The sequence below is a fragment of the Gymnoscopelus braueri genome (genome assembly GCF_963280865.1).
Source record: "Gymnoscopelus braueri genome assembly, chromosome: 13".
In the NCBI taxonomy this organism is placed as follows: domain Eukaryota; kingdom Metazoa; phylum Chordata; class Actinopteri; order Myctophiformes; family Myctophidae; genus Gymnoscopelus; species Gymnoscopelus braueri.
In genome coordinates, this window is record NC_137615.1 from 19,793,752 (window position 1) to 19,929,807 (window position 136,056).

The 136,056-nt window shown below is 40.1% G+C and overlaps 6 protein-coding genes across 9 annotated transcripts; 5 read left to right on the plus strand and 1 right to left on the minus strand.

Moving 5' to 3' along the window:
• Positions 1-12,219: 12,219 nt before the first annotated feature.
• On the plus strand, positions 12,220-27,145 carry LOC308099154 (uncharacterized protein). Its single transcript, XM_080447776.1, has 29 exons — positions 12,220-12,291; positions 12,403-12,521; positions 12,613-12,768; positions 13,659-13,867; positions 14,086-14,171; positions 14,460-14,587; positions 15,306-15,431; positions 15,713-15,903; positions 16,018-16,106; positions 16,299-16,429; positions 16,556-16,680; positions 16,899-17,016; positions 17,721-17,939; positions 18,077-18,247; positions 18,358-18,516; positions 18,641-18,690; positions 18,825-18,957; positions 19,361-19,443; positions 19,551-19,680; positions 20,325-20,515; positions 21,051-21,141; positions 21,772-21,898; positions 21,998-22,191; positions 22,600-22,755; positions 23,030-23,166; positions 23,619-23,770; positions 24,006-24,100; positions 25,095-25,335; positions 26,304-27,145. Exons 1-29 carry the CDS (start codon positions 12,240-12,242, stop codon positions 26,378-26,380), a joined length of 3,936 nt encoding a protein of 1,311 aa, XP_080303902.1. The 5' UTR covers positions 12,220-12,239; the 3' UTR covers positions 26,381-27,145.
• A 2,815-nt stretch (positions 27,146-29,960) lies between these two features.
• On the plus strand, positions 29,961-31,511 carry rmi2 (RecQ mediated genome instability 2). The gene is made up of 2 exons (XM_080447112.1): positions 29,961-30,277; positions 30,955-31,511. The coding sequence occupies exons 1-2, from the start codon at positions 29,986-29,988 to the stop codon at positions 31,104-31,106; spliced, it is 444 nt and encodes a 147-aa protein (XP_080303238.1). The 5' UTR covers positions 29,961-29,985; the 3' UTR covers positions 31,107-31,511.
• Positions 31,512-32,295: 784 nt separating this feature from the next.
• Positions 32,296-55,613, minus strand: zc3h7a (zinc finger CCCH-type containing 7A). 2 transcript variants are annotated; one of them, XM_080447962.1, is made up of 23 exons: positions 55,451-55,613; positions 53,531-53,634; positions 52,025-52,064; positions 51,253-51,456; positions 50,647-50,805; positions 45,993-46,073; positions 45,444-45,531; positions 45,012-45,361; positions 44,622-44,871; positions 44,362-44,393; positions 44,119-44,263; positions 43,870-44,028; positions 43,590-43,667; positions 41,763-41,968; positions 41,194-41,294; positions 40,880-41,061; positions 40,712-40,785; positions 39,599-39,717; positions 37,165-37,270; positions 36,933-37,041; positions 36,030-36,163; positions 33,130-33,293; positions 32,296-33,033 (listed from the first exon to the last, which is right to left on the minus strand). In XM_080447962.1, the coding sequence occupies exons 2-23, from the start codon at positions 53,596-53,598 to the stop codon at positions 32,844-32,846; spliced, it is 3,039 nt and encodes a 1,012-aa protein (XP_080304088.1). In that variant the 5' UTR covers positions 53,599-53,634; positions 55,451-55,613; the 3' UTR covers positions 32,296-32,843. The 2 variants fall into 2 exon arrangements, with proteins under 2 accessions (XP_080304088.1, XP_080304089.1); XM_080447963.1 differs by lacking the exon at positions 43,590-43,667.
• A 5,759-nt stretch (positions 55,614-61,372) lies between these two features.
• pla2g10 (phospholipase A2 group X) lies at positions 61,373-64,250 on the plus strand. Its single transcript, XM_080446733.1, has 4 exons — positions 61,373-61,508; positions 62,244-62,412; positions 63,198-63,304; positions 63,965-64,250. Exons 1-4 carry the CDS (start codon positions 61,472-61,474, stop codon positions 64,111-64,113), a joined length of 462 nt encoding a protein of 153 aa, XP_080302859.1. The 5' UTR covers positions 61,373-61,471; the 3' UTR covers positions 64,114-64,250.
• Positions 64,251-71,546: 7,296 nt separating this feature from the next.
• Positions 71,547-72,566, plus strand: LOC308099449 (kelch domain-containing protein 3-like; the record flags this gene model as incomplete). The annotated part of the gene is made up of 2 exons (XM_080448192.1): positions 71,547-71,565; positions 71,773-72,566. 2 exons carry the CDS (start codon positions 71,547-71,549, stop codon positions 72,564-72,566), a joined length of 813 nt encoding a protein of 270 aa, XP_080304318.1.
• A 19,195-nt stretch (positions 72,567-91,761) lies between these two features.
• Positions 91,762-123,700, plus strand: axin1 (axin 1). Of its 3 annotated transcripts, none has more exons than XM_080447742.1 (11): positions 91,762-91,902; positions 94,817-95,791; positions 108,299-108,439; positions 109,306-109,405; positions 110,933-111,070; positions 113,277-113,833; positions 114,293-114,457; positions 114,566-114,808; positions 115,354-115,461; positions 118,156-118,305; positions 118,839-123,700. In XM_080447742.1, exons 2-11 carry the CDS (start codon positions 94,896-94,898, stop codon positions 118,963-118,965), a joined length of 2,625 nt encoding a protein of 874 aa, XP_080303868.1. In that variant the 5' UTR covers positions 91,762-91,902; positions 94,817-94,895; the 3' UTR covers positions 118,966-123,700. The 3 variants fall into 3 exon arrangements, with proteins under 3 accessions (XP_080303868.1, XP_080303869.1, XP_080303870.1); XM_080447743.1 differs by having other exon boundaries at positions 114,296-114,457; XM_080447744.1 differs by lacking the exon at positions 115,354-115,461.
• Positions 123,701-136,056: the final 12,356 nt, after the last annotated feature.

A 136,056-nucleotide genomic window follows, 5' to 3' on the forward strand; every position in this document is an offset into this window, starting at 1 on the left:
TGCAAACTGTCTGACAACATGAGCTACACCAAAGAAATGTGGAAACTGTTCTTCACCAAATTCTCTGCAAATCTTGGAGATGCTCTTCAAATGCTTTCAAACACGGTAAAGACAATGCCCCCCCCCCCCCCTCCCCATCCTGACAAGCACACGCACACCCGTGCTCGTGTGCACGCAAACACGTTTGTGTGTGTATATGCTTACGCTTAATGTATGCAAGCTGCATGTATGTAGGATATATATTAGCCAGACAACAGTTATGTAGGTTCATATACTAAACACCTAAAACAATAATAGGTCAATGCATTTGAACATTGTTTCTGTCCACAGACTTTCCTGCCCAACGGTCCATCCATACCTCTTGTGCTTGATGTACTCAGGGAGGTCACTGTCGATCAGTTTACTCCACAAGAGCTGAAAGATACGCACTTTATACGGAAGTGGTTTCAAAACAATCTTAAGCCTTTCCTCCCCCATGCATCTGGAGAGTTTCTGTCTTGTCTCAGCACCAAAGACTTTAGCTGTGAAACCTACCAGATTCTGTGAGTGTAATTACATTGGGTGCTTAGCGCTTTTTCCATCCATATGCTTACTATGTGTGTACTTTGTATCTCATATTCATACCTGTTTACCTTTGCAGAGTGGCTGCTCTGGGTCATCAACCAGCTCTCGACAGGCAAAAGCTACAGATGATCTACTCAAACTTCCTTGCAGCCTATTTGAGTCGAAATGACACAGAAGGTGCTTGTCCTTTTTGTTCTAAAATAGATAAACTAAACAAATTGCACATTCCATAGCTGACAGAAATGATCATGACAAGTAAAATGAACTATTTGCAAAGTCTTCAAATGCGTTCATTGTTTATTTCAGTTCCCGGTTGTGTCGACAATTCAATCAGCATCACCTCCTGGCTACAATTGGTCTTTGGGCCTTTTATCTCCTTTGTACCCCTCACTGATGTCATGCAACTCCAGACAAATGTCTCAGTGGTAGGTACCACTTCAAGACCACTGATTTTACTGTGTTATGAAATAGACGTACTACTGCGGAAGTAAACTGGCTTGTGTATTCTAAAATATAGGTAGTGTAAATGCTACAGTTTTTGTTTGCTACTACTGTATTTGTTTTCACGTTGATTACAATGATGCTGTACTTCCAAAAATAAGGAGTAAAACTACTGTGTGTGCATTGTCTATTCTCAACATAGGTGGAAGTTCTGCCAGCTTTCTCTCCACAGCAGATAGGAGAAGTGGTACTGAAGCCTAACACTGCAAATACAGTTTACATCATCAACATTGTCTTTAATCACCTGGGCAATGGCACCAGATTCAAAGACTTCCTCGTTTACCTGGAAACAAATGCCGGAGGGGTAAATATCCAAATGTTTTAGCGTAATATAGGCGTTTTGCAAGATTGTCTTCAAATACAGTAACTGTATCCTGTTTTTCTCATTTGCATTTTCAGGCAAACCTTAGTTGCGAGTCATACAGTACCATGTAAGTGAAGTTGTGTTGTAACTCATTCTTTATCGTTTAATTGAGTTGTTGCTTGTGCTTGATATCTTGTGTTCATGTCTTCCTCACTCATGGCTTCCCCTCTCCTTTGCCATCAGCTTCCAAAGGTTAGACATGGTCATTTCTTCAGCCCAACCTCAACTGGCTGCATTCATTATGGCCATCAAGGACCAACTGATGAGCATTCTCCCTAAAGGTGAGTTACAGTACAGGGATTTAAGTATTATCTAATATCTCAATGAATGCAAGCAAGCATTGTGCTACATGTTTTGACATCTATGTGCTTAAGTTTGTGTTGACGCTTTCTGTTCAGGTTGCCATGATGGGATTCAGCCACAAATTGGGGTAATAAAGGTGAGCGAATACTTATATTTGTCCTTGTGTCATTTGAAGAGTTTAGTCAATGGAGACTCTGTGCTAATGATATTCGTTTTTGTCTTTCTCCCAGTGCAAAGTGACCTCAGCCAACGGTGAGTACAGCTTAATGTTTACTAGCAACCTTTTCTCTCTTTGCTTCTCATTGGAGACAATTCTGAAATTAATCAAACTCACTCTCTTACAGAAAGCCAAATGTGCAGTGGTGTCAATAGGTGAGTGTCCCCTGATTTCCTCCACGATATGACATGTACATGCTTACTCATCCATGTAGATGCATCGTTTCTAAGTTGATAGCATTTCAACTCTTCAGTAGAAGAGAGATATGAGAAAGAGAGGACTATACGATAGCTGTCAAGAATCAGACTCAAACTCACAACACTGTGAATACGATATAAACCTTTGGAGCCCAATAGACTCGTTCTTTAATCTCTCAAGAACAGATTCAGAGCTGCGCTACTAGTGAAAAACGCTGGGGGCGCTGTTTTTCCTTTTTATTTGACGATGGGTTCCCAGATTGCTCATTCTTAAATACTTTGCCTCTATTTCACAGCACTGCCTTGGAAAGCTACTTGGGCGGAAATATGACCGATTCCATCTGCAATTTCAGCATTCAACACTATGCATGCCTGCCTCAGGTACAGTAGCTCTTACACTCTCACAGTAAAGATGTTTTTGTGTTTTGCTGCTTAACAAGTTGTCTGGTAAGATGCCGGATTAGTGGTTTTATTAAATTCCTGATCTCAAAACCATCTTACAGTGTAGAACATCAAAATGCCAACGTCTTCACTTGCAAGTTAAAACAAACAAAAAGACAAAAACACAATCATGCCGACACATTATTGCATGTTGCACTGTGGGATGGGCCAAGCTGACTGAATAGCGTTAAAAGGCTGCACTGTTTGTAACAGACATAATTCATCTAAAGCTGTTTGATTTCATGATTTTTTCTGTTATTTCAGCAATTCAAGCTCAGTCCAGAGCAGCTATCAATGCTCATAGAGTGCAAACTGTCTGACAACATGAGCTACACCAAAGAAATGTGGAAACTGTTCTTCACCAAATTCTCTGCAAATCTTGGAGATGCTCTTCAAATGCTTTCAAACACGGTAAAGACAATGCCCCCCCCCCTCCCCATCCTGACAAGCACACGCACACCCGTGCTCGTGTGCACGCAAACACGTTTGTGTGTGTATATGCTTACGCTTAATGTATGCAAGCTGCATGTATGTAGGATATATATTAGCCAGACAACAGTTATGTAGGTTCATATACTAAACACCTAAAACAATAATAGGTCAATGCATTTGAACATTGTTTCTGTCCACAGACTTTCCTGCCCAACGGTCCATCCATACCTCTTGTGCTTGATGTACTCAGGGAGGTCACTGTCGATCAGTTTACTCCACAAGAGCTGAAAGATACGCACTTTATACGGAAGTGGTTTCAAAACAATCTTAAGCCTTTCCTCCCCCATGCATCTGGAGAGTTTCTGTCTTGTCTCAGCACCAAAGACTTTAGCTGTGAAACCTACCAGATTCTGTGAGTGTAATTACATTGGGTGCTTAGCGCTTTTTCCATCCATATGCTTACTATGTGTGTACTTTGTATCTCATATTCATACCTGTTTACCTTTGCAGAGTGGCTGCTCTGGGTCATCAACCAGCTCTCGACAGGCAAAAGCTACAGATGATCTACTCAAACTTCCTTGCAGCCTATTTGAGTCGAAATGACACAGAAGGTGCTTGTCCTTTTTGTTCTAAAATAGATAAACTAAACAAATTGCACATTCCATAGCTGACAGAAATGATCATGACAAGTAAAATGAACTATTTGCAAAGTCTTCAAATGCGTTCATTGTTTATTTCAGTTCCCGGTTGTGTCGACAATTCAATCAGCATCACCTCCTGGCTACAATTGGTCTTTGGGCCTTTTATCTCCTTTGTACCCCTCACTGATGTCATGCAACTCCAGACAAATGTCTCAGTGGTAGGTACCACTTCAAGACCACTGATTTTACTGTGTTATGAAATAGACGTACTACTGCGGAAGTAAACTGGCTTGTGTATTCTAAAATATAGGTAGTGTAAATGCTACAGTTTTTGTTTGCTACTACTGTATTTGTTTTCACGTTGATTACAATGATGCTGTACTTCCAAAAATAAGGAGTAACACTACTGTGTGTGCATTGTCTATTCTCAACATAGGTGGAAGTTCTGCCAGCTTTCTCTCCACAGCAGATAGGAGAAGTGGTACTGAAGCCTAACACTGCAAATACAGTTTACATCATCAACATTGTCTTTAATCACCTGGGCAATGGCACCAGATTCAAAGACTTCCTCGTTTACCTGGAAACAAATGCCGGAGGGGTAAATATCCAAATGTTTTAGCGTAATATAGGCGTTTTGCAAGATTGTCTTCAAATACAGTAACTGTATCCTGTTTTTCTCATTTGCATTTTCAGGCAAACCTTAGTTGCGAGTCATACAGTACCATGTAAGTGAAGTTGTGTTGTAACTCATTCTTTATCGTTTAATTGAGTTGTTGCTTGTGCTTGATATCTTGTGTTCATTGTCTTCCTCACCCATGGCTTCCCCTCTCCTTTGCCATCAGCTTCCAAAGGTTAGACATGGTCATTTCTTCAGCCCAACCTCAACTGGCTGCATTCATTATGGCCATCAAGGACCAACTGATGAGCATTCTCCCTAAAGGTGAGTTACAGTACAGGGATTTAAGTATTATCTAATATCTCAATGAATGCAAGCAAGCATTGTGCTACATGTTTTGACATCTATGTGCTTAAGTTTGTGTTGACGCTTTCTGTTCAGGTTGCCATGATGGGATTCAGCCACAAATTGGGGTAATAAAGGTGAGCGAATACTTATATTTGTCCTTGTGTCATTTGAAGAGTTTAGTCAATGGAGACTCTGTGCTAATGATATTCGTTTTTGTCTTTCTCCCAGTGCAAAGTGACCTCAGCCAACGGTGAGTACAGCTTAATGTTTACTAGCAACCTTTTCTCTCTTTGCTTCTCATTGGAGACAATTCTGAAATTAATCAAACTCACTCTCTTACAGAAAGCCAAATGTGCAGTGGTGTCAATAGGTGAGTGTCCCCTGATTTCCTCCACAATATGACATGTACATGCTTACTCATCCATGTAGATGCATCGTTTCTAAGTTGATAGCATTTCAACTCTTCAGTAGAAGAGAGATATGAGAAAGAGAGGACTATACGATAGCTGTCAAGAATCAGACTCAAACTCACAACACTGTGAATACGATATAAACCTTTGGAGCCCAATAGACTCGTTCTTTAATCTCTCAAGAACAGATTCAGAGCTGCGCTACTAGTGAAAAACGCTGGGGGCGCTGTTTTTCCTTTTTATTTGACGATGGGTTCCCAGATTGCTCATTCTTAAATACTTTGCCCCTATTTCACAGCACTGCCTTGGAAAGCTACTTGGGCGGAAATATGACCGATTCCATCTGCAATTTCAGCATTCAACACTATGCATGCCTGCCTCAGGTACAGTAGCTCTTACACTCTCACAGTAAAGATGTTTTTGTGTTTTGCTGCTTAACAAGTTGTCTGGTAAGATGCCGGATTAGTGGTTTTATTAAATTCCTGACCTCAAAACCATCTTACAGTGTAGAACATCAAAATGCCAACGTCTTCTCTTGCAAGTTAAAACAAACAAAAAGACAAAAACACAATCATGCCGACACATTATTGCATGTTGCACTGTGGGATGGGCCAAGCTGACTGAATAGCGTTAAAAGGCTGCACTGTTTGTAACAGACATAATTCATCTAAAGCTGTTTGATTTCATGATTTTTTCTGTTATTTCAGCAATTCAAGCTCAGTCCAGAGCAGCTATCAATGCTCATAGAGTGCAAACTGTCTGACAACATGAGCTACACCAAAGAAATGTGGAAACTGTTCTTCACCAAATTCTCTGCAAATCTTGGAGATGCTCTTCAAATGCTTTCAAACACGGTAAAGACAATGCCCCCCCCCCCCCCTCCCCATCCTGACAAGCACACGCACACCCGTGCTCGTGTGCACGCAAACACGTTTGTGTGTGTATATGCTTACGCTTAATGTATGCAAGCTGCATGTATGTAGGATATATATTAGCCAGACAACAGTTATGTAGGTTCATATACTAAACACCTAAAACAATAATAGGTCAATGCATTTGAACATTGTTTCTGTCCACAGACTTTCCTGCCCAACGGTCCATCCATACCTCTTGTGCTTGATGTACTCAGGGAGGTCACTGTCGATCAGTTTACTCCACAAGAGCTGAAAGATACGCACTTTATACGGAAGTGGTTTCAAAACAATCTTAAGCCTTTCCTCCCCCATGCATCTGGAGAGTTTCTGTCTTGTCTCAGCACCAAAGACTTTAGCTGTGAAACCTACCAGATTCTGTGAGTGTAATTACATTGGGTGCTTAGCGCTTTTTCCATCCATATGCTTACTATGTGTGTACTTTGTATCTCATATTCATACCTGTTTACCTTTGCAGAGTGGCTGCTCTGGGTCATCAACCAGCTCTCGACAGGCAAAAGCTACAGATGATCTACTCAAACTTCCTTGCAGCCTATTTGAGTCGAAATGACACAGAAGGTGCTTGTCCTTTTTGTTCTAAAATAGATAAACTAAACAAATTGCACATTCCATAGCTGACAGAAATGATCATGACAAGTAAAATGAACTATTTGCAAAGTCTTCAAATGCGTTCATTGTTTATTTCAGTTCCCGGTTGTGTCGACAATTCAATCAGCATCACCTCCTGGCTACAATTGGTCTTTGGGCCTTTTATCTCCTTTGTACCCCTCACTGATGTCATGCAACTCCAGACAAATGTCTCAGTGGTAGGTACCACTTCAAGACCACTGATTTTACTGTGTTATGAAATAGACGTACTACTGCGGAAGTAAACTGGCTTGTGTATTCTAAAATATAGGTAGTGTAAATGCTACAGTTTTTGTTTGCTACTACTGTATTTGTTTTCACGTTGATTACAATGATGCTGTACTTCCAAAAATAAGGAGTAAAACTACTGTGTGTGCATTGTCTATTCTCAACATAGGTGGAAGTTCTGCCAGCTTTCTCTCCACAGCAGATAGGAGAAGTGGTACTGAAGCCTAACACTGCAAATACAGTTTACATCATCAACATTGTCTTTAATCACCTGGGCAATGGCACCAGATTCAAAGACTTCCTCGTTTACCTGGAAACAAATGCCGGAGGGGTAAATATCCAAATGTTTTAGCGTAATATAGGCGTTTTGCAAGATTGTCTTCAAATACAGTAACTGTATCCTGTTTTTCTCATTTGCATTTTCAGGCAAACCTTAGTTGCGAGTCATACAGTACCATGTAAGTGAAGTTGTGTTGTAACTCATTCTTTATCGTTTAATTGAGTTGTTGCTTGTGCTTGATATCTTGTGTTCATGTCTTCCTCACTCATGGCTTCCCCTCTCCTTTGCCATCAGCTTCCAAAGGTTAGACATGGTCATTTCTTCAGCCCAACCTCAACTGGCTGCATTCATTATGGCCATCAAGGACCAACTGATGAGCATTCTCCCTAAAGGTGAGTTACAGTACAGGGATTTAAGTATTATCTAATATCTCAATGAATGCAAGCAAGCATTGTGCTACATGTTTTGACATCTATGTGCTTAAGTTTGTGTTGACGCTTTCTGTTCAGGTTGCCATGATGGGATTCAGCCACAAATTGGGGTAATAAAGGTGAGCGAATACTTATATTTGTCCTTGTGTCATTTGAAGAGTTTAGTCAATGGAGACTCTGTGCTAATGATATTCGTTTTTGTCTTTCTCCCAGTGCAAAGTGACCTCAGCCAACGGTGAGTACAGCTTAATGTTTACTAGCAACCTTTTCTCTCTTTGCTTCTCATTGGAGACAATTCTGAAATTAATCAAACTCACTCTCTTACAGAAAGCCAAATGTGCAGTGGTGTCAATAGGTGAGTGTCCCCTGATTTCCTCCACGATATGACATGTACATGCTTACTCATCCATGTAGATGCATCGTTTCTAAGTTGATAGCATTTCAACTCTTCAGTAGAAGAGAGATATGAGAAAGAGAGGACTATACGATAGCTGTCAAGAATCAGACTCAAACTCACAACACTGTGAATACGATATAAACCTTTGGAGCCCAATAGACTCGTTCTTTAATCTCTCAAGAACAGATTCAGAGCTGCGCTACTAGTGAAAAACGCTGGGGGCGCTGTTTTTCCTTTTTATTTGACGATGGGTTCCCAGATTGCTCATTCTTAAATACTTTGCCTCTATTTCACAGCACTGCCTTGGAAAGCTACTTGGGCGGAAATATGACCGATTCCATCTGCAATTTCAGCATTCAACACTATGCATGCCTGCCTCAGGTACAGTAGCTCTTACACTCTCACAGTAAAGATGTTTTTGTGTTTTGCTGCTTAACAAGTTGTCTGGTAAGATGCCGGATTAGTGGTTTTATTAAATTCCTGATCTCAAAACCATCTTACAGTGTAGAACATCAAAATGCCAACGTCTTCACTTGCAAGTTAAAACAAACAAAAAGACAAAAACACAATCATGCCGACACATTATTGCATGTTGCACTGTGGGATGGGCCAAGCTGACTGAATAGCGTTAAAAGGCTGCACTGTTTGTAACAGACATAATTCATCTAAAGCTGTTTGATTTCATGATTTTTTCTGTTATTTCAGCAATTCAAGCTCAGTCCAGAGCAGCTATCAATGCTCATAGAGTGCAAACTGTCTGACAACATGAGCTACACCAAAGAAATGTGGAAACTGTTCTTCACCAAATTCTCTGCAAATCTTGGAGATGCTCTTCAAATGCTTTCAAACACGGTAAAGACAATGCCCCCCCCCCTCCCCATCCTGACAAGCACACGCACACCCGTGCTCGTGTGCACGCAAACACGTTTGTGTGTGTATATGCTTACGCTTAATGTATGCAAGCTGCATGTATGTAGGATATATATTAGCCAGACAACAGTTATGTAGGTTCATATACTAAACACCTAAAACAATAATAGGTCAATGCATTTGAACATTGTTTCTGTCCACAGACTTTCCTGCCCAACGGTCCATCCATACCTCTTGTGCTTGATGTACTCAGGGAGGTCACTGTCGATCAGTTTACTCCACAAGAGCTGAAAGATACGCACTTTATACGGAAGTGGTTTCAAAACAATCTTAAGCCTTTCCTCCCCCATGCATCTGGAGAGTTTCTGTCTTGTCTCAGCACCAAAGACTTTAGCTGTGAAACCTACCAGATTCTGTGAGTGTAATTACATTGGGTGCTTAGCGCTTTTTCCATCCATATGCTTACTATGTGTGTACTTTGTATCTCATATTCATACCTGTTTACCTTTGCAGAGTGGCTGCTCTGGGTCATCAACCAGCTCTCGACAGGCAAAAGCTACAGATGATCTACTCAAACTTCCTTGCAGCCTATTTGAGTCGAAATGACACAGAAGGTGCTTGTCCTTTTTGTTCTAAAATAGATAAACTAAACAAATTGCACATTCCATAGCTGACAGAAATGATCATGACAAGTAAAATGAATTATTTGCAAAGTCTTCAAATGCGTTCATTGTTTATTTCAGTTCCCGGTTGTGTCGACAATTCAATCAGCATCACCTCCTGGCTACAATTGGTCTTTGGGCCTTTTATCTCCTTTGTACCCCTCACTGATGTCATGCAACTCCAGACAAATGTCTCAGTGGTAGGTACCACTTCAAGACCACTGATTTTACTGTGTTATGAAATAGACGTACTACTGCGGAAGTAAACTGGCTTGTGTATTCTAAAATATAGGTAGTGTAAATGCTACAGTTTTTGTTTGCTACTACTGTATTTGTTTTCACGTTGATTACAATGATGCTGTACTTCCAAAAATAAGGAGTAACACTACTGTGTGTGCATTGTCTATTCTCAACATAGGTGGAAGTTCTGCCAGCTTTCTCTCCACAGCAGATAGGAGAGGTGGTACTGAAGCCTAACACTGCAAATACAGTTTACATCATCAACATTGTCTTTAATCACCTGGGCAATGGCACCAGATTCAAAGACTTCCTCGTTTACCTGGAAACAAATGCCGGAGGGGTAAATATCCAAATGTTTTAGCGTAATATAGGCGTTTTGCAAGATTGTCTTCAAATACAGTAACTGTATCCTGTTTTTCTCATTTGCATTTTCAGGCAAACCTTAGTTGCGAGTCATACAGTACCATGTAAGTGAAGTTGTGTTGTAACTCATTCTTTATCGTTTAATTGAGTTGTTGCTTGTGCTTGATATCTTGTGTTCATGTCTTCCTCACTCATGGCTTCCCCTCTCCTTTGCCATCAGCTTCCAAAGGTTAGACATGGTCATTTCTTCAGCCCAACCTCAACTGGCTGCATTCATTATGGCCATCAAGGACCAACTGATGAGCATTCTCCCTAAAGGTGAGTTACAGTACAGGGATTTAAGTATTATCTAATATCTCAATGAATGCAAGCAAGCATTGTGCTACATGTTTTGACATCTATGTGCTTAAGTTTGTGTTGACGCTTTCTGTTCAGGTTGCCATGGGATTCAGCCACAGATTGGGGTAATAAAGGTGAGCGAATACTTATATTTGTCCTTGTGTCATTTGAAGAGTTTAGTCAATGGAGACTCTGTGCTAATGATATTCGTTTTTGTCTTTCTCCCAGTGCAAAGTGACCTCAGCCAACGGTGAGTACAGCTTAATGTTTACTAGCAACCTTTTCTCTCTTTGCTTCTCATTGGAGACAATTCTGAAATTAATCAAACTCACTCTCTTACAGAAAGCCAAATGTGCAGTGGTGTCAATAGGTGAGTGTCCCCTGATTTCCTCCACGATATGACATGTACATGCTTACTCATCCATGTAGATGCATCGTTTCTAAGTTGATAGCATTTCAACTCTTCAGTAGAAGAGAGATATGAGAAAGAGAGGACTATACGATAGCTGTCAAGAATCAGACTCAAACTCACAACACTGTGAATACGATATAAACCTTTGGAGCCCAATAGACTCATTCTTTAATCTCTCAAGAACAGATTCAGAGCTGCGCTACTAGTGAAAAACGCTGGGGGCGCTGTTTTTCCTTTTTATTTGACGATGGGTTCCCAGATTGCTCATTCTTAAATACTTTGCCTCTATTTCACAGCACTGCCTTGGAAAGCTACTTGGGCGGAAATATGACCGATTCCATCTGCAATTTCAGCATTCAACACTATGCATGCCTGCCTCAGGTACAGTAGCTCTTACACTCTCACAGTAAAGATGTTTTTGTGTTTTGTTGCTTAACAAGTTGTCTGGTAAGATGCCGGATTAGTGGTTTTATTAAATTCCTGATCTCAAAACCATCTTACAGTGTAGAACATCAAAATGTCAACGTCTTCTCTTGCAAGTTAAAACAAACAAAAAGACAAAAACACAATCATGCCGACACATTATTGCATGTTGCACTGTGGGATGGGCCAAGCTGACTGAATAGCGTTAAAAGGCTGCACTGTTTGTAACAGACATAATTCATCTAAAGCTGTTTGATTTCATGATTTTTTTCTGTTATTTCAGCAATTCAAGCTCAGTCCAGAGCAGCTATCAATGCTCATAGAGTGCAAACTGTCTGACAACATAAGCTACACCAAAGAAATGTGGAAACTGTTCTTCACCAAATTCTCTGCAAATCTTGGAGATGCTCTTCAAATGCTTTCAAACACGGTAAAGACAATGCCCCCCATCCTGACAAGCACACGCACACCCGTGCTCGTGTGCACGCAAACACGTTTGTGTGTGTATATGCTTACGCTTAATGTATGCAAGCTGCATGTATGTAGGATATATATTAGCCAGACAACAGTTATGTAGGTTCATATACTAAACACCTAAAACAATAATAGGTCAATGCATTTGAACATTGTTTCTGTCCACAGACTTTCCTGCCCAAAGGTCCATCCATACCTCTTGTGCTTGATGTACTCAGGGAGGTCACTATCGATCAGTTTACTCCACAAGAGCTGAAAGATACGCACTTTATACGGAAGTGGTTTCAAAACAATCTTAAGCCTTTCCTCCCCCATGCATCTGGAGAGTTTCTGTCTTGTCTCAGCACCAAAGACTTTAGCTGTGAAACCTACCAGATTCTGTGAGTGTAATTACATTGGGTGCTTAGCGCTTTTTCCATCCATATGCTTACTATGTGTGTACTTTGTATCTCGTATTCATACCTGTTTACCTTTGCAGAGTGGCTGCTCTGGGTCATCAACCAGCTCTCGACAGGCAAAAGCTACAGATGATCTACTCAAACTTCCTTGCAGCCTATTTGAGTCGAAATGACACAGAAGGTGCTTGTCCTTTTTGTTCTAAAATAGATAAACTAAACAAATTGCACATTCCATAGCCAACAGAAATAATCATCACATGTAGACTTCAAATGCGTTCATTGTTTATTTCAGTTCCCGGTTGTATCAACAATTCAATCAGCATCACCTCCTGGCTACAATTGGTCTTTGGCCCTTTTATCCACTTTGTACCCCTTCCTGATATCATGCAACTCCAGACAAATATCTCAGTGGTAAGTACCACTTCAAGTCCACTGAATTTACTGTGTTATGAAATAGACGTACTACTGCGGGAGTAAACTGTTTTTTTTCCTGAAAATATAGATGGATACCTTAACCCTGCTTGGTCCAGAACAGTTGGCTCAAGTTGCTACCATTCCTGGGCAGCTGAAGGATACTGGAGACGTCAATGCTATTCTCAATCATGTGCCAACCAGAGATCTTGCATCGTTCTTTGACGTGTTCTCTCCTGTAGTAGAGGTATTGTCACTTCAAACTGGCCCTCGTGATTAACTTAACTGTAACTGTATATTACAACATAATTGCTGATAGTTGTGGGAATAAAAATTGTATGACTAAATAGAATTAACCACAGGAATGCTAGTATTCTGGGCACTTAGTAATTGACAAACATTTGGTGAAAAGAGGAGAACATGAAAACAGATGAGCTTGTAGAACGCCTATTTCCAGTGAAGAGTGAAGGTGTAGAGGGAAAACGTATAGACCCCTAGGAGAGATTTAGGTATTTAAATTGTTAAATAACATTGTGAATTCAATGAAATTACTGTAAATTCATCTGCATTTACCATGTAAATATATCTGCAGTCAGCAAGTGATGACTTGTAAGAATTAACCAGCTAGTAGAAAATGAACAAGATTGCCATTTGCTGTCTTATGTGTGGTTCAAATGTCAACATGTTTAGGGTTTTACACACTGGCACATAAACCCCTATGTGCAAATGTGTACCCTGATGTCATCTAGTCTGGGTCTACTGGTTGTTCCTAAATCTACTGTAAGTTGGTGACCAAAGGAGACCGGGCCTTTGCCATCAAGGCCCCCAGACTCTGGAATGGCCTACCAGAGGACCTCATGTTAACTAGCTAACTAACCAGTTTAAAATCACTTTTAAAAACCTATTTCCACAAGAAGGCCTTTTACTTCCATTAAGACAGCAAGCACTTTCTCAATGTATGTCATTGTTATTGTGTCATTGCCTTGTTGCTCTGTTTCTGACATTATGCATTGCATTATTGTCTTGCTTAACCATTGCCTTTAACTGTAAAAGCACTTTGTAACACTGTTAAGAAAAGTGCTATACAAATAAAGTTTAATATTATATTATTGTAACACTGTCAATTGATGCTTGCAGAGAGTCCCTCTACCAGCAGGTGTATATTCAGCTCTGCTGCAGCAGATCTTTACACGAGCCAACCTATCGGATCTATCGATCAGCGACACTGAGGTGATGGTTTGGTTGGAGAAGAGACTCAGGCCATTGTTTCTGAACCTGACAGTGGAACATGTGACACCACTATTCAACATAGTTAGATATAGGTCCTGCAACACCAGCCAACAAGTGTAAGTTTGTTTTAATAGTTTTAACCAGACACTGTCTTCATGTGATGCCACATGCCATTTTTTTGTTGATAGACTACATATGTCATCAATAAAGTTTTATCTTATCTTTTAAAGTCCCACCCGTCGATACCATCACCATGTTTTCACATTGAATAATTGTGGGTGAAGTTGTTTTGATTGACTACCAAGGTCTTTTCTATGTTTGTGTTTTTCCTTAGGGTGGCGCTACTGAGTGGAATCCGGCCAACCCTTTCCAGCAGCACACAGACTGAAATCCAGCAACAAATCCTGAAGTCTCTCACAGGTGCATTTTATGAAATTGAAAAGCTTCACTAATAAGAGCATATAGATGCTAATATTTTAATAACACACTTATGTTTCTGTGGTGCTAGACCTGTGGTGTGGTAACTTCGTTTGCTTGATGCACTGTCACATTCCAGTTAAACAACTGAATGTCAGAATAATTTTTATTGTCTCACACCTGTGAGGAATTAGCCTACAGTACAGTAGTCTGCACATTACACTGACAATGTCAGTTTAGCAGTTCATTACAAAGTTTATAACACTGTATGTGTTTCTTTTACCCCCACAGGATCAACTCCATTGCGTTGCTATACAAGCAACAGCTTCATATTGTTCCTAAAGTCATCTTTCTACGACTTTCCATTGCCACATTTGACCAACATGCTAGCTCTGATTCCACCAGGTCGACAGCAAGAGGTAAAGGTTTGCTTTGATATGTAAACGTTACATGTTTTGAATGCACTCCTGTATACTGTACACAGTAAAGTCCTCAGTGTCCATCTATCCATTTGTACCTCACAATGTACAAATGTAACCAAATAGACCCTTATGGGTCCAGAATTAAATTGACCCTGTGTAGCACTCAGTGTGTGGATAAAGTACTCAAATGTTTTACTTAAGTAAAAGTATCAATACTGCAATGTAGAAGTACTCTGTTACAAGTAAAAGTCTGGAATAAAACATTTTACTTGAGTAAAAGTACAAAAGTATTGGTATCAAAATGTACTTAAAGTACCAAAAGTAAAAGTACTAAAATGTTTGAAAATAGCAGATCTACAAGCTCACAACACGTCGCGATGCGACGTGTTGTGAGCTTGTGGATCGGCTATTTTCAAATAGCCTAGGTATAAGATAGGGCTAAAGTGATTAATGTATGTTTTATAATGTAATAATTTACATCTGCAAAGTAACTAGTAACTAAAGTTTTCAAATACTTGTAGTGGAGTAAAAGTACATTATTTGCCTCTGAGATGTAGTGGAGTAGAAGTAAAGGTATAGACAATTGGAAATACTCCAGTAAAGTAAAAGTACCTCAAAATTCTACAGTGCAGTACTTGAGTAAATGTACTGTGTTACTTTAACACCACTGTGTAGCACTGCACTGGTTTAATCTGCACCATGTCGTTTGTCACAGCTGATCAGCACCATCCAGCCCTCCGAGCTGGGATCCTACCTCAGACAACCAGACACAGTGGACAGTGGGACAGAGCTCTGCAAGCTCTTCCGTAACTTCAACCAGATTCTCGCCTTCCTGGAAAGAGTAAAGGGCTCATTTATACTTTGTTGTTTTACAAACCTTTATTTTCAACTGAAAACCGATCTTTTTTCCCGACTACACCAAACAAATCTCTTCTCCGGAAAAAAAGGCAATCTACAAGTTCACAGCGCAATGCGTTGTGAGCTTGTAAATCGGCTATTTTCGGGCAAATGTCGCCCCAGAATAGGGATTGCTGCTTTAAGGACATTGTCAATGGCTGTCTTCAACCATCAGCTCCCCGAATGTACTCTGAGTATTCTAACCGTGTTATATGACTCCTGCAGGAGGAGCTTCCTAATGATGCAAGGAGCCTTGTTCTGCCCTGCATTTGGCCACTTGCTTTGAGCACAAGTAGCGAAGCTGAAGTTGACCGCTGGTTTGATAAAAGCTTGACAAACTACCTGCAATTCCTCAACATGGATCTCCTCAACTCTTCTGATACGCTCGGTGCCTCCTGCTTTGCATTTAAAAAACTGTAAGCTTTCATTTATGCTGTTTAAATAGAATCAACAATCTGTGGGAAATAGCAGCTTTATTATATTGTATGTAGAGCCTGGTTCAAAGAATGACAAGTGATTTCATTCCACAGTGTCCCCATTCTGGGAAGGAATAACACCAACAGTTCCTTTACACAAGATGATGCATACAACACTATAAAGACCTACCTGCATACAAACGGTACATATTCCTTTTAGTTATTTATCAAAGCTGTGACTAAAATGAAATAGCTATTGAGAGACATACATAGGGTAAAATCCAGAAGTGTTAATTGAACTCAGAGTTTAATTAAGACTGCAGATGTTGCTGTGTAGTTACCTATTTGACAGATTCATATCTTATATTTCTTTCTTTTTTATCTTGAACTTCTAGGTTCATCAACAAAATGCTTCAATGTAACTGATCCTAAGCTGAACTCCACTGACTGGTTTGTACGCTACATTGGCACCTTCATATCCTTTGTGACGGTGGATGACCTTGAATCATTTGCTCCAGAGTCTGTGGTATGTTATTGTACACATATACAGTAATATAGCCGTAACCATAATTTGAGACATAGGAATCCTTTTGTTAGTACATTTTATATGTCATATCAGTGTAAATTTACAAAGTATGCCATTTTGTTGCAGCTACAAGGGTTTGCTGTGAACCCTGCAAACATTGAGCTGTTTACGTCGAATGCCGTTCCTCAGACTGTGACAGACCGCTACACAGAACTTATCTATTTGGAGAATCCTAATTTCAACCCACTTCAGTGAGTTCTGATTAAAACCCATCATTGCACCATACACAGTACAAGCAACAGTGAGGTCCATTTGGGTAACTCACTGAACTCAGTGTTAAATTATTACTGTGAGACTTTTATTGTATAAAATACTAATTATACAAATAGCTAATATAGTCAGTCATGTTATTGACTTATCTTGATGTATTTTCCTTATATATATTTTGGGTTTGATCTTCTATTCATAGGCTTCCATCCACATTCCAATGTGTTGTTCCAGCCTCAGTCTACACTGCTCTGAGTGAGGCTCAGAGTGTCTCTATTCTGGGAATCCTAAGCAAGTCATGCACAGATTTAGACCCTGCGGTGAGTAGCCTATATTTATTAGACAACAGATCATTGATAATTGGGCCGTCGGGGTGGCTCACCTGTTAACAGCACATACCTACTATTAGACTATTCCCTCAGCTATTCCCAAATATCTGATTTTTCATTAAACTGGATATTAGCCTACTTCTCAGGGAGGAAAAAAAATACATTAACAATCAACTAGAATTGTATATGGAAGTAAGGCCCTGTCACATCATGCGCCTCTCACAGCACTGAATGACAGGGCTGTCACAGCCCTGTCACAGGGATGTCAGTGTCAGTAACATGGTCAGTATCGTGGTCAGCATCATGTCAGTATCATGGTCAGCATCATGGTCAGTATCATGGTCAGTATCATGTCAGTATCTACCTGTACAAACCCCATTCAAAGACTTGCAAATCTAGCCAATCTTCCATCATCACCCCAATAAAAAAACGTGCAACTACACACCATTCAGAAACCACACCTCATTTGACTGCAGCGTTAATGAAGATATGTCTAGGATGAAATGAACAAAATGTGTACTTGAATATACATATTAAACTGCCATCCCCCTAAGAGCACCTCAGCGCCCCCCCTTTAAAAAATATTGCTTCCAGCACCTCCTGAACTTCTCTGTATGCCCCCTGGGGGGCTGTACCGCTCCGTTGAGAAACACTAAGTTATGATCATTGTATTACTGAAGTACTCTACTTTACAGGTATCATCTGCACTCACATCAAATCTTCAACATCAAACGGTCAATGCGGCTACGATCAGTACTTTGGGTCAGGCCTGTATAGGATTTTCTCCAGCCCAGATCACTGCATTCTCTCCATCTGTGATCGTGCAGTCTCTATCAACACTTGAGAGTGTATCAGGATGGAGCTTCAGCCAAGCTTTTACTATCATACAAGTCCTGATCACTGGAAACTACCAGGTAGCCACTGTTCAGCCTCATTTTGCTTAATTGTATTGTGAAGATACTACCACCAGTCATCTCTGGTTTGAATGTCTATGATTCAATTTGCATTCAATTTGAATTAAAACAATTAATAATGCAAAATGTTCTCTCAGATCAACACAGCTAGCAATTTGCTAAACCTTGGCTCTTTGGTCAGTGGGCTATCTACACAAATGGTATCTTCCATCCCAGGGGTAGAGGTGCTTACAACTGCTACCAGTGCAACATTCGTCACTAACATGCTGAGTGCATCACAGATTGTGCAACAGACTTATGTTAATCAGGTACAGCTAAATAGCTCATTGTTTTTTTGTTAATTGCGTAGAGCTTTTCTTTTACCTTTTCTAATAGTGACGGAAAACCAATCTCATTGACCTTTTTCTTTGGAATTTAGATTGTTCAAGTCAACTCTGCACCACTACAGTTGTTAGACACGGTTCCAGATGACATGGCCTTCCATATTCCCCGACACCATTTTTCCTCTTTCACATCAAGTTCAGTGACCCAACTAATTCTTCGAAAGTTTAACAAGAAAAAATGGAAACGTCAACAGGTAAAGCCGATTTTAAAACCAGTAACTGATGCCCAAAATTCAGTTTTGATCTTTTAAGATTATCTACTCAGATTTCATTGTTCTGACTTCTAATACTGGTTCTTATTTTGTGCATTTGTTACAGGCAGTGTTGTTCTTTGGCATAGTTGCAAATGGATTTGATGAGCCTGATGAGTAAGTGTAACATCAGGAGGTTGATGGTCACTCATGAATTATATTAAAAAATATATATACATGGTCATGCTGATCATTTGACTTTTAATCTCAGTGACCGCAATAACATTAGACGATCATGTATTTTATTGCAGCCTTTCTACTGAAGTGCTGCAAGGATTCACCTGTAGCCGAATTCGGACTTTCTCCAAAAGAAAGATAAGGCGTCTGATAAAGGCTTGCAGGAGGAGGTCTGGACGTCGGAGGGTAATTCTCAAGGAAACACAGGTAAATGTTTATGTTAACCACATGAAATCTAACGTTCCTATTCTTGGACGCTAAATGTTAACCCATTAAGACCAGAGGCCGATTCTACAAATGCCTTCCAAATCAGTAGTTCTCACACTTTTTCGTGCCATGGACCCCCAAAATGATATGTACTGTATTTGGCTGCCGATGCCCCATCTGAAAATGTTTTGTGCCAGGGAACCTCAGAAGAGAAGATTTGATTAATTCTAAATTATAAAAAAGTATTCACCATAGGGTGTAAGTGGTTAAAATGTTAATATCCGACTTGTTTCATTTGACCATGCCTAGCACATAACATTTTGCCATTTTAGGACATGGGTTTTCTTATCAAATCAATGGTGTTACAACAATAAACCATAAGGAACAATCATTTGTCTTGCAGCTGACTTGCATGAATAACAACATCAAGCAAGAAAAGCCTCAGGACTTTTCCAACTACCCCCCAGATATGTTGTTGTACCACAAGTGAGTAGGCCTGTGTCACTACTGTTTTGTTATGGACATTCATTTCAAGACATGTCAATCGGAAAAATATGTATTGACTATGCATGTGTGTGTCTGCACCCACACAGCTATGACAATGTCGAAAATGCCAACTGCAAGTCCTACTTTAGAGCAGCAGGACATGCAAACTTTGATGTCTTGTCCAGCACTTTGAGTGGGAAGAAAGCTGATCTGTTGAAGAATGCCATCAGCTGCTTGGTGAGTTCTATCAGAAATGTGTCCAAATGCAGTGAATATGAAATATCAAGTCAATATGTGAGCATGCATGTGAGGGAGAGGTGTAGGTGGAGATGACTATAAAAGTTGTCTTATTCATAAAACAAAGCAAAAACATCTAGCATTGATCAAAGACCGATACAGTACTTATGAATATTAGGACCCTTTATGTATTTGCCCATGATTTTCCATTGACTACAACATACGATAGTTAAAAGATATATACATACAATTAAAGCTGCACTATGTAACTTTCCTCTTCTACCCTGGTTTTGAACCCGGTTTCCTGCAAAAGTGCTGACATTTTTACCATCGAGCTAATAGAGCCTGCCTGCTTGCTCAGGGGATAAATTGAATCTTGGTCAAAATTTGTGTCAGATCCTGTGTCTAGATGAGAGATGACCTTTGACACGATCTAAAGGTTACAATAGAAGAGCAGGGAGACAAAATACAACCACCCCAATTGTTATATAATATAACAAGTTATATTGTATTAACATACTCTAGCATACAGATTGGACAAAATTAAAATGTATTCTGTTGAGTATTATCTAATTGGTTGACTACTAGGCTGTATCCCTTGTGAGAAGGAAACTAACCTCGGTCCATCATCTGATTTATCGCAGGGCATAAGTGGAACAAACATCAGCCAAGAAAATGTGGATGTACTTGGATCCATGTCTTGTAATTTGGATCCAAACTTCATTCAGAATTCAGACTCTTCCATCTTGGAAAAACTCAAGGACTGCAATGATCTGTCTGATCAGCAGATTGTAGCCATTGAGAACAGACTCATAAATGGCAAGACCAAGTATGGGTAGGTACAATTGTTTTAGTATTTATTGTCTCCACCAGTCCGAAGGCGTGGCCGAGAATATGTTTTGCACCCTGTCTGTCCGTCTGTCCGTCCGTCTGTGTGTCTGTCTGTCTGTCCGTCCGTCCATGTGGCCGTGTGTCCATGTGTCCGTCCGTCTGTGGACAGCTAATCTCCGGCACCGTTGGCCCGATCGACGTGAAACTGTGCAAACACACTCCCTGGAAGCCCCCCAGCAAAAAAAAAATTGCTACTATATAAATTCATAATCAGTTTAACCACTTTAACACTATTTTATACATCAGTGCTTCGAAAATAGCCGGCCTAAAAAACTCAGCGCGTCGAGTCATGATGCGTTGTGAGCTTGTAGATCGTCTGTTTCAAATTTTTTTTTTAAAAGATTTAACACAAATGTTATGGGGTCCCTGGCACCAAATGTTTTCAAATGGGGGTCCACAGCTAAATATATGTAAATTTGGGGGTCTTTGCCATGAAAATGTTTGAGAAGCACGTCTAAGCTGTCTGTCATGTGTTTCAGACATCCCACAACATGGAACGTAAAGACTCTACTGGGTCTAGATCCTCTGCCATTGTACATGAGAGAGAACTTCTGGAGAAGGTTTAATAAGGTACTACTATAAACTTAATAAACTATAACTAAAAACTATAAACTAATTGCAATTTATGCTCTTTTATTATATGTTTCTCACACCATTTTTGTGTTGTTTCTATGTGACTGTTTGTGAGTTTGTAACTCTGTTTTAAAAAGTGCTATACAAATCTAATGTATATTAATAATAATAATAATTATTATTATTATTATTATTATTGAATGGGTAACATGAATGGCAATTTCAAAATGCAATAATAATAATAATAATAATAATAATAATAATAATAATTATTATTATTATTATTATTGAATGGGTAATATGAAGGCTAATTTCAAGATGCAAGCGCAGATTTTGTTCATTGTAATATACTGTAGTTACCATTGTAATTACAGCACAATGTTAAGCAGGTAATTGCTAATGTTACATTAGATTCCTAATCAGTTATGATTATGTTTACTTTACCTTACTGAAATACACTACCTGGAACCATGGTTACTTTTTCCATGTGTACAATGATCACTATAGTATAGTATAGTATAGTTCCTTGCAGAGTAACTAAAACAATTAATATATCATCTGTCCAATCCAATACTTCAATTCTGAATTACAAGTATGAATGAACATGAAAATCCTGTTGATTAACAGCGAACTACAAGGAAGTTCTTGAAAAAGTTCCTGAGAAAACAACGAAGGAACAAAAGAAGGAGGAGGAAGCTGAGGAAATTGTTCAAGCAACTGAGGAGGGCAAATCTAAGATCTAAACGAGAAACTGGTAGGCAATAATTCTTTAATGTTTCCTTTTCTATATGTTGTAGGCAGTGGATTCTTCACTGTTTCAAAATATCTCTAACCTATATCTGTTCTTTTTTAGTCAGTGGATGTCCAGACACATTGGGCAACATCACTAAAGTTACAATAAGTGATGAAGCATTCCCCTACGGATATGATGTCACCACGTTCAACCACTGTCTGAGTGCCCAAGTGATAAAAGAGAACTTGGCAGAACTTGCCGGTAAAGTTGAAGAGGACGAGTTCAAAATGGTCATTCTAGAGAAGTTACACGAGGTAAAAATCATAAAACAATGGTTAATTTGCTTGGACAAGAGGCATTCCATAGTGTGATGCAATTACTGTATGTTGTCACAAGGTGTCTCACATGTCAAAGTCCTATTATATTTTCCGGAAAAAGCTAAATATACCCAAATAAGATATTGCTTCCTGTGTGCAGTAATTTACTCACAAGAGCAATGCTTTTAACAAAATCACTAGCTTTTGTAAAACAGCCAGGACTACAGTGTGATGTAATTGTACCACTTCATATATAGTACATAGCTGTATATATATTTGACACACGGCTACAAGCAAATCAAAGCTGTGCCCTCCCTCTCTCTATTGCTTAAAATCTGTTTTTGGTGAACATACTGTTTAACTGGTGGACAAAATATAATGTTTATTGAATGTTATATTTTCCAGGCATCTCCTCGTGGCCTCTCAGATAAGGAAACACAACTGCTTGGCTCGGTTTCTCGTATGGCCTCTGTTGAACAAATCCAGCAATGGAACATCACAGAGTTAGATACACTGGCTGCACTGATGGACTCCTCTGACGGAGAATGGAACTCATCTCAAGTATGAACACGAACACAGACACTGAAAAACTGCACTGTAAAACCCTCCGAGTGTTAATTTAACTCTGATAGTAACCAAATGGACACAGGATTTGACTGTGTACATATCTCAACTTTGCACACATTTTCATTATTATTTTTTCCCCACTATTTTACTTTTCTAATACAATTTGTATGAATGTATTTATTATTATTAATTTTTTTCTGTATGTATTAATCAATCAGATATTTGTAGGATGGCAATTTTATAATAATGAATGTATTGTTTTTTTCAGAGCAAGGTTATTATCACTAAGTATCTGAGTGTTCCTGGTAATACCCTTGGGTCCGGAGAACTCAACGCTGTTGGAGGACCAAACCTATGTTCTCTAGACGTCAGTGTGTTACAAGGCATTAACAATGGCAGTCTCAAGTAAGGACAATTCATGTGTTATTGATGCTGACTTTATGATTAGGGAAAGAGTTTCACAATCAACTGCATTGAAATGACTTTAAGGGGCATGAAACTCTAGGCTGATTCAACATGGTTGAACTCCACACGACAACACTTGATGCGTCAACGTGCTCTAACCGGAATCTCCACATCTTAGCTGTCATAGAATGGAAGTGAAAGGGACATGTATGTTTCAGTCATGCATGCCTGACCGTGCCCGTAGTCAACCTGCCATGTTTTTACCCTATTGTATTTAATTATAAACCTGATCACAGAAAACCTGAAAACAAACTACAAAATCAGCCTAGGGTTTCGTCTCCCTTTTAGTGGGAGTTGTGGGATTTTAAGGCTTGTGAATGGTAAACCCATAATCCTAATAGTCTCTTTGCGTATACTGTACAGTGCAAAACGGTGTATTTTGTACTCAACAGAAATGCAGATGCATTGGATATCACAAACTGCTCCTCTGACCACAAGAAGGCGCTGTTTGACGTGGCCAAAACTGCTTTTCCACTCCCCTCTACAACTACAAAAACTGAAACAGATGTGCTGTCATCCTATCAGTTGCTGGAATCATATATGCGTATGTTTTTTTAATCATCATCATTTCTAGTTTGTTTTACTTTATCTGCAATGTGTTAAGTACAAGCATGAAGAAAATCACATATTCAACTTTAATTTTCGTTTAACATTGAAATTACTTCAAATTCAGGGCTGTTGGAGAAATACAGGGGAGAGGGAGATATATCAAGCTGGTGTTTTTCAGACATTTAAAATGCCCATATTTGTAACACTTATCAACCTTTATGCCCTTTTAGCTGGAGCTGACAGTGCCGTCGTAAAAAGCCTGTCTTCCGCCAATGTCAGCATGAGTATGGATACTTTCCTGAGTTTGAATCGACTTGTCATCTTGGTATGTGCTAATGCAATTATTTTAAAAGGACCATACTGGCGTCTATACATGTCATTGTTTATACACAGCTTCGGCCATATATTGAAGACATACGTAAACAGACCATTTTCCTGTTAGCGGCCATTTTTTTTGATACTGTGGTTTTTTTTTAATGGAGGAAACACAATTGGGGAGGCGGCAAGGCGCGGTAACATAGTAGAGTAGATTCAGACTCTCAGCTGGTTGTCCTGAATTTCTGGTAGGTCGCTGCCAGCTGATGAGAGTGAGCGAGAGTGCGTAGAGTGCTACTTGACTTAACCCATTAAAACTGGGAAAGCATCTGTAATTTTATACTTTGGCTATTCAAAAATAGCAGATCTACAAGCTCATAGTTTGCAGATCTGCTATTTTTTAGAAAAATCGTGAAAATGTTTGCAAATCTTTGAATATATATTTTTGTAAAGCAAACATTTTTAACTTTGCTTCTGGGGGTTCCTGGAACAAAATATTTTTAGATGGGGGTCTGGTGGTCAAATACATTATCATTTTGGGGGTCCTTGACATTAAAAAGTTTGAGAACCACTGATATAGCAACATCATTTTACAATTTAGAAGACATTTGTAGAATTGGCCTCAGGTCTTAATGGGTTAATAGCTCATGTTAGTCAGAAGAAAATGAAGAACAGGATGCGTGGCTCAGTCTGGGATCATTTCATAGAGAAGGACGATGACACAGTTGATATTCTATTCTATTCTAGTGTACATTTTGTGAAATGGTGCTCAAATACAGTGGCAGCAAAAGCATGCTGAAAATTTTACAAATATATTCAATGACGTTACACTTTGGAAAATAGTCATTAGTAATGTGAAGTATATCATGAGTGTCAGTGGGCTAAGGCCAGACTACCAGTATTGTCCTTTAATTAAGTGTTTTTCACCATTATGTATTCAGAGCTGCATTATTGAGCACCTCTCACGTAACCTTTAATTTATTATTTTATCATTATTTGAATAGGATCTCACAGTGAGTGAGGTACAAAATCTCCTTGGTAATAACATTGATGACCTGAAGACCTATGAGAGCCACAGCAGTGTGCAAGAATGGACAAGTAAACAGCTACAGACTGAACTTGACACATTGGGTATCAATATGACTGGAGGAATAACTTCAAATACTGAAGTGGCAACAAACACAACCACCACTGAAGCAGCAACAACTACTGAAGCAGCGACAACTGTGGCCACATCAGCCTCGGGTAAGTTGTGACAGATGTTTGTTTTTTGTTTTTTTTCTGCTTAACTGTTCAGAAAATGTTACAAAGAAATCCTAAACTGGCTGCAACTATCGATTATTTTGTCCAGAATGTCAACATAAACAGTGGAACAAAGCCATAATACAGCCAGAATTCCTGCAGGGAAACACACCAGCACAATAGTATAGTGGCTGATAGAGGGGAATGATGGCTTAAATTGTTTTGTATATCTATAAATAAAATAGGCTAAAAGTTACACAGTTTACCTTTAATGTCCCTATCTAAAAACTTTGATGTTAGTGCTAAAAAGTTTGTCAGTCGCTTTCTAAAATACAACCCAGATAATTCACTGATGACTTTACTGCAACGTTACATATTTAGCTTAACCTTCAAATCAGAGGTTTTACCTATTTTGTATTTGGCGCCAACAATATATATTTTCCTAAGGTGTAATGATAGATTGTTATAAGCCAGGAGTTAGCATTTGATTAGGAGAACAGTATCATCAGCGTTTAAGAATAGAGCACAGTTACAGGCGTCCGACATGTCGTGTTAACAAATCAACACGAAGAAATTATAATTGATGATTTTTTTATAATCAAATAAATATAGTCCTTGTATGCTACTGTGTAAAACAACATTATGTATTTTATGTGTGTATATATGTATATAATTAAACATTATCTGTAATTATGACAAGTAATAAAGCCTAGAAATAATTGCAAATAATCGGGGACACAAAAAATATGTTTATCCATTTAAGCTCTGTATGCTTAGTCAAACTACAAATAGTGAGAATAGCCGATCTTTAAGCTCCCAACGCGTCGCATTGCAACATGTTGTGAGTGTGTAGATCTGCTATTTCTGCTATTTTTTAGGACTTTATTGAAATAACTATTAAAATGTATTATTTGTTTATTAGTTTGATTATCAGTTGCAGCCCTACCCTAAAACCTCTGCTTCCCTTTCAGGTCAATGCAAAGCAACATCTCTTGTGATCATCTTTTCCATGGTCGTTGCCTTCATCCAAATGCAAGCATGGGAATGAAGAGTAGAAACATCATACTTTTCACTATTAACTATTTATCTTTCTGTTTCTGAATGGCCACACCATTTTGTGTGCAAATCTAGATTTATTTAATTTTTCCGTTAAATTCCGTTTTTAAAACTCTGGTGCAATGGGATTCTTTTTAATGTATTTATTTTCTTCAACCCATATAGACAGAAATCATTATGTTTAGCACTGAAATAAATAAGCTGATACTGCTATTTGCAATGTTAAATTATATAATTAATCTGTAGGAATGTTTTGGCATGTATGGTATAGGATAGTAATAGAAAGGTATAGAGGAGGGATATCATGCAAAAAAGATCCAGAAGCAGTAATCAGACTCAGCAAGTTGCAGTCATGACACAGTGCACCAGTGCATACATACATACATATATATACACACACATACTGCACGTGCACACACGCACACGCGCACACGCACACGCGCACACGCACACGCACACACACACACACACACACACACACACACACAGTATATGGAATTTGGTGTATCCTCTATTTGTATGTAATTGTGATTATAACCTTCATATATTTATATGTAAATCAAAATCATTTTCCTTCCTGTTTCCACTCAATATGTTTTAAAGATATGTAGTACACAATCACGCCTCAATTCGTTATCCTGGCTGAACTCTGCAACTCGGGCTTAAATAATGAGATGAACATGGTATGTGTTACTGTATGTATCTGTGGATAACAAATCTGAGGTCTGAATACAATAATAAACAAATGAGAAGTATACATTGCCTTGTCATCAAATTGCTTTAAAGTTCCATGCATGCATACCTTTTTGCTTTTCATCAGTTGGCACTGTAGGGCTGACCCCTCACAGATTCACTGTAGGGCTGACCCCTCACAGATTCACTGTAGGGCTGACCCCCTCACAGATTCACTGTAGGGCTGACCGCTCACAGATTCACTGTAGGGCTGACCCCCTCACAGATTCACTGTAGGGCTGACCCCCTCACAGATTCACTGTAGGGCTGACCGCTCACAGATTCACTGTAGGGCTGACCCCCTCACAGATTCACTGTAGGGCTGACCCCCTCACAGATTCACTGTAGGGCTGACCGCTCACAGATTCAAGAGGGCTTGTTCATAGGGTTGCCAACTACCTGAAATTCAAATAAGGGAATTTTTATAAAAAATAAGGCTCACCCAGAAAACATGTACAGTTTTTGTATATTAAATTAAAAAAAAAAAAAAAAAAAAATATATATATATATATATATATATATATATATATATATATATATATATATATATATATATATATATATATATATAAAGAAAACTTGTGAATATATCTATTTAAAGGTAGGGTAAGTGATATTTTTTGGTTAAAACAAAAGGTATTTTGTTAAAAGGTTAAAACACTATATTCTGATAGTAATCTTTGCTATAGAGTGTTTTTTCAGTAACAGATGTCTCCCCGTCTCTCCAGCTCTTTAATAAACAGAAAATACATTTTCTGGTAGGTGTCAAAATCTCAGCCAATCAGGAGAAAGTACCCATTTTTAAGCTTAATTTGTGTAGTGTTCCAGTTCCAATTATGTCTGCTCATTTCTTAGTGTCATCACTTCCAATTTCACTTGTTTAATCTGTATCCTGATTGAGTCCTCTGTCCTGGGGCCTGTTCCTCGAAAGGTGAATTAAATAAGCCTGGATTTAAGTCAAATCCAGGCTTGACAAAGTCGGGTCCGTATAGCCTGGTTTATTCGGTTCCTGGAACGCCAAGCCAGGCTGAAAAGGAGCGACTTTGTCGAGCTAGGCCTTGTCAAGCCAGGCTGTGTCGAGCCAGGATAATGAAGCCAGGCTTCACTTATTTCTATAAAAGACCATGAAAGTCGATAGCAGAATCCTTGAACTTGACCAATCATGGAGCCCAAAACCAGAGCGGCGTTCTTCTCTGTGGCTGAACAGCAGCACTGCAGCAGCTCATGGAATCTTACAAGGAAGTAAAATTTATAATAAGCAAGAAAGGAAACACGGCTGCAATAAATATAGATCCAGGGAGAAAGCGTGGCAAAGTATTGCCGACAAATTAAATGCACAAGTTGTCCAAAAATATGCAATTAATTTATATACAAATCCATAAATATATAATTCAGTTAGGTTTAAACATAAGGAGTTTAAGTGAATGTTGGAATTATAATTATAAACACTTAGAATAATTTTCTAATTTCAAATTTCTAAAATCGAAGATCTACAAGGGAAAAGCTTGCCTTTTGGCGGCCGGGGGTCCACGGTCCACGGGGGTCAACGGGGGTCCGGGAGTACACGGGGGGCCCGGCCCCCCGTGTACTCCCGGACCCCCGTTGACCCCCAACAGAGGTCTGGGGTATACGGGGGTCCACGGGGGCCCGGAGGTCCATGGGGGTCCATGGGGGTCCGGGTAGATCTTTGATTTTCGCATAAGAATTGAATAAGTGTAGAAAAACTCATTGGTTTATGATTGGAGTCATTGGACTAACAGCTATTTCACAAAACTTGAAGAACAAGGCACTGGATTAATAAAGCTTGGCTGTTAGCCTGCTCCTGACCAGGCTAACTTCACAGCTAAATTGCCATGGTAACTAAGCTAGGCTTGCTTCAATTCTCTTTTGAGGAATCGGATAAGGCTAAACTTAGCCAGGGTGAACTGGCTAAACTAATAAACTGATAATTCACCTTTTGAGGAACCGACTCAGCTCTAATCCTGGCTAAATTAAGCCAGGATAGGTGGTAAAGCCAGGCTTTAGCTCTAATTCACCTTTTGAGGAACAGGCCCCTGGTTGGATAACATTGGAAATTAAACTGAAACTGAAACGAAAATGAATTTTCTGTTTAATAAAGAGGTGGAGAGACAAGGAGACTCCTGTTACTGAACAAACACTCTATAATAGCAACGAGTACTATCAGAATATAGAGCTATTTAACACTTATTTTAACCAAAGCAAATCACTTATCCTACCTTTAATGGTTTGTTTTCATTAGACGTTAGGTCGAACGGCAAGTGAATAATACATCATCTTTCTTTACACTGAGTGAACAACACAGAGGAACGCTTTACCAGGCATATTGGAAGGGGAAATAATTTAACGGAACACCGGATGCATACGGTGGCATTTTCAAAACATCCGCCGAAATAACGCGGTGTGGGCAGTGTTGCCATGTCGGCTTATTATAAGCGACTTTGGGCTTCTTTTTCTGTAAAGTTGCTTAGTAAAATTGGTAGTTTTTCGGGCTTGTTTCTAAAGCGTAGTTGCTCATTTGGGCTTGTTTACTAATGTTGTTTAAACCACTGGTTCCTAAAAAAAAATCCCTTCCCCCATACAAGATTTGTGTTGTTTAATGTTTCAAAAATGTTCCAAAAGTACCTTATTTTTATATTGCAAGATTTGTTATTGTTGAAAATAGCAGATCTACAAGCTCGGGACGCGTTGTGATACGGCTATTTTCCAAGAGCCGTAGCCTAGTCACTTCTTTTGGGCTTGCTTTCATAGACCTGGTTGCTTATTTCTCTCACAGAATCTGGCAACACTGGGGTCTAAGGCAGACGCGGGTAAACCTAACTCACTTTTAGACTACATCGCGTTACTATGAATAAAGCTGATGTAATCACGGGGGACAGAAAACGACCACCACCTATTAAAGTTCTGTCGCGTCAGCTGAGAGAAGGGGAATGTAAAGGACCGCCTGGTAATAACACCGAGTGTTTAGTCAAAGTGGGACGCGGCCGGTCGATCTCCGTGTCAACCGTCTGGATGCAGGGAACCGTCCTGGAAGCCAAGCTGGACAGCAGCAACACCGTCCTTCTGCTGGATGAGACGGGCAACTTTGTCGTGCAGGGGGTCAATAACATCCCCAAAGGAAAACCGTGCTTATCTCAGGGTAAGTTACTTACATTCACTGTAAATGCTGATGCACCATCTCCATCTTTACAATCTGGGAACCCATTGTCAAAATAAAAAGGGAAAACAGCGCCCTCTGCTGTTTTTTTTCCTTGCGCAGCTCGGCTCGGGAGCTGTTCTTGAGAGATTACCATCTTTATAACACGCGCACTAAACACTCCACGTGCGTGTAGGTCTGGATATTTAACTGTACTGCAGTGGTAGAAGAAGTAGGCCTACTGTACTCCGATATTTTACTTACTTAATGTAAAAGTAGCAATACCACAATATAAAACTCTGTAACAAGTAAAAGGCCTGTGTTCAATCAAAAGTACAAAAGTATTAAAAATAGAATCAAAATATACTTTCAAAGTACCAAGTCTTAAAATAGCAGATCTATAAGCTCTAGATCTTGTAGATAGGCTAGCTTATGTATAAAATGGTCTGAAGTGGTTAATGCATGTTTTATAATATAATCATTTATATCTGCAAGTAACTCAAGTTTTCAAATTGTAGTGGAGTAAAAGTATTGAAATGGGAAATACTCAATTGTACTTAACAGTACTTGAGTAAATGTACTTAGTTACTTTACACTACTTCTGTACTGTAGGATATATTGTTGCGTCAGTTAATACATGTCTGATATTATGTTCTTATACTTTCCCCTGCTTCTCCTAGGTAAATATGTCATGGTGATGGGTGTTGTCCAGGCCATTTCCCCAGAGCCTGTGATCCGTGCTGTGAAGATGGCAGACCTCTCAGAGCATGCAGCACTTCACAGAAGGATGTGGAAGCTGGAAGTGGAAGATCTGCAGCAGATGCTAACTTGAAGTCACGTCCATATGAAGGCTGTCTTGGACTGGTGTTGCTTCATGCTTGGGTTATTATTCTGTGATATACACCACTTGTATAACCCTATGGATACCATATGTCACTAGGGTATCCACTATTGGATATTGGTTGCAGAGGAAAGGTGCCACTGCACCCATCGTTAACTTATTTTATTCCTATTCATTAAACTGTCAAGTGAAATTAAATACATTTTTAGACTATCTTTAAAGTGTGCAGTTAAGGACCACTGCATTTCAGTACCCGTTGCGTTGCAGCTGATCTGAAAAGAACACCGAATACTGGATATCGGTTGCACAGGGTGTCACACTGTTCCCATTATGTTGACTTATTTTATTCCTACTTAATAAACTGTTGAGTGAAATGTTCAGATTGATTGAATATTTAATAAGATTAACAGTACAAGTAGTACAGTCAAATGTTATACTAAAATGATAACACAAAAATCCCCAGGGGCTTGTTTCCATAGTGGTCCATTTAGAGAACATGAATACACGTTTTAAAAGTCATGGAGTTCAGAGTAGTGTTGATATGCGAGTCTGGATTATGCCTGTGGAATAGAATACAGCTAAACAGAGGCTGGCTAGTGAAATATAATATAGCAAAACAAAGGCCTCAACCACAATGTGGTGGACCTGTGGTTTGAAAAACTATACTCCCGATATCAACCACACCTGCATTAATGATTGAAACAAGTCAATACCATTCAATATCCATTTGGGAAGTCATTTTAGATGCAACCACACAGCTAGTATAAGCCACTCAGTCCAAAATGTTATCACAAAAACCAAAAGCTGATTGCAGCTCATCACAAATTACCTTTTAATGTGCCCTTAATTTCGGGACAAGGGGAAGTGACTTTCTTTAACATTTTCACCCTACAGATCGACAGGTGTGTCAGAAGACCATTTAAGAAAGGATCCTACAAGCTTATTCACTTGCAAATAAAAATATCGAGAACAGCAACGTTTCCTTACAGACCTTCATCAGGTCATCTTTGTTATCTTCGAAGATAAACTGATGTGTACCGAAACATTCCTGTACCCAATAAATCATTCTTATTTGCTAGTGAAGATGCAGGAGTGCCCTCTTCTTAAAACACGTTAAATGTATTTTGAGTCATTGATTTCTTTATCTGTAGCATGCACGTTTAATTATTTTAAACACAACTGTAGTTAAACAAATCTTTATTTGGTTTTGGTGCCCTTTTACATTTGTAACACTATCAAATAAAATGGAAAAAGGGTAGAATAACATAACCAAACATCTTAACTTTCAACTAAAAGTATTCCATTTTTAAAAGTTCTTTGATGGGTGAAAGAAAGTCGTCAACCTATATAGGCCTCATTAAAATTAACATGATTTTACAGATCAGCTGTAAATACTAGAACATGTCTGATCAGTATTTCTTCATGCCATTTTCAGACAGTCTACTGAAAGATGCATAGCAAAGCTTCTAGGGTCATCCTGAACCAATTGAAATGCCCCATGACGTCTGCTAACAAGACAGTGATGTGCCTTTGTCTTTGATCACAGTACCCGAACATTTCGTAGGGACTGACCCAACTGCCCTCCTTTTAATTAATTTTGTGATCAGTTCCCTTCATACCATGGAGGCCCCTCAAAGCTCACACAATTCAGCAGTTTGTGCCTTACACTGCAACATAGTCTACAAGTGAACATGAATATATCAACTTCCCATTATCAACTTCCCATCATTACTTAATGTCTTTAAGCAGAAAACTGTATTTACCAAAGTCATTGTCATTTGGTGCTAAAAGATGGTCTTTTCTAGCTTTGGCCAATTTCATCAAAAGGAATTCCCTGCGCTCTATCCACTCTTTAAGTTCCTGGTTCCCATGCGCCAGTTTACACAAGTTGTCCTCCGTGCAGGTGCTTTTGAGGTATCTGTAGAAATGTGCAACAGGAAAAAAAACACATAAGCAATCACAAGCACATCGAATCAGTCACCAGACGCAAATCTTTAGTGGTCAACAAGCTTACCTTTCACAAACTCTGAAAGTGCCTGTGGGAAAACGATACTGCCAGCAGTTCTGATCATCTTCAGAGTTGAACACTTTGTCTTTGTGTTTTTCTGAAGTGATGTGCTGCTGCCACTGCTTGTCACTGTTGCAGTTTTTACCACACAGCCAACAGTGATTACCAGCCTGTCGAACATAAAAATATGTTTTTTTTTAGGAATAATCATTCAAACCCAGGTTCCCCCAGGGGTCTATACTTGGCCCCCTTCTTTTTTTCTTCTACACCAAATATCTTTGTCAAAAATAGCTGATCTATAAGCTAACAGTGTGTCACAGCATGTTGTGAGCTTGAAGATCTTGCCATTTTTGATGAATGTTCGGCTGTTTTTGCACCTAATGAACCCCCAGATAGTCATTCCAATGGGTCCCCAATAAAAATGTTTCCTTTTTCTTCTCTCGCTCTCTCTGCTACATTCTTGTATGTTGAAATGAATTTGCCAAATTTGAAAACTATGTACAAATGTCACATCATAATCGATCTACTAAAGATTTTATTCAAAGAAAAATATAAAGTTTGTCCTATAGAACATGTGACGTGAGTGAGAGAGAGAGCAGGGGATGAGAAATGGACAGAAACGGTTAGGCTACAGTTTCAAGATATTTTACAAACGATAAAAAAGACAGAACAGAGATTTGCGACAGTATTTATTGCTCTGGATTTATTTCTTTTTACAAAGGGGGATTACCTTCAAATAATTTATGTCTGATTTATGCTTGCGTCGCACCGGAAATAATGATTTACAACAGAGGCCCGGAAAGGGAAGCGTCCCACAAGCGTATTCACGTTCTCCAAGTATAATAATAACATGGCCGTGTTGTGCGGGAATGTCCCGCATTATAAGTGCTGAATTAGTTGCAGGATAAAGTAGTATGTGTCCCGTGGATGACGCAATGGTTTGTTTGATAACCTAACCTTTCTTAAAAATATGCGTCAGACGCAGGGCGTTCAGCAGCTCTGTATTATGACATGCCCAGAATAGGGATGCTAGGGCTCAAATGGTCAAGACTTGTTTACTTTCTCTCAGGCGCTTTTTGCAGGTGGCAAAAGAAAACAAATGAAAGCGTGTGATGACTTCAAACATCATTTCAACATCAACTAGACGACATTAATTTCACCATCTTATCTATACGTTTTTATAAAAATAAATTCAATATAATGTCCTTGTGTGTGTGTGTGTACACACACACACACACACACACACACACACACACACACACACACAGTATATAAAAACAAAATCAGTAATACTTTAAAAATTAGGGAATTATCTAATTAAGATACTGTTGAAATGGCTAAAGCAAAGTGTAAATCCATGAGCCTTGAAACCCACACAATGGGGCTTTGAGCCTTGTGTGTTTGGGCGACACATTTATCAGCACAGCTGTGTCTGCAGATATGCTCTCATGGGGAGCAAGGAAGTCTGCAAAAAGCTCTAGTACTCCCTCATTTCACCTGACTATTGTTCAAGATCTGGTCTGAATGAAATGTTTACTCCAACTTTGGCTAAATCCAGACAAAATTCAAGGTGCAAGGGCCTTTTACCCGGATAGAGGAGATATCAAAGGAGGGAGCGATATAGAAAGTGAATATGAAAGGAAATGGGGTGATTTTCACAGTGTAATATGATTGGATATTCTACAGGTATTTTTTGTCCATTATGCATACTCAAGGTCTATTGTTCATTATATGCATTTCCAGACGTCAGGAGGTACCAAGGTATACAGCCTACATGAAAGGTTAAACCCCTATGACTATGCCTTACGAATTCATTATGGTTAACTTCACTAGCTTCTCTAGTTTATATACGGTAGTTAATAGCAAGTTAGCCGGATAAAATGAGCTACTAATCGGCTAGTAAACTGAGTTCTACATTTGGAGTGTTTGTGGATTGTTTAAATCAATGGCTCAAAGTGCAAACTTTTATTCTAGCTGGTACAGTATTTTAAAGCTACAAGCTAAATATGTTTGACATTCTCAAGGTCTGAAAATGTGCACTGCATTAAAGGTTTCATTGAGACAACACAGCTGACTAATCTGCCCACCTACGCTTCAGTTACAAATAAGACCATGAACGACACATTTTCAAATGATAGTTGCACCATGCTGCCTGCAAATGCTCTCATACAAGCAGTGAAGGAAATGCATTCGGCAATACAAGGCTTTCCACGGTGTAAATGCACCCTGAGAGTCCAGGCTCCACTCTCAAGCTTTTTTAAAACAGACAGATTTGTTAAAACACCATGGTACCTCCCTTCCTCTTTCAAATCTGCATACCCATAGCCATGTGCCTCACTACAGCAGATCTTCATGTGCAAAATGACCCAACAGCATTTTGGCTGAATGGTCATTACAGTAATCTGCATCCAAAAAGTGATAACCAATTGAATTGCTAGGTACATTTCGGGTCAATACATACATACATACATGTCTTGAATGTATGTATTGACCCGAGCAAAAAGAGTTTCCCTTGTGGATAATAAAGGACATCTAAATTCTAACCTACCTACCAATTCAGTTGACATGATAAATCTTGACAGCCTGCTGTTAGTAGCCATCTCCCTAAAGATGCTGTAGTCCGTTTGTGTGAATTTTCTTAATAGACAAGGGAAGGGAAGCCAGGGCAAGGTGGCACAAGGCACGGGGAGAGCGGACTTCTTTTAAGGGTAGCATATTGTATACTGGGAGCTTTAAGCAAACCTTCACAATGTTGATTTGCATGTGTGGTTGAAAGTATTGTATCATACTGTACTGAGACAAAAGCATTGGCGGTTGGGAAATCGACGTAAAATAATGGCCACCATGTGAATATGGTCAGATTAAAATGTTTTCATGCACAATACATTCAAATCAGCTGTTCTTACCACTTCTTCACTGTAGTCTGTGGGCATGAGAATCTGCTTGCCATTCTCCCTAACAGACTTATTGGAGGTCTCCTCACTCCAGCCTGGCTTCTGAGACTGCAGCCACTGCTCATAAAGCTGGTCCAAATCTGGAACTTAACGACGGAGAAACAGTGTGACAAAATTATCATAAAGGCTAAACAATGTGACAAAATGTTCATAATGGCTACGGTGCATGACACGTCAATTACATACGTTTTAGACCAAATATGATTATATATATATATATATATATATATATATATATATATATATATATATATATATATATATATATATATATATATACATATATATATACAGGGTCCCCACACATTTTTAGCAATGAATTTCCAAAACTTTTCCAAAACTTTTCCAGAATATTTAGCCCAATTTCCAGGCCTATATAACAATCATTCAGCGCAATAATGTGTCTCTTACTCCTATGTAGAATGCCCAAAGATAGGCAGTGTAGCAAAAATAAAGCATAGAATATAGAATAGCACAATTTCATTCAAAATTTCGTGCAAAATTAGGGCATTGCTCACTGGAAGACTCATTATGGCATCCGTATGACTTATTTTATTTAAATAATATATGCCATCACACAGCCCGTTCGGCGAAAAACTACTTATGTTACATATTTCGTGTAATGTTATACATGTTTATGAAAATGTTTTGTATTAACAAAATCAATAGCCAAAAACAATGCATAGCCAAATATTTTTCCAGGACCCTTGATAAATTCCAGGACCTTTGATCAATTCCCAAACTTTTCCAGTACTGGATTTTTTTTTTTTCAATTTCAAAATATTTCCAGGAATTTCATGACCGTGGGGACCCTGTATATATATATATATATATATATATATATGATAAACTCACTGTTGTTATCCTTCATGTAGGTCCAAAGGTCTCTTTCCTCTGCACTATGAGCAAAGCTGCAGTTCCCAATGTATTGGCACTTCTTTCCTGCAGTCACATGCATGCAAATCTTGAGAGAGGGGGGAAAAGAAAGTCATTTTCTGGTCACTATGAGTACCATGGATTAACAGGCTTTCAATAAGAGTTTTGTGGCCAGGAAAAATCAGGATATCCATGTATTATGCACACATACCTCAAATTGCAAAGGGACAGGCTTTTTGGTTGGAAGTGGTCTCACAGTTGTCCACTTTTTGCGCTCATTAGAGCTGACCAGCACCACTCGTCTGTCTTTCGACCACCTGAGATGAATCAAAGGTAAGTGTCAAGCCGGTGTCAGAGGGTTAAATTGAGATGAATCAAAAGGTAAGTGATGGAGGTTTACATACAGTATGAGATTAATCAAAAAGGTGACAGGGTTAACCCATTAATACCAGGAAAGCATCAGTGTCATTTTAGATTTTAGCACATTAGTTCTCAAAGTGTACTTTGGATATTCAAAAATAGCATATCTACAAGCTCATAGTGCGTCACGTGCCACACTATGAGCTTGTAGATCTGCTATTTTTGAAAAATATCTAAATCAAAAGGTGACAGGATCACATGTGTTATCAATCAAGTGACAGACGAGAGGCTTACATATGAGATAAATCAAAAGTTAAGTGGCAGGGTTACAATTTGTTCTGAATGAAAAATCTACCATTTGGTTACTAGAGGTGTCCCGATTCTGAATAGAATTCAAGAAAATGAATGACCGCATTTCTTGAGGTCCTCTAGTGGCAAAACACTATAATAATGCCATACAGTGTAATATGAGGTGTAGCAACACTAGTGTGACAACCCTAGACAGTATTATTGTTTTTAACAGGATGAGTTCAATACAAATGATACATTATGTGCAATATACTTTGTTAATTAATGAAAAGACAAACAACCCTGAAGAACAATTACCTAATGATGTTATTTAAATGCATACAACAGCTAAAGAAAGTGTTATCTGTAAAAGCAGGGTCTACATAGTATGCTCCACAGTACGTTTTGAGCACACTCCAGTGGCAAGAAGGGGCTGCACTAGTAAACAGGGCCCTAACACCTTGCAAGTTCTGAACCACCACTGACTGATAAAAAACCTTGACCCATGTAGGTTCTGGAGCCTGCCTACAGCAGGGGTTGCAATAGGCTCTGTGCATAATCCAGGTAGTCCAGGTTTCCTAAAGGTGGCATACCCGCTTCAGGTCCAGATTCCCATAGCTTCACCTGATTGGAGCGGTAGCATATTTAAACCGGTTGTCATGCGTTTCAGTTTAAATCTACTGCCGCACCAATCAGGTGAAGCAATGGGAAACACTGAACCAGAACCAGGTATGCCACTTTCAGGAAACCTGGTCTACAGTTATGCACTGAGCATACTGCATTGGTGGAGAGGCTGTCCTTCCCAAGGTAGAACAACAGGGGAGGAAGGGTTGACTTTATGGCAGAAAACAAATGTGCTTCAGCCACTCCTAAGCAACTCCAAATATCCATGGCCACCACTACCACATGGTCACTTTCTGGATAACCCATCAATGAGTGGAGGGAACAAAAGGCAAACAGACTATTATATGATGTGAGCACAAATTATAATATAATCATACAATCATACAGCTTGTACGCCAGACTGCAAAGGGAAAATTTGCTAAGGCCATTCAGTGCATTATACACTGTACCACTCTCACTTGTGAGCTTTGCCACAGCTTTTCATTAGCATGTTAATCTCTGCACCGTTAACACATTAAAGTAATACAATGCAGAATCCCAAATAACGATTTTTAGCAACCTCTGCTGGTCACTACCGTCACTGCATACAATTTCCGTAATCCTCGATTACCCAGAATTCCATTCGTTTTCACCGGAAGCCGGAAGCGTTTCAAAAAGCGATCTTTTAATTGTTTTATACTATCTACGGATCGTTTCTCTTAGCCAGTGGAGCATTAGTTACCATGAGCTGTGCTTTCTTTTTCTGTTCTTTTTCGATCTTCCAATCCTACATTATCTTAACATCAGCGTGAGGTTCCTTTTTGTTATAGCGCGGTAGTTCCTGGCCAAACAGGAAACCGTTGCGGTAGTTCCTGGGGACGTCGGCCACGACGTCATGACGTTGGCCAGGAACGTCATTTTCCCGGGAAGGTCCCCCCAGTCCACTTTCAATAGAAAATATATAAATAAAAGGCTTCCGGGGGTGAAATTCACGGAGTGGGTGTTGTGAAACTTTTGCCACTCGCAAAAGATATACAATTTAACTTTAGTTTTGTTGAAAACGTTACCTAGTATTACTTTAAGTGATAATACTTTACAAATTGGGTAGCATATACACATTACAGTTACTATGTCAAACTTCTTATATATATATATATATTTTATGCTTCTAACAATTTCAACTTCCATAACGTTGCACCTATGCATCAATCACTAAGTCAGTGATTTCAAATCTGCATCTCCCATAGGGAATGGGTTGATTCCTAAAAAGGCATATGCAGCTCCTGGCCAGGTGGGAACAAGTCCATCTAAATATGGACAGTGAGACAGCTATGTAAAGAAAAGGTTAACGATTACCATTTCTTCTCACCATCTGGAGACATGTAAATACTCACGTGTGTCTGGCCTTGGCTGTACAATACTTCTTGTTCTTGTCTGCTTCAGACAGTTGGCCATTTCTCCAACACAGGCCACAAACGAACATCAGTTTCAGATTTGGCGGTCCAAACTTCCTCTGTGAATCGAGAATTTGCCAACAGCAACACAATAATAAGAAAAGTGATGGAGAGACTGGAACAGATGTAGCCAAATCTAATTAGTGTCCTTTACAAAAAGCAAAACAATAGGGCTGGGTACCGCTCACATTTGAACCAATACCCAGTATTTGGTACTGGCACCCAGTAGTACCTCTAAAAGTCATTTTCTTTTTTTACAAAAAATATACATTTCTGTACAAAGATTATTATTATTTTCACTTGAGATATTAGACTTATTATCCAAATACAAAACATGCTATGGCTGTAGAATTAACAAAGTAAATGTTTGTGTTTATTCTACAAGTAGCAGACTTTTGCGCAACTGCACACTTCAAAACAACATTGGTAAGACCCAGACCTCAGAATTAGATGTCAAATAGCAGAATTCAGCATAAAGACACTTTCAGGGAAATTTGCTTGTGAACGAATATACGGTAGCTTCAGTGCTAGCTATATACGTCAAGTAACATTAACGTACAGGGTTTTTTTTTCTGGGCAAATCATCAATTTTGGATGAGTGAGTCATGCAAAATACTAGTACTGAACATCACAGCGAGCCATTCATTTTGATTTTATTTTTTTTAAACCCACTCAAGGTACCAAAATTTTACACAGATTGATCTGAAGTGAATAGGTACTCGTAGTACGGACATAACTTCATCTTATGCTTAACGATTACGCTTAAATGTACAGAGTTTGGTACCCGACCCTACAGAACTGTAGTTTATCCACAGTACGGTACTTTGTGTTTTTCTATGTAAGATGGTGAGCAGAAAAGAGACCATGGGATAATGCTTTTGTGCATTAGCACACTTTTCTCTTGAAGTGCAGCATTTGTAATTATGCACAGTGTTTTATCAGTTGCCACACCAAATTACATACGCCAAACCATTCTGTTTATGGCAATGGTGACGAGTGGCAAGTAGACTATGTAGCTAAATTATGCAACCAACAAGAAGAGGTCAAACTTACCTGGCCTCCTGGCAAGGAGCCATTTGTACTCACAAACTTCCGTGCTTCTTGTACAATATTTTCAAAAGTGATGCCTATGAAAAGAAACAGTCAAAGTTAATTAAAAGAAAATAATCAACAAGTAACAACCTCACTGATTTAAATGCAGCACAACAACAACTGTCTTACCAAGGTCCCGTTGCATCATCCAGACCTTCAACTCAATCAGGCTGTGGGCAAAGAAACAATCATCTTCTCTCACACAGCCAAAGCGCACCTCGTGACGACAAAGGTCCAGCTGGCACTGTGGATGCAAGGGTCTAATTTTAGAGTAACGCACTGTGGTTTCCTCTAAAATGTGGACCAGGCACCTGAAAAAAGTAGAACGTTTATACATTATAGTTACATTTCAGTTTTGCCTGAATGCAAAACAGCCATCAAGTTATCCTCGCCATAAACGAAACAACAAAGGGGTTAGAATCTAAAAAAATTACATTGCTTACTTATTATCTTCAAAGTCATGCTTCGTCACTGGATGAGAGCAAACAGTGGGGTTGGCCTTGTTGGGCTTGCTGATTATTCTGGGCTTGTGGTCAAAACACACCTGTTGACAGATATCATTTTAGAAGTTGCAATTTTTGACAAGAGGTTGGGAAGAAGTATAAATAGTTAGTCATACGTTTACAATAGGGACATGAGAAGCCCTAGTGCATTTTTCCCCAAGATGAAAACATACTGTATTTCCATACAAGTAGCATTTACCCCCAGATCAACAAGGTATTAACCCATTAAGACCTGAGGCCGACTCCACAAATGCCTTCTAAAATCAGTAGTTCTCACACTTTCAAGATTTTCAAAACGATCAAAAAATAGCAGATGTACAAGCATCTGCTATTTTTGAATAGCCAACGCTAAAATAGAAAATAACACTGATGCTTTCCCGGTTTTAATGCATATAGATAGATACACATCTGGTAAAACGTTCACTACAAACAAATACTATGTATCAATTGCACCAATTGGGGGGAAGAGTCACAAATGCAATATGCTACAAAAAGAGGATATAACTCACTCTGCAGAGAAACATGAATATCCCACGGTGTTCCTGCAGGACCTTGGGGACTGTCAACTTGGCACTATAGTTGGGCCCAAAGGGATCGAACAGCAAATCCCTGTAGAGAAATCCTTTTCGCTCCAGGGTCCAAACATCAATCTCCTCCTGGCAATACGCAAATGTGCAGTGGCCAGGATATAGGCACTCTTGTCCAATGGACACTTCTGCAATAAAAAATATCAAATATCTTTTAAAATGTTGTATTTATCCGATGCCCTTACCTAGAGCGAATCATAGGAGTAGCAACAATTGTATTGGCTTAAAGGGTCAAAGCAACATGGTTCCAACAAATGTGTAACAAAATCTAAAGAAATTAAATACTAGGAAAGGAAATGTGATTAATGAATGAAGCGCTGTTGCATATTCACTTTTTTTTATTTATATCTGCCTCTTGCTTGATAACCTGACATACTGCCAACAGACAATACTCTGAAGGAAAACTGGAAACCTTTTGGTTAGGTCACCTGGTCTTAGGGCAAGACCACTTTGGTAGAGGTTTGGGTTGTGTATTTACCTTGCCATGATGTAACTCCAAGGTGGACAAGAAATCAAAAATAATTGCTCCATTGATTAGAAATTGATAATTCTAAATTTGCTCCTCATTGACTTACATTGTACGGTAAAACAGCTCTCAAAGTCACTCTTTTAGCACATAAACAAACGCAAACAAAGTTGATTCAGACAATATAGAACATCACCAAACCCAGTACTGTTTTTATTTTTTATAAAAATGTTAACTTCCTGTTGATTTTGCTATTTTTATTAAGAAGACAACCCGGACTGGATTCGCGGATCCGGATCTTCAAATAGTAAAATAAGTAGGAAGTTAACAATTTTATAAAAAAAACAAACAGTACTGGGTTCGGTGATGCTCTATATTGTCTGAATCAGCTTTGTTCGTGTTCATTTACGTGCTAAAAGAGTGAGTTTAAGAGCTGTTTTACTGTACAATGTAAGTCAATGAGGAGCAAATTTAGAATTATCAATTTCTAATCAATGGAGCAATTATTTTTTATTTCTTGTCCACCTTTGGAGTTACATCATGGCAAGGTAACTACACAACCCAAACAAAGTGGTCTTGCCCTTTAAGAGTCAATATCTTCCAAGTTATGAACATAGTTGAAATGGTAATTAAGTGATAAATTGGTAGACAATGTAGTTTTTTGTAGTTGTTGCATTCACAGCCTGTATGTAGTTTTGTTTAGCCGTCTCCTGTCAAGGAGTGACGTAAGAAAGAACTGATATCCATTTAGTTATTGGATACTGCAGTGGACCGTCTCATCGGGCTATGGGATGGAAAGTGAAACTACATTGTCTGGGAGATGGGATCCCAAAGCCGCACCGTGTGGCATACTTCAAAGGGCCTACAAAATGTTTGATCTGCTCATATTCTAATATAAATGTATAGTGCACGCTATCCTACACTATGTGTCTCAGCTAATCACAGCAAATAGAGGTGGAGTATTGAATATGATTGGCTGTAAACATTGCTTACACTCAACAAAAAACAAGGAGTATACAGTATATATTTAAAAAGGAGGAAAGGTACACATTTTAAGCCCCCAGGCCAAATACCAAAGACTATAAAATTGAAAGCCAAATACCAATGCCCCCCCTGCTTGGCACTCAGCATCAAGGTTTGCTTTTACTTGTATCACACTGCCTCACACTACAGAAACAGGAGATGCTATGGGCCACATGGCTACTTACTTACTATATATTTATTAAAGAAGAAAAAGTACACATTCTAAGCCTTCCTCCTCTGTAGCCAAAGATTTGACTCACTTTCACACTCGAGTGCCGTGACTTCTTGTCCAGTGCGTCTTATGTCTCGGGTTCTTTTGCAGTCAGCCTGCTGCATGCCTATGTGATATCAGTGTGACGTGGTATGATAAGGGGTCTATATACGTTCTGTTACCAGTGATCCAGCTGTGTATCATGTCATAAGAAATTGATGTTGCTTCAAAAACTATACCGTAAGCAAGGAGCAAATCTGCTCAATTCTCCCGTCCTCGCCTTTCCTCGTTGACTCAATACATAAATAAATAAAAAATAATATAGTTACCCTTGCACAGGTAATAGGGTCCAACATATTGGTTTCTCGTTGGTCTGGGTCGGATTAGCTTCCAAGACTTGTCTGGTAGATGTTTGATTCTACCAAGTAAAGCATCCTTCTTGCATTTGTGCTCTTCAGTATGTAGTGTGTAGTCTAACATCCCGGGCCCTGTAGAGTTCAAACACATTAGCCACCGGACACTGTATTTGTTAAGCAGTAGTAGTGGCACTGTAACTTTAACTATCAACCATTTCTCACCAGATTTGACGAAGCATTGTGAACATGCTTGTCTGAATTGATGAGTTTCTGCTAAAGGATTTTTTGCCAAATCCACAGCAGGAGGAAGGGCTGGGTTATTAGGCATACCTACAGCCATTCCCATGGGGCTATCATGGTTGTTGACCTAAGAGAAAAACCATTTTGGAAGATATACAGAATACATTGGTATGAATGTATATAGAGACCATTTAAGTCTTAATTAGGAACATGTACAGTACGTACCTGTGTAATGAAGGAATGCTGCTGACCATATTCTGGGAAGGAAAGCAAACCAAATGTTTCAGTTTATGTAAAATATACAATATCTATGAATCAATCAACCATGGAAAGTAAAAACATGAATATGGTTAAATCTAACTGTTATAGTTCACTTACAGAAAAAAAAGATTTTGACTATGGATTGTACATCTAAACAAACTATGGACTGCACCTTAAAACAAACAAAATACCAAGTAACAATGTAGAATGCCTCATGAGCTTACCTCTTGGATACTCTGATATGGAAAGCCTATCCAATGAATCCATGGGTGAGCTGAATGAGTCCAACGTGTCTGCACCTAAATATACACTTGTTCCAGACTTGTGATATGGAGGCGGCAGATTTACAGTACACGGCTGCGTCATGTTGAGAAATTGGTTCATATGAGAAGGCATGTAGAATGCACTTGGCATGGAATTGCCTGAGGCAATACTGGTTGGCAAAGGAATAGGCCCCTTCATTGTGGGTATATCCTGAAGGGAAAGGAACAATAGTCATATTTCACATTGGCATGTGCCACAGCAAGGGTCAACAGATTTTCACACACTGTCAAGAATAAGCCGACACTCAAACAAGGACAAGATCGTGGTCCTACATTAGTTTATGCACTAACCATGGCAGATTCTGGGGGGCCTGCTAGGTCTAGTAGATCATCAAGGTCATCACCAATGATATCACCTATGATATCGGTTTCAAAATCTTGATGGGATTCAGGCAAAGGGTAGGATGTGCTTGCTCTAGACCCATTGACCAGTGTGGGCACACAATGAGACACCGTCTTAGGCATAGGCACAGACACAGGCACTGGAACAGGCTCGAAGTTGCAGGCCTCAATTGAAGGTACAGAAGAGCCATTGCTGGGAGGATGTTCATCCACAACTGTGTCATTCAAAGGCGAGTGCATTGCCACTGGAGATTGGACCGGTAGTTCAATCCCACTTTCCTGAGACACCCTAGAAACGTCTAAAACATGAGAAGAAGGTGGTTATAATCGTCCTTTGACAATCACTTCAAAGTCATTGTCTTTAAGCAAGTGATGGCATACCTATTTCTATATCATCCACAGAAGCAGACCCAGGAGATGACCCTGATGTTTCTGAATAACTTGATTCATTCAAGACGTTCAAGGCAGGCTGTTAATAAGAAAAAAGAACGTCACTGTCAGGTCACACACAAAAAATGTTGTTCTTCATGCTGTCAAACTTGAACAAAAAAAAGGATCATGGTTTAAGGCACTGTAGGTGATATATTTTGGTTGGGGAGTTAAATATCTCTATATTCCCATAGTAATCATTGCTAGATAGTGTTCGGTAACTGGAGTCTTTACAGCTCCTTAGTAAACAGAAAATAAATGTTCTGGTCAGGATACCAATTTTTTCCAATCAGGAGAGAGAAACCACACAGGATACAGGATAGACAGGTGATGAAACAAAGAAATTAGCAGACGAAATTGAATTGAAGATTGTTTAGGGCTGGATAGACGGGGAGACCCCTGTTCCTGAACAAACACTCTACATCATGACTATCAGAATATCATATTTATTTAACTTTTTAACCAAAACAATCATTTGCAGCACCTTTATCCAAGACATACCTTACTCCTAACGTAAGCTTTACGAATTTTCAATCCCAGCAATTTGGCAAGGTCCTGAGTCAATTGTATGACATTTGGATCCTAGGGAAACAAGAAAATATTTAAAATTATTGTTCAAAATACAACTTGAAATAAAGGATGAGTAACAACAAATTACCATATGTTAATTTATGTGTACACAGTTCTGTGAAAAATGTCTGGTTAACTCCCTCTAAGGAAAGGCCAATCTATGTTCTCTTCTGCCAAGCCCCGTGTCCAAATTTTTCCTTTCTTTTTTTACCCTGCCTACAGCAGTTTGTGACAGGGTATCGTAAATGGTACAGATGACGAAAAAGTGATATGGCGCAGTTCGGTTCCTGCCATGGCCACAAGATGTGCCCACAAAACATATTTTTCATCTCTCTCTCTAGGGGTCGTCCCCGTCGAGCCCTCCAGTGGCATCTCCAGTTATATCTACCCTCCATACATCTGGCTAGCTTGCCAGTACTTTCTGCCCCTGCATCTTCCTACAGGGACCTACTAACGTGGATGTCGTATACGATACGACATCCACGTAGGAAGGTGTTGGGATCGATACCCATGTGTTGGTGCTAGGGGTGTGCCGATATATCGTCCCACGATATATCGAGATACGTTTTCGTGACGATATGTATCGTTTTGGGGGGAAAAATATCGTTTTGATTATTTTTTTTTACAATAATAATAATAATCAGGCATACAAACAGTCCCGAGGTGAAAAGGGTGAAATTAGTTGGTGCCCACAGCACAAGTTTGCTGGCTGGGAGCTCCTGGGGTCTTTAGGTCTTCCCACAGCAATATTCCTCCCACCCAACACTCCCCGCTGACAGGTGCCGCCCCTGCCTGTAGGAGTACGTGCAATGATCAATATAGACCATATTCACATGGCGGCCATATTGGAATTTAACATTGAAAGTGCCACCACCCGGGGTGGCTACTTTCATTGACTTCATAGAAACATGGCCGCCGTGTGAATATGGTCTATCGCCCTCCCCGTCCAGCTTTCTCCCCCAAACATGGGCGTTGCACGCAAAACTATATTTTATATGTAGCGTAATCCCAAGTGTCTTGTATCCAGTCATATGCTCAGTACTGCCAATCTGAATGTTTTGCTTTTTAATTCCATTCCAGGCTAAAGCATCTAATGCATGAATGACACACATACTGGGTGTGCTGTGTGTGAAAGCTGAGCTCCTGTTGAACCCCACGGGCATCTTAGGCCGTATTTTGCCCGTGCATTACAGTTTGCAGTGAATTAAAATGTTTAGCGAAAAAGCTGTGTTTTTGAAGTAACTGCATACAAGACACTTGGATCATACTGTCGTTTTTAAACAGATTTTGATTTGCTGTTGTTAATCTTGGCTGCTTATTAACTTCAATTCATCAAGTATATTCTTTGTTTCTGGATTTTCCATTCACTATAAAGCAGTGGTAGGCAACAGGTGACCAGAGGGCCAGAACTGGCCCGCCAGCGCCAATATCTGGCCCGGCAATTTCTTCAAAATAATCTAAAATATCTGACTGTCCCACATATAAGCTTGTGGTTCACAAAGTGGGGTCCGGGGACCGCCAGGGGTCCTTGGGGGGGTTCCAGGATGTCCCCAACAAAATTATTGATAGTTCGGAACAAACTGGACCCTTAAGGCGGCTTTCCATATACATGGACTTACCTAGCCCCACCCCACACCGCCCACCACAGCGACGGTTTCCACTACAATGAAGTGGGTAGAGTGGTGTGTAAGTGGTACTAAACTGGTGCCTAAAAAGTACCCAGTCTTGGGTAGGTCTGAGCTGGGCTAAGCGGGGCTAAAGCTGTGATAAAGCTGATTGGTCGGCTCACAGCTGTGTCTGTCCACTCAGGTGTCTGTAAAATGTAAACACTACGGTAGCAGTGTTGCCATGTCCACTTATTATAAGCAACATTGGGCTTATTTTTCTGTAAAGTTGCTTGTAAATATTGGTAGTACTTTCTGTAAAGTTGCTGGCAAATATTGGTAGTACTTTTTTACAATTATCTGAAAACGTATTAGTTACTAGTTACTAGTTACTTTTCAGATATAAATGATTACATTATAAAACATACATTAAGCCCTATTTTATACCTAGGCTATTTGAAAATAGCCGATCTACAAGCTCACAACGCATCGCATCATTGTAGATCTGCTATTTTCAAACATTTTAGTACTTACTTTTGGTACCTTAAGTACATTTTGATACCAATAGTTTTTGTACTTTTACTCAAGTAATTCCAGACTTTCACTTGTAGAGTGCTTCTACATTGCAGTATTGATACTTTTACTTAAGTAAAACATTTGAGTACTTTTTCCACCACTGCTTGTTTCTAAAATGTAGTTGATTATTTGGGGCTTGTTTCATATGTTGTTGAAACCAGTGGTTCTTAAACATTTTCATGTCAAGGACCCCCAAATTAATATGTATTTGTCAACATTATATATGTATATATTTTTTTTAAATAGCAGATGCACACACTCACAATGTGTCGCATCGCTACGCGTTGTGAGTTTGTAGATCTGCTATTTTCAAATAGCCGTAGATAGTCGCTTCTTTTGGGATTGTTTTCATAGACCTGATTGCTTATTTTTTTCTGCTAAACCTGGCAACAATGAATGTGCGACGATACACGCTAATAATGTTTTTTATATAAGTGATGGCAACGTGTTTAAACGCCACACAGGTCTTCCCAACAATAGCGAAGATTAAAGTCAGGGTGAACATGGCCAAATAATAACTTAAGAGCCAAACTAGCTCTGAGGAAGCACGCTAGCATTTAGGCTAACCCTGTAGCCTGAGGCTAAGTTGGTGTGTTAAAGAAAGGGGCGTTGATTTCCTTCGGGAGGGGAGGGGAGGGTGGGGATTTTGCGAGTGGGGACTTTTGTGCAATGGAAACGCAAGACATTTTGAAGCGGTGCGGTGCGGTTCTGGACTGTACTGGACAGTGTCGTGCTTATGCTGTGATGGAAAAGCGGCTTTATACTGTAGGTCTGTAACTCAGAGGGTGTACAAATGGAACCATTTGTACACCCTCTGAGTTATTACCAGACTGGGGGTCCTTGAAATGAAAAGGTTTGAGAACCACTGGGCTATAATGACCAAATAGACACCTGAAGAATGCTTTCATCCATATTTAGAGTGAATGACAGGTTCACAAGTGAGGAACCTGCCTGGGCATGCCCATGGGGTTCACACCGTTTCGCTCAACAGATCTTGAGCTCCCATTCAATTCAAGAGCTTGTTTATCCTCTGTTCGAGTATTACCGTCTTGTCTGTTGTCTCCAGATAAAATGTAATTTATTTTTTTTAATTACTAAACAGCGTTTCCCTTATATGCATGCAACAGTGGCCCAGGGGACACCACGCCTTCATTTGTATGTTAATTATTATTATTGTCGTTATTTATTTTTACGATGGAAGATGACTCAGTTTTATATATTTATAAACTAAAGTAAATAAATAAACTAAACTAAACTAAAATCATTTTGCGCTATCTTTCGGCCTATGGACGCTTCATGTTACACATAGGAAAAGAGAGAGGGAAGGGAGATTGTGTTGTCAATTAGTGTTTGTTTTGGTTTGTTTTGAATAAAAAATCATGGTCAATAACTGCATCTTGTGCAGGGATGTATTAGGTCCCGCGTAGGGGAAAAACATCTTGTGCACAATTGTCTCTGCCAGCAGGTCAGTAATCCTGAATGAATAACGAAAGTGCAGGTATAAATCTGTCGTCATACATTTCTACGGGGTGTAATCAGTCATGGAGAATGCGGTGCTGATGCAAAACAGCTGGTAGGATTCACATTTCCAAATCCTCCAAGTTAAAGGACTTTACACCTACTACAGACTAGATGTAAGATTTGAGTTGTAACTTGTAACTAACTATATTCAGCTGGTGCAACCCTTAAACTGTTAGTAGTGCGTAAGTGTATATTTTCTTACTTAGAGATGGTGCAGGACCTGCACTGTCATTCTTGTGGCCACAATAACTTACTGAACGACCCCATGTCACAAATCATCTTCTGTAAATTGTCCCTGACTGTGTGATTTTACCAAGGTAACTTCAGAATGGAAGGGAAATTTTCAGTTCAATGATGAGCAGCCTGCCCCACAGAGATGATTAACGTTTGAAAAGGGCGCTATCAAGGTCATGGTCAGAATTGAGAATGGTTGTCCAAAGAGATTATCAACTTTTGGTTCGGAAAGATCAAGGTCAAAATCAAGTGACGTCTCTGTCAGTCGCTCGAGTGCAAACTAAGACATGGTCATGAATAGTAGTTTATCAGTAATAATGATGTGCTTGTTATTTATTGTATGGAACCATGTTTCCCTGTATATAGGAAAGATATTAAATGGAAACCGATTGTGAACCTAAATTCCATTGTGATGCGAGATCATATAGTGTAGGAAAAATATCCATCTTCCATGAAATTCTCATGATGTTGACGCCGCAAAGCGATAACGTAAAACTTGTCATTTCACGTCATCGGGCATACGAAGTGTACGCTTGAGGTTAACCAAAGCGCTTGAACACTGGATATGCACATGACATATTTTCAACTGAAATAACCTTGTGACATGTTGTACAGCACTTTGTCGCTGAAACATAAATCAGATCTCTCACCTGAGGCACTGCTAGAGAACACTTGGCAACAGCCTCATAGGCCTCTTGATGTCTCCCCAGTTCCTTCAAGGACTTTGCTTTTCTGTACAATGCTTTGTAGTTTCCTTCATTCAACTGAAGTGCCTTCTCACAGTCTTCTAATGCCTGGTCATAGATCCCCTAAGGAAAATAAATTAAATTGTTGTGTAATTGTTCTACCTGTTCACAACATTAAATTGAATGTTGTCATGATTAGAAATATAGGGTGGGACAGACAGTTGTGGAAGTTATGATGTAGCATCTAATTAACACATATTTGGAGACACTGAACAGAATGTAGTTTCCCCCCCCCCCCTTTCAGATGAGGTTACTGCCTGGCCATTGGTATTGTAGATACTGTTAAATATCTAGATACTGGAGTGGTCTTGGACATAATGCAATAAAATGTCTCTGATGGGTGGTGTCAACTTCACAACTACTGGTTTTACTTTAAATAGAACTTAGCATTATATGTTAAAATGAACGATAACAACAGCGATAACAACACGTTATGGTTAGTAACATCAACAGTAATTTTTCATCTACTAGGATTGGCATGTGTATGTGCAACCATCACAATTTCCTTACCGGTACAATATTCAAGTATGCTGCAGCACGATTTGCATACAACTTTTCTAGTAGTCCTGATGGAACAGCGATCTCTTCAGAATCTGCATATTCTGCGATACTCAAGGCCTCAGTGTACATTTCAATGGATTTTGTCCATTCCCCTTCATTAAACACATCGTTTCCTTCTCCAAAAAGATTCCACACAAGGTCCTCAATGAACACCTGGATAAATAAAAGAATGAGTTTAAATATTGCATTGGATATATAATAACTGTGATTTGCCTTTGAATTCATGTTATTTTGTATGGGTGAGCCTTTGTCTGTGCCTGTCACGTGAAAGTTAAGTGTTAAATAGCGATATATTCTGATAGTAATCCTTATAGAGTGTTCAGTCTCCCCGTCAAACAAAAAGTATATGTTCAGGTTGGGACAACAACTTCATCCAATCAAGAGAGAACTCATACCGGATAAACAAATGAAACTGAAAACGATGAAAAAACAAGCAGACAAAATTGGAACTGGATCACAAGCTGATAAATGATTTTTGTGGAGTTCTCTCTCCTGACTGGATGAAATTTGAAGCCCACCTCGAAAGATGGGGAGACCCCTGTCACTGAGCAAACACCATGTATGTATGTATAGTAATGATTACTAGCAGAATATAGTCAGAGCTTTCACTTTAAAAATATCACATACACTACCTTTACACCAAATATGTAGAAGGGACAAAACATGTTTTGACATCAAAACATGAGTTCTACTATGAGAATAGAAATGTGTTATTTTTTACCTCGTACTGCTCTTGAGTTCCGGGAAAAGGCAGGGTTGATCTAAATGCAAAGAAGTGTAAACTGTTTTCAAGAAATACAAAACAGGATAGTCAGACCCAAACATCGTGCTTTCAGTAGGATCTGTGCATAACTGTAGTCTTGGTTTTCCGACGGTGGCAAGGTGTTTGAACCAGAAACACATATGACACCTTTATGTGTGTTCCCGGAACAAATCTGTCTGCTGAACCAATCAAACAAAGCTATGGAAAGTGAACATGCCACCATCTGGAAACAGGACTATAGAAATAAACATAACCTGTATTTCTTTGTACAGATTCCTAAAGGTGGCCCATTTAACACAATGTATTACATGAATCTCAGCCTAAAACAATTCTCTGCCATTTAATTTACTCATTGCAATTAAATGTCATCTTAACTACCAGATAGTATGCTCTTTTCTTCATTAACACATCTGACAATTGTCTCTCACAGCTTATGTTGTAAAATGATGATTCATGTGCCCTCGTATTAATTTATCTGGGACTGTAGCAGTTGTAATGTATGCACCAATTGTGTCACTTTAACATATCTTTTGTATTTAAATGCTATTAGTGATAAGATACAATCTAAATCTACTGAGTACATAACTTTCCTTCTACAAGTTTGAGTGGTTCTGATTAGAAACCATCAAACGGGAATAGTACATGTCGGAATAAAACGAACAAAAACAAAGCATAACCTGTTGGCCTACCTATAGGCTATTAGGCTTGTAAATCCGAAAACCCGAAAATTGGGTCAGGAAAAGTATTCCCGTGACAACAAGTGCCACGTTTTGTCCGTTTGATCCATCTAACTAAGCCTGGAATCAATACCGCAAAATGATCTAATAAGACGTCATAACTTCAGGAACATCTGTCCAATTCTGCTGATGAATACTTGATTCTATGTTGCCATTGAGGGGCTGTCTTTACTAATGCTAGAAATAAATAGTCTATATTTTGAACAAACAAACCTTTCTCCTCAGGAGGCATTTTGACACGTTGTATGGTTAAACATAGCTTATTGTAATAAAATTTATTCTGGGTATATTTAATTTAGGTGCTACTGTGTAACTGCATGGACAAATCGTGTACGTTATACTATACATGTATATACGTTATACAGTTAACTGCATGTTAACTTTATGCTGGCACACAGAAACCCCTACAGTTAACACATTAAATGGACCACCAGCTAATGTCATTGGCTTCAGATGCTTTTACTTTTCTAATCTATGGCGTATCAAAATGTCTGCTGTGAAAAAATATCAATTATAAATCACAACTTAATAAGTATCCCCATTTTCTTCTCACAAATCGTATTAGCTTATAACTGTGATTTGTAATTCTGCGAGTGTACTAATGTAACCATGGAGAATAACCAAATGTAACCCATGTGGTAATGTTTTTGTAGTCTCCCAGAGTAAAATGAACACTGAGGATTTCACTGTGTGGAGCAGGTGACAAGCCACATTCAAGACAACTTACTGAATGAACTGTAGTCCTTTCTGAATCTCATGCCAACGACTCCGTCTGTCCTGACACGCTCCAGACATGTTCGCGTGTTGATATCAGGTCCTGGGAGTCAGTACCTACAATATTGACATAACAACAACCGTCACTGTCTCTTGGAAAAGAGTCATTTAACTTCCACTACCATTGAGGTAAAATCCTCAATGTTAATGTATCAACTTCAACTTATCAAGTTAAATGAACACTAAATATGTATGGGCTGTCTAACCCATCCAGCGATGTGAAGGTGGGGTTTGTTTACATACAAAAATGTAACCAAATTAGTCCTTGATGGGTTTCCCAGCAAAATGAACAGTTTGATGCACTTGCTAGAAGTTAGTTAGCCCAAGTCTAACTTCTAGCAAGTGACATCAAACTGTTCCTTTTGACAGTGACAAGACAAGACAATGAGGTTGTCTCATAGAGGTTTCACTCCGTTTTATGTCCCCATCCACAAAATGCAGTACAGTGCGATACAATACAGTGTACAGAATAGACAGATGTAGAATTCTGCACTAAATCTAATCAGCAACCAAAAGCATCTCTTATGGGGGTCCCTGCTGGCACAACATCTTTTCATATGGGGGTCTGTGTCCTAATACATATCCATGTTGGGGTTCATGACATACAAATGTTCGAGAACCACTGATCTACATTAAGAGTCAACCTAACACTGAGGAATTTATTGCGTGGTAATTAGACTGTCTAACCAACAACATATTTACAATAGTTTCACAATAGTTGTTTTAGAACTATACTGGTCTACACAATACAATTGATATTAGTAATTCAAGAGTGTATGACTGTAACCAAATTGACCCAGTTAAACTAACCAACAGAACTTAGTGAAGATCATATTTACAACACAGTTTCATTCCCAACATGATGAGTCTAGATAACGTCTCTGCTTCCGCATTCATTCACCAGACAGACAGTGACGACATTTCCCAATAATTTTACCAAAGGAGAAGCGAAAGTCTGATATATTTTCTGTCAAACGAACAAATAACTTAAAAACGTATAATAATAATAAAGCTTTATTTCTTTTTTTTAAACGTTTATGCGAGTTTCAATAACGTCCTCCAGCCAGTGAGCACAGCAGTGACCGACAGTACATGTCAGAGTTAACACACGTGTTAACAAACGGTAACGGTTAAAGAGACGTTACCCCCGTATGAACTATGAACACGTGTTCTAACGTCCAGCACCGAAATGACTGACTAATCATCAAAGTAACGTTAACGACGTTACCATCACTTCCTTGTAACGTCGCTCCTTCCTGATAGCCAACATGCTAAAATGCTATCGTTAGCTTCCCCTTCTCCCCCTATACCTCCATTTATTTATTTATTTATTTATTTATAACAACGTATCTTGGCCGTGCGAGCCCGACAACAACTTAATAGCCGCTTTGAATCAGAAATAAAGACAAAAACTTGTATTCATGTTGAAAACGCTTGGCGTTTTTCCCCCCTTCAGAGCAGCAACTGAGCTCCGATAGAGCTCAGCTGCTGCTCTGAAGGGGGGAAACGAGTCTTAATGTATGTTAATGTAGGGCTGATGTTAGGTTAGCTACTCTGCGACGAACACAATCTTCGTTCAGTTAAAAAATACAGCTTGTTTTAGTGTTATAATGATACATGACGTGAGAGGTTTGACAGGTTATCTATTTATTCCGGCGCACCCGTTGTTTCCTGCCTCGCCGTGTGTTGTTGGTTCTCGCCGTTCTCGGAAGTAACGTTGACACACAAAGCGAAGGCATGTTGTCTGGGGCTGTCTCTTTTCTTTCTTCTCCCCAAGTTTAGTCACACAACGCAAACAAACAATGGCCCGGCTTTTAACAGTAAAGAAATGACACGAACGGGGGCCACAGATGGCCCCGAATTACATACTTACATGAATGGATCGCAACGTCTGATAGTGTGCGGTAACATGCGCTATCTGTAAAGGAAACTGGGCGCAATTCTGTCTTTTAGCTCAAAGTGTTGTAGCTAATGTTGTAGACGTGCTGCGTTCTGTCGCTAAAGGCCGCGCTTCTCCGTTTTCTTCTCGTGACATTTGAGGCAGTGCACACAACGCGTCTCGGCTGCATTGCTGCCCCGCACTGGTGCTGGGTGAAAGTGCAGTTTAATATACGATACAGGAAATGTGACTATACCAGTTCTGTAGGCCAATTATGGTTCTCAAACTTTCACATTTCAAGGTCTCCCCTTAACTCTGACAGTGTACAAATGGAACCAAATGGACCGGGTCCATTTGGTTCCATGTGTACACTGTCAGAGTTACAGACTTGTAAGGGTCAAATTAGAACCCCCTAAAGCGGTGGTTCTCAATGGTCCGGGGACCACCAGTGGTCCTTGGGAGAGTTCCAGGTGGTCCCCAGCTAAATTATGGAGAGTTGATAACCAAATGGACCCTTACACATCTTTAGTGTAAAATGAAAATGATACATTTTATGCTCTCAAGAGTTACATTATTGTTATACATCTGCATTACTTAATTAAATAATTGTTATTTTGATCAATGTTTGCCTGTTATCTGTCCTATAGACGAATCCACAGACGCGCTGCCTGTAGCTGCCTGTAGGCGGCCATTGCTGCGGTGTCGCGTCCGCGGAGCGTTGACACCGCAGCAATGGCTGCGCCCAGGGCAGCGCTCCGTGGATTCGTGTATAGAGCGTGCCAAAAATCCTGAAGGGGGCGTCAACAAGTGTCTTTTGGTAGCGGCGGACATCTTTGAGGGGTAAAAACCAGGTTAACATTGCACAATGCCACGCCCAATGCCATGCCCCCCCGTGGTGACGACACGTTGGCACGCTCTATTGGTACCACTTCAATACAGCATGGAATTGGACAAAATCTATCCAAAGTCTTGGGTCTGAGAGTCTAAATGTCATCAAATGGTGGTCCGTGGTAGCCTGGTAAACCCCCCCTCCCTCCGGAAATCTCATTTGCATTTGGTTTCAGGAAGGAGGGTCTGGGATTGCTCACAGAGTAAAGCTGCCCGAACCGCTGCGCATACGAACCAATCAGCGGCTGCTAGGGGCGGGATCATCCAATCACCTGCCTAGTAGCTTGAAAAAATGAAACTCCGTCTGTCATCGATTCTGCGCCCGGAGTCTCAGATGCAAGTACGCTGTGAAACAAAATGTGTGTCGCAAGCTTCTTCCATTTGACGGAGTGAGGTTAGGTCCGTGGCTCAAATGCCTAAATAAATAATGGGCCTTGATATGAAAAGGGTTGAAAACCACTGCCCTAAAGGAACCCTGAGAGTCACTGGAATTCACTTTGAGAACCACTACTGTAGGCATGTCATAGTCATATTGTTCTAAAAATGTCACATTCTCATCCCTATGTACAGTATTGTATTAAACAAATCAACCATTGTAAGTTTCACTTTCTTGTATCTGAAACAATGATGGATTATAGTGAGGGGAGGGCAACCTTTCGGGAAAATAAAAAGAAAGTTACCTGGCTGACATACTGGAAAGAGACAACCCAAAAGCAAAGTGAAATCGAATGCTATTTAGCCCTAAATAGAGAATATACATAGAATACCTGAGCACTGTGAATGACCTATAGCTCTGGTCAATAACGTTAGAAGGAGTTCTCGTTCCTTCAAACGCCATGGACCAGGGTGACCCAAAACTAAGGAAAGCCTTGACTAGGTCTGACTTGAAATGTTGGAGGCAGACCTCATCGCCAAGGTTCGAGCTGAGACGGTGACAGTGAACACAGCCTTGCAATAGGGAAAGGCCGCCACAGACAGACCCCGCTCCCAAGGGAAGACAGGCTATATGCACCCACTACACTTTCTAACCACCCATGCCACACTATACCAAGACATCAGAGACACATACTTCCCACAGATTACATAAACCCGAAGTGAGTTTGAAAACATTACCAACGACAAAAAAATCTCATACTGGGAGAAATACAAAAATGTGCGAACACAGCAGCAAGATTTGGGAACTGTTGTAATAAAAGAAGGTTATAGCCAATGGAATACAACTACCCGTGACTACTAACCATTGTGTTTCCTGCACTATCTGTACCGAGTGGACCTCTGTCACAGACCTACTGCACATACAAACGGAGCTGCTACCCTTAAACACATTTGAAATCTGAGGCTTTTTGTATACTATTTTAAATAGTTTGGGGGAAAATGTCCTAAAAGTGACTGCAAATGTGCCATAGCTCTTTTACTTTACTTTTTTGCCAATAAAGCCCATTTGAATTGAAAATACATTAGTTTTAAAAGGCTTGTGACATAACCCAGTGCCATACAGTGATCACCAATCACCAATGCTTTCATGTCTTAACTGCTAATTGGAATAATAGAAGAATAGAAAACGTATTAATTAAAAAAAAAATCTAGCAAATAATGAATCAATTGTTTAATAGAATAATATATTTTTTTAATATTTTTTTTAATATTTCCCAAAATGTCTAATGGACAACAGACAAGAAAACAAACAAACAAACAAAAACAAAAAAACAAAGGTCAAGGGATGGTCGGAAAAAACTGAAAAGAAAGGGGGGGGGAAAAAAGTTTATATTATTTAAAAATGGACACCTTAATTTTGAGAGGTCTGCTACATTGGCCAAGTACACAGCATTTATCCCATCTTTTTTTAAAGAATTTGTTTGGGGGCTTTTTTATGCCTTTATTTAGAGAGGGATAGGGAAAGTGGGCTGACAGGATACGGGGGGGTGACAAGGTTTTAGTGGACATCAAACAACAATGAAACACAAATGTATGGGACTTTTAAAGCTTATGATAGCACATGATCCTGTTTCATCTACAATTTTTTTTGTCTACTTGGCTTTTATTCAAGTAGTATAGTAACCGAGTACTACTGTAAACAGGTAACACACGTGGACCATTGCTACTGTATGCCTTTCATAGGCACATGTATCTATAGGCTATAGGCTATAAGACTTCTAATAGATATTTTCCTTAATCCATAATATACAGATTCAGAATATGAAACATTACAAAAATCACCTAATTAACCAACCAGGACACTGATATATGATTCCTACTTTTTAACTGGTTTGACAGTAAGTGTTTATTCTTTGAAAAATAATCCTTGGAATGCAACATAGGTTAATAAAATAGCCATAAAATGAGACAAGCCTGAACAATCTGTAAGGCTTATTATATTTCATAACTTTATAACTTGAATATGTTTGTCTAGGTCTCGTCAGTCTGTGGTTGGACCATATCTAAGAAATTGAAGTAGCACTACTGGTGTGATTAATCAGTGGTCGAAAGTAACTAAATACATTTACTTAAGTATGTACTTAAGTACAGTTTTTAGATAGGCTACTTCTACTTTACTTAAGTATATCTTTTTGTCAATACTTCATAAGTCTACTCTAAACTTTAGTTACATGTTACTTTGTAGATTTAGATTATTATTATTACAAAAGAATGTAGAAAATATAATTGTCTTTATGCCAATAGTTGTATAAGGCCTTTGGTGAGGTGCTGGAGCCAAAAGGAAACTAATTAACACTCCAAACTGCAAAAATCTGACAAATGGAAAGTAGGGCTGCCTGGTTGTAGATTCCCACTTCTTGTTAAAAAGCTGTCTGATTACTCATTTTCTCTGACCATAGGCCAATGGGGAACTACATCTCTTGTCTTTATTCATTTGATTGTATTACCACCTACCGGAAGCCATTTCTGTTACATTCAGTGTATTCTTTTTCTATATTCATGCAGGGGTGCAAGAATTACCACCAATGCAAGAGAAAATGCCATTTTACCACTAGTATAATTTAGCTTAATAGTAGCCTATAATTTAGCCTAAGTCGCTCAAAACAAGACGGGGTGTAGACCCACATCTAAAAATATTCCTAAGTACCACAGCCATGTAAAATTACACAGGAAATCCTGCAAACTGTAGTAGTCGGAAGTCCTATATTTGAACTTTGTTTTTAAAATTTCACATGGTACTGTATAGCCGTGGGATCTAGGGGTGCTGCGGGTGTGCCCCCCCCCCCCCCCCCCCTTCCATAGGTGACGCCCCCGGCAGAAGGTTGAGGAGGACGTTGAGGATGAACGAATGATGGAAAAAGAAGAAAAAAAACTATTTTGTCACGTTATTCATATAAATGAAAAATGGGACTGGGTTGGGGGGGGGGAAATAGTCCTATATTATAAATAAATATTCCTAAACCACACCTTTTTAGGTTTTATTATGATCGCAAATCAGAGTCGTCTGTCCTCTGTTTCCTTTTTAGTGTTTACTTTACAGGCAGGCGCACAAGCTATCCTCATTGAGTGAACAGGTTGTTTACAACATGGTACAGAAACAAACTTCTGATTTCTATAGTGGGCCTAAGTAGTTCCCACGGCTATTCAGCATACCTCAGTCATGCCAGGGTGTACACTGTGACAATGAACATTCAGATGATGCAGTAGGCCTAATACCAATACATTTCATGTGTGGATTGTTTTGTGTAAGGAACATGAAGGATGAAGATAGGTCAATGTGAATGTCCCTTCAAAGTTTAAGGACAATTATTTGAGTATAATTATTACTTTCTAAGCACATGTTGACACATTAAGCCAGAAATGTTGCATCTGTTACGATGCAAAATACTACTGGACCATTACAAAATAGAATACAACATAGATAAAGTTTGGGTACTGAGACGGATAACATGTGACACATTTCAGCCACATGCAGGTCTTCCTCACGCTCAACTTTGTTAATAGTATAATTGTTGCCGTAGCAGGGATTATTTCTGTCCTCTTTTCCCCCATAGCCTCTTTTGTTCAACCTTGTAGTATACCATCTACATTCTGGGCCTCACACAGCATGGAATGTTTGGAATCTCAGAACCTCTTTTATCTGAGGTATGGCTCATTAACCTGCACTGATAAATTGCTAGACATTATTATATACATTCTCTTTACATATTTCACATCTAATATTTAAGGAAGTGACTGATGTGTTATATCTCTATAGACCAAATCATCATGACCTCATCACCAAAACAAAACAAAATACAGTATTTCTGGGTAGATAACACCAGCAGCATAGCATTGGAGCAGTACTATATTCATGAACCTTATTTCTGGAAGAACAGGACCAGTGGCGCTGGAAGTCATTTATTCCAAGGGGGGCTGGGCTGGGCAGGGGACTCCGCGCAGCCCCCCCTTTCCCACGCCACTGAAGAGGACACTTATGATATTGTTTTTGACAATTGAATATATATCTTTTACAAATATCCACAAGTTGACAAACTGGATACTGTAACTAATGTTCTGGACACTTAATTTTATATTATGAAAACGGGCTTAGACATTCTACCAGGAAATAGATGTTTGTTTACAAACAACAAAGCTTTTTGATCTGAGGTCTATTGAGTGCATGATACATTTTGGGGGGTCTGATAGAAAGAAAATTATGAGGGAGGATTATAAATATTTGTGACACAACACGCACAACACAACACGCACGCATGCACGCACGCACGCACGCACGCACGCACGCACACACACACACACACACACACACACACACACACACACACACACACACACACACACACACACACACACACACACACACACACACACACACACACACACACACACACACACACACACACACACACACACACACACACACTTTTATTAGGAGAAGTTTTATTTGGGACTCCTCTCTCCTCCTCTGTCCATGCTCACTCCTCTAGGGGGCGCACCCAACAGTAAACACTGGATTAGGCTATAGTGTGAACAGGCCAATGGAGTGATGCACAGGGAGATTATTCAAGACAGAGTCTAAAAAAAGCCATGCACTGAATGCCTACCCTCACTAGAGGAGCGGAGGCAAACAGTGCTGTAGTACAAGGCAAACAGTAGAACTTTCTTTGGAGCTCGAACTGCCTGTTGCACATCATGACAGGATTGTATTGGATATTTCTGCTTTTCTCTGGTAAGCTGCTTATTACTATTATAAGGCTAGTATCTAACTTATTGAAATAGACCGGGTAGGACATTTGATTGTATTTATCCAAGAACCAGCTTGAAATTGTTTATCCAGGAGTCTTATTTAAACAATTAATGTTGCATATTCATAACTATGCTCTAATAATCCTCATTTATACAGTATATTTTATATACTATGATACAATTAGGCAATTGTACATGTGAACGTAATTCTCTCTCCAAATGTTTCTATGGGAGTAACTGTGGACTCTCAAGACTTGTATCTTAACTTGTGTGTATATTACCTTGAAGAAGAATCCTTTTATTCCATTGCTAGACCTGGTTTAGGTTTTACTGCCAGGCAGGATTTTTTGATCTATGAGTAATAGCCGATACTCTGTGTATCTATATATATATAGCTATATATCTCTGTGTGTGATAGCATAAAGTCACACCAAAAGCAGAGTTGTATTCACTGTCATATCAAAGTAAATGAAACATCTTTTGTGATACTCGAAATTCTGTTGCAAAATTGTACCACCCCACCCCTCCACCCATGACACGCAAAATGCAGGTCAATTTCACACATCAAATAATTCAAAACAGAAAAGTGAAGGATAGACCTACATATTATTCAGTTTCACACAAAGTGGATGTACAGTAAATAGACCGTGGCATATGTTTTTGCAATGAAGCTTGAGTTTGTTTATGACTGTCATCTTTTGTTTTGTTTTCTTCTTAGTGGGCATGGCCTCTTTGGCGAAACACAGATCTCCACGGACTAAAAGAGGTTTACTGGAGCTTGCAGGAGCCATCAAGTGCAGCACTGGGAGATCTGCCCTGGCTTATATGATGTACGGCTGCTACTGCGGACTGGGGGGACAGGGATGGCCAAGAGATAGGGCAGACTGGTGAGGCAACAGGACAGAGATTTTGTCACAGATCATTTATTCTGCAAATTTCAAACAATAACAATAAGGAGAGGATGCCTAATTATGTGCATGACGACTTGGTGGAATAAAGTAAACAAATCAATCACTACAGGAATCACCTATACTTAGTGTACTTGAAAGAATATAATTTTGGTTAGTGAACAATATGCGCTAACCAAAATTATATTCTTTGAATACGCTAAGTATAGAAGTATACACAGTAAAACCCTCAGTGCTCATTTATCCATTTGTACACTTTCAGAGATACATTTACATCGAGAATCATGTCAGTCTTCTGAATGGATGTTATTTAGTCTTCCCAGCTCAATCGATGTACCACTTTTATGTACCCACCATTTCCGGTTCCGAATTGCATGGCAGCGCCAGCACCAGAAATAGTGTGAACCCATTGTACCAGGCGCGTGATGGGTGGGAAAGGCCCAAAACCCTGGACTCAAATTCCACACCCAAATCCTAATTACCGTCTCCGTCTTTTCCTTCCTAACCACAGGCATCAGCCCCCGCAAACCATTTCATTGTTAACTATCTGTTTTGCTAACTCAAGTGGTCCTTCCATTCCTTTAAGAATAGACATGTTGTAATTTAAATCTCAGCACTATGACTATCCATCACATGTCAGACTATTCTCTTATTATATGACATACTGTACAATTTGGTCTAGCCAAAGTGGTTGATGTGTTATTCAGTCTGTTTTGACCTTTATAACTGATACATCTACATTTAACACTAATCATATACTGTAGGTGTTGTCATAAGCATGACTGCTGTTATGGAGATGCAGAACTGGCTGGCTGTGAAACCAAGATGCGCAGGTATCACTGGACGTGTGAAGACAATAAGGCTGAGTGTGGTAATCTTTTTTTCATTTTTTCCCCCATTTTATATTCAACATGATGTGAAAGAGAATAATTTTCACGGTTCATGTAATAATGTTGAATAACGGATTCATGATGTTTGAGTGAATAGTAGTAATAATAATAATAATACTACATTTGATTTATATTGCACTTTATATTTAAAACAAATCTCAAAGTGCTACGATACCAAAATCAAGAATCAAAGTGTACAAAGTACAAACCCCTATGTTCTTTATGAGAACAGTACACAGACAAGTGAGATTGTAGAGATGGTTGCACAAAACCCACATTTAATGGTAATGTTGTGGTAATTTTAAGCTATGAGCCACAGAAGTGCTACTGTAATCATGAATAATAACAGCCTTAATAAGGTTTATTACTATTTAGTTACCTACTAGAAAATATAATTTGTGGAAGATGTTCTCAAAAAAGGTACTTTTTTCATATTGTGAGAACTTAAGAAATATAAGACACTGTATATGCTTGGGATGTTTGACAACATTATGACATACAAACAGTCTGTCATAATGTATGACAAACCTGTACTGTATCATTGTGTAGTTTCCTGTAATCATTGAGAATTCTAGCTCTTTACCACCACCATCCAGTCACTGAAAGAACGTACATGTTACTTCTTTCTTTCTTCATTCCAGATGATCTTAAGGACAAGTGTGAAAAGCTGCTCTGCAAGTGTGACAGGGAGGCTGCCAAATGCCTAAGAAAGGCACCGTTCATTCAGAAATATGCCCTGTGGCCAGACTTCCTCTGCGGGTGTGAACATCCAACATGTAATATTTACTGACTCAATAAATGTACACGTTTTCTTCTCTAGTGATTGGGTTGGTGTGTTAAGTCTCCTATATGAATCATGTTTTTAGCCATGAATCAGGGTTTCCCCAAGAAGTGCGCACGCACGCACGGACGCGCACGCACGCACGCACGCACGCACGCACGCACGCACGCACGCACGCACGCACGCACGCACGCACGCACGCACGCACGCACGCACGCACGCACGCACGCACGCACGCACGCACGCACGCACGCACGCACGCACGCACGCACACACACACACACACACACACACACACACACACACACACACACACACACACACACACACACACACACACACACACACACACACACACACACACACACACACACACACACACCTTTTTGTCCTTGGGCTATCGGATTAGGCATCACAAAATTATCAGTGAATATCTTTCAGACCCAAGATGAGCTGTTATTATGTTTGGTAAATAAATAATAATTTAAAAGCCCTGCCCTTCCTATTAATTACAAATTGAGGCAGGAACAGCAACAATGAAACAAGTCTGTACATAGATAATTCTTTACTTAATATTTTCTTCATGTTTTGGAATTGCATATTTATTGAGCACCCAAATATTACACTTAATCATTTAAACCCTATATACTTGGTCCCCCATGATGGCTCTAAGCCCCCTTCTTTTTCCCCTCAAATATCTTTGCCAAATATAGGCAATCTACAAGCTCACAACATGGCGTGTTATGAGCTCGTAGATCTGCTATTTTTGCCAAATGTTTGCTCCCGAATAAGAACGCTGAGGTTCATGTGGTTATTTGGTTTCCCCAGTGCTATGGTGGGTGAAGTACTACACTACACCTGACTACCCTATTGTCTTTTCTTGTAGAATAAGCTCACGTTCCTCCATTCGGATGCTGGATAAAGCTCACTTTGGCACAGATGACACGAGTATAGCTGGCTGTTAGCTCGGCAATGTAACCCTCAGGCAAAGATGTATCGCCTTTAACAAATAGATGTTAAAGGCGATACATACTAGTACATACATTTGCGACAAGGAGAAAATGATCCCGACAGTCTGTAATCTATCTGTAAATGATCAGTCTGTAAATGACTAATCCATGCAATCAATCACAATAGTAAATTAATTCTAGGAATCTTCCCCCCCCCCCACACACACAAGAATCTTTCTTTACCCGTGGCAACAGGAGCCCTTGAGAATGACCCTTTGTTTAAAACTAATGCCAATTTCCTCCTGATTAAAATGTGATAAAGCATATTAACTGCTTACTTTTTGCGATTATTTCAATTGCTGTAGAAATCTTTTGCAAAAAATGGAGTACAAAAGTCTATATTCTTATTATAGTGTTTATCTTTTAGCATGTGACATTGCATTTTTGTATGTATGGGGAAAGTATGAATAACATCACAACATACCTCATATAAAATGTGTCATTACAGACTAAACGACATAAAGGACATGGGATTTCTGATTAATGTTCCCTTACTTTCAGGAAAATATACAGGAGAATTATAACAGTAGTTTCTTACAATGGGCAGGCCACTGGAGTATATGTCCAGTTTCTCGGAAACTCAGTCAAGACTTAGCCAGAAGATTAAATGTTGATCAGCAAGGGACAGATCAGGTATCTGGTCCCTAACAATAGTATTTTTGTCTCCTGAAACATAGAGCCATGCCTTATAGTTCTGGAGTCTCCAAGTGCTCCAATATTGTAGACAAAATGCTATAATCTTTTTTATAATAATGGTATTTTATTTTATTTACTATTTAAAGTATTTGCTTGTAACTTTTGATTTTAAACAACTTGTGTGTACTATTTGATAAAATTCCACTTAGATGACATGTTAACTTGATAATGGCATGCTCATAAAACTGGTTTGTATTTTATTTGGCAGATTTACTCCTGCAACTTCCATATCTTGATGATGTATTGAATAGTGTGTACGTTACGTAATGTCTGGGCTGTAGAAATATTTTCCTTTTGTGCCACAATATTGAGATGATTAAAACATGAAATGAAACACCAAGGGTTTAAGTCTGCATTTATAATTAGAGCACTACACGCACACGCACACACTCTCTCACGCATGCATGCAACTTTTCACTTGTTGCATGCATACCGCCTCCCCCTGGTCAGCTAGGGCGCCTGATGGAGGGGAAAGGAACTGGTTGGAATAACGTGTTCCTTCCACGTGTTACGTCCTACCGGGGAAACTCCCCCCCTGTCAGGTGAAGGAAGCGGCCTGCTCACTCCTCATGCATTGAAGGAAGCATGAGCTCGGTTCGGGGCTCTCCCCAGGCTGGCAGAGGGAGAGTAGGTAACGCCCAGGATTACAAGCTCAGGCAATTGGCACTGGGTGAAAAAAATTGGTTACAAAAATCGTGGGATAAAAAAAAAGAAGAAAACAATCCATATCTCGAAATATTAGAATATTACACGAGACCACTCAAAAGAAGGCTTTATAATACATATACATATACTGTATATAATATAATATAGTCTTTGTCAGTTGGAAAACTCATATGTCCAAAACTGTTACTTTTCAGGATAAAATAGCAACAGCAGCAGATCTACAAGCTCAAAACGCGTCACTTTGCACCACGTTTCATGTATGCCCTACTTCATACACATAGCTGACACAAGGCAACATTTTGTGTCTGCCAAATTCACACAGTTTTAATATAAATCAACACAAGTTTCGTCCCTTCACTCATTGGATGGAAGTCGGTATGGACCTCTGGGGGAAAAAAATTACCTCTGGGGAAAGAAAATTGCTTGCTATAGAGTGTACCTCCTAAAGTCCTTTTGGAGATGCACTTCTGCACCTCCACAAATGTGAAATGTTGTAGACACAATATTTCCCCCCACGCACGCACGCACAGATGCACATTTCTTTTTTTGGGGGGCTTTTCTGCCTTTATTGATAGTGTATAGTGGAGATGGACAGGAAACAGGGAGAAAGAGATGGGGAGAGACATGCAGCAAAGATCGTCAGGAACGGGACTCGAACCCACAATGCGCTCATCCAGGCTACATTAGAGCCTATAAGTGCCCGGACTCCTGATGCATATTTAACCACAATCTACTCTATAAAAAGGCTGCCTTACAGGGGTAGGAGACAACCAAGTAGGATTGACAGACTTGACACAGGAGAGCCATTTTCACCAACATGCAGTTTGTTTTAGAGGCTATCAGCTCGACCTGTGGGTCCGTTGCTGCCTTCCAGAGGTCATACATGTCCTGGCCGTGATGACCATGCGAGTCCATCATCTGCCTGTAAATGCATGGGTGGTAGGGCGCCTTGACCCCTCAACAACCAGGCTCCTCGCTACCTTTCTGAACTCCTTCAACGCCCCGCCCCCTCCCGCTCCCTCAGGTCTGGTAATGCCAACCTCCTGGACACGTCCCCAAGACAAAGAAATCTGGGGTAACAGGGCCTTCTCAGTGGCCGCCCCCTCCCTATGGAACTCACTCCCAGCTCACATCAAAGCTGCCCCCACCCCCACCCTCACCACATTTAAAACCACACTCAAAACCCACCTTTTCCGACTCGCATTCCCTACCAGGGGATTATGATTTGGTAGGCCCTACCTAATCATAATCCCCTTTAGTTTAACCATTTAACTCGTTTTTTTCCCCAATAAAGATGTTTTTATTCTCTTTCTGTAAAGCAAATTTGAGTACCTAGAAAAGCTCTATATACATTGTATGTATTATTATTATCATCATCATCATCATCATCATCATCATCATCATCATCATCATCATCATCATCATCATCCTATAAGCCACCAAGTCTCTGTCCACAAAGAATGTCTGTCTGCAAATCTCTGTACGGGGCATAACTCGGGGAACGATAGATCAAATGGTCCCAGATTTGGGGTGTGAGAGCTTCAGATGACCCTTTGATTGAACGTACCAAACGGCAATATAGGCTCACTGGAAACTCTGCTGCACCAGTGGGTCTCAAATTGGGGTCCAGGGACCCTCGTGATTCCTTGAGGGGGTACCAAATGTCCCCTTAAGGGTCCATTTGGTTCCATTTGTACACTCTCAGAGTTATGGGGGTCCTTGAAATTTAAAAGTTTGAGAACCACCGTACTACACTAAATGGAACAGAGCCTTCATTAGAATCATTGCTAACACCTGAGAAGGAAGTAAGGAAGGGGCAGCGTGATCTAATATGAGAGTGACAACACTAGCGTCGACACCCATTGTGAGAATGGAATGCGGAAATGCTCGTTCTATCTCAATGAAGAAGTTCCAATGTTTGGAACTATAGCCCATAGCGGCCCGCTTTGCGGCGAGATCAAAGCGTGTCATAACTCTCTCTCTATATGGGTCTGGGAAGGGGCCCAATTTCTTTCCAATATGGCTGCTGTGCATAGAGCCCTTTTGGAGGGTCTTATGGATCCCAAGAATCCAAAAATCTGAGGGCCTGACAGGCACAGGATTAAAAAAACAATCTAAGGTGGAGGCGCAATTCTAGTCTTCTCTGGTAGGTTTATCAGGCAGGGCTTTGTGAGACGTTTGTGCCAGGCTTCGTGTGACATTCGTATATCCAATCAATTCCACATTGTATCCTTATATTTGTGGGATCGCTTTAGCGATCACACAATCCCACACTGTTTCTTCAGGAACAGTACTTTCTAGTTATGTATATTATTCTCACCAGTAGAGGGTGTAGTATATACCCAAATGTTTTATGTGACTGTAAGGGTATGGTGATATGACGTAAGTCTCATGGCCTGAAGATAGAAAAGATCAGAGTCTCTGAGCCTCCTGAGTCGGGCCACTCTGTACAATTTGCCAGACGGTAGCAGAGTGAACACTTCATTGCTGGGGTGATCCTTGATCATTATTTTAAATCTATAGGCCTATGTAGATTGCAGTGTACCACTTGTGAACACAGTATTAGGAGAGGATGCTATGGTGCAGTGTCCAAGGTCCAGAACTGGAAATAAGTATCTAGGTCATGGCCCACAAACACTTGCTCAATTGCTCAATTGTGTCCAATCATCACTGGATAATGAGTGATGAAGTTGTGAAAGTCATATGCTCTATTCATAACATGGCAGGGATTCCTCAGATTCCTACATTTACTTGTCCCAAATTTCTCAAATGAACAATTTAAACTTTAGGTTTTTGTAAATCTATTATTATATAATAAATAAGAACGAGAGGGAAATGCTGTTAGGGAAATGCTGTTAGATCATACAGTACTGTAGATATAAATGTTGATATAAATCCATAGATGCACATAGATTTTCATAGACAGTAACTTATCAAGGAAATATTGTGCATACTGTAGAATTATAAAATTATATTATATTATCAATATTAAACAATGCATACAGGACATAGATATTTTGATCATCAACTAATTGGGAAAGAACAATGTTTCTCTATGTTATTCCCTCAATAGGAAGCTCCCACAGACTCTGGGTTTGTGGACTGTCATGTGCTGCAGGCTATGTAACACATTTATTTTATTTAATGTAGATGACTATTGAAATATATCCCTAGTAGCTAGTAATCATAAATGTGCATGAACAGTAAGGGAAATTGCCAGATGCCCTGCCGGGGATTAGCTGCTGTTTACACACACACACACACACACACATAAAAAAAAAAATTAAAAAAAAAGAAAAGTCTTATGTACATTTAAAGCGACACTTTTTAAAGAATAAAATGTAATTTTGTCCAATATGTATGGTAGAGTATGTTAATACAATATAACTTAGGCCTATACAATTCTCAAATTAAGTGAACTTTTTGTTGTTGTTGCTAGTTTCCATACTAATCATGAATTTTCAACTTCATTTGTCAGTGCAATGATCACATTTTGGTGTGCAACCAGAGATAATAGAGTTATACCCTAGAAGACTTAATTAATGAACAATTAAGTTAAAGTTCTCTCTCCTGATTGGATACAATTTATATTCCAACCTAAAAATGCATTTTCTAAAGAGCTGGAGGTACAGTTACTGAATACTCTACAGCAATATAGGCTACTATCAGAATAGAGCTATATAACACTGATTTTAACACAGCATAATAATCATCATTATTATTGTGGGATCGCTTTAGCGATCACACTAATGTTATCTTCACTAGTTATTATTATTATTCCGCCCGTTTTTGGATTGGTCAAGCTTCACGTGACATCACAATATGTAATATATATAAAATCATAAAAATAAAAAAATTTATCAGGAACAGTACTTTCTAGTGTGATACTATCAACATTCATCCTTAGCGATCCCACACTGTTTCTTCAGGAACAGTACTTTCTAATCTGAAGATGTTATGCAAGCTAGCATTTATTCAGTACGGTGTGGAGCAGTCTGAACTCACACATGACATCAGGTGGGAACTGGCAGCTATGACTAGCAACAATAACTGAAAACATAACATAGCCCTATAAAAAGAGAAACAAACCGTATAGTTTTGGACCGCGACAGAGGCGTCTCAAGCAAACTTTTTTTACTTTCATATTGTAATTATGTCATGTATCTCCTATCAAACAACTAGCTTTATTATTTTAATATTCAATATATATATTTTTTTATCTCATGACATAATGATTTTATAAGGGGGGGTTTGGGGGGGGCACCAAATAATCTTTCTTAGGGCTACGAAAACCCTAGGGCCGGCTCTGCTTGCAGGGTATCAAACGGAACAGATCCTTGCGGACGCTTTTTCGTGTCTGCCTGGATGTTGTGGAGAGGATGACTCACATTGACCATTAAGGCCCGTGTCTTATTGTTTGTGCTGATCTCTCCACAGCAGACTCCAGTAGGAAAATTGTCGACTATTTTCACTCAAAAGGAAAAGCATTCATTCATCGTAATTGAGGCAAATAAGGTTTGAAATGGCCGGGATAATGGTCTGAAATCAGCCCTGATACAACAACAAAGCTGTTGTGGTGCAAGCAGTGTTGCAAGATTCTGTAAGAGAAACAAGCAACCAGGTATAGGAAAACCAGCCCAAAAGAAGCATCTATGGGCCACATAGATATCTACCGATCCGCTGGGCATCAAATTATTTGCTTAGGAATGAGACTTTAAACTTTAAACTGTTCATTCTTGAGAGGAGTCATTCATTCACACACACACATATAGTGTGTTTTTATCACACTATGCCCAAATATGGATTACTGATATCATAGTATTGACACAATTCAGATCATAGATTTTGCCATAATAGCCATTCAGGTTGAGTAATGTCATTAGCTATTCCATATAATGATGTCATCACACAATAATATCACATCATTATTACATCAGATGTAATTGTCCTTTTAAATGTCGTTATTGCATTTTCCAACACAACACCATTCAGGGACTTCTTACAACCTCTTCTGTAAATTAGTTGCACTGATTCACAGTGGTGTTGGTGTGTGAAATGTTTCAGTGGACGATGCATCTGAAAGGAGGAAGTAAGAGTTACTACCGAGCTGCTGTGGTAGTCGGACACAAGGTGTACTCATTTGAAGGATACAGTTACAGTAACAAGAACAACAGTGATCAGATTGAAGTCCACGTCTTCAACACAGTGTCTCTACGCTGGAGGAAGTTGACCCCAGAGACAATTGGAAGACAAGAACATCACCTTGAGGTTCCCTGAGTGCGCACGGGCCACACAGCTGTTCTGGTAGAAGAAATTGTCTACATCTGGGGGGGATATCCTTACTGTAACGTGCTTTATGCATTTGATGTTGACAACCACAGATGGTCCAAACCCAATATTTCTGGTAATGTTCCAGAAGGGAGGCAGTACCACTCAGTCTCTGTCTTGAGGAAAGTCATGTATATTTATGGAGGAAAAGTCCAACTGACTGGACGCACTAATGACATCTACAAGTTGGACACCACCACAATGGTCTGGTCTTTAATTAACACCAGAGGCACTCCAGCACCTGGATCATCAAGTCACTCTGCCACAATCATCGGGACAAAGATGTTTGTATTTGGTGGCAGGGGGGTCCCAAAGGTCTGCTACAACAACATCAGTGTGTTTGACACAGAGACCAACTGCTGGCTGAGCACAAATTCTGCACAGCGTTCTCCAGAAGGACGCGGTGGTCATTCAGCCTTTGCCTACAATGGAGAGCTGTACATATTTGGTGGCTACAACGCGATCCGGGACTGTCACTTCAATGATCTGTGGAAATTCAATCCACAGACCTTCTCATGGAAGAAGGTTGAGCCCAAAGGGAAAGCCCCATCTGGGATGTCTTGGATGGTTTGTTGCATGGTGGGAGATCGTATCGTACTCTTTGGAGGATACAACATACCTATTGACGTGTATATCTTAGATTTGAGTCCGAATCTGAAGATGTTATGCAAGCTAGCAGTTATTCAGTACGGTGTGGAGCAGTCTGAACTCACACATGACATCAGGTGGGAACTGGCAGCTATGACTACCAACAATAACTGAAAACATAACACAGCCCTATAAAAAGATAAACAAACCGTATAGTTTTGGACCGCGACGGAGGCGCGCCGTCTCAAGCAAACTTTTATTTATTTATTTATTTTAATTTACTTTATCTTCACTAGTTATTATTATTATTCCGCCGGTTTTCGGATTGGTCAAGCTTCACGTGACATCACAATATGTATTATAAATAGGTAGGACAGAATTAATTAATTAGTACTTTCTAGTGTGATACTATCAACATTCTTAGCGATCCCACACTGTTTCTTCAGGAACAGTACTTTCTAGTTATTATTATTATTACTAGGCTACTACTACTACTAATACTGCTAGAAGGCTGTAGGCCTTGCAAGGAGTTGCAAGTCTAAATGGATGAGGGAACTTGGGAAAAGAAACTGTAGGCTACAGCTTTTAAATGACTTGATAATGATAATTGATTTAAAAAAAAGTTCAAAGTGGATTGAATAACATGTAGGCTAACAAGAACAGGAGACCTGGTTCTGCCAGACCCAGACTTCACATGACGTGTCAGCCTGTGTCTATGCCCATGTATCGACGAAAGGGGGACAGACTTTTATGGCTGGGGCCGGAGGACAAAGTGACAGACTTTTTTTTGGCTGGGGCCGGAGGACAAAGTGACCATGCCCATGTATGGACGAAACAGGTACAAAGCCTCATGTAAGCCTGACCCCTTGGGTCTGGCAAAAAGACTATCTAATCTAGTCTCCATGTTTATGTCACATGATAACCAGCCATGTCTATATCAGACATTTGATCCACTAGCCTTAATAATCAACTGGAAGGATTTCACAATCGTGGGTGATTATGCTCCTCGCAGCTTCCAAGGTAGAAGTCACACATCTCATGTTCAATTTACAAAAGGCACGGACGGGGTTCGAACCCGCGATCTTCGGTTTACGAGACCGACGCCTTACCACTTGGCCACCGCGCCTGCGCCTTACGGACCGCCATGAGAATTTATCAACAATAAACCTACTAAACATCTCCGTGTTGATGGATGGCGGTATCAGAAGTGTAAACACGTTGAATGCAGAGAACATTTGTCAACCATGCCGCGTAAGGACATGTAGCTAGAAAGCTACACAAAACGGACCAACGGAGATGATGATGTATCTCTTTGGTTCAGCCACTAGAGGGAACTGTTAGCTTCAATTTATAGCGTCACCAACGACTCACCATCTGAAACGTCATATCATGGGTGGGTGAGTGAGTGTGCTTGGCTATTTATTAAGGATCATAGAGTATTAATTATGATGTATGTCAAAAGCAGTATGTTTCCGTCATGGGCTATACAATAATCATCATTATTTTTCCAGTTAGCCCTACTTCGTCATAGCTTGCGCCTTGCGGGTTATGCCCTTTGGCTTTGGGAACGAATGCCCCTCCGGTACAGTTAGCATTATCAGAGTACCCGCTGATGCTGCGGTTGAACCTGTTGTAATAATACTTTCCGTGCACATTATCTAAGTACCTGGAGGCCATGACATCACTGATGTCATGCACATATGACCAGGAGGTCCAAATATGGGCATTAAAGGGACACAGCCGAGACAGATCAGAGATTTGTAGATTTATACATAGGCTACAAGAGGTTCGGGCCACTACGCGGCCCTCACACCTATACGTCGCACCCGCCGATCCAACTGATATGCCCATATATGGAGATCTCTGATGTCATCAGTATATGCCCATATATGGGTATGCTGATATGAACACATGGAGATCTCTGTATCAGTCAGTCCTTGTCCCTTGTATGCCCATATATGGAGATCTCTGTATCGGTCAGTCCTTGTCCCTTTTATGACTATATGGAGATCCCTGATGTCCCCCTTTTGTTCCCATATAGAGCTGACTGATTTGTTTGTGCCTGATGCCATGAGGACACATTTAGGTTAGACAACACACTCCATATTTGGGCGTGGCTGCATTGGAAACTCCTTATATGGTTATGGCTGAGTCATGGTGATATGAGCATGACGTCAGAGTTTCACCGGCCGGGCCTCCCTTAAGCTAATTTGAATAAAGGATTTATGGACAACCTGCACCGATCCGACTGACTTCCCATCGGGCATCACTCCCGCAATACACATGCCAAGTTTGTAGTTGATCTGTGGGAAAGTTCTTGAGATATGTAGGGAAAAGTTTTTTTTGTGAATTTATGTGACGTATAGCAAAACTAGCCAAGTTTGTAGATCTACTATTTTCGCAATTTCTTAACATTTTGACAATTGTTTTGACAATTTTTGCCTATAATGACATGTCCAGAATAAGGGCACCTGATTGAAAGTGGTTAGATTTCATTCTAACAATTCTTTATTATACTGTAAGACGTGTGAACGGTGCTCTCCGCTGGCATAGCTGATAGCCGTTCTATGAGATCCAGTTGGGTGTTTGTAATTCCTTAAGTTATACAATATGCATGAGGCCAAGCTGAGTCTTCTCTTCAAGACATCAAAGATAGCGCTCGCCTTTGGCGTCTCTATTTGATCAGGTATCCTAGAGGCTATTTGAAAAATGAATAAGGCCCATTTCCATTGGGAATGCCTTGGAGTTGCAAATCACACATGTTGAGTAGCTATTCACCTTGACCTGCTAGAGCACCAAATTATCACTGAAGGTTTCTGTTACACAGCAGGCTATTCAATTTGTGGCAGCAAACATTGAGCACCTTAAAATGTTATTGTTCAGATAAAATTCCACACGTGACGTGCATACGTATCTACGCGGATAACAATAGGCCTACTCTACAATAGCAGAATATTATACTTGGTTGGAGCTTTTATTGGTGAGGTGATGTTACAAATTTGAAAGTTGTTGAATGTAATAGAGCAAATTATTCAGTGACCTAGAAATTAGTGGCACCTTGTAAATATCGTGTTTCCCCTATATGCATGAAATATGACCACGGCTACAACATTTTTATGTAAAACATTTTTATTTATTGGAAGACGGCTCCATCTTTATAAATAAAAATTATATCATTTTGTGTGTATCGTTTTTCAGTATTGGCCATGCACACGAGTGTTTTGCCTGGAGGAGGTTCATAGGGCCTCCATGACTCCGCAACACCTGTCAATCTCAAAGACACCTGACTTCTTAATTGAGCGCTATTTTTGTCTCCGCCAGGCCAAAAGGCATGGCGAGAGAGTATGTTTTTCCCCCTGTCCGTCCGTCCGTCCGTCCGTCCGTGTGTCCGTGTGTCCGTCCGTCCGTCTGTGACCAGCTAATCTCCGGCACCGTTGTCTTGATTGCAGCGAAACTGTGCACACACACTCCCTGGATGGGATTCAGAACCTCTGCCCCAAATTTTTCTCATGGTCCTTTTATAGCGCCACCAGGAGACCGATTTGTGCAAAACATATTTTTTGACAGTACTCCTACAGATTTTGTCCAAAAATCACGCAAATCGGTACACAGTATCTCTATAGTCATTAAACGAAACGGGTCTTTCACATTTCTCATATTCCATCCTGAAAAATGTCTTCCAAAATGTGCAGGAGTGCTCCGTTTTGAACAAAATGCCTAAAATCATGAACACAGCATGCAATTTCCGTGAAATTTTGCACGTACATTCCCATTAGGCCGAGGAAGAACTACCATTTGAAAATGTTCAAATCAGCCTCATGGTGGCGCTATAACAGGCCGATTCGTGTTTTTACCTATAACTGCACCGATTTGTGTAAAACTTTGTATGCACACTCCCTAGAGGTCAAAGAAAAACCTTAGCCCTGCATTTTTCACATCTGCCTTTTATAGCGCCACCAGGAGGCCGACTTATGTAAAACACATTATCTTACACACAATTGTATCCAAATTTCACGCAAATCGGTACACATGATCTCTATAGTCATGTGATCATGACGGATCTGTTAGATTTTTCATATTCCATACTGATTGGCTAAGATTGACATCTAAAGTTTGCATTATTGGCTTGTTTTGAACAACATTCCGATTGCGGTCAAACTTTGCACGCACATTCACACTATGTTGAGGAACAAATGCCACCCTTTTTTAACATTGGCCTGTTATAGCGCCACCAGGAGGTCTAATTTAGCTAAACAAATGTTTTTAACAAAATGCCTCAAATCATGAACGCAGTCAGTGTCCGATTGGCACCCTTTTCACGCTGGCCTATTATAGCGCCACCAGGAGGCCACAATAGCCTACCTGACCTGGCGGAGACCTGTGCTCCGAGGAGCACTTTTTCTAGTTATTATTATTATCTCTGCCAGGCCCTTTGCACCCTGTCCGTCCGTCCGCGTGTCCGTCCGTCTGTGTTTGTGTTCGTCTGTCTATGAACCTGCAGCTAATCTCCAGGACTGTTGGCCCGATCGACGTGAAACTGTGCAGACACACTCCCTGGAAGCCAGAGCAGAACCTTTGTCCCAAACGTTTTACATCGGCCTGTTATAGCGCCAGCAGCAGGCCAATCTAGATTCTGTCAGATTTTTCATATTCCATCCTGATTGGCGTTTTGAACAAAATGCCTCAAATCATGAACGCAGCGTGCAATTGCCGTGAAACTTTGCACCCTCTTCCTGTTATAGTGCCACCAGGAGGCAGATTTTTGCAAAATAAATATTTTATATTACTCCCACAGAGTACAGAGTCCAAATGTCACGCGAATTGGTACACATTCTCTATAGTCATGTGATCCAGACGGATCTGTCAGATTTTTCATATTCCATCCTGATTGGTGAATTCCAAACATTGCTGGCCCACAATAACCTACCTGACCTGGCAGAGACCTCAGTGCTGAGATGAGCACTTTTTCTAGTTATTATAATAATTATTTATTTTACATATATATTTGCCACAGCTGCTACAACTTAATCCAAGGGGAAACACTGCAGATACTGCTGAGTTATACACTCTTTGTTGGTTAATGAGTCAGTGAACTGTGGGGTCATTAGAATGTAATGACCCACAGGGGATAATTATATTGGATGAAAACATAAAAACGGTTTTAATATTATGAATCAATTCAAGACCTGAGACCCATATTTCAGTCTGAGATCATAGTATTGTTCTAGGGTATTGTATTCATGTGGTGAGCACTAAATAACTCACTCCCTGAGAGTATATGACAAGTGCTAATGTAGCCACCTTTTAAATAACTTTAGTTTGTGTTTTCTTCTCCTTGAAAAACCAAGCTTATTTTGCTGTGTATATGGGATTACCGGTAGGCCTATACTGTAACCAACTGTATTCAACTGTTTACTGAACAAAGATATTATATGCTAAATAAATAAAGATTTACTTGGTCTTTCATTAGGTCTAGAATTTAGTAGATGTTACGTTGAACAATTCAATTAGTATTTCATTATGTAAATAAAATACATTTTATATAGTGTTTCACTAGAGAAATATTGGTTCCTAATTTGTATATAAATTAGGCATCAAGCAGATAACATAGCATGGCTAAAGAATGATGAACACCCTTAAAACGTATAATTAGTTGCGTGCTGGTGACGTACACCGAAAATAGCAGATCTACAAGCTCACAACATGTCATGCTGTGACATGTTGTGGGCTTGTAGATTGGCTATTTTTGGTGTGCTTGAGTTCTCTGTACTTGAGAGGCATTAAATGCAAAAATAAATATGTAATCATGCTGTCCTATGAAGGCTCTTAAATCATGTAGCTATAGCTGAGCCAAAGGATTTTTTTATTGCTCTGGTAATTCAAAATATGATCCATGTTTAAATCAATTTTCTTTGGCTAATTAGCTGAGACTTCATCAGAGAAGAAAAATAAACACTGCTTCTTTCTGTAGGCTATGACTGACATCCAGTTAGGGAGACCAGATACCAACAAACCAAAATGTGGGAAGAGTATGTTTGTGTGGGACAATGTATGACACCTTACCATTGCTGAGAGGTATAACATTTTGAAGGTCTAACTTACAAAATAAAATGTATAGCCTATTCTGCCCCTTAGTTTCTATCATCTCTATGCTTTGCCTCTGGTTGATTCAGTAGCACACAATTAGACTATGCGGGTTACAGGTTAGGCCTTTTAGCATACTTAAAGTAATACTAGGTAACGTTTTCAACAAAACTAAAGTTAAATTGTATATCTTTTGCGAGTGGCAAAAGTTTCACAACACCCACTCCGTGAATTTCACCCCCGGAAGCCTTTTATTTATATATTTTCTATTGAACGTGTACGGGGGGGACTTTCCCGGGAAAATGACGTTCCTGGCCAACGTCATGACGTCGTGGCCGACGTCCTCAGGAACTACCGCAACGGTTTCCTGTTTGGCCAGGAACTACCGCGCTATTAACAAAAAGGAACCTCACGCTGATTTTAAGATAATGTAGGATTGGGAGATCGAAAAAGAACAGAAAAAGAAAGCACAGCTCATGGTAACTAATGCTCCACTGGCTAAGAGAAACGATCCGTAGATAGTATAAAACAATTAAAAGATCGCTTTTTGAAACGCTTCCGGCTTCCGGTGAAAACGAATGGAATTCTGGGTAATCGAGGACTAGGGAAATTGTATGCAGTGACGGTAGTGACCAGCAGAGGTTGCTAAAAATCGTTATTTGTGATTTTGCATTGTACAACTTTAAGACATATATTTTTTTGAATCCAACTTTTCCAATATCCAAAAAAGAAAAGTAATAGATTTAAATGAAGGAACATTCCTATGCCTTAAATGTTTATATATAACTACACATTGTCCATCGTTGAATAAAACAGAATTCCACTTAGTGGTTTTCCTTCTCTTGTACTTTTAGCGACTCTACCTACATATATTTTGTCCAACAACAGATATGAACACATAGCATGATGGTGCCCTCCAAAAACCATAAAACACAGTCCTGTGATGACAGCCATCCCTGCTTTCATTTGCTTGGGATAAAAGCCAGATTTGAGAAAACCATCTGTCCTGCAGTGTTTTAACTTTTGAAAACTAGAGCCAATCAAATTGTGGGCCATCATCTCTATATGTGGGGTGTGGGGCAGGGGATAAAAATGCTGTGCATTCCCACATAAATTGGGACACCTCTGATCACCCTACGTCCATTGGGTACCTGCTGATCAGTACATTGTTTTAGTCTAACAATTCCTTATTAAAAAAAGCCATGTTGAACAGACTATGGCAGGAGTGGTGAATGTCCCTGATGATGCTTTCAGCCTTAGCCACACCACGTTTCTTGTGTATTTGGAAGTGCAATTCACATTTGTTAACCACTTTCAACCATGGAGTCCCTATTTTGGGCATGTCATTATATGCAAACAGTGTCAAAAATAGCCCATAGGTGTTACCATTTTACATTCCAATGCGGGCACGTCACAATTTAGAGGACGTTGTAAATCGGATATGTCACAAATAGAATGACCTTTGGTGGCACTTGTTTGTACATCAGATCAGGGTTGTGTAGGTTACCAAGGTTACGTTACCTGACTGACATCAGCCAAAGTGTCTAATTAAAGTTCAGGTGAAATGGTGACCATGTCGTGACACATTCCGTAGTGACTGTGTGTGTCAGCCGATTACAGCGATATAGGCTACATTTGGGATCTAAAAACAAATTCACATTTTTTAAGGGAGGGTGTCAGGGCATTCCACACTTTGTTGGCAGTACAGTAGAAAGAGAATTTACCCATGTTTGTTCTATAGGTGGGTGGCACCAGATCGTTGTTGTCGCTCCCTCTAGTATTGTGGCTGTGGGTGTAGATCACTTTGGTGAGGTAGTTAGTCAGATATGAGGGTATTGAGGGCAGAGCCCCTTTGACGATCTTGAAAACCAATCCCATTTTTTATTGCTTAACCCTGTCTTCTACCCTGAGCCATCCCAGACTAGCAAAATGAGTTGGAAATAGGTGGGTCATGGGCCCCAGGTCGAGAAGTAGTTGATCAGTTTGTTTTGAGAGATCTGAACCTCAGATGTTTTCAGATACATATTAGTGTACAGTTTAAGTTTAAAACAAGGTTTGTAACACGCCATCTTGGTTATTAAAACAATATTCATTTGTGTCTAGCACAAATGAATCAGCTCCATATGTGGAGGAGGGTCATTGAGCTATGGGATTGACAGGTGTCAGCCAGGTCATATTATACATTAGCAGCATTCAAAGGTTTAGAATAATTAGCTTGAAGTTCCAAAAGTCACATTAGTTCAATGTCCAACGTCCAGGGGGTTAACCAAATTGGGGTTACCTGTCCTCTCGTTGCACCCTCTGGATGTCTGCATCTTTTGCAAATGAACCATTTGAAGCTTCATCTATTCTTCTAGCGACAGACACCTTTCACATCCTCCAGCATCTCAACTATACCCCTCGCACACATATACTCTTGGATGGTACTTGGATGATACTGGCGTTGTCCTATACAGCTGCAAGATTGGTTGAGTGTTAGTAGTGATTCTAACTTTTCAAATAATTACCATGGGACCTTTTTTTTCCCTTTCTTTTTTCTTTAGCACATTGCAAGAACTTTACACGGTACGGTACATTTAGTTGGAACTTCTAGCAACTTTGGAGAAGTGACTCAAACTCGAAAAAAAAATGCACACATTTTCACTGACCCAAAAAAATATTTTTCTGTGTCACACTCAGTCACAACACAAGACTATCTGCCTGACAGTAGTGCATTGTGAATGACAGCAGCCGTAGTGACAGCTCACCTGAATAGCCAGGCGCACAGGCAACAGCACCAATCATTGTTGGCTGACTGAAGTAGCATGTGTTTGATGAGACAACTTATATTTGATATCTCTGCCAGCGGCTCCCATGAAGTTTAATGATGAAATTTACTTTATATATTAAACACAATAAAATAAAATAAGAAAAGAAAGAAGATATTGTTGCCAGGGGCGTGCTGGGACCAAAATTCAGCTCTGGGATTTTTTTTATTTTTATAAAATATATATTTTGGGTGGCCCACCGGCCGTTTGGCGGCCCGTAAATGGCGCGGCCGTTCTGGAATTTTCCCGAATTTCCCAGTGGCCAGCACGTCCCTGATTGTTGCACATGACAGTGTGTTCTTCATTTTCATCTAACATTCTTTTCAGTTGTCTGCACCTTACCTTGGTTTTGTAACCTCTGCCTACAGAGCTGGTCAGGGGTTTTGTTTTCACCCCATTCTGTTCTTCTGTCTATCTATTAGTCATATTCCCACAATGAAATTATGAATGTATCTGAATGAAACTTTGTGGATTTACTCCGATTGACCAAAAGGGGTTTTGACAGAGGTGGGAATGACTTCTCACAAACTTTATGTAACACCACAATACTTTGAGGAAAGGTTTGTTATGTTGCATGCAACAACTGATTCACTTTTTGCATCGATTGGCAAATGAGGGCGTGTTGGTGTGTCCTATCAAAAAAGGGTGCGTAACGGAAAGGTTTGTCCTTAGGCAAGGAGGAAGAACGGATTGGTGGTGAATTCTGAGGGCCACACCACTTATTTTTTGATACGGCAAGTGAGATGTTTTGAGATGTTCTGTAAGAATGATGGGGCATTACAAATATTACATTTAAAAAGAGAAACTACTTTGCACCAGAAGGCAGTGGTGACACATAATGATTGAGGAATGGCTTGCTTCAAGTATATAAAAGGAGTTATGGCAGAAAGTCTCAGATTAGCACCATTAATGTTCTTTTATGAAAAGGAGGGCATTAACTTTCTGGCCATTAAAAGGGGGCCATTAAGAGAAAAGAGAAATTGAGCGTAGACACACTAACATTTATTAAGTATATATATACTTAAATGTTAGTAAACTGGCTGTTAATGACTATAAGTCTTTTTAAACAATCTAATGAAAGTGTTTCAGAATGTTAGCATCAAGGGAAATGCAAGTGGCAGCCAACACCATGGGTCCTTGCTGGAGTACTATGAGGAGAAAATTGGTCATTGTGAGAAGGGTATGCTGGATCTGACCCTGGCTACAACAAGACAAGCCAGTGTGAAATCCATTTGAAAGGTAAGCAGCTGATGAAGCTACACAACAAAAGCAATATCATCTCTCCCTCTCTCCCTCCCCTAATTTTCTTTTCACCCCTCTATCTCCTCTTTTTGCACATTTCTACTCATTAACCGCATTGGGTTTCCCACAACTTTGTATGCTAAATATGTTGGAATTCAAAGAAAAAGGGCAGATTGATTCAGGTCCAATAGATCATTGAAAGGACTTTTTAGCTTAAGGATGCAAATTCGGTTAAGTTCATTTTCATTTAGGAATTGTAGCCTCATTATTTTGTTCTTTGTACTTAATGTTTTGTTTTTCATGACACCTTTAAGTCCCAATGCCCTGTGATCAATTCATTATCTAGACTCAGCCTAATGTTTACCCAGCAATTATGAGCATATCACTCATGCCTGTTGGGTCTGTTACCATAGTTACAATCCGATTCTGCGGACAATCATCTGGTCCTTATTTCCTCCAATAGGCTTGCAGGGCTGAAGCTGCAATATAAAGTAAAGATGCTCATCTTTCAGCAACACACTAGTAAGAAACAGAAACAGGTTCATGAGTATGAGAAAGTATTGCATATTGGCAAGAAGGGGACGGCGCCCAGTCATGGCGGAACACAGAAATGAGATCCGACGACCCACACAGCAGGAGAGGCAGGTGAGAGCATCTACCATTTTGAAACTCAACTCCTCTTATTGTTCATTGAAAGTGTTTGGCGGAACAAAACCGTGACAGTAAACAAGATACGCCTTAGCATTGAGTCTCTGAATATAAAAGGGACCAAGATTAACAAAAAGATGGTATCAGTGTAGATAAAATGCATTTGTTGGTTGAAAGCGAAGAGAAAGCTCATACTTAAAACAAAAAGACCTGCAGAGCCTGCTCGGGTCAAATTTTGTTTTGATTGGTTGTTTAATGTTGTTTCTTTATAATACAAACAACGTGAGAAATAACATTACATCGGTCCAAGCTTCGCAGATGCTAATAGCATTGTATTTATACATTTACGATGATGCAGCTATATTCCTATACCAAATTGGCCTTAATCAAGCGGAGTCCTCCAAATCTTATTACACGGAACATCTGAGGGGAAGATATATTCAGCCGCCATCATAGATGAGCTTTGAGGCCAGCCTCATTCAGATCAAAGGCTTGGGGGTTAAATGGACTTTTGTTTGCTATCCATATGATTTTGAGGAAAGTAAATGTGGGCTGTAAATCTGTGGCTTAGAAAAGGACAACAGCCAATGCAGCATGTTCACGCTGCCCCCCTGCTGGGCGGCCCATGAGCCTGTCGATATGGCAGTTTGATGTTGGTTGGAAAATAAGAACCCCCCCTCTCATAACCAACACAGGGAGGGCTGGAACAGAGAGACAGGAACAGAGAAAAGAGGGTAGAAAGGGAAGAACCATCGACAGATGGACTCCGTTGTGATTAAAGATGGCGGCAGTTCATACTGCAGACTGCGAAGGACTATACTCGGTGGGAGTAGTCTGCAATTCAGCACAACAAAACCGAGAACCACACAGCAAGGTAAATCCAAATGGCCTTATTAGGTACCGTATGATGTCTACTTTGGAATCATTGAGGATGGAGACTGCCGTTGCCACAAACTTTAAATTGTGTTGTTTGTCATTGGATTATTTGTGTGTTGAGGTGTTTTCGTTTTTCATTTTCACGACGTACTGCCTCGGTTATGACCTCCCTCTTATCAAAAGTAAAGCACATCAATTTATTTGACAGCTTGATGTGCAGCCCTTGACAACATTAATGGAGATCACAATAGGTCTCCATGCTTAATTTTGAGTGAATCTTAGTCATCCTATCTCGCAAGATGAGGTACTTTCGCCGTTCGGTGCATGGCTACAGTAACATGTCATCGCTGTTATTCCATCCCAGTAAACAATGCTTTGCCTTTAGATTAAGGTTTTCCATGTTACTATATAAACCAGAAGATCCAGCAATATAAACATAAGTCTCTAAATTGTTAAATCCTCTGTGCCTAATCCATTCCTAGGCTTGTTCGTCATGATATATTCAGCCAGGACAAAGGACATCAGCAGGACTCCAGAATACATTTTCTGACAATCTTTTGATATTTCTCTTTGAAAATGTTTGAGAACGGAGATTACAAAGCATATAACCTGAACATGTGAAATACAACATCTAAATTAAAATGTCTTCTATTAGGATAATTTAATTATTTGTACACAGGGTTTTGAAATAATCTATTTCGCCTGTTTATTTGTTTTTTGTTTTTTTCTGTGATTTTTCTGTTGTATTTTCCCTTGTTCTGGAAGACAATTTGTTCTGGGGGGAAAAGAAAAGAAAACCTGCCTTTTTATTGTTTATTTTGTCAATTCTATTTTTCTTTTTTTAATGTTTCTAAAAACCAGTTTGCAGAACAGAAATCTCTATTGTGTGCAGTCAGAAAAGGAGCATTCATTTAAATGTCCTAATGGGCTTTTGTTCATCGTAGAGTCCTCAACAAAGATAAGCCTAGTTCAACCAAGGCCTACAAGGGGGTGTAAATCCACACTGACAGGTGTAACAATAGACAAGTGAAAGGAATGAAGTGGGAAATATGAAGTCTTCTGCTGGGAGGCTGTCACTAGATCACATCATTAAGTGTTGTTGTTCTTCAATCAATAGCATTTCTTAAATACAACTTTTAAATGTTTCTTTTGATATTTCCTATAGCAAATGATATATTTTCATGCCTCTTTCTTTAATTAGATGAAATAAATAACATTAATAAACAAGAATAACATAACTAAAACACTACACTACAATATAATTATTTGACAATTTTGACAATTTTCTTATTAGGTGATAATACCGTTTTTTTTTACAGTGCCATACTTGGGAGCCATATGGCAAATTTCTACTTCGCCATACAACTGCGTGGCTGACACATTCAGACGTCAAAGTAGCCTATAAATTGGGCTTTACTGTCCTACTGTTTTTCCAAGCAGCTCCATGGAGTGAATTGCTCAGGGCATCACAGTGGTAGTTGTGCAGTTGAGGAGGGAGAGATCATTAGCCATTCTCACTCCACTAAGGTTTTCCCAGTTTGTCTTGGGGCTTTTCGGTCACAAACCCATTTCTTCAGCCTTTAGGCTACTGCCACCCCATATTATAGCAACTTTCTTCCCAAGACAATCCTTATATCTACTTGTACCAAACACACACACACGCACGCACACACGCACGCACGCACGCACGCACGCACGCAAATGTTAGGCTATTAGTAAGGGGAGAAGTTTGGGATTTCTCTCTATTCATTTATGCAATGTGTGTGTGTGTGTGTGTGTGTGTGTGTGTGTGTGTGTGTGTGTGTGTGTGTGTGTGTGTGTGTGTGTGTGTGTGTGTGTGTGTGTGTGTGTGTGTGTGTGTGTGTGTGTGTGTGTGTGTGTGTGTGTGTGTGTGTGTGTGTGTGTGTGTAGGGGTGTGTGTGTGTGTGTGTGAGATTTTCATTAAAAAGAAATGAAACATAAATTAAAGCTCTGCCCATGACATGCACTTCTCATTAGTGGATGCAGGAAATAAAGTGATGCACAACAGGATTATCTAATTAATGACAGTATTTGGGACAGCAGTAGAGAGAGAGAGAATAAAAAAACAGGCGGTGGTGAACAGATTGAAGTCGCACAGTAGTTCATGTACATGTTACCAAGTAAAAATAAAAATAAAAATGAATCTACCAGCACAGTGCATTTAGCTGGCTAAAAGACCATAATTGAAATGTTATTATTAGTGTGGGTTGAGCTTCCTTCCAGAGCATTAAATACTGTTTTGGGGGCATAATTTTTCATAGTTGCATGTAAACTAAGTAGAGATTGATTAATACAAATGTTTTATCTGGAACTTGTTGGGATACAATATGGCTAAGCACATTGTTCAATAGCCTAATTAAAATATAGATAGCTCATGGAGTGCTTCTCCTGGAGATGGTTCAAATCAATGCCCATGCTGCTTACATTTCCTTATGTGGGAGTCCACAGCAGCCTTTGCAAGTTGCTTAAAATGTACCGAGTTCTGTCTGTTTGGATGCTGCTGGCTACTAGCATGCTGTGACAACCTGCTTGTGAACTCTTCACCTTCTCTGACTTGTCACTTCTGTTTCAGCCACAGAGACTGCAGTCAGGATTACTCAACTCCCTGTATTGCAGCATTTGTCTTGCATGGGTGACCATGACCTTCTCATTCAAACTGCTAATAGGATGCTTCAGCGTGATCTTGTGTCACTAGTAATGCTGTTCATTGTTTGCTGTAGTAGCTGATCTTCTTCTTAAAGTCCTCTGAAAATAGATAATGAAAAAAGTTATTCTTTTGACAGCCCTTGTTTTTAGTTTTCTGAAAAACTATGTTTTTTACATATTACAGTTACAGTTGCTACGCATCCCTGGTCACAAATGATGAAGAGATCACATGAATGCATTTAAAAAAAATACATTTAAAAATGCAGATCTACAAGCTCATGACACATTGCAATGTGATGTGTTGTGATCTTGTAGATCGGTTACTTTTGCTATTTTTGGTATTTACGCACGGCAAAGTATAATATAGTTAAGTGGATAATGTTACAAATATTACACTTTAGGGTGAAGTGGTGAGATGTGGAAGTGGAAGATCTCTGACAATTTGCTATGCCAGGACACACAATTGTATTTATTATTACAAAAATCTTTAAATCAGACCAATACCAAATAAAGCTCACTCCTCGACTTCCTGGCATAATATGACATTTGGCAGCTTCTGTTGGGGATAGTTACCAGTATGTGCACCGCAGAGAGGTAATATATAACCTCTGCAGTGCATGGCAAATAAATAAATAAAAAACCTACAGATTTTGCAGAAAATCTAGTAGTAACACAACATGCACAGGAATGACTAAATGAGATGGCCACATTTTGAACTCTGCTAGTTTGTTTACGAGAGCAGCAACTGATGTGAATAAATCTGAGCCTTGCTGTAAGAAATATTACATATTGAAATATGTTGTAGGGATTATCTCTAAAATTTTTACTTACATGATATCTCTGCTGTCTGGCCGCAATCAGCTAACTCCAAAACGCTCATTTTACAGGAAATGAAAAAACAAAATATACGTTTTTCAGGAAATGAAGAAAACCTTATATTTTTTAAAACAAAGCAATACTGCCTCATCAAAGTTGGTATAGTGACTTTATATATTGTCAGATACTTGCATGTATCATTATATTATCACCACTTTACCCAAATCCAGCTCAAGTGGAGTTAGGAGTTTTGTCCGAACAGCTGACGCCTGACAGCGGAGGTAGAGGTTTCAAATGGGGGCTGGGGCTAAGCTGAGGATGGATCTCCAAGCTCATTCACAACGTGTGAATTAATGCCCTGATGCTTCATGACACTTATCATATAGGCCTACAATAAAAATAGGACTTTAAATATTACAATAACTTCTGCAAAGAGGGGTTCACAGAGTTGGAGTTTCAGTAGAACAAGCGAGAGAAATGCTATGAACTCTTGTCACATTGCTCTCCTCATTAAACACTTAATAGATTTTAGAAATAGAATTACTTGTTTTCATAACATTAGCATCAGTGCTAAGTTTGATAAACAGGTACATAGTTTTAACAGACTAGGGGGGGAAAATCCTGCATGTTAGACTCGTTACTCGTTACTCTTTGTTTGTTTATTTCCGCAGCAGATCTGTCCTCTGTCTGTGTTCGCTCACTGCGTTGTGCTGTGGACGGCACAGCAGCAGGAGGAGAGGGGGTGGAGTTGCGTGGTTTGACAGACAGTTTGAGGATCCAATGGAGTTGGGAGGTTTTGTCAGAGGCGCTTTTTGGCAACAGAGTCTATCTGCAGACTGCAGACTAGGGGGTGTATCTCATTGTGAGACTAGGGGATGTATCTCATTGTGGGCGTTTCAGAAAGGGGGCGTATCCCATTGCCCCACTAAGGTTATGGTTAGGGTTAGGTTTAGGTTAGGTCCTATATTCCCCGCTCTCCTAGGAGTACGGTCCCGAGGAATACGAAACGCCCCCGAGGAATACGAAACGCCCCCCTTATAATACGAAACGCCCCAATAGGATACGCCCCAATAGGATACGCCCCTAGTCTGCAGTCTGCAGACAGACCCCTCTCCTTTTTGGTACTTTTTATTGGTTCAATTTATGATTATTTTTACACAGATGTAAAGGGTGTTCAATAGCGTTGATTTATGAAGAAAAAAAATAAAACTGAAAATGGAGTTAGCTGGTTCCCACCGGACAGCGACGATTTATAATAATATACTGTACTTAGTTGACTGGGGTCTGGACTTGGACCGCGCCTTTTTCCCCCCTACACCAAATTTCTTTGCCGAAAACAGCAGATCTACTGTACAATATTCACTGAATGTTCACCCAGAATAAGGATAGGGGTTCATGTGGTTAAATCACATCACAGGGTTCCATTATACAGATTTACATTGTTTCACGGTGTGTAGTAGTTCAATGGTTCCCCAGGAGGCAGGTCTAATAATGCACTGAAATATGACACTTGACACTAAACAATTATTTCTTGTGCTTCCCTTTTAAGGACCAAATGGATGGAAAAGACACATTTTCATGTCAGCATTCTCCATTGGCATGGACCTCCCATTTCAGAGAACTGAAAGGAATATTAACACTACTGCAGTCTGACTTGTTATATGACCCTGCAATGGAAACCTCAATAAATGGAAGGACTGGAGGATGCATGAGGCAGAAGGTCATAGTCAAGGTAAAATCTGGACGTTTACATGTAGATCTACCCCCCTCCCCCCCCCCCTCCGCCCCTCTCTCTCTCTCTCTCTCTCTCTCTCCTCCTCCTTCCCAGAGTGTTCTTTTTGAAATAGCCTATTCAAAAATGCTATCAGAAAATAATAGTTTTGTGACTGGTCAAAGCACAGAAATACATGTATAGAATGGATATTTCCATTCATAACAATGTTTTGCTTCTATGTTAAACATGAAAGAGGAAGAACTCAATCCATGACAGAGACTCTGTTCTGTTTGTTCCGTATAAAGCTGTGCCGGTTGGTTACTAGTGTATATGGTATCCATATCAAAAGTGCCATCGGGTCCCCCAACAAAAAGATGGCTGTGGACACAGAAGTAGGATGCTTAGGTGTGTGTATTTAGACATTTATATATGGGTCAAACTGAAGGTATATGAGGCTTGTGTGTAACAGGGTATTTATGTGTGTGTAAGAGTATACTGTATGTTTCCAGTCTGAGGTACAGTATATGTGGGCATTGAAAAGATGGCCCAGGGGCAACACTTGATTGGGGTTTTGGATATAAAGGCTGCACATGTTCTGGTCTCATGCTGTTAGTGAGCTGTTAGATCTCAAGCCCGTAGGCCTACTCTATAACTATCTTGTCTATAAGTGCACAATATTTTTCATTCATTCATTTTTGACAATGAAAGGAATATATCATATTGTTGAGAACATGTTAGTAGACAGAATAGATGGGAATATAATGCAGTAAAAAAGGCATTTCAATTGTCATTTTTGTTACCTACAGGCTTATTGCATATTACCCGCGCACGTACACACACACACACACACACACACACACACACACACACACACACACACACACACACACACAGTGTGTGTGAGTGTGTGGTCCTTATGAGTAATCCATTAATGCAATGTGATGCAGATATGCTTAGGCTCCACCTGATCAAATTGTTATTTTTGAATGGTTTTTATGTAATAAAACATAATTAAATCCAATTATAGTATTATAATTCGAGTGTACTTTTATCTTAGGCTTAGCCATGATTTTCCTGATATTATTTAGTGGAGCCACAGAATTTGACAACAGCCAAAAATAACCTTATTTATAATGATTTCGATTTTTTTAAGGGAATGTTCAGTAGGCTGTACCTTTATACATTATTTTCTAAGGGCGCCAATCTCTAAAGCCTGATCGATCAAAATCACTCATCTGCTTTTTATATAAAACCACAAAAGCCAATATAGAATAGATCCACTACAAATTATACATAATTACTCATTTACCACATGATCGACCGTTTATGCACAGCAACCATAGTCATTACACTGGGACATCGTTTATAACACAATGTGTAGCCCATTGTGTTCCTGACAAAAGCATTCAATGCATTGCTGTATGATTCAATGTCACGCCGTTTGCTCACAACCCGGCCTGAGGACGCCTGAAACTATTTCCCACTGTAATCACACGATGAGGACACGGGGCTAAATTGGGTAGCAGCGTCAGAGCCATTGCGCTTATACACATTCATTTGGCGGACCACTACCGTTACCTGTGTGTGCGTTTCTCAACCCCATATAAATCAGAAAAATAAGTACAAGGATATTTGGTGACAGGAAGATTCGCCCCAAAACACTCTCACCCGCATTTCTTTTTTCGCGGACTGCTCGTATTTTTTACTGAGGAAAATAAGTTAGGGTTAGGCAAAGTTTTAATGAGCTTATGTTTAGGAATATGGTTAGGTTTTGGCACCATTTTACTGAGGTTACGTTTAGGAATAAGGTTAGGTTTTTTAGGCATAGTTTACTGAGGTTACGTTTAAAGGACAACTTTAGTTTTTTACAACCAAGGTTTATGTTTTAGATTGTAATTAAAGAAAATAAAGTAAGAGTGTTAAAACATTTTTTTTTACTGCTTTCTATAGTTTTAGCAATTTTCTCGATCTTTTTTGCAGTGGGCGGGGGCATTCTGTCCAGTGGCTAAATATGTATTCTTTTACACAATAACCCGGTGTTTTCTTTATTATTATTTACAGTAGCTCTTCTAGCCCCCAATAACTCACATCTGGCCATCAAAGACCACAGGACCTTTTTTATTGTGTAAAAAAGGCATATTTAGCAACCGGACAGAATGCCCCCGCCCACTGTAAAAAATATCGCGAAAATTGCCAAAACTATAGAAAGCAGTAAATGAAAAAAAAAATAACACTCATCTTTTATTTACTTTAATTACAAGCTAAAATATAAACCTTGGTTGTAAAAAACTAAAGTTGTCCTTTAATAGGAATACCAGGTGGGGACCGTTCCGAGGCCGCCGGATTTGCCCCGGGGGGCGACCGTGTTTTGGGGCGAGCGTTTTTGGTATTCGGATATTTTCCTTCCTTTCCTTCTTTCAAAGACTGTGGGGCAATGTGTGTTGTGAACACGCGAGGCGCTGTTGTGCATCGTCCGCTCTGTAGCCTCTGCTACAACACAGACAGTGAGAGACAGCCATGGAAAGGTGGAGAGCGGACCAGTGTTTTCTTTGTTATTTTTAAACTCTGTGCAAATCGCATCTATGACACCATTCATAGTGACCCGTGTCGGTTCGTATTCCCGATGCACCCGAAAGCGGCGAGAAGATTTTCACAGGTGAAGTATAGATCACTTTTTTTCCCCCCTTCCCAGAGAGCTCAGGGATTGGGATTGCGGTAGTCGGAGGAGATATGTGCCATCGTTTTTTTGCTGTATGTATGTAAGTCAAATCTGAAATCGGAGTGTGATCTTTCTCCCTCCCTGCGCCTTGTATCGTAACGGAGGGGAATATGTGTGTGGTGTTAAGTTGTTCATTTAGTTCAACGGCCGTATACGCGCGGATAATAGGGAAACGATTAGGGAATAGTGTTTCAAAGTTGTGCACTTGTCGGTCGGCTGCTGAAGGGCCTGGCTGTGTGTGTGTGTGTGTGTGTGTGTGTGTGTGTGTGTGTGTGTGTGTGTGTGTGTGTGTGTACGTACGGAGTTTGTTTCTGGCTCCCCTCCCCCACCCGTACCGTACCGCCGCTGTGCTGCTCATTCTGGAGACAGTGTTGCCATGTCCGCTTATTATAAGCTAGTTTGGGCTTATTTGTCTGTAAGGGTGCTTGTAAATATTGGTGGTTGCGGTTTTTTTGGGCTTGTTTCTAATGTGTAGTTGCTTATTTTGGGCTTGCTGTGTTGTAATGTTGTTTAAACCAGTGGACCCCCAAATTAATATGCATTTGTCCGCAGATCCCCCATCTGAAAATATGTTGTGCCAGGGACCTCCATACAAGACTTGTGTTAAAATGTTTCTAAAATATTCCATTTTTTTCACATCTTCTTCAAGGTCTTTTAAAAAAAATAGTAGATCTACAAGCTTTAGTGAGCTTGTAGATTGGCTATTTTCAAAGGGCTCAGTCATGTAGCCTAGTCGCTTCTTTTGGCCTTGTTTTCATAGACCCGGTTGCTTGTTTCTCTCGCTAAACCTGGCAACACCGCTGGAGAGGCCAAGACATGAATGTGATGTGAGGCTCACTTCAAAGGAGACACTACGGCTGTACTTACAGCCTAGTACTCACACAGTCATACACAGGTCGCCAAGCGAAACGCAACCATTAATCATGTACAATAAACAATAGATACAGCATTAGATACAGTCCGAGGGCATGCTGTTCATGGATCGCTGTGGTCCCCATGCAGTTTATAGTGTCATTTTCAGTTATACTTCCAGCCCCAAGGCTGCAATTTGGTTAGTGATTTCGGCCAGGGTTTCCCATATTCGTGCTGGTCAGTGCAGTTACTACATGTTAGCCGTGCAAAGAATGTTGAATTAATAGGAAATCCATGCAGTGTAAGCTAGTGCTATCTCAACCAGAGGGATTATCCCATAGCATTTTGACTGCTGCAGGAGGGGGGGGGGGTCTGGAAATGGGGAGAAGGGAGGGGATCAAAACGGTCCAATTCAAGGGCAAACAGATTCTCAGAACTCTCAACTGTGAAATACGGTGGCATGTATGTATGTGTCCGTTGCGTGCGTTATGGTTGGGCAAAGGTAGCGGTATTAATAATGGGTTTAATTTAGTTAAGAAATGTGTACCTGTATTGGACAATAGCGTAAGTGGGCGTGGCCTAAATAGGAAGTGACTTTAAACTTGAAATTATTTCAACATTGGCGCACAGTTGCGAATAATTCCAAAATGTAAAGGAAAAAAATAATGATTAACAATAGGCCACAATTTTAACCCCCAAATTATACATTGTTGTTGTTAGCAGAGTGATTGATGTAGGGGTCCCAATAGTGTAATAGTTAGCAACAGCATCAATGATTACAATCGCCCTAGTTCAGAGTTGGGTCGAGGACCGAAGCTTTATTGAATTTGAAGGTCACCACGCCTTTTCCCTCACTTTTTTGCTACAATAAAGCAAAAAATGCCAATTCTGTCATATGACAAGAACATAATTGTCCTTCAAAACATGCGATAAACCAGAATTTATTTCGCATACAAGTATGTCATATATTGTACCTACTTTTTGTATTTATTTATTTTTAAATGTCTGACAGGGATCTCATCATGAGCTTGTAGACCGCCCTAGAATGGCTGTGATATTTCATACATTTCATGTATGCTGTAGCCTATACACAGCCATAGATCACAACTATGCCCTCCTGTGTCGGTGAGTTATCGCAGCGGTATTAAAAGTTGTAGCACTGCGTGTGTAGTGTACTCACCCAATAATCAATTGCTGCGACTTGGGGTCAGCTATTGTCATCTAGTTTCATATCCATTTGAAAGTACCCGACGGGCCTGAAATGATTGCAGGACTGAACTGAACATATGAAAACCTCCTTTGGTGAGCACAAGGGGCACACAATTGACAGGTGTGATTAATTACCCGGCACCAATCGCAATGCACCTGTCAAATGTGTGCCTCATAGGTATTTGCTCACCAAAGGAAGTTTTCATATGTTCAGTGTGGAGTTGGGGTTAAAGGTCACTCTTTTGCCTTAATTCAGTGAGAGAGCCCAATGCCAATACACAATGGGGACTACAGTAGGTGCAATATTGACCATGTCAGACAGCTAACAGGAGGTGAAGGATGACTGATTTTATTGATCTAGACTAATATAACTTTATCACTGCTGTGTGACATGGATTAATGGGGGGGGGATGTTATGATACGCTTGTATGTGTAATTTATTTGGACCAAAGCTAGCATAATAAGGTTCAGCCTAATTACACATTAATTACACATCAGATGTATTGTGATGCAGGTGAATGTTGCTCCTGGGATGCATTTTCTAGCAGCTTGCTGCTTGTTAGGTCTCCAGAATTGTGTAGCTTACATTTACAAAGTCTCATGTGTTACTGCTGTCTTGTAGTAACCAGTTAATTCACAATATCAGGTAGTATTACTACACTTTTAACATGGTTTATGACAATATTATCGTAACCCTGTATGTAGGTACATTGAAAACAAGCTAAGAGTTGGGCTGCATTTGGATGACTTAACGAAGCTGCATCTCATTATGTATTTTTCCCCCTTGCAGGAGACATTTTTTCGCAGTGGCATAAGTAGAGGTCTGGATCTAATTGTTGTGCGGTGTGGGCTCCACGGGGACGTGGCGTATGGACGCTGTGACTATGAGCGTAAGCGACAAAGGGGGCTACCTAGTGGACCTGGGAGGCAGCTTTACTGAGGATGCCCCCAGACCCCCAGTCCCCGGGGAAGAAGGTGTGTTGGTGTGCAGCGATGGGCGCCAGTACGGCAACGGCGTCTATTCCTCAAAGAACGAGAGCCTCAAATGTGAGGCCTCTGTTGCTACGCCCAGGCGGCCTGACTTGGACCTGGGCTATGAGCCAGAGGGTAGTGCTTCCCCTACGCCACCCTACTTGAAGTGGGCAGAATCTCTGCACTCACTTCTGGATGATCAGGATGGCATCCATCTGTTTAGGACGTTCCTCAAGCAAGAGGAGTGTGCAGACATGTTAGACTTCTGGTTTGCATGCAGCGGCTTCCGCAAACTCGAGGCCAATGAGGGCCATGAGGAGAAGAAGTTGAAACTGGCAAAAGCTATTTATAAGAAATACATCTTGGACAACAATGGAATTGTCTCCAGACAGATCAAGCCACCCACAAAGTGCTTCATTAAAGACTGTGTGATGAAGCTACACATTGATCCGGCCATGTTTGACCAGGCTCAGACTGAGATTCAGACTATGATGGAGGAGAACACCTACCCTTTATTTCTCAAGTCTGACATATATTTGGAATACACCAGGACAGGCGGAGAGAGCCCTAAGTTGTACAGTGATCAGAGTTCTGTTTCTGGGAATGGAAAGGTTCTGTCGGGGTATCTACCGACATTAAATGAGGATGAGGAGTGGAAGTGCGACCAAGAGCTGGAGGAACTGCCCGAGTGCGATCCGACGCCTAGCAACAGGCTCACACAGAAGTTACTAATGGAGACGACGCCACTGCGCGTTGCCAATACGAAGAGATTCCCGGACACTCCAGAGTACAGGTAAATCCTCCCGGCCATCTAAAAGCATTCACTTCAGCCTCTAACTACCCAGCTACTCTCTTCAAGTGCTGAATTAGATATGAACACACACGCACACACGCACGCGCGCGCACACACGCACACACGCACACACCTTTCCTACCTCTCTGTATGAGTGCTGCCTGAAGTTTGAGATGAAAAGAGCCTGGATGTAGCACCACGGACAGCTTTTAAGCAACACAGGAGGAAACTCCTAAGTATCTGTGGCTGTGTATCTGTGAGAAAGTGTCAGAGGTTACAGGAACTCCTTCGCTTGCTTTTAGAAGGTAGAGGCAGAGGGCTCTGTGTATTGCATGTGTATGCATACTACTATACGCATATCTTTCCGTGGGTGACCAACATTTTGGAGATGATTTTCTTTATAAATGAGAAAGGTGGAAGACAGTCTTGCCTTGATTTAATGGTACTATGGAAGATAATACGCACCGCCTATAAATGCAGACCATACATTTTAGTAAACTTTTCTTTTAATCATAAGAAGAGATAAAAACTATACAACATTAATGATCTCCCTTGACATTTTATGAACAATTAGCATGAAGCACACCTATATTTTCAAAACTGGTTAATCTATTAAAGCAATTAATTCATCCATTTCTGGAAACTCCTTTTTCTTTTTATACCACTGGTAGTCTTCTGTTGGATTGCTACTGTGCATTTGTGTGTATGGGTTGTGTGTGTTGTGCTTGATAGAGTGAAGTGTATGCTGTTCAAACTGACAAAAAGAAAAATGCAGTGAACGGTTTTTACTGATGGTGCTTGTTTACTGGAAGCGATATCTACCTCAGCTGTGAGCGTGAGCAATGCATTTGTGCAGAATATTGTATGTATTTGTATTGGACCATTTACTAGAGCAGGGGCCTTCAACGTTTTCAGGCCAAGGAGAGAGAGATGAAGCAGGGACCCCCTCTATTTTGTATAAAACTGTGTTTCAGATCAACTTTTGCTGCTCTTTTTTCCCTCTACACTTAGAATTCTTTGCCAGAAATAGCGCTGCGAGGCGTTGTGAGCTTGTAGATCTGCTATTTTTTGGCTAAAGTTCTCCTCAGAAAAGGGATGCTAGGGTCACACAAAGATTTGGCGGACCCCCTGTAGTAACTCTGAGGACCCCCTAGGGGTCCCGGACCCCCTGTACTAGAGCATCCGTAGCTCAGTGCAAACAAGCTATTTCAACTGTGTACTAAGGGGAAAAGTCCAAGGCACTTACAGTTCTGGTGTTTCAAAAGTTAAAAAGTTATTAGATCATCTTGACTGAGACCTATGTTTAAGCAGGAGCCATCACCAGGGTGTGAGGGAGTTGCTTCAGCAGAAGGGTAGCATTATGCATTTTGAATATGTTAAGTCAGTCACGTTTCCAATTCCAAAATTGACATGGCTGCGATTATTACTCACAAGGCAACATTGAAAGAAAGCAAACCAGACAGCCCCTTTCTACTCTGAGAAAGACAACTCAACTCATTTCACTGCAGCATGCAGAACAAGCTAGCAGCTGCACCAGAGCTAAATAATGGTTAATCCATTAAGACCGGTAACCCATCTGTGTCATTTTAAGATTTATTTGGCTATTAAAAAATAGCAGATATACAAGCTCAAGTGCCACGCTATGAGCTTGTAGATCTGCTATTTAAAAAAAAAAAAACGTGGGCAATTTGTGCAAATCTTTGAATATATTTATATGTTTTAAAGCGAACATTTTTAACTCCGATCTGTGCTTCTCGGGGTCCCTGGAACAACATATTTTGAGATGGGGGTCCGCGGCCAAATACATATCATTTCAGGGGGTACTTGACATGGAAAAGTTGGAGCACCACTGATATAGCAACATACTGTTAGGATTTAGAAAACATTTTTTAGATATGTATTTGGCCGTGGACCCCACCATCTCAAAATGTTTTGTTCCAGGGACCCCCCAGAAGCAAAGATTTGAGTTGCAAATGTTCGCTTTAAAAATACATATATTCAAAGATTTGCACAAAAACTTCACTCCGTGCCACACTATGAGCTTGTATATCTGCTATTTTAGAATATCCAAAGAAATCTTAAAATGACACAGATGCGTTCCCGGATTGACTGGGTAAAACGGTAGTAGCAAGGAAAGCCAGAGGCAGAAATGCTTTTAACCTTCTTCATTCTCGACATGAGCACTCATAGTTGACCTATAGATTATGAGTGTGATGGCCAATAAGTCATGAATAAAACTGTTGTAGTGTGATGTCTGTTCAACAAAGATAGGGTATATAAATGTGACTTTGACTTTTTCGTCAACATCCCCCCCCAGTGTGTCATTCAGTACAAATAGGTGAAAACAAGTGGGCAGGAATATGAAAGCGTATGAAAAGGACTCGGCAGCCCTCAGGGCTACCTTATTCTGCTGATTCAGGTAGGGCCAAGGAGACCACTGCAGTGATGGGGATGTTGTTTATTGCCACAGATATCAGACTCTATTGACTTAAACCATTCAATCCGGGATCGCATACTGTGTCATTTTAGACTATTTAGCTATGACCATTATTTTATACTTTGGGCTATTCAAAAATAGCAGATCTACAAGCTCACAGCGCGGCACCGAGTGCCGCACTACGAGCTTGTAGATCTGCTATTTTTTTGTGCAAATCCTTTGTGCAACTCTTTGAATGTATATGTTTTATAAAGCGAACATTTTAACTCTAAGTCTTTGCTTCTGAGGATTCTACAAATGTCTTCTAAATGTTGCTATAATATCAGTGGTTCCCAACCTTTTTTCATGTTACAGACTGGGGGTCTGGAACATGACAACTATAAATGATATGTATTTGTCCGCGGACCACACCCACCTCAAAATATTTTGTTCCAGGGACCCCCAGAAGCAAAGATTTGAGTAAAACATTTATATATATATATGTCACAGTACGTTTGGAGAACCAGTACGATTGAAGACAGAGCGCTCGTTTTTAGGCACGGGGCTCCTTCGGGGCGAGGCGGGGCTTTTCGAGACAGGGTTTATTAGCGAGGCTCGCGAGGAGGAGAAGGAGGACGCGGCGCTGCGAGGCGGGGGTTTATTACGCGAGGCTCGCGAGGAAGAGGAGCCTCCTCCTCCTCCTCGCGTAATAAACCGTCCCGTCCTCTCCTTCTCCTCCTCCTCCGAGGAGGAGAAGGAGAACGCGGAGAGGCGGGGCTTTGATGCGCCGACGCGGACCTGTCTTTTGTTGTTCCCCCCACATAGCAACCAGGAAGCTACGCTAGGGGAACCATAATATCTATGAGGGGAACGCTGAACACGCGTTCACACGCACACGCTTGTCCATGACGGAGGCGCGCCGACTTAGTGGAGCTTGAGGCCGAGGAAGCGCGCCCTGGAGCGCGAGTGCCCGCGCTGACCGGCCGATGCTCTACTAGTCGACTCAGCGCCGTTTGAGTTGTAAACCGATAGGGACAGAATAGTTCTTTTCATGGATCACTGTGTGTGTGTGTGTGTGTGTGTGTGTGTGTGTGTGTGTGTGTGTGTGTGTGTGTGTGTGTGTGTGTGTGTGTGTGTGTGTGTGTGTGTGTGTGTGTGTGTGTGTGTGTGTGTGTGTGTGTGTGTGTGTGTGTGTGTCAGGGAGAAAGTAAAACAAAAGCCAGAACACAATAAAAGTATCTAAACAGTCCTGCTTTCAATAAACCAAAAAAAGCATGAGCGCGTGCGTGTGTGTGTGTGTGTGTGTGTGTGTGTGTGTGTGTGTGTGTGTGTGTGTGTGTGAGAGTGTGTGTGACTGTGTGTGTGTGTGTGTGTGTGTGTGTGTGTGGCCATATATGTTTGTGCACAAGCCTGGCTTGTGGCTCCCTCTAGTGCTGGATGGGTGGTAAAAACGAGCGCGCTTTCTTCAATCGTACTGGTTCTCCAATCATACTGTAACATATATATATATTCAAAGATTTGCACACATTTTCACGATTTCTTTAAAAGAATAGCAGATTTACAAGCTCATAGCGCAGCACTCTGTGCCGTGCTATGAGCTTATATATCTGCTATTTTTGAATAGCAAAATAAATCTAAAGTGACACAGATGCGGATTGAATGGGTTAAGGCTTCTCAAAAAAGCCCTAAACATAATTTTAAACGTTCGAAATGAAATTATTATTGTGTGGCATTCAGTTTCACAATGATGCTTTCGTTGTGTTTTGTGTCATAAATCCAGAACACACCTTTCCTTCACAACGGTGCACTTTGTCACCCCTCCCTGATAGCCCAAACTCTCTTTCAGTTAGTGGCATGTCTAGTCCATGTCTAGTCCAAGATGACGGAAAGAGAGCCTTTGGTCAACAAGAAAGGTACAACCAATTCAGCGGTTTGGAAACACTTAAAGTTGTACAATGCAGAATCCCAAATAACGATTTTTAGCAACCTCTGCTGGTCACTACCGTCACTGCATACAATTTCCGTAATCCTCGATTACCCAGAATTCCATTCGTTTTCACCGGAAGCCGGAAGCGTTTCAAAAAGCGATCTTTTAATTGTTTTATACTATCTACGGATCGTTTCTCTTAGCCAGTGGAGCATTAGTTACCATGAGCTGTGCTTTCTTTTTCTGTTCTTTTTCGATCTTCCAATCCTACATTCTCTTAACATCAGCGTGAGGTTCCTTTTTGCTATTACCGCGGTAGTTCCTGGCCAAACAGGAAACCGTTGCGGTAGTTCCTGGGGACGTCGGCCACGACGTCATGACGTTGGCCCCAGGAACGTCATGACGTTGGCCAGGAACGTCATTTTCCCGGGAAAGTCCCCCCCTTCACCGTTCAATAGAAAATATATAAATAAAAGGCTTCCGGGGGTGAAATTCATGGAGTGGGTGTTGTGAAACTTTTGCCACTGACAAAAGATATACAATTTAACTTTAGTTTTGTTGAAAACGTTACCTAGTATTACTTTAATGTTTCGAGTCCGTCGAGGAACAAAAACAAACATTGTGTAAGATTTATTAAAACGCATGGTATCTGTATCACAAGGCAATACGATCAATTTGTTGAATCATCAGAAAATAAAAAACAAAGTACTAGTCTATAACCTGTTTGGTTATAAAAGGAGCAAAAAATAGAGAAAAGTGAAAGAAAATCCACTGTTGGACGAATAAGCATGTTTCCAGAGTCAAGGGTAATCGTGTTAAGTAATTGAATGTAATAACTTATCTATAAACAGAAAATACATTTATAAATATAAATGTACTATAAATGGAAGGCATTTCTTTTTTTTCTTGCCATGTCAAAAACACATGACACCACCAAATTATGTGAACTGATGAACTTCCCTGCCAATTTCCATAAAAGTGTTCAATAGGACTATTGGTACAGTTTTTTTATTGAATTTTCAATGATTTTGGTTCAGTAAAAGCTGCTCAGAGAGTGCATTTGAACCGTTGCAATGCTTTATTGCAATTTAGGAGAGGGGGTAGAGCTCTCTGGTTAGATGTTTAGCCTTGCAAGGAGGGGGCAGTGGCCCTTTCGGAAAGTGCAATTGTACATAAGGGAGTATGTGGGCAAATATGTGGCAGAGGCGATTGTACTCGTGGTAAATGTATTTTGTGATGTATTGTTTCATTGACTGTGCTGCATATTTGCACAAAATGCAGATACGCAGGAAAGTGTGTGTCTGTGTGTGTGACTGCGTGCGTGCGTGTGGGGGTCTCAAACACCAGAAGCAAGCCATTCACTGGAAAGAATGTATGGTGCATAATAGATAGACAACATTGTTTTTTAGACACTATAAGAAATTGCTATTTGCAAATAAACACGCATGTTGACTTTGTTTCTGAGAGCAAATATAAATGAACACTAAGCGTTATATGCTGTATATTTGGATTGACCAATATAAGTGCTTTCTCCTGCTTTTCTCTGAAGCAGTCCTAGGGCGGTAAAATCCAACTGATGCAACATATGACATTCTAGGTTTCACTTCGCCGCAAGCCAAGTGCTCATTCTCATCCTGTCATTCATGGGACAATGGATGTACAGGATAGACTGACCTGATATCATTTGAAAATTATGATGATGATGATAAAGTTGAAGTTGGCTGACTTTGTGGAGCGCAAGGCTTGTAAAATAGTGGTGAAATCCATTGAGGCAGGGTCTCTTTTTCAATGGCGCCCTGTGTACAAAAGGACATTTACAAAAAAGATTTTACAGACATGACACAGACAACAAGGTACACAAAAATATTAAAACCAAATATTACACCAAGCATGTGCATATGCCTTCTTCCAGTATAAGGTCTGTCAGCTAAAAATCGTTTTAAAATGCCAAAAGAAGCAAGGACATCTGACATTTGTTATACATACAGTACTATGGCGCATACGCACTGAAGGCTGTATCTCCCAGCTTAGTACTAGTTATAGGCACCTTCAACATAACCTTATCTTAAGATCTAGTACCCTGACTTAATGTTCTGATTTATTTCACCACAATCTACAGTAGGCTAACATTTTTGTTCTGTTTTGGTTTAGTTTTTTAGCCACATTGGAGAGATATAATATGTCCACACGTAAAAACAGAGTTTTTCCTCTTAGTTTAAAAAAATATTCTCATGTACACAAGCATGTTTATGAACAAATCTCTGTCTACATTAAAACAGCTTCTTCATGAGACCGTCTATTGACAGCCTGTCAACAACTACAGTCTCATGATGACAGGCAGCTTTTTAGATGTCTCAATAAAATGATACAATTGTGCACATTGCCTAATGCGGCTGGTTGGTCAGTCTGTGGACCACTGCGGCCCTTGGGGGCCCCTGTCAATATGACTCAGACATAACCATATATAGAGTTCACTATGACTCAGGCATAATCATATATAGAGTTCCCACTGCAGCTATACCTAAATATGGCTTGTGTCATGCTGACTGTGACAAGAATGGCCCTGATGTCAAGCAGCCCAATCCTCTAGTTTGACAAAGTTTGCAATCATTCATAATGTTTCATACACTGGTCGACTCCACCAGGCATTCCAATGCATTCCATCACGGCTCCAGTTTGCCCATCAGTACCTGTAACGTTCTCTCTCTCCTTCTTTACCTAGCCTTGTTACGGCAACTACCAGAATAAAACCGGTGCCGTCTGTTCCTCAGTACCTGTGCATTTATGTATATAAACATGTTAACAGTCCTGTTACAGTATTAATCAGTGCTGTTTTGTCCACCGCCGCTATTATGGAATCAAGATGTAAACAATGGGTTTAACAGCGAAAGGAGATGACATCAAGCAAAGAACTGCGGCACATACTACAAAAAATAACCTGTTTTCCTTGTTCACACATCAATGCAAAAAAACGCAATTTTTATAATCTTCGCTGTGGATGGAGTTTTCCAGGGCCAAAACATGTGGATGAAACCCCCAAACCACATAGAAAAGGCAATTTTTATTTTTTTAAACACCCGTGTACGTATGGACAGGGCCATAGATGTGTTTAAAGACAATAGACTTCATAGCCATGGTATGGTTAATATACCACACAGGTGTTATATCCGATAGTCAGAGTGTGTGATTTGATAACCAAAAAATAAAAAAACACTCCAGCTGCTATAAATCATTCCTGACAACTGTTGTTGCATGATGCTGTCATGGTGCTGTCTTTTGCTGCCTGTGTAAAAAAAGAATCCCTCTCTCAAAGTGCATGCACAAATTATTCTGTAATTTAGTTCACCAAATAAGTTGTTGTGTGTGTTGGAACTTGGAAGATGTTAAATTATTTTGAGTTTGGCAAAGGGGTAAAGATTTTGCATCTAAAAGTAGCTCAAGTATTTTGGTGCTTTTCTCTTAATATTATTTTTTCCCGCAAAGACACTGTTCAACAAGACCATTGCCATGGTGCAGTGAGTTTAGTTGAGTTATTCTATCCCAAGAAGTTGACCTACTTTTTACACAACAGTCAGACAAACCTTGACTTTAAGATGCAGCAATTCCTTTCCTTCCCTCCCAGAAAAGCAGGTATCAGGGACAACTAGCTTTTAGGTCTTTGCTTTCAATTTTCAGACTATTTAATAGGGACTTTCAACGGCTTTCATGTTACTTAATTCAGTCCTCTCATCAAGAGTTTGCCTGTTGCCATTTTGGGCGCTATATGTGACAGCATTTAAGACACGGATTTCTCTCTCCTGCTGCCAAACCCCATATAACTGCTCCTCACTTATCAATGTACTACTCCCTTAATGGCCCTGGACATGATGAAATGTAATTAGTGAGCGCAGCACACTTGAGGCTATTTTTAAATGATTATTTCATCAATCAAGCATTTGGTTGGAATTGCAGAAAGTCACACTTCATTTTTAAATTGCCTTTCAGCATTACTCTTTGGGCTTTTATTAAACTAAATTTTACATTAGTCGTGTCTGGGACAGACAACTGAGGACATTAAATAGTCTTTTAGATCACTTTTAAAAGATTTAGATGAGGTGATGGCATATGGCCTATCTGTGTGTGTGTGTGTGTGTGTGTGTGTGTGTGTGTGTGTGTGTGTGTGTGTGTGTGTGTGTGTGTGTGTGTGTGTGTGTGTGTGTGTGTGTGTGTGTGTGTGTGTGTGTGTGTGTGTGTGTGTGTGTGTGTGTGTGTACATTCTTGTACTTCTGTTTATGTGGACATAAATAAATATTTCAAATGTGGGGTGGGGGGGTAGATCTTTGTTGTCATTTAAACCGAGGACTTGATTTTTGTCTTGTTGAAGTAAGAACCAGCCTACTTGCTACTTTTCACTGCCTTAGCAACCATTCTTCTGCATTTGAACACATAATGCAATAAAATCACCCATAGTATTTGTGGTTTCTAGCTGCTCATTGACATTATAACAAATGTCAAAATGTTAGGACTCAAATGTGGGTGGTTTGGTTGACTGGACAATTAGTTAGCATTATTAGTGGCTTACTGGACTGAGCAATTTGGCTACATCATTACAGTCCTCGCTTATTCATAGATGAGTGCAAACACTTAAGTGTTCATCCCATTCCTGGCCTAAATAAACTCTCATAAAGTTCATAGACGGAGACGGGCGGGGGCTCTCGATATTTGCCCACATACTCCCTTATGTACTTTACGTCTCTAGAGCATTAACCAATTCACCCGCTAGAGGGCAGTGGCAACACTTTGTGCAGACTATCCAGCCTATCTGTACAACCATTGAGACATTGGGCCTCATCTTTCGCCCGGTGCTAGGCGGTGCAAACAATTAACGCATTTGTCATTGCTATCATCGACCAACGCAGTCGTCATTTTTAGACCCAGCGCCATTCTTCTTCTTTTGGCTAATTCCCATCGGGTTCACCACAGCAGATCATCTGTTTCCATCTGGTTCTGTTTTCTGTGACCCCTGCCACCTGCATGTCCTCTCTCACCCAGCACCCATGTTGTCTAAATACCAAATGATCTTGGGCCTAATTAGCGCCCACGCTGGGTAAGACCTAGCCTGTTGAGTGTCTAAACGGAAGTACTGTAATTTGGCGGAAGTACCTCCCAAAGAAGCTAAGTTGAGGCTTTACAGAGCAGTTTACGTTCCCCGTGCATGAAACCTGTGTTGTGATTGGTTGAAAAAGACAGCTTCCGGTGGAAGTGCATACAACGGAAGATGCCTGTAGGCAGCCATAGCTGCGGTGTCAACGCTCCGCACCGCGACACTGCAGAAATGGCCGCCTACAGGCAGCTACAGGCAGCGCGTCTGTGGATTCGTCTATAGATGTTCTCTACAATAGGTTGTTAACAGGCTTTTCTCCTCGGATATGAGAAAAGGCTGGGCTACGCCCAAGGCTGGTCTTTTAAACCGTCTTAAAATGATGCGTGGTCTGGTGCTATCAGGGCACAATGCTATCTTAGGCACAAACGTATCGCTTTGCGTTTAGACCAGCTTTTAGTTAGTCGTAACTCTGGCGCAGTGACAGCACAGCGTATTATTGGGATTAAGATGAGTGGTGAAGAGGGGGGGGAGAAAGGGATCAAAATGAATTTATTTCAATTAGTAGTAGCATATACTTTTTTACTTATACAATATCTTCATATACATCTCATCTTGTAAAAATGTCATGAACCCATTGCATCCTGGCTTTCTTTTTCTGTCTCAATGGGCCGCAGTTCACGATCGTCAATATCCATGGAGCTTTGACACAAGGGCACACAGGATGCATGTCCTTGTCATGCTTTATTTGGTGGTTTAAATAAAGAAGAACATAACTGAGAATGAGCAAGTGTTAATTAAGTTGATATGTCAAGATATCACGGATGTGTTCACGGCTAGATGGTCCCACACTTTCACTTTTCCTCAGCAGAAAATTGTTTGCGTCTCATCCGATCCATCCATCTAAAAAGCAATGAGCATAGCAGGCGCAACCTTGCTCTTTAAACGTAATGACAGCAGACACTCTGATTGATTTAATTTATGTAACACCCCAAGACACACCCATGAGTAATTCAGAGGCTTAATACCACCCGTTGGGGCCATGTTATGGTGTTAGCGCTATGGATGGGGATTGTCCGCCTGTCACCCCGGTGCCTGTCAGTGGGGTGTGTTGGGGCGGGAGGAGTACGACGAAGGCTCCGCTGTCTACGTCCTCCCGGTGGGGGCTCCTCACTGGCAGGTGAGCCAGTAGGGTACAACAGCAGTGACAAGACACAGAAATGTGTGTGGGGAGGAATTCACTGGGTTAATGACTAAATTGGGGAGAAAAAGGGTACAAATAATTGCCTACTCTAAATTATAGAAAAGAAAAAATTAAAAGAAAAAGAGAGTGCCCATTGCTACTGTAGGTCTGCACACTTAACATGCTAAACTGCTAGTATTACCGCACTAGCCAATCTGTACAGCCATTGAGTAGTAATGTCCGCAGAGTACAGATGGTTCTGGCCCCGCCCGTAGCTGCCCCGTTCCCCCTACAAACTATATCCAGTGCATATGGGCTTTAAATCTACTGTGAGAAGAGGTTACCTCAGCCCTAAGAATTTTGAGAGAGAGAGAGATTGAAAGAGACTGAAAACCATTTGAAATTCAAATTAATTTACCAAGTTTGGATTTTAATTAATTCTTCACTGCTTTAGAAACTGGCTAATGATAATCGGTCAGAAGCAAAGGTTTTGAACCTTGCAGCATCCATATTCTTGGGGGAATATTAGCCAAAAATAGCAGATCTACAAGCTAACTAAACTTTTAGATCAGCTATTTTTGGTGAAGAGATTTGGTTTAGTCTGAAAAAAGTGCAGAGCCAACTCAGGTCCAGTCTAGAGAGTTGAAGTGGTTAACCAAGTGAACTCTAGCTTCCCTATTCTGGGTATATCATAATAGGTGAAATAGGCGAAAATCTCCAAGCTCACAGAGCTTGAAGGTCGGATATTTCCGCTATTGACGCACAACAAAGTATATAAGGTGCGTATTTAGGTGGTTAATGTTACTAAGCCGTAAAAGAGCAGCATGTTGTGAAGACCCCAGAGAAGTGAGGAAGACACCTCCCGTGATCTGTAATTCCTATACAGGGCAGCTGTTTGGGCGGGAAACCCTATTTGTAACTATACCTTTCAAGACGGGAACCCCTTTTGGGGTTCCTGTTGCTGTGTACAGTATATAGCAACTAGGCCTGACCTCTAGTAGTCGAGTAGTCTACTAATTAGTCGAGGGGTGTCTGAGTCGACTGCCAATCTCTTAGTCGAATTATATATTTAAAAAAAAAAGAAAAACTATACAAATCCTTAGTGGGGGACAGGCCTAATAGCAACATCATTTTTTTTTTTTTTTTTCGAGTACATAGTTGAAGTTTTTCAGAAAAACTTTTTTAGAATCGGCCTCAGGTCCAAATGGGTTAAAGAAATGCATTTAAAGATGTTGAGTCAACTATGGATCCTATAGTCTACCACTGTCCCTAGAGTGCAATTTATTTTATATTACTCCTACAGATTTTGATTCAAACATCACACAAATTGGTACACATCATCTCTTTAGTCATGTGATCAAGACGTTTCTGTCCGATTTTTCATATTCCATCCAAAGTTTGCAGGAGTGGCCCGTTTTGAACAAAATTCCTCAAATCATGAACGCAGTGTCTGATTGCCGTGAAACTTTGCATGCACATTCCCACTAGGCCGAGAAAGAAAGGCCACCCTTTTCACATTGGCCTATTATAGCGCCACCAGCAGGCCGATTTTTGCGAAACACATTTATTATATTACTCCTACATATTTTGTCCAAACAAATCGGTACACATTATCTCTTTAGTCATGTCATCAAGACGGACCTTTTCATATTTTATCCTGATTGGCTACCTGGCCTGGAGGAGACCTTTTTAATCAATATTCCTGCCCATTACTTAGGTAAAAAAGAAGAAGAAGAAGAAGATAAAAATAAGTGTTTAGCTTAAATCTTAATTCTTCTTGACCATAGTCGCGTGTTGCTATGTTGTTAACGCTCTTTTTCACTCTGAGTTAAAGGAACACTCTGGATTTTACTGTGCATGTTGTTCCTCAATGGTTTTCTGTGTGTGTGTTTGTTTTGCAGGCATGCACCATGGAGGGAGCCCATCAACCCATACTATGTCAACACCGGTTATGCTATAGCGCCAGCCACCAGCGCCAACGACAGTGAGCAGCAGAGCATGTCCAGTGATGCAGACACACTCTCCCTTACTGACAGCAGTGTGTACGTATTTTTTCCACACACTTATGCACACTTCAGTACACTTGTGTTTACACCTGCTCATACCGGCCACGGCCATATCTTCAATAGTGTAAAGCCAGATTCATATCATCTATATCGTTATTTATTTATCATAGTGAAAAATTGCCTCTTTTCACAACATAAAGAGACTAGTATGGTCGTCATTTAGAAAGCATAAGTTGCTTTATATTGATTTCTCAGTCAAGCTTAGAATGTTTAACATTCCTTTCAGGTTTTTCTTTTGTCTCGGTTCTTCATTAGGAACAAAGAAAGCAAAGCTTCTTTGTCTCTTTTTGTACATAAATGTGTAGCCCCCCCCCCCCCCCCCGTTTGATATGAAAAGCTAAAAAATCCTTTTCATCAGGATTTACTTAGCTGGCAGAACTTCAATTTCAGTTGAGCGAGCAGACCAAAAATGTTCTGGCAAAGGAAGATAACAAATCTGTTTTCCAAGTTCAGGGATGGCATTGGGGAATCGTACTAAAGGAACATCAAAGCCTGCACAACTGCACAAAAACCTTCACAAAAAAAGAACGTGTTTGAAGTGGAATGGATTAGAGGCCATTATCAGCTAATTGCTCCAGAGCTTCTAGCACAGGAGAATCACACCCAGCATGACCACTGCCATTTGACTGTGTTGTCAACACGCATCCACAATCTGCCAGACCACTGCTGTTGCAGGGGGACGAGAATAAAACCCCAAGAGCGTTTATTCAGTTGCATTCCACTTAAGTATGCGGTTTAGACCCAAAAATATGGTGGGGAAGGTTTCAGCTATAAATTCAAAGCTGTTAATGTTGTTTATTCATGAGTATGTTTTATGAAAATGTCTTTGTTGTTCATTCCAGAGATGGGGGGGTACCACCCTACAGATACCGCAAACAGCATCGCCGGGAGATGCACGAAAGTGCCAAAGCTAATGGGCGAGTCTCTCTACCTCATATTCCGGTAAGTTATTTTGGGTTATTTCCCTCTTCTTTCAGTACCCCTCTCGCTCTCTCTCTCCCTCTCTGTCTCTCTCTCTCTCTCGTTATTTCCCTCTTCTTTCAGTATGTCTGCTTCTACATCTCGCTCCCTCTCGCTCTCTCACCCTCTATCTCTCGGTCCTTCTCCTTTCCCTTATTTTTCCTCACTTTCCACCATTGCAGAAGTGTGTGTTTAAGCCCTTCGGTGTCTCAGGGCCTGTGATGGAGTGTAAGAATAGCTGATGGTGAAAGAGAGGGCTGTCTAAACGCTGCTTGATGCTTTTCTAAGCTGTGTGTGCTGAAGCCTAGCAGAAATGAGTGTTCCTCCATGACAGCCCCCCATGCCTTCCGCTGCAGCTTGCTGTCTGTCTTGCAAGGAGAGCTCCCAACCCTAATTGGGGCCTTGGAGTCAGGAGGAGTCAAATTAAAATGACACACTTTGCATCCTATTAGGATGCATGGATTGAATGTCTGTTACAGTAAAATCTCTGAAGCGTCACCCTGCCCTTTTCTTGCCCTGGCGAATGAACCATGACTTAAGCTCAGTCACTTGCAACAATATAAATGGTAATGCTTATAAAATCTGTACTTTGACAGACATCGTTGCTGTGTTTTGGCAGGCTGTTAATTTTCGCTCTTGTGACTTGTGACTGGTATGAAATTAGCAATCAAAAGGAGAAATACAGTTTGTCAGAAGGTTCTTTAAAGGACCATACTGGTATGTTTAGCCTACAACTCATGTGTTTTTAAGAATCCATTGGATTCCATTCATTTCAGTTCAGAATGAAAATAAACTTGAGACTTCAAACTTGCTAGGCAGTAAATAGGTAATCCAACGAACCTAATGCATTGTCGTTTCCTGTCAGTAGTTATGTTATTGCTGCATTTTAAAGAGCAGATTGATTTGAAAAGTCTAGCCAAAAAAAATCTCTGGAAAGCAATATTGATTTATAGATTATATTAAAATGTCCACTAGTTAGTACACCCGCATCATTGGAGAAGCAGAGAATTTTAAGGTGGATAAAGTGGGATTATTGCTGATTCCAACAAACGGCAGCATGTTTTGGAAAATGGTTGGTAGTACTGTCAAGTATACAGTACCATGAGTCAATTGGCTAATCATGCCAGACTACCGGTATGGTCCTTTTAAACAGATTTCTCAGATGCAATAAAATCATCAGAATAAACCTTTTTTTGTAGTGTCAGTTTTCATCCTAGTGTATGTTCTTCTGTTCAAAGAAGATGGGAGATATTTTAGTATATTAATTGAATATATATATATTTGAACATTTTAAGTGAGGGAAGGGCAGAAGGATAACTTATCCTGAGCCGGGAATCGAACATTTCATCACTGCTTTTTATCCTATTAATAGTAACAACAGGACATGAGTTGGCACTATTAAATAGCTCTACTGCCTCTGTGTTCAGAAGATGGTGAAGATGGTAACACAATCAGTGACCATCCATTTGGGAGCACACGATGTGGGACTAACAGTATGTCTCTCCCTAGCGCACAAACCGGATACCAAAGGATGTACACGTGGAGCCGGAGAAGTTTGCAGCAGATCTCATCAGCAGGCTGGAAGGAGTGCTGCGAGAGAGGGAATCGCAGGAGAAACTAGAGGAAAGGCTGAAGAGAGTACGATTGGTATGCTACTAACTCATCTCTGAACCATCTTTTACTGATCTCAAAGCCCTTCAGGGGCTACATTTATATCTTATGCACAGGAATGGGAGTTTTTTTTGGGTGATCCTTTAAATGCTACCCTGTTAGCACCAGAACGAAAACGTACATTTTGCAAACCCCCCAAAAATGCTGAAGCAATATTTTCATATTATTGAATAATGAACTAAAACTTTGATTTTTCAAAGCCCCCCAGAGATGCTGAAGCAGTATTTTCATATTATTGAATAATTGTGAATACATTGAATAATTATGTATTATTCCATTTATGGAAGTGACAGAGAACCCTATTCCTTCTTCTCTTGATGAGAGCGGTTGTCGCCCATGAAGATCATTTATGACAAAATTAAAACCTCACTTAAAGTATAAAATATACACACACATTTCGTAACAGAAAAGAATGTATTCCAATATGGTTTGCTTTTGTGTTCTTCAAAAGTTAAATATCGATATGAAGTCTACAATGGGATACAACAGATTCATATTTCTGACCAAATAAAGTTTGTTATTTATTAATTTATCAGACCTTAATTAAATAAACTAGGTCAGCCGTAAAAGTAGGAAAAGTAGGCTTTATGCATCCTTGGAGAATTCCATACTTGGTCTTTTGTTGACATCGCTTTTTTCTCCAGTATCATTCTGAACACCTGCACACTCGAGCCACTTGTGAGGCTGAAGCAGTGAAATGCCTTTTTGATGTCAGTTGGACAGTGATGAAACTGCTTGCCTGTACCGTTTAATGAAATCTCTGTCAGTGCACCTAGCCAAGTATTAAGTCTCAAGAGGGATAATTTATGTGTTTGGCCCTGCAGGCAGAGAGGTTGCCATCACAGAACTTGAGGTGTCTTCTGTTGAAAGCTGGGAGCAAGTGAGAAATGGCATTGTCTTCATCGACTGATGTTGCCGTCTTGGCTCAGAGTATTCACCTTGCTTTTGGGGCCATAGTTTAAATTGTATTTCTTATTGGGTGAAGAGTAGAAGAGGCAAATGAGAGCACACCAACTTAGTGCACACAAGGTAGTGGCATGCAAATCTCTGCTAGATCCCCATCAGAAAGTCCTGAGTACCAAACCACCCAGGAATCTGCTACCTGTAGAGCATCAAAGCCTTGCTCATAAATTGTCCAATGTGGTTTGCCAAGGGTTTCCATGTTGAAATGCCATCAAAAGCATTTGGAAAGGGAGAGGCAGCTGAGAAGCCAAGCCGGGCTGAAATGTGCCTTTAGAAATGAAGGTGTAATAGCTCCATGAATAGCTCTCAGTGCATTCAGCTAACACAGATGTCCACACCCGGGGCAGCGATATGCGTTCAGCTAATACAGATGTCCGCACCCAGGGCAGTGATATGCGCACAAATAGGAGTTACTGTTGAAGGAAATGTGCATGAATTGAGAAGCTACAGATTATAGTGTTTATACACAAAAATGTGTACAAATGTAACCATATAGGGGTCATTACAATATTACAAAATATTTTCCATAAATATCTGGTTCTTACTAGCTGTAGATTGTGAGGTTTTGTCTTTACCTAAATACAGTAGCCTAATCGAAATAAGGTAATAATAATGAAGAATGAGCTGTACATTGTCACCCAACCCCACCACGCGTGCACACGCACGCACACACGCACCACGCACGCACACACACACGCACACATTCTCTGAATAACAATGAAATCACAATTGACCCCCCCCCCCCCTCTAAAGGGAAAAATTAAAAGAACACACCATTTCCTCACTCAGTTCAAAATTGATTATATAGTGACTATATTTATAGCCGAAACATCACAAATGTATGTTATGCTGCACATACATACAGTACATGGCACCTGCAAGTTTGACTGACCACCCTATTCATGTTCTACCTCATAATCTATCTCTGCAGTAAGAAGAATCCCATAGCAACTCGTTAGCATGTGGTTAAAATCTGCCATCTGCAGGTTGGAATGACTATAACACATTACATGGTTTTGTGTCCTTATTTTAACCGAAACAAGTTGTGTCCATTATGAAAACAAACAAACAAATGAGCAGTTGGGGGGAAAAAATAAAAAGTTATTACCCCAACATTTTTTGGGGTAATAAATGCACTATTCTGAAATGTATATAATTCTGATTCTGATGATGTTTAAACTTGGTCGGTAGCTTAAATGTTATACTTTTCCCTCAACAGGAGGAGGATGGCGACGATCTAGACGTCTCCTCAGCCACTTCATCGTCCAATCACAGGCTTCCTCCTGGTGCGGCGTATCCCCAGCATTACAGCTCCCGCTATGCTGACATTGGCTACAATGGCCCTCTGCAGAGAGACGCTCACGAGGAGAACCCTGAAAGCATCCTGGATGACCATGTCCAACGCGTCATGAAAACCCCCGGCTGCCAGTCACCAGGGACAGGCCGTCATTCCCCCAAGTCCCGCTCCCCGGACGGTTTCCCAGGAGGGAAAGTAACTGGAAATGGAGTGCCTCTGTCTTCGGGCCAGGGCAAACATCCCACCCGGCATGGGCCAAAGGGAGATACCAGCCACCTCTACCACCACAAACACGTGCACCACATCCATCACACAGGGGGGGGGAAGCCCAAAGAGCAGGTGGAGGCTGAAGCGGCCATGCGTGTGCAGACTGTGCACAGCACCTTTCCCTATGGTACGGAGCAGAGTCATTATGGGTCACAGTCTCGTAATTATGCAGATGGCCTGCGCGCCAACCCAGCGGACCCCGCTGGTTACAGGTATGAACCGAACTCAGACACTGGGTACTGTGGTCTTGTTTTTTCTTTTTTCATTCGTTTGGTTAATCACATGAATCCTAGCATCCCTATTCTGCGCATGTCATAATAGGTGAACATTGGGCAAAAATAGAACCTTTGGCAAAAATAGATGAACATTCAGCGAAAATAGCAAATCTACACGCCACCGCCACGTGTCGCAGCGCAACGCATTGTGCGCTTGTATATTGGCTACTTTCGCTATTTGACATACAACAAAACATAGGGTTTAAGATAAATTTGTTGCAATTTATTGAAAAATGTCTGGCACAGAATGCAATCGTTTGCGCCAGACTCAACACAATATAAATATTTTTTATTGCGACATTCACATTTCAGTGTAGTTACATAAAGTGGTTAAAGCATACTGTATTACATCCTTTTTTTCTAATTGTCGGTAACTTGTTTTCATTGTCCGCTTAGCAGCAAAGGTGGCATGGCGTGCAAGAGAACGTTCAAGAAAGGAGAGGAGACACGGCCCAGCGAAACGCCATTGCCTCCGGAGGAGATGGAGAGAAACCAGAAGATCCTTCTGTGGATGATGGAGGGAGAAAAAGAAAGCGGGCGCCATAAGAAGAGTCCATACGGGTAAGTAAACGTTTTGTAAACGGCCCGGGTTGAGTTAAAATTGTTGGATTCTGTTGCGTTATTGAAAATGACCAACTTAAAAACATGCGTTTATTGTTTGTCTTTAAGGAGCACCACAGGGTCCAAGAACCACCAGGACACGTCTCGGCTCAGCTCGGTGGAGAGACCGGGAGGGGTGCACCCGTGGGTCAGTGCCCAGCTGCGGAACAACGTGCAGCCTTCGCATCCCTTCATCCAGGATCCCACCATGCCCCCCAACCCGGCCCCTAACCCCCTCACCCAGCTGGAGGAGGCACGTCGACGTCTCGAAGAGGAGAAGAAGAAGTCTGGGACGTTGCAACCCAAGCAAAGGTGAGGTGTTTTTTCCGGGCCAAGGGCCGACATATTCCATGACTAAAGCATCAAGGTTCATGTGTGAGTGCTTCCATCCAGCCGGTGATGTTTTTCAACGCAAGTTGTGTCACTTTTAACAAGGGACGATTTTGTGTCAGAGACATCTACAAACACACACACACAGGGTGGGAAGTTTGACACTGTGTAATTGGCATCAAATCTCGTTCATTTCCATTTACTCTTTGGTCAATAAGCTATGGAGTTGCTGGATATAATCGCAGGACTTTAATATCAGCGTGCATGTAAGCCAGGTGTTAACCCATTCAATCCGGAGATCCGCATCTCTGTCACTTTAGATTTCTTTGGCTATTCAAAAATATCAGATCTACAAGCTCATTGCGCGGCATAGCCAAAGAATGACAGACATGCGTTCCCGGATTCAATGGGTTAACTTACACTGTATGATGTGCATATTAGATCTAGTCTGCGGAACCCCCCCCCCCCCCCACCCCCCCACAGAGTAGTCCATGTGTCTAACTGCTGGGATTGTTCGGTCCCCTCAGGTATGTGATGGAGGTGATCCAGAGGGGTCGCACTGCCGTCAGGCCTGCACTATTCCCTCCGCTCAGCGTGGTGCCCGCCGTCTCTGACAGTGAGCTCTCCGAGTCTGAGTATGTCCACTGTGTCCTACCAGCCCCCCCCCCCCCCTTCCTCCCACAAGTCCCATCCCATAGACATGTCAAAGGTCACCCCATCTTACCTCCCATGCCCATCGCTGGCAGTGTAGAATGCTGTATGCGTGTTTGTGTGTATGTGGCTAACGGACACTGTGTGCATTTATGTATTTGTAGACCCGCCAGGTTATTTAGAAGTCAATAATACATAATTACTACTGGTGAATGAAATGTGCTTTGTTGGAAGTAGTCCGTATCCCCTTGTAGTGTCCCAAGCAGTATCCTTGTTTGTTTTAATAATGCAATTAATTATTTTTTTATTTTTTTGGAATATGTGGGGATTAGATTCATTGCGTGTTTTCTTTTAACACCTCAACCCTGTGGCTTGTCCATTACTTGTTGAATCATTACCCATTGCAGGGCAAGGAAATGGATTTCTTTAGCTATTCTGTAATCAATGTCACATAACTGAATTTATTCCATGATACATCTTACTTAGAGTGTTTATTATTTTTATTATTATTATTATTATTATTATTATTATTATTATTATTATTATTGTTGTTATTGTGTTGTTTTCAGTGGAGAGACGGGAGCAGAGAGAAAGTGTAAAGATTGCACAGAGTGTGTGTACTGGTTGATGGAGACACACGGTGCAGATTGTCTAGGGAGTGGGCTAGTTTTTGATGCCGTCTTTCAGAACATTGTGTCTGTTTGATGTTCCCATGCCTCTTCATAAGGGTAGTCTAGGGATGCAGGGGAACAAGGGAGCTGTATTGAGGAGCAGATGAAAGGCAGATACCCTCGCATTGCCCGTGGATATATCAGTCCATTAGACCCAGGAGGACTGGGATTGAGTACTTTGTATGCCTCTCTTGAACACTGCAATCGGCCCCCTGTTGGCTTCAGTTAATGTAGCCCTCAAGGAACATTGCAGTGCTTTTGAAATGGGAGGCACCATTAACTGAATAACCTGAACTCTGTAGAGTTGTGAAATATTATAGAAAACTTGTGGGTTGTTAATTCTTACCAAAATGCCCTGTTCATTGCCATATTGTTTGGTGTGGCGGTACGGCTGTATACTGTAGGTAAAAGTAGTAGGTGTTAGGGCTGGGTGACTTCAAACCAATACGATTATTTCAAACCTCAATTACGATTAATGAACAAAAAAAACCTTGCTTCTCAATTATTTGGTCGGTTATTAGTATCGGTTTCGATATATTTTCAGTTAATTTCCCAGCCCTAATAGGTGTTCATACTAATAGGACACATCCACCTCACAGTGGTTCAACAAAAAAAAAACGAGTGGAAGGTTTAATTTCAAACATCGACTCAGATGGGGAAAAACTTGTGTGGCAAAAGAGTGCAATTAAGCTACAGAGGGCACAAAACAAGCCAGGGAGCTAGAAAATAATGGTATCGGACATACGGTATCTGCTGTAGGAAATTGTTATCGCTTTTTCCACTGAGTTGATGAGGTGTAATGGTAACTGAGAGCAGGTGTTGGTGCCGGCACCATAGATGCCTGGAGGAACATCTTGAATAATCATTTGTTCTCATGATATTATATTTCTACCCAACATTGCCCATAGAACCTACAGAAGCTACACTAACCCGTTTCCTGAACTGTCCCGCGCTTTACTGGGGTGCAAGCATGCAGTGCTCTGTTAACCCATTAAAGCCGGGAACGCATCTGTCATTTTTAGATTTCTTTGGCTATTCAAAAATAGCAGATATACAAGCTCGTAGCTATATGAGCTTGTAGGGGGGGGGGGGGGAATCGTGAAAATGTGTGCAAATCTTTGAATAAATATATACATTTTAACTCAAATCTATGCTTCTGGGGGTCCCTGGAACAAAATATTTTGAGATGGAGGGGTCCGCGGACAAATTCATATCATTTTGGGTGGTCTTTGACATGAAAAAAAGTTTGAGAACCACTGATATAGCAACATAAGTTTTAAAAAAAATTACAAACTGTTACGATTCAGAAGACATTTGCAGAATCCCCAGAAGCAGAAATTGGACTTAAAAATGCTCGCTTTAAAAATATATATTTTTTCAAAGGTTTGCACAACTTTTCACGATTTTTCAAACAAATAGCAGATCTACAAGCTCATAGTGTGGCACTCGGTGTCAGTTTTGTATGTGATGTATGTATCTCCTCACTTCTCTCTGACAGTCTATTATATAAAAGGCCACAGCTACTTTTACTTGGATGGAGATGTAAACTTTGCCAGGTGGAAGTAATAAATTAAAAATACACATTCTACTCGGCTTGGTCGAGAGAGGGAAAACGATATATTTTCAAAGATTGCTATGTTGTTCCCTTTTATTCTTCTTCTTCTTTAGATGTTACATCAATATTTCCCCTACGGTCGAATGCTGAAATGATCAAAATGGCATCTTGAAACGTACAAATTGTGAAGTTACATTTGAAATATTGTCTCTGCAGTCCTGCCAGGTCTAAGTTGAAATTCAGACTGTCATTTGTCTTTGCAACTTTATCATGCTTCCTTCATGCTTCCTTCATTTGCCAACACAAAGTATAAATCGGGCTTAACATTTTTGGTTTGAGCCAGGCTTCTACTGACATGTTGATGACAGCTAAAAAATGTCTTATGCTAACTTTATGGACATGAAATATAAAAAGGTGTATTTATATATTTTTTTTGTATTTTTGTTTGGCAGACATAAAGCAACTAAAAAGTCCCCTTGTGAGAACATTACAGTGGCCTACTACTTCTGTGGAGAACCTATACCATACAGGACATCTGTCAAAGGGAGGATCGTCACACTGGGCCAGTTCAAGGAGTTGCTAACTAAGAAAGGGAGTTACAGGTGAGTGTAATGTTTAACACCACATTCAATGTTTTTTCCAAGCATGCTATCTAAATTATTCTGTTTAGAATAGTGCAGGCTTTCGTTTGGAATTTATTTTAAATATACTTAGTCCAAAAACAATCCAACAACAGTGTTAGAGAAGTCACAAAACACATTACAAATGTGTAATTGATAGAATTCTATTATTATTATTATTATTATTATAATATTTTCATATATACCCACACAGACATCTCCATTCCTACAAGACAAAACCTAGTAAACGGTCACTTGGCCACAGGACATACTGTACGGGTAAGACAATCAGACAGGAAAGACAGAGAAAAAATCTTAAAGAAAAAAAAAATTACTTTGAGGAATATTGACTAAACTGATTAAGTGGACAGAAAAAGAGATAAAGTACAATTACCTTGGTAAAGGTAAATGGCAAATAAATACATACATATAAAAGGGGGTTTAGCCGGCAGAATGGGGTCCAGATATTGTAGAGTGGATCTTAACTTTTCTTTTCTTCTTGTAAATAATTGTAGGTATTATTTCAAGAAGGTAAGCGACGAGTTTGACTGTGGAGTGGTGTTCGAAGAGGTACGTGAAGATGATGCTATCTTGCCCGTCTTTGAAGAGAAGATTATCGGGAAAGTTGAGAAAATAGATTGACGCGTTGGTTGAAGAGGAAAGGAGACTTGTCTGAGAAATCTCTTTGGTGGAATCGAGGAGCGGTTGGATGGAAAACGAGGAAGTGTTCAGAACGGATAGCAGTGGCAGGAAAAGGAAGTGGTAAAGTAAGAAGGGGATCTGGAGAGGAAATACGGTGGGATAAGAAGGGGCCCGCGGTGGCCACAGTGGGTGACTTTGTGACTTTTAAGACATACATAATGTAGTCTTTTTCTAAATATGCTCAGTGCCATTGCATTATACTGAGTACTACAAGACATTGGACTAGAAGAAAATACCTCATTCTCTTCTTTGTCTGGAGTGTAATGTAGCAATGTAAAGTTTGACTAGATAAAATGGACTACGAAAGTGCTACTAAAGCTGCATATTTTTGATATGACTTATCAGAAGGTATCCTTTCTAAAGTAACCACGCTTGTAATTTTTATATGTATTGGTACCAGATATGTACAGTTTGTCTGTTTAAAAAATAACAAAGTTTTATATCTATTTAAGTATTTAAAAAAGCTGTCGGTTTCAATCTTATAGAAGCACTGGCACAGTTCCAATTCAACATGATCACGACCTTTGATAGGGATGTTTTTTTCATATAATTTGTGACAGCCTTCAGGAACTATATTGTCCATGCTATACCAAGTGCATTTAACACTCAACTTCAGTACTCTGTTAAGTGGCATCCAGCCATGTGGCACTTTCACTGTATTATAGGCTACAACCCTGACTATGTTTACATGTAATCTGCAATTGGATTAACTGCCTTTCACAGTGGAAATTTCATTGGAAATTTGTATTGAAACAAAAATGTATATGCTTGAAGAAAAGAAAAACATTGCAATCGCTATGAGGTTTCAGATGGATTAGGACTTGTGGTCGCGACAGGTTGTATGCAAATGTATCCAATGAACGCCATTACATCCCATGCCATTCTCTGTACCCAATCCACATGAAGCAGAAAGAAAACGATCATAACCACTTAAACCCTATATATGTTGTTAACCGGTGTCCCCCAGGGGTCTATACTTAATCGCCTCCTTTTTTCCCCGTCTCCAAATCTCTTTGCCATGCATTGTAAGCTTGTAGATCTCCAATTTTTGCCTAATGTTCGCTCATTATGATATATACCCATGAGTAGGGATGCTAGGGTTCATGTAGTTAAATATTTATGTTAATGAGTACAACAAAATCATATTGTGACTGACATAATGTAAGCACATTTGTGCCCAAAATCTGGGCATGCACTTTCCATTATACTTTTGACTTATATTAATTTTATATCGAAAGTTACGTTTTTTAAGTTTTTTTTTCTTTATTTTTTTCATTTAAGCATAACACGAACACATTTTTATCATCTGTGCATCAACTGAACAAATGTGCATGGCGGTTTAGAAATGTCACCGTTTCTCCAGATCAAAATGACATAATTGTGCCTACAAGGTGTTGAGATATAAAAACATCAAAACATTTCATATTGAAACATTGCTACTTCTGCAAAAAGAATAGAAGTGTACTATGTAGTACTAATACAATCTTGAATTCATGGGTGTTCATAGCATATTTGCATTCTTTTGAGGCATTCATTCAGCAAGCACTGAAGTCCACATTGAAACTATTATCAGCTGCATGTAAGCATAGTCAGCGTTGATGGACCTATGATAATTGACTTCTTGAGGATGCCCTCCACTCACTGATCATGCCTGTGTAGTGCTTTGTTTTAATCTTTTGTGTTTTTTTTTAAAATCTATTCCCTGTTTTGTCAGGTGATGACACAAGTTGAGGTTCAGAATGTGGACTCAAGTACTGTATTCAGAATTCCCCAAGCTCAGTATTGTTCATGTAACAGTATCAGTGGTGGACAAAGTATATACTCAAGTAAATACTCAAGTAATCAAAAGTACAAATTGATGAATTGAAAGGTAGAACATTTTCCAATAATAAAAAAAAAACTAAATATCCGAAATCTTCTAAAATAATGAAAATAGCAAATCTTGTAGATCGACTATTTTCACTATATTTGAAATAGGGCTTAAGTGGTTAATTCATAATGAATTACTTAATATAATAATGAGTTACTGTCCACCACTGAACAGTATGCTCAAAAAGTTTTTTTATAGACGGTTCATGTTGTGTGCCAGCAAGTATCATCAAAAAGCTATTTAGAAGTGAAATGCTTGTGCAATGTAAGCATTTGAAGTGTAAGCAAGTGTTATACACTGACAGTCAGAAACAGTGATTCCTTCTCTAATTGCGTCTACCAGACACTGAAACGCAGCAATCGTGTTTACATGTCTGTTTTTGTAGGGCTGATCCCAGCTCGAGAAAATTGTCATCTATTGTAAAAAAGTCAATTAGCCAACGCCTTTCTTACATTGGCTTTTCCCACGTTACTGTCCTTGTAAATGAATGCTTATATGCACAATGATTCACAGTGAAAAGATCCTGGGTTTATCAAATATCAATATGTATATTACTTCAATGGTGCAAGAGGGGAGATACTCCCTTAGAATGGAAAGAAATTGATGAGCCAACAAAAACATTATCAACTGAGATTGGATTGATTGATGGATCAATTGAGAGGGTGTAGTTCATAATGCAAAATAATTTGTTACTTGTAGCCATTAACCTTTAGCTTAACATAGCTAAATTTGGTGCCTGGCAGGATTTGATTATTAGTGTAAAATAATAATACTTTTTTTTTTAATAGGTCACATTACACCAAAGAGAAAACAGTAGTAAAAGCTAGATGATATTAATAATCTTGTCTCCTTTATTTCTCTTTATTTACCCTGTCACCTGGGTACACTCTTCATTTTGTGATAAAAAAAATTGTGTCTTGATCTCTTTGATTATCCAAATCCTTGTGTCAAAGTCGAAGCTCTTGCACAGAATGACAGAATGTTTTAAAGAATGGTTCAGGTGCATAAGATGACAGCCTCCTGATTGGATGTCGTTACCTGTTCTACACTGCAAATTGGCTTCACATTCATCAATTAATTAATTAATTACTTATTTTTTCCCCGATTTAGAAACCTCCTGAAACACTGGGTTAGGGATAGAATGGCTTTTGAATGTTGTTCAATCACATGCGCATACATGGGTGGTGTATTGAATGGGTAGCTTTTTATAACATTGCATCCCGAGCACATTCAACACAAGGATAGGCAGAGAAGACCAAATTATGTCAATCCTTTTAGGCTGCCATTTTGTGCACCTTTCCCATTGTGCTGGAGTCCGCAATGAGGAATGTGGTAGTTAATCTTTGTAATTAGAGTGGAATAATAGGTATTATGAGCGGAGTGGACCTTCAAATCAGAGTGCTGTATTGTTGGGTGTTGTGTTGCATATGCCCAATGTAAGGAATATCTCCTTTTCTGATGCTGTTTTTGTATTTATTTAGTAAGCACATTTCTTTATCTGTATAACTTTAACATACAGTATAGTGCATTATCCTCCACTTTTCCTTACAAGAAAAACCTTGTTTGTTTGATTGTGAGAGGTTTACTCCATGGCCTTAAAGGAACACTTCACCTTTTTTTCACTAATGCTCACTGTTAGCACGGTACAATTTCTGTGTTCTCTCTCTCTATATCTCAGAGGCATGCTTGTAGATCAGTGGTTCCCAAACAGTGGGTCGGGACGCATTTGTGGGTCACGAGTAAATGTCCCTTTTTTATGTTTTAAATATTTCAGAACGACTTTCAAAAATGTAAATAGAATTCAAACAGATTTAAAAAGAATTCCATAAATAAAGTTTTAAGAAGTAGTGAAAACAGTACTTCAGCTAAAAAGTTTGGGAACCACTGAGCTCACAAATGTACCTGCCGATGACTTCAGTTAGGATTTCAAGCTAATGGAAACTACAGTTACTACACAGTCTTCAGTACACAGAAATATTACATTGATGAGGTCCGATGATATACGGTTGAAGTGTTCCTTTAAATGTGGATATGCAACCATCATATTGTCTGTGTCGGGTGGAAAACTTGTTTGTCCAAAACTGATACATTTCAAGAAATGGGAAAAATAATCTCTGTATTTATAAAACACACAGACTTGACCACTTTCAAACTCTATTTTGGGCATGTCATCATGGGCAAAATTGTTAAACATTTTGAAAAGATTTTTTTTCCGCAAATAGCCGATCTACTGTACAAGCTCACAATGCATCGCGATTGTAGATCAGCTATTTTCTCTTACTTTTACGGGACACTGTCACACAAATATAATATAGGGCATTCATTTATGGGTGAAAAATAAAACATTTAAAAAGATGAAATATGGAGATACAAGTTTTCTATCCACCAGCAACAATCTGTTCTGTTTGATCTGTTTTATTGTTCAGTGTTTTTTTCCAAACAGAGGGTATCAAATCTGAAATGATTACTGTGAAATCCCCTAAAAGTGATCTTCTCTTATTTTAAGATCATTGAAATGTATATAATAAACATCAGAGTGCCTTTATTACAATCTTAATGATGTCTGCTAAGTGATTTTCAGTCGGATCAATTACCAGGGACTAGCTTTATACAGTACTTATTTTAATTTTGTGCAAAGTAAATTCTGTTTAAATGTTTGTCTCGAGTCAGTCTTGTATTTGTAAATATGTACTTATTGTGTCATCAACCAGCAGCCCAACTAGCACATGTGGTACCCTGGACCTGTTTCTTTTTGCTAACTAGTGTCGTTATCATTTTAAGGTACTTGGACATTAAATACATGCAATAAACCACAGCTTGACTACTGAGTATGCTTGGCTATTAAATTGTATTACGATGTTACTGATATTAAGTATGTTGTGTTTCCGTGTCTTCAAATTCAACCAAACTGATATTTCTCTAAGAACCAAATTCTGAAACATAACAACCAAATGTAATTTGAAGGCTATTTAGTAGTGAGTTTGGCCTTCACCTGAAGGCTGCAGAGTGTTGTCCTGCTACAGACTGAAGAGGGCACTGTTGGTTCTCAAGTACTATATTAGACTGTACTACTCTACTTTTTGTTCACTCGTTCAGACTGTGTGTGTGCTTGCTTCTTTCTGTCTGCAGCTACTGTACATTTGCAAACAGCATCATATTTCTTGCACGCTACCAGCATGTAACTCAATTCAAATCAGTCAATGACGATGAATATAATTCAAGCCCACTCCATTATGCAATAGCAGTAGCACAGCTACCGGCAAGAGCTCATTGTCTGCTTGAATCCTTTTTCCCTGTTAACTGTCATGAACACAATCTACAGACTACAGGCTCAAACATATTGTTGTTGATCAGCTATTTTCGGGAAAGGGATTTGGTGTAGTGCATGGGGTTTTCAACTGGTGGTCTGTGGACCATTGGTGTTCCGTGAAGGTATTGCATGTGGTCCCTGAGAATACCCCCAAAACACAGTCACCCGAGGCAAATCCGTTGGTATTCACCTGGTATGCAAACTTGATAATGTGGTTTGAGCCATGTTCAGGTGTGCAGTCGAAAGTGAAGAGGGAGTAGAGGAGAGGACTCGGCACACGACCTTGTGGGACACCAGTGGTCAGGGTGAGGTTGCCTATCCCGACATGCTGGGGTCTATAGACTAGAAAGTCAAGGACCCAGTTACAGAGGAGGGGGTCAATGTCATTAAGGACAGTAAGCTTTTTAACCAGTTTGGAGGAGATGATTGTGTTATACGCTGAACTAAAATCCATGAATAACATTCTCACACAGGTGTTGTCAATTTCCAGCTGAGAGTGAAGTGTAGGGCTGTAGCAATGGCATCCTCTGTGCTCCTGTTCTCACGAAAGGCAAACTGGAACCGGTCCAAGGTTTGTGAGATGGTGGATTTCACATGAGCCTCTTGAAGCACTTCATGATGATGGGGATGAGTGCGACGAAAGTCAATCAAACTTACAGCAGAGGAGCGTTTCCATACCGGCACGATGGTGGTGGATTTGAAGCACGTAGGAACAACCGTTTGGGCCAGGGACAGATGGAAAATGTCTGTCAGAACTCCGGTCAGCTTTACAGCACAAGCCCGGAGGACACGTCCAGGCCCAGCAGCCTTTCGTGCATTTGTCCTACACAGGACCGCATGCACATCAGTGGAGGAGAGTATGAGGGGTTGGTGGTTTGGCAGAGAGGACAGCTTTGTGGCAGTGTTATCCCTATCAAAGCGAGCAGAGAATGAATTTAGCTCATCAGGGAAGGTGGTGTCACTGGTCAGGGGTGAAGCTTTAAATTTGTAATTGTAATAGCCTGTATACCTTGCCTTGTTTGCAAAGTGCTCCAATCCTCAGCTTGTGGTCATGCTTGGCCCTCTTGATGCCCCTTTTCAGATTGGCCCTGGCTGTACTGTATAGGCCTGTGTGCATCACCAGATCTAAAAGCGGTGTCACATGCCTTTAACAGTGGATGGATTTCTCTGTTCATCCACAGCTTCTGATTTGGGAAAGTTGAAATCCGTTTGAGGGTGGTAACATTGTTTATATTGGGGTTGGTGTAATCCACTACAGCAGAGGTATAGGCGATGATATTAATATGAGAGAGTCCTGGGTGGCGTGAGTGGCAAACATTTTCCAATCCGTGTGGTGGAATTTCAACTGTAGGATGGAATCTGGCTCCTCCGACCACACTCTGACTATTTTAATTGTGGGTTTAGCACGTTTTATGAGGGGGATGTATTTGGGGTCTCAAACAATGAGATGTGATCAAATAAACCCAGATGGGGTGGCCTTAGGGGGTGGCCTTAGCTCTGGCCTTAGCTCTGGTCCATAGCGTTAGAAGGAGTTAAGGAGAACTCCTTCTAACGCTATGGACCATAGCTAGGGTGGCCTTATTCTGCAATATTGATGTGTAGACATGATCCAAGACGTTATCACCTCTTGTGGGGCATGTTGATGGGATCTGGGGAGAACTTAAATTAGAGCGATTTAAGTCACCTCCAATAATAAAAACTGCACTTTCCAGTGCCAAGGACCCCTTAGCTTAGAGAGAGGAGGAGGGACCCCCTACTTACATATTGGATTCATGTTAAATGTGTGTTTTCAGACATTTAACCACTTAAACCCTCAATACTTTGTAAACTTGACCTTTGGCTCTGTACTTGGTCTGCTCTTTTCCCCCTGTACACAAAACCTCTTTGACGAAAATAGCCGATCTAAGCTTGTAGATCGGCTATTTTCGGCTAATAGGGATGCAAGGGTTCATGTGGTTAATGTAAAAAAAATAAAGTCCCTATCACACAAGGATTTGGCAGTATCTCTGAGGACACCCTAGGCGTCCCAGACCCCCTGTTGAAGACCCCTTTGACCATAAGATATTCAATGTTTCAGAACAGTGGCTACTGATTAGGGCATTGTCCATGCATCAAGCCATGTTAATATACTCAGACCCCCCATGGTCTATCTTATTGGAGTCAATGCCATCAACAATTCTATCTGCCCTGAAGAGACAGCGTCCTTCCGTAAGTCAACAGTGTTGTTGTCAGTAATGTGGTCACATATGTGATTCAATCATGATCATTTCAGTATCATGGTTGGTCAGTAGGTCAGCGTCTTGTCAGTATCATGGTCAGATACATATATCATGGTCGGTATTGTCATGGTCAGCAGCACATGTATCAAGGGGTACACCATCAACGGAGTATAGGGTAACAGAATAGGTGGGCACTAGGGACATCTGGGCACCTCCATGTAAAATTGATATTTTGTCCAAAATGTTAAATAAAAAAAAGAAGAAAAAAGTGAAGTATAGCCTACATGGTTAGAACATGCTTAAATATTCGATAAATAGGTCTAAGGGACCAGTCGAAATTTACAGAAGGGGGTCCTTGGAGGAAAATTGTTAAGACTTAGACAGGGGCCATTTTCGAATTGCACAAGTAGGCTAAAGCAAGCACATGCGATTGATATGGGCACATTCAGGGGCGGATGAACCCTTAGTTAATTTCCTACTAATGATGACTCAACCAGGTAAACCGGTACAGTTTCCCTTGAAATTCTAACTCCCATTTCTGTGGAAGTATTTAAGGGAGGTTTTAGTACATCAAGGTAAATACAGGCTTTTATTTGATGTATGATGACGCATCAATGTTGTCAATTACTTGGAAGTCGGAGTACATCAAGGTAAATACAGGCTTTTATTTGATGTATGATGACGCATCAATGTTGTCAGTTAGCCTACTTGGAAGACGGATGTCTGACTCGGAGTCGGATGTCCGACTTCCAAGTAATTTTACATCGAGGTGCCCAGATGTCCCTATAGTGCCCATCTATCCTGTATCAGAGTATAGCCTACAGCTGTTTTGTCCGACTAAATAAAGTAGGGCCTACTTCAATCAATCAATCAATCAATCACGCGCTTTTCCAAGGCGTTTTCTTCTTTTGCAAGCGGTCACAAGTCGCGTCTTGGTGTGAATGATCATCACCCCCACGGTCGTTCCGTTGCCATGGAGATGGCCCGTTAGATACACACCAACCCTCCCCCTCCCACAGGGACCTTCAAAGAGAGAAGGGATAGCGGCATAGGCCTACTTACTGACTTACTGTGTAGCTTTGTTTAGGTCTAGGAAATAGGCCTAGTTTTGTTCTCCGGGACCGTTTAACCAAAAAACTTGCGCTAACAACATGTGGGAAATAATAACGTTGGATATATTTCTGTTAATTGGAATATTTGCGTTTACAGGTAAAGTCTTCATTCGTTTTCATTTGAGGAAGAAAAGAAAAACATCACAGGACCACAATTTGGAAACAAGCCCTCAGGGCTTTTTGTCTCCGCCAGGCCGAAAGGCATGGCGAGAGGGTATGTTTGGTTATGTTATACTTTTAGCACCATTGTAAATCGTAGGCTACCACTGTAGGCTACTATTTGCAAACTGTTAATCAAAAAACTGTATCTGTAGGCTTTTTTTGATACTTTATTAACAGTTTGTAAATTGTAGGCTACAGTAGCCTATACGGTTTACAATGATTGTTAAAAGGATTTAACACAACAAGCCCTGGGGCATGTTTCCATTGTGGTCCTGACTCCTGTGTATTCAATTCATTAAGAAAGGCTATACGCTATTATACTCCTGTATTCATTGTTCCAATGGACCAATGTTTAGAGATTTGTTAAGTCGGTTAAAATAAAAAAGCTTTTTTTTTTGTGTGAAAATTTTAAAGCTGCATATTCAGATAGTAAGTCAATCATTGAGTTTGATTGATTGATTGATTTAATACTTTAAATCAATCAATAGTATATTCATAGTATATGAATATACTATATCATATTACAATGATTGCTAAAATGATATAGTACCTGTGGAAAGCCTGGTTTATTTATTGCTCAGAGCTCAGAGTCTGTCTACTCATAGAGCAGTGGTTCTCAACCTGTGGGGCAGGACCCCCAGGGGAGTCCCCACATGATTTGTTTTGGGGGGGGGGTCCCCAGATGACATTGTAGTGACAATTTTAGGACTTTTAAGACCTTTTTAATACCTTGAAGAAAAAAGAAAAAGACCATTACTGCATCAAAAGTAATCAACAAACTATAGGCTACTATAAAAAACTGGTCAAATATTGGCCAAATCGTCAAATAATATTAAAGAGTGGCAACAATGGCCAATCTATAAGCTCGTAGATCTGCTATTTTCACAATATGTATCTGTGGAACAAACAAAATTGAATGCCTTAAAGGAGGAGTTCACCCAAAAAATAACTTATTTTCTATCAATTGCACACCCTATGAAGCCTTGAATCCATGGATTATTTTTTGTTTTTGTCGCATTCCTAAGCTAATAATTTGATTCCCGTCTCCTACCGGCTAATGTATCCGGTAGGAGACACAAAGTAGATTATTTGTGTCTCCTACCGGAAATACACACGGTCATCAAATGATTGTCTTAGGAATGCCACAAAAACAAAAATAAATCCATGAAATCAAGGCTTCATGGGGTGTGTAATTGATAGAAAATAAGTAATTTTTTGGGTGAACTCCTCCTTTAACTCTTATAATTCCAAGTGCTTGTCAGGGTGGGTGGTCCCCAGTTCAAATATGATTCTTTTGGGGGTTCACAGCCTGTAAAGGTTGAAAACCACCTTTCTAGAGCCTATCCGGTTTGCACATATACATACAAAAAAATCTTTAACAGTTTAGTTAATTTGGTGTGGATTGTTCTGTTTCAATTGATTTATATATAGGAAAAAATCTTCATTTTTGTTTGTATATTTTGATAATCTTTGTTATGTCATTTGTATAACTGTACAACTTGTAGACATACCTGTGAACGCATCCTGCCCTCTTGAGATGAACCCTGTCAGTGTTGTGGCGAGATATGGAGACGCTGTCTCGGTTAACTGCAGCACATCTACAGACCACCATGGAATGGGCTGGGAGGCAGAGATTGGAGCCACACACTTCGAAGAAAATGTGAAGTTTGCCACTTGGACAGTAGAGACTTTAAACGCCTGGGAAATCAAGCCCGAATGCTACATTATTCTCCCCGATGATTCTCAGTGTCGACAAACACTATCAGTCACTCTCTATAGTGAGTATCACAGATGAGAATTTAACCCATTAAGACCTGAGGCCGATTCTATACGAATGCCTTCTAAATCAGTAGTTCTCAAACTTTTTTTGGACACCCAAATTCATATATATTTGGCTGCGGACCCCCATCTGAAAATGTTTTGTGCCAGGGACCCCCAGAAGAGAAGATTTGTGTTCTTCTCTTTAAAGATCTTAAGGATTTTTCCAAAAATGTTCAAAAATAGCAGATGTACAAGCTCGCAGCATGGCACAAAGTGACACGCTGTGAGTTTGTAGATCTGCTATTTTTTAATAGCCAACACTAAAATCTAAAAATGACACCCGGTTTTAATGGGTTAACACCACAGGTTCAATCTTCATCATTTCACTGTGATATGACAATTGTCAACACTGCCGATTTTACAGTGTAGATTTGAGTCTCAAAGATTAAAACAAAAAACTAAACCATGTTACATTGTATTACATTTAACTCTTCATTTCCACCATAATGTTTACAGAAGAGCCAGACAGCGTGTCCATCTATCATCCAAGTCATACAGGACCAATGGTGGAGGGCACGGCGTACCAGCTGCAGTGTGACATTATCAACATCGCACCAGTCAGGAATCTCACTGTGATTTGGTACAAAGAACATAAGCCCATCCACATGCAGTCATATGTCAATCTGACTGTATTCACACCAGTGAATGAGTCATCTACACTCACTATCACCCCACACAGAGATGATAATGGAGCTCTGATCTACTGTGAAACACGAATGAACCTTGGACCATCAGGTCCAACCTATTTTCCAGTGAGGAGATCAAAGTCACATACTATTACTGTATTCTGTGAGTTTCCGTTTCTAAACCATATTACGATTTTTAAGATATCTTGGACTTTTTATTCGCTTTTTCCTGCTCTCTAATATTGTATTGTTTACTCCCCAGACCAACCAACTTTCCTCACTTCCCAAACAGAGACACTAGTTCCGGTGCTTGAGCTTCCAGTTGCTGATAAAATAACTTCGGGAGATCACTCGGTTATTACCACCTCTTCGTCTCCAGGCATTTGCAATTGCACAGCCTCCAATAATGTGGGCATCGAGACCAAGCAACTCATTGTCGATGAGGCAGCAGGTAAGACGGTGTTACTACTAGCATATAAAGCCTAATTTATGCTTTGTCATATGATGGGGTCACCTGCCGAAAATAACCACATTTCAAGTGAAAAATGCAACTGGCTCCTTCCTTCCTTATTTTGGGCAAACAACATTGCTGTATGACAAAATATGAATTAGTCTCAGGTTCTAGGATTACCAACTTCCATTGTGATATATTCTCTAATTCCTCAATGCTACTATTCTCCAACAGGTAGTAACCCTGGGGCTGGGACCACTGCACGGATTGTTGTGTTTTTCCTGGCTCTTAATTGTTTCGTGTCCGTCTGTGTAGTGTATCACAAACGGAAAAAGACTCCTCAAGGATCTGGACACTTAAAACAAATATCGTTCAGTTGAAGCGAATAATCTTACATTCCAATGGTGCTGTGTTTATGTTTGCTGCAATTTGATAGGAAGTAAGAGAAATAATTATGATAGATCCATTTTTATATATACATTTTGTACAATGTTGTGTAAAATTCAACGGAGAAATGGCCGTGCTGACCTGGGCTTTGGGAGAGGCACTGAGATCAGAAGATAGAAGACTGCATGCTGGCCTCTGACCTGTGCCTCATATCAGCAGATATGAGAGAGATAATTATTGCAGAGGGCATCTGTGGGCGGCCTGGGTCCTTCCTTAAGGGCCTCTACACACTGCCAGATATTTGAAGTGGTCGAGTCATCAGATCGTTAAGCACGTCACACTACACAAGTCTTTTTCTTGAAATCGGCTGTCATATATCGTTGTGGTTTTCACACTATACGATTGATCGCCGACAAGGGATCACGCACACTGCAAGATGTTTTTTATCCCCAATATTCGAGTCTTCATTTACGCATCACAGAGGGGCCAGGAGCGAGACGGTGACGTAGAGGTGTTCACAGTGTTGCTCACACAACCAACGCATGGGCAGGGCTCATACCCTGCCTTCGTTGTAAGTGTCAGCACATGCAACACTTGTTCTTTACACCTGTCAAACCCGTAGCCTGTAGTTGCTGTCTGGAAACAGATCAAGTGGCACCCTGCTTTGTAACTGAAGATTTGTGGTGTCGATGAAGTAGACATTTGCCTGGAGCTTCCTGGGCCTGCCCCCCCCCCCCCTTCTCCCAGTATTTGCACATTGCTCGTTGTTGCACATTGCTAGTTGCACAGTGAAATTGTATCGTGGTTGATATTGTATTTTAGTTAGTTTGCGGTGCCATAGGAGGTTAGGTTTTACGTATTTCTCTTTTGTTTTTTAACAGCATAAAGGGAAATTGAAATAAAATGTATATTTACCTTTTTCAAATCTGTGTCAGCTCTCTCTTGGGTTAAAAGTGTTTGTGAGAAAGACTGTCTTAGCGGCTGGAAACAGTACAGAGGCACTTGTATGGGGTACCCAAATGGCGTATTTATTCACCAACATATAGCAAACATAACAAGAACATTAGCTGAAGCACCCAATTATGGTGGTGTCCAGCTCTGCTCTCTCTCTGTTAACTGGCAGCAGCATTTTATACCCAGGTGAGCTGGACTGCACCATTAGACTGCACCATTGACAGGGGTGTTCTAAAACATATAATAAATACCTAACTAAACATGCAATACATACTTAAATACCCCTAACCCCCCTATTAAAAATCTCCCTGAACTGCACAAGTTATAACAATTCCTTCGTCACCCTACAACATAAATTAGCAATTACCACAAGCACATCACAACCCCCCTCTGCTATCCTGATATGGTCCAGCCCAATCATGTTGGAGACTGGTATATTTTGATGCCTATATCTTTTTACTTTTACTCAAGTAAAAATGTCCACGGACCCCCATCTCAAAATATTTTGTTCCAGGGATCCCCAGAAGTAAAGATTTGAGTTCAAAATGTTTGCTTTAAAAATATATATTCAAAGATTTGCACAGATGTTCACGATTTTTTTTTTGCAGATCTACAAGCTCATAGCGCTGCACAAAGTGACTTGCTATGAGCTTGTATATCTGTTATTTTTGAATAGCCAAAGAAATCTAAAATGACACAGATGCTTTCCCGGTTTTAACGGGTTGAGTCAAACAGTGTTAGTTATTTACTCAACTAAATTGAAATTATACACATCTAGTGTGTGTTAGAAGAAAAATGCAAGTTTACATTATTTCTCAAGAGATTAGTTGGAGCTTCTTCTTGTGGAAGTCAGAAGGGCAACACACCTAGGCTACTGTGTTCACAATGACAATAGGTGGTTTATGTCTGTCTGACCCACTACACCAGAAACAAGTATTCTCCATGTAAACACCAGCCTCTACTAGTCGCCATGGAAGCAAGGGTGAGAGAGCATGAAGATTGTACTGTAATAAATGGTTGCAGAGGAGGTGCAATGTGCACAGGACCACAGGCCTTTTATATTATTTTATTTCATTTTAGCATCATGACTCAGTGAAACATTAATGCAGCACATATTTTCAGTCGGTGTGACTATCAAAAATAGTGCACAATATCAACCACATCAGTTTCTCTGTGGGACAGCTTTGACAAATTTGCCTGAATAGTATTCTATATTAAAATCTAAGCAATGCTGTTTATTATTTATACTTGTAGGATCATGGTCACATAAGACTAAAATGACTTGCAAATGAAAATGGGGCAACAATGTTTAATCCAAGCAAATGAACAACGTGCTCAATCCTCCAAGGCTCTGATATCCAGGCTATTTATTTAGTACTGACTCTTATGCAAACTAGACTTGTAATAATCATGCAGATTTGTGTCGGGCTCAGGTTATAGAACCACAAACCCTAATTGGAAAATAATAAGTTACTGCTTTAGAGTCAACACACAATTACATGTTTTAATATTTGTACTATGTTGTTAACCCTCCACACTGGCAGAAAGAATGAGCAACTGCTTGGCTGGATTCCGAAGGGCTCTATACTATGTATACTCCTGTTTTCGCTTTACACAAAAAAAAACGAAAATAGCCAATCTACAAGTCTGAGGGGACACAGGGTGATGATCAATCAATCCCTGCGCCTACACTTGTAGATCTGCTATTTTCGTTCGAATGTTCACCCCAGAATAGTTTTGCTAGGGTTCATGTGGTTAAAGCAGGTAAGGCTGTTGTGTGTAATTGACATATTATTTTCATCTCTCAGAAAATCATGATGGTACTTGATTTCCCTTCACTTTGCTACTGTTTACTCTACAGTGAGCCTACATTGTACCTCTGTGTTATTATCTGGAGGCCTGCAGCATACATCACATTAGTGAGACAGCAGGGAGCACACAAAGCTAATGTGTACGTGTTCTAGTTGCTAATGAATGTATATCATACACATCACATATATAAGAGCCTGGTCTAAGTAGGGAGACTGCATGGGGTCAAAAGTAACACTATTTACATTTTCCTTCATAATGCACAGACTACTTGTATTTGACTCTTTTTGAAACATATATATGTGCCCTAATTAATAATATCATTTATAAGCTTTCACTAGTAAAGACAAGACTAAATATTACTTTTAATGCAATAAGTCAGTGTGTTACAATTGCCCCGTGACAGGGGCAATTGAAACAGTGGTTGGGGCAATTGTAACACTGTAAAAACAAGTCATATTAACACACTATATCTCAAATAAAAACACATCACTAAGTAATATTTATTTTTTATAATTTAATATTGTTACGTAATCATGTTTTATATATATAATTACAATTAATTGTAATCAATTTGTTTTTTGTTTTTTTTTCAATTTTAAATGTTTTATTTAAATGTATTTTTACTTTGACATTTAGTTAAATATGTTCATTTACTAACATAAAAGTATATAATCCCAGACAAAAAAATCTGCTTGCATTGTAACACATTGTTACAATTGACCCCGGTCAATCCCATATTCTAGCTAGAAACACCTAGATTAGCATAGGCTGCTAACTTTAATTTGTGACCAATAACATAGAGATACAATTCATTTAAGTTTACATTTGCTGTCATCTGCAGCAGAAAGAAAATACCGTACATTCAATAATGTACTTTTACATCTCAAAATCTGTTTTTGTTGAAAACTTCTGCTGAGATGAAATGGTCATTCTACCCTTCCACAGGCAGAGAGAGAGGACCCTACTGAGCATGTGCAGAACAAGTCTCATCCCAATAGCAGCTTGTTTCTGATTAGAATTATTGAGTGTGTTACATTTGCCCCCTGTTACTTTTGACCCCAGTCTCCCTAAAGCCTGATATATACTTTGTTGTGGCTGATAGCAATCCCCAATAAATTGATCAGCTGGCAGGCTAAGCCTGGGAGATATAAAGCTATGTGACGCGCAAACTGAAAGGACTCACGTCCAAACGAAAGCTCAAGTTTGAAATGTTTTACTTCGGTGACACCAATTACAAAAATAAGTGAAACAGTGAGCAAAATGTGGTCAACAAAAAATATCTCTCCCAGCTCATTACCCTACCCCCACGTTCAAACCAGCCTTAAGGTGAGCAGGTGAGGACCACTTGTAGCCACTGCTACACACAAGGCGACAGCTAGGAGGCTGCATAGGCTTATCAAGAAAGCTGGATCTGTCCGCTGTACTACCTTGAATACTGTGGAGGAGGTGGCCAATAGCAGGATAAAGACTAAACTCCTGGCTATCATGGACAATCCCTCCCACCCCCTAAATGACACCGTGGCAGGGCAGAAAAGCTCCTTTAGCAACAGACTGTTACACCCAAGTTGCTATAGGAGATCTTTTCTGCCTGCACCAATAAGACTGTACAACTCCTCATCTGGTTGGCTCGATGAGGCTGTTTAGGATGAGGGATGTGGGATGCAAGCCATCGGACTCTTTAGTAGTGCTTGGTCTGTCAATTTCTTTATATTGTAGGTTGACTATACTTAGATGCCTATTTTAGATGTTTTTATTATTATAAATAAGCGTTTTTATTGATGTCTCTATGAGAGTTGCTGTAACACCTTAATTTCCCCTCGGGATGAAAAAGTACCTACCTACCTACCTACCACTGGAGGCCACCCACAGAGACACTCCCACCATCAAAGTGCGAATGCGGGGCCTACATCTATCACCAATTATCCAATCCAGTGCACAAATACAAATATAAACCCCATTTGGTTCCTACACAATTTGTCATACAACAGTGTTGTGCACTGAAAATAGCTAATCTGCAAGATCTTGTTGCTCGGCCAATTTCATCGCATGACACTGTCACAATGGAGCATAAATCAGGCTTATGGCTCAACAGAACCAACAGTTAAAATTCTATTCAGTTATTATTTTATAATAAATGCTAATGTCTTCTCTTGTGGTAGACCAGGTTAATCAATAACCCCTCAATCAACTTGAAAACCTATAGTTAATGTAACACAAGCTCAGGGTTGAATACTGATAGCCTATACCTCAGGTCTAGAATAGCCTATTTTGCAGTATCACCTTTACCTACATGAATCTTAACTTCTC

Coding starts and splice junctions, on each gene's coding strand:
- LOC308099154 (XM_080447776.1), top strand. CDS start 12,240: ATGATCTACTCAAACTTCCTTGCAGCCTATTTGAGTCGAAATGACACA. Junction 12,292..12,402: donor GAGTCGAAATGACACAGAAG/GTGCTTGTCCTT, acceptor TGTTTATTTCAG/TTCCCGGTTGTATCAACAAT. Junction 24,101..25,094: donor TGAATCGACTTGTCATCTTG/GTATGTGCTAAT, acceptor TTATTTGAATAG/GATCTCACAGTGAGTGAGGT.
- rmi2 (XM_080447112.1), top strand. CDS start 29,986: ATGAATAAAGCTGATGTAATCACGGGGGACAGAAAACGACCACCACCT. Junction 30,278..30,954: donor AAAACCGTGCTTATCTCAGG/GTAAGTTACTTA, acceptor TGCTTCTCCTAG/GTAAATATGTCATGGTGATG.
- zc3h7a (XM_080447962.1), bottom strand. CDS start 53,598: ATGTCTGGAGCGTGTCAGGACAGACGGAGTCGTTGGCATGAGATTCAG. Junction 50,806..51,252: donor CATACTTGAATATTGTACCG/GTAAGGAAATTG, acceptor TATTTTCCTTAG/GGGATCTATGACCAGGCATT. Junction 36,164..36,932: donor CTACATGAAGGATAACAACA/GTGAGTTTATCA, acceptor TCCGTCGTTAAG/TTCCAGATTTGGACCAGCTT.
- pla2g10 (XM_080446733.1), top strand. CDS start 61,472: ATGACAGGATTGTATTGGATATTTCTGCTTTTCTCTG. Junction 62,413..63,197: donor CCAAGAGATAGGGCAGACTG/GTGAGGCAACAG, acceptor CATATACTGTAG/GTGTTGTCATAAGCATGACT. Junction 63,305..63,964: donor AGACAATAAGGCTGAGTGTG/GTAATCTTTTTT, acceptor TCTTCATTCCAG/ATGATCTTAAGGACAAGTGT.
- axin1 (XM_080447742.1), top strand. CDS start 94,896: ATGGACGCTGTGACTATGAGCGTAAGCGACAAAGGGGGCTACCTAGTG. Junction 114,458..114,565: donor CATAAGAAGAGTCCATACGG/GTAAGTAAACGT, acceptor TTTGTCTTTAAG/GAGCACCACAGGGTCCAAGA. Junction 115,462..118,155: donor AGTGAGCTCTCCGAGTCTGA/GTATGTCCACTG, acceptor TTTGTTTGGCAG/ACATAAAGCAACTAAAAAGT.